We start from the raw sequence: 144179 nt of genomic DNA, 5'->3' as shown, positions 1-144179 counted from the left end.
TGAAATATATAAAAATAAAACATTTTATTAAACTCGTTTCGCTCAGAATATGGAAGATAATGGAAATAATATTATGTATAATAAAACTTATCATATGAAAAACCAATTTAAAAAGTCATAATACCTAATATCCCTCTCCAATAAAGTTGTGTGACTGCTTGCTACTACTTGCACTTGTTATGCATCATGGTCCAAATTTGGTATACCTACAGAACGGATCTATGAGATAGCAACAAGACGACTGCAACTTGTGCGTTCATTTTAGTTTCTGTGTGAAATGAGAAGTTTATTGGTTTTCCCAAGATATGAGTGTTTTTTTTTTTGCTTCTGTGTACACGATTTCGACCAGAAGGATTGTTCTGATCATCACAGTTTTTCGGTTTATTTTTTTTAGCTATAAAAAAATAAAAATAAATGTCTTTTAACATTATTTACCACTATTATTGATTGTACATTGATTAATATGATTGTATACAAATGTAACACGAAGTACGAAACGAATAATACCAGTACTGAATTTTAAATTTGCCATGACTTTATCTCTTGTGCGTTTTCTACAATTAAATAATTTTATTATAATTAATTTCAAGATAATTATAGATAAAAGTCACGATATCATAAATGTATTATTATTATTAGTAGGTTACATAATCGTCTATAGTATATCGTGGTCGATCGCAGTTTGTCCGTTTTGTAAGGCATCGCACATCGTCCGCATTAATAATACACCTATTGTACTCTGATAAGATGCTATAAAATATATATATATCAATGGTGTGATATCAAATATATGTGAGTAGTGACACAGTTTAAGGTTGCGTGAGCTTGAAAGCTTTTATTTAATTTATATCTAATTAATATACGTCTTACTGTGTTAGTAATTATTCGAATGTACGATAAAACATTCCAAACCCAGTACGAATACAGGAGTGAAAATCGTGTTTTTTATTTAATTCAATTATGCAAAGTAATCAATTTGAGTGGCTTCATTTGAAATGTATAAAGAAGAAAAATAGTATGAGTATTTGAAATTGTTAATTCTTTTTCCAGTATTTAATCGAATGAGTCCATTTGAATCACTTTTTGCAATTAAAAATGACAGATGGATTATACAGATATATGAATTGAATACGAATATTAAAAATAAATATAAATTTATAATATTCATGCAACCTTAACGTAGAGAGCCTTGATTACGAAATTCGAGAGTTTTAGCCTAAACATAAAATACATTATATTTCAAAATTTACCGAAATTAATGGATTTCAAACTTAAAACTTGTCACCAATACTCGATACTCATTGTCTTTACGTATTTGCTCATTATATGGTCCATGCATCTATACGTATTAAATTAATATATATATATATATATAATAATGAACGTAAAACATTGCTTTAAAAATTATATAGAACCAGGGCCGGACTGGGCAGGTGGGATACCGAAAGTTTCTCGGTGGGCCGCTTGTCTGATGGGGCTGCTTATACTCGTTGAGAAGTTTTTTTTTTTAGGTTTAAAAGTTTAGGCTCATTATTTCGACAGACATAGACGCATTTTATAATGCGATTGCATTAAAAACTGTCTAAAATTAAATAAACGGTCTTTTAATTTTTAATAATAATATTAAGTGTTTAAATTCTCAAAATAATATAGAATCAATTGATATGAAAATATACGTTTTCTTTTGTAGGGTTGTTTGCTTACCCGATATACATCTAAGTGGGCCGTTTTTATTTTCTCCCGGTAGAAATGTCCATTCTTGTATGGAACTTAATATTCTAGTGAGCCATCAATTATATTAAGAAAAACTATAATGATAATATTTTTATTATATATTTTAAACAATCAGCATGCTTTTGATATACTAAAAAGGAAGCAATTGTATTGCTATATTGATCCATATACTCGTATACATATGTTAGATCCTAGAATAAGTAATAATAATACAAGAATAATAATCATTAGATCATCGATAATTTGAATAAGAAACTTCCTACTTCTGATATAATTACAGTTTTTGAAAAAAAGTTACGAAATTAAGGTACTGCAATTTTTATAAAACTGTTATGTACACAAAACACAATTATAATATGATCGAAAAACTAATGTATATGTACTTGTGCACTTTAATCGATTAAAAGGTTTGAACAAACGGTCTTTCGGGAACTTTTTACAATTTTAGTAATGTGAAGTTTTAATTTAAAAAAGTATAGATGCTTGTACACGTCGTATACAGATATGCATTACGTTAATAACAATACATAACTTTTGTGACATAATGTGCGTGCTTTTCTTAAATAACTTATTCAGCATGATATAATGGTACAATTTGATGACCGCTTAAGGGGCATGAGTATAGCGTTTTGAAGGAGAAAAACATTGGCAACATATTTACACACACTTTTTATTTTTATAAAAATTTAATACTTTTTAGGGGTATTTGGTTGGAACAAAATAACTATTCCTGAACAAGTAACAAACATTGCTGAAACACAACTTTATCAAACAAACATTAAGACTATAAATTATTTACAAGTAACTATTCTATTTTAAATAAATGATAGAATAGTTACTTGTAAATAATTTAAAATAAATAAATAACAAAAAAATAAATAAATAAATAAATAATTTTAAATAAATGATTAGTACTAAAAACACATTGTTCTTAGTCACTGCGATTTATAGATTTGAATTGAATTAAATAATTTTAATTTTTACTACGATGAAATTTAATTTAAAAAAAAAAAGAATAACGATAAGTACATAATTAGATTTCAATTGTTCTTTAAGTTTTTTTGAACATACAAATTTGAAAATATTTAAAACTAAAGCTATCAGATATATATTATCAGTGTCCCGAATAAGCCGTGGAACAAACGAGAAGAATATAAAAATAACTTTCAATAACTTTCGTAAATGGATAAATACGAGTATTACTTAAATATTTAAAAGATAATCATGTTCTATTACATTACGTTCAAACAAAAACTAAACGACGTGGCCTGTACATGATTTATTAATTTAAAAACTAATATTATATGTAGTTAATATCGACAGGTTATTGGAATGTCGATATCGTTATCGACAAATTTGATTTCTTTTAAATATTTGATATTTCATGCGTACACATCATGAGATGTGTGAAATCGAAAACACGAAATTGTTAGGTTCTTACTTAACTTTTCTCGCGATTATTTTTGTTGATAGAACTATGTAAAAATGGCAAAAAATATGGCTTACAGTGTATCATGATGAACGAGAGTATACTGTATACGTTATGCGAATCGAAAATTCGCTCCAGCATGATAGGTGGTAACTAGTCGTGCGAAATACATTGGAAACACATAGTAGAGGATGTTCGACTGCAAGTGACTGTGTAAAGAAAATATATTCGTTTTGTTTATATATCTGCCTATTCACGAGCGTTGTGTGTTATAACGCCGCGCGAACGCAATAGTACCTTTAATAGGTTGGAACTCAATTGAGCACGGTTACAATCAAACAATAGGAACCAAAAAAGAACCCAAAAACCACACGATTGAACACGAAAATGTGTGTGACGTTGCCGTTTTGTACCGTAGAATATTCGGTGCACCGTATTATTGTGCATGCAAGATTTTTTTATAATTATTATGTAATTCAATTTTAGATTTGTAACGATTATTTCATAATTTAAAATTTTTATGGCTCAGGTTTCCTAAAAGAAATAACTCTCCAATAGAAAAACAACAAGACATCGTTTTTTTCCGCATTTTTTATATTGTTGGTGAATAGAGCTCGGTGCGTTCATATTATTATTACAAAATAAAATACAATTGAATATAATTATTTATAATTAAAAATCTTTTATTGGATTTTAATCACATGTTATAATTAAATATATTTATTTTTTTTTTTTTTTGCTAAAAAATAGCACTCATACAATTGTCATGAAAAAGGTAATAATTTAAATTTTTTTCCCTTAATACTTATTTCCAACTTTCAATAATTATTTAAGTAGGTTGTCACCATTTTTAAATTCAGAGTACTTACGGTAAAGTCAAAGTGCACGTGACAGTTTTCGAAATATTGCGCCATAATTTTACTGCGCGACACTCGTGTGTTGTGTTCTATTCGTTTTAATGTACTTTAACAAAACGCGCAGTAAAATTACGGCGCGGTAAAATAACGCTAGTGTATTGCCAGCCTAATAGTTTTCAATCTGACAACGTTGTACACAATATTTTTTTTTTTACCGTGCTCAATCGGGTATCACCGCTTTAGTATAATAGTAGTTCTATTATATTAATTTTTTTTTATGACGTATTGTTGTCTTTGTTGTGATTTATCTCCTCTGCGTCTCGTTTGCCATTGTCTTGTCCGTAGACCGAAACAGGTTCCTGCGATTACCATCACCGGTTACGTTCGTCGAGTGGCAGGAAATAATGATCGTTGAAAGAGAAGGACGAATAAAGTTAAATAATTGAAAGGCGGAGTCTGCGTTGAACCAATTGGCGACGATAAGATATTTTTGATATTTTTTTATTTTGTTTTTCCTCTCACACCAAGTATCATAATATTATTATTTGTTTATTTTTCTATTTATTTTTTTCTATTTGTTCATCATTATGTTTTAATGGAATGAAATTACATCTAGTATATCATTGCAATCGAGGGACAGAAAAAAAATATGCTAATGTTTGTTATTTATTAATTACATCACACTAAAAAATACATAAATGCGAACACATGTATGAAGTTCACCTCCCTCCTTATAAAAGGGTCTAGGATGCCATTATTCTGAGAATAATTATTCACAGTGTTAAATATCGAAGAATACAGAGGTGAAGGAATTTGTAATTCCTAATTATATATAGTATAGAATACTTAAAGACAATGTATGATACGACTACGTGAGAAGTATATACTATAGTCCAAATCACCAACGGCTTAATTCGTTTACCTATATCTAAAAAATATTGCACATATCATAATTAATAATAATTATAATACTAATAGTAATAGAGTAGTATACTTATAAACAAATAATAAAAATTAATAATATATAATAATATACTAACATAGTAAATATATAACACATAATTATAATAATATAATATTAAACTTTCGATATCACACTCAAACCATATTCAAATCATATATGCGCTCAATCTCATTGGATAATATTCAATGACGTACAAATGCATCGCTTTATTGTTTACTAAAATAGTGCAAGTGCTGTGTGTTCAGGGTGTACCATGAAAAAATTATTATTATTTATATAACCTAATAATGTTCATATCTACAGGAGATATTTTAAAAATAAATACGTTTTATTTTGTATGCTAATTGTAATCTATAAATGCATAATAATTTTAAGAATAATGTAACATATATTTTTATTAAACAACAAATAAATTATTTAATCGACCGATAACCCGATTTCAATAAATAATATAAATTAAATTATTTTTATTGTTTCGATATAGTATCAAACGTTTAAACGATTAATTAATAATAATACAGATATAGATCACTATTCATAATTGACTTGCGTTAGTAATTTTGTCAATTATTGTTATTATATTTTAATATTGTGTCGGTCAACAATTTATTTATTTTTATTCTCGTCGTATTATAATTTAAAATACAGATTCGACGCTATATAAAATCAACATCCCTAATTAAGAAGTATCAACCGAATAACTGAGTATTATGTAATTATTGAGGTTATTATTATTTTTTATGACGAATTAGTCTTCTTGAAACGTGTTACATAATAATATGACAAGTAAATATAAATAACACAATAACATAATAAGAATAAATTTATTAACACAATATTATTATAGAGAATGATTGATGTAAAATGTTTTAATTTAATACTTTGTCTTTTAATGGATTTCAAAATGTCTATTAAACTTTTTTTTCATTTCAACCACGTTGTATTTATTTGTAAATGTTTAGAAAAGCATAGAAATACTTCGCGTAAAAATTTTAAATACTTTTTTTATCAGCAAAATGTATAGATTTAAATGTATTTTAATCAAAATAATTATTAATATTATTTATATACACAACTCAAGATCATTTATAATATACTCGTAATTTACTATATTTGTGTTACATGGCAAAAGTAAAAATCAAATATTATTAATTCTATCAAAATTGCACACTAAAATATATAATATATATTTATATTATATTTTTAGTTTAAATTTTCTTTTAACTACCTAGTCAGTTATTTTCATTATAACAATACAAATTAAAGAAGCTTTACATTCATCTTTCTTATTTTAAATTTCTAAATTAAGACATTAATTATTTGATTGCAAATACAACTCTGCCAAGTAAAATTAATTATTATAAATGGTTATATAAGAATATTTTTCATAAAAAAATTTTAAATTTCAAAAAATAATGTATGTGTACCTACATAGTCGTCGGAAAATACTAAAAAATTACAATTATTAATTGCATACTAATAACTAATAGTATAATATACTGTTATTTTAAAAACGTAAATATACAATGTGTTTTAAATAAAATACTTATTAAACACACGATTATGTATAATTAATATATTAACAATATAAATATAAAAGCTTTTTATACACTTTATTTAGATTTATTCATTGTATCTATTTTTTTTAAACTTCGTCAAAAAATTGGTTGATTTTCAACAATACTAAAAACAATGATGCACGTGAAAAATGACTTAAAATATCATACGTTAACAACACCATATAGCGTACTAATACTCTAACTACTATAAATATACTACTATAATATAAATACTATAAATACTAAAACTCTTGTTAATATTTTTAATTTATTTCATGTGTAACGCAAATATAGCTAAAACTAGTATTTATCTGTTTATATTTTATTATACTGTTGACCATAATAGTTATACAATATTTTAAATTATATATTATACAAGTATGAAATGACTGCTTATTTATTTTTATTAATGACGATTATAGAATATACATTATGTTAAATATAAAGATATAAGAGATTCGTGTATGAGATTCGAACGTGGTGATTTAAATGTAATAAAACGAGATATTGTATAAAAACTATGACAATATATTTTATACTCATCTGTGGTACAGTCTTTAAAAATACAAATTACCATTATCGTCATTATTTTATTTAAATGACATACATAATCGATTACATGATCATCTAATCGTTTACCCTGTTTAGCGTTTGTTAAACATCAAACTGATACGAACGCAGATTGCCTTCAAGTGGTGATTTAACCCCATCGGATGTGTTATGTTCAGCTTCTGGGTATTGTCTTAGACCATGTGTACGGTACACAGATGACACACACACACACACTCACACATTCCAAATAAGTATGTTTTCGGTGATCCAAAAATATTATTTACACATGTCAAAATCGGTGTCATGTAAACATGCGTACATGAATTTGAGTATATACGTATACATACATACTTGTACAAATGTTATGAATACCGTACACACAAATATATTATATACACTACACACACACACACACACACACACACTGGGATACATACTGACCACCAAGTGTTGTTAATGACATTTCTTAGCGTTGAGATTTTCACGCAGGGGTTCTGCTGCTAAAAGCACAATATATTATACATTTCTGCTAAACTAGTTTATAATATGCTAACCACAGCACACTACCACGTACCTATCGAATAACAAAATGACAAATGTCGATGGACCGAAAGATTTATTACGGGCATTAAAATTTCCAGGACGAATTTGAATAAATACGAGGAAGAAAATATAGCAACAAGTGGTTTTTTAAGTGGAATCAATTATAATATTATTATTGTGAAAACGAGCGCTCTTTGATCGACTACAGATGATGGTCATATACGTAATGCAAGTCGCATGGCTTGCGTAAAACATTTAACGTACGTACACCGCGTACCAGTCACATCATACTTTTACCCGATTTCGTCTGAAAATATTAACACATTTAATCGTTTGATGTACATACTGAATTCAAATGTAATCGTACATTTGTTCGTAATTATCCATTACAGAATTAAGATTCAGATCAATTAGTTCGGACGAATGCATAAACCGTATACATTCACAGAAGGTTTCGTTATACCACATTGGACAGTCGCGTCGATTACGTCGGAGACTTCGTCTCTTGTTCACTTATCGTTTCAAAAATTATACACAATTATATACTTATACACATGCTATGCATATAGAAGGCTGGACAAAGTAAACACTTTTAAAGCCCGCCCAGCAGGAATTCTTGCGACACACACAAACACACACACACACACACACACACACACACACACACACACACACACACACCACACGGGTGCGGGGACATTGCTACCGAAATAATCTTAGATGGTTTGTCTACAAATGAACCGTCTAGACAACGAGTAAATTACACGTATAATGCATTCGCTTACAAAAAAAAAAAAAAAAAAAAAACATGATTTAAAAATCAATAGATATTCGATAACTGAAAATATCTAAAAAATTATTTGATCGACAGTTTTGGAACATTACATAGAATTTTAAGGAAGTAGAACAATGCTTATACTTTTACGAAAACTTACGAATGTATTGTTCAAATCATATTATTTGAAGTAAAGAAAAACAGGGAAAATTTACGAAACCAAATATACAATCGTAGTTCAATAAACGTAATGAAGTTTTTAGCGAAATATGAAATATTCAAATAGACAATGTGTTATAACTTGTAACACATTGCTTATTTTCTTTAACTTAATCATTTTAAATTCGATTGTTTTACAAAATGCATTTTTATACTCTTTGATTAATTATTCCCTTATATCAATATGAAATTTGTAGTGTTGTTTTTTAATCCGTTATAGATTCATTTTTATACTTGACTATTAGTTTTTATTTGAGTTTTTACAAATAAGCATATTTTGAAAAATTTTTATTTTTTCGATTGCCTTATTCGTAAAATGACTTGAGAGTGTATGTAAATTAAATATATTATCACCAGCAAGATGAATTACGGAGATTTGAAATGTTGTAGTCTATAGATAACGCGATAACCTCTATATCGCTGTAAATTTTTATCTTGCCAAAGGGTATCAAAGGAAAACGAAGATAATATTTATACATAAAAGATCTTCATAATCGTTCCGTCGTTTCCTGAATTCGAATCGGATATCATCAAATATTTCCAAAGAAAAATTAATACGTATGCATAACCTAATTACTATTTCACGAATACATTGGGTCGGTAATATATTTATTATCTGATTCATTAAAGCATGTGGTTTACGCGATCGGCGTTTGTTTAATTACCACCACGAGGGATAAATTAAAACCTCCGGTACAATATAACATTTATAAATGCGCGCGCGGAGAGAAATGTGACCGAAATGCGAGATCTCTTTTTTATTTTTATTTTTTTACACACACATTGCATACGTACACATATTTTTTAATGGATATAAGATTGTGTCTCATTTGTAAACATACGGACACAAATACGTGTGTAATATAATATAATAATACCAAAGCGGTGGCGGTGGCGGAATCCTCTCGGTCCGTTGTTTTAATAACCGTGTCCATTAGCTCGGTACAAGGCAATGTGCTTATAGTCTGGCGCCTCCGGGACCCGCTGATACATTAAATCGAACCTGGTAAAAGGGAAAAAAACCACACGCCTGCACGTACGGTATTACACACGTCAAACACATACACATCGAAAACCAATTTGGCCACATTGGTAACGTAGTACTACACATTATACACGAGCACTATGTATACACGAACAATACGGCGACGGCGTCGTCCGTAATCCGAAACGACATTATTAATGTCTCCGAATATCCAAAAAGGTGAGGTCGAATTGGATCATAGTGATTATTTATATACGTTTATAATAGCTGGACTGGTATACGGTTCATAAATGATTATGCACCGGCGCCGTGTATTAATACACGTGCTTATGCGACATATACGACCGCAGCAGTTGGTACATAATATTCGTTCGTTTTTAGTACACCGTAATAGGTTATTATGGTTAAAATTGTGTTTGCTGTGGATTCATAAACATAATAATATGCATTATTAATATTTTTGAGTTCATTAAACATGCAATATCACATCGTATTGGTAAGATATAAAAATATAATCAATCACTCTATGTATTTTCTCCGTTCGGATAATACTGTGGGATACGACTCTCCAGTGAGCATTTTAATGTAATTAATGGCTGCATCTGAATTGGGTTCCGAATTTAAATTTACTATACTAGTTGGGTCTCAGATTTTTATAGGTACTACACTAGTTCCTGAATATTTTTTAGTAAGTACGTACTACTTACTAGGTACTTATACTAATATTCTCCTTTCCATTTTAACAGACTTAGAATTTTCTATGATCTATTTAGACCACAGGACCACATTTTTTTAAAATTCTATATTCTATATTTATATAATATAAAGTATTAGTAAGTAATAAAAGTATTAAAAACTAAATATTAGTAATATTAAGCAATAAAAATATAATAATTAAAAATATTACACAATAATATTAATGAAATTGTAATATTAATATTATATTTAGCAAGACAATTCTAATAATTTATATTTTAATGGAAAAGAAACTATAAAAAAAAAAAAACTATAAAAACATTTTTAACCATACCTAAGGTCTAAATAGATCATAGACAGTTCTATGTCTGTTAAAATGGGAAGGAAAATGTTAGTATAATGTAGTACTTACCAAAAAAAATATTCAGGAACTAGTGTAACACCAAAAATAATTCCTAATCCAACTAGTGTAGTACCTATACAAATCCGGGACCCAACTAGTGTAGTACCTTTAAAAATCTAGGATCTAACTAGTACACTACCTACAATTACCCGTATTCGGGACCTAACTGGGATGCTCCTGTAATCAATACGGATTGAACAACATCACACGTGCGCCGTGAAACTGTTAGAAAATATAAGTACTTACCTACGTTCTTAAATGTTTGAATAACGATAAATGCAAACTTGATAATTCCTGTGTTTTTAATTGATTGTTGAGTTTCATAAATTTATCATTTGAAAATACATAAAAAAATAACCTATATAAGTGTAAATATATCATATAGTTATTACATACATTACTATATTTACAACAATATAATAATGAAAGTTAAATGTTTGATAATGTAGGATGTATTGATAAAATAAATTGTTATTGAATTAAATCTTACAATTTTCATTAAATTAATTATTCAATGCATATTGATAAGGAAACATATTTGTACTATCAGGAATACGAAAATGGTTATTATACTGATTGTGAGTTAACAAATTATAAAAAATACGAATACTAAATTATTAAAATAATTACTAATTTTAGGCATTCATATACGATTATCTAAACAGAGTTTAGTAAACTCTATATTGACTATTCACTTGTATCGTAATGGTACTATAATATGTACTATATAATTATATACGGCCGTGTAAAGGAAATATCTTAACGTATACACAGAAATGAAAAAGTACATAAATTATGATTATTATTATTTATACATAGTGTAACATGTAATCGTAATTCGTAATCGATTTATTATAACTACAATAACTAAACGAATTGATAACCATTAACGTTAACACAACTTTCAATTATTAATATTTTATAAATACATATGTATGAAAGTCCCAAACGATAAATATGTATAACAGTGGCGTGCTGAATATAGGTCTAAATGAAGCTTAGGCATCAAGTTAAAAAGGGGTGGGTTGTTGTTGGATAATAATATATAAATCACATAATTATCGTATATATTTAGGTAGAGAAATATTGATATATGAGTTTTGAATGAGATGAATTTAAATATGGGTGGGTGGGTGGTAAACTAGACTTTGCAATTGGCATCAAAAAATTTTTTATCTCGGCACGCCACTGATGTATAATATATCTGTAGGTATTAATAATACATAAATATATACGCAGTCAACTATGAAGATATATAATGTTGTTATGGCGTGTTGTTAAAAAATAAAAAGACGTATTCTAATTGATAGGTAATTATTATTACCTATTATTATTATTAATTATTATAATTAATTATTAACACTTTATTCTCTTATACAAAATTAATTGTAGATATTTCAAGGATTATTGTGAACTTAAAGAATATACAACTTACAGTAAAGACGTTCTCACAATATCATATTTATGAAATTCGTTAACTGTATACATTTTTTTTGTATTTTCAATTATGTTTATTGTTAAACACGTAAAAATGTATCAAAAAATACGCGTCACTTGCCTTACATTGTATTTTGTAAACTATAATCATATACACAATTCATAAAGAAAATTCGGTAACTAGTATAAATGATAACGCCAATAATCTGAAATAAATTTAATATTTTAATTTGTATCTAAGATATTTATATTTTGGTAGTTATTTTTTGATACTGGCTGATACATTATTATATAAGTAAACAAATATTTTGTATATAGAAATAAATAAAAGCTTAGTCTGGAATATTTTAATATTTGTTAAATATGACCGGTTTCGAATTAAATATTTATAGTCAGGTATGTATATATGTACAAAGTCAATAAAATCGTGATTAAATATGAAAAAATAAAATCATGATTCAAATTTTTTGCTTACATTTTTTTCATATCAATCGTGATTTTATTGACTTAGTATATACTTAACAATGAATTATTAATTCGAAACCGGTCGTACTTTACAAATATAATAATACTCCAGGCTAAGCTCTATATGAATAAACTATTTGTTTATTTATTTATATATTAATTTACGAGTATTAACTATTTAATAATTTTATATTTTTTATTATTTTATTAATATATTATATGAATTAGTATTAAATACTAATCATATTTTGATTTTTATTCAATACTGGCTCGTATGAATTTACATTTTATAGAACTGTTATTTATAAATATCTTAACGTCAACAATCGTTACTATATTCTAGTAACTAACGGACATATGGGTATAATCTGAGGTGTTCTAAATTTTTGTTTGGAAATATAAAATAAAAAGTAAAAAAAAAAAAAAAATCCAAAATACAACAGATACGTGCCACAGAAATGTTTTTATACACATCTAATTGTGTATTTTTATAGCAATACGAAATTATCCAAACATTGCATTTCTCTTAAAATACAATTTCATATAATACACTCAGCACACACACGGACAATTGTTTCTTCTATCTTAGGGATAAATTCGTGTAATTAATAATATACACACACACACTAGTCTTATGTTACACCATTCGTCACGTAAATACGTCCATCGTACGCGGAGGTATATTATATATTATGCATACTTAGACATTGGTTCGATTTGTGACCGAAAAACTATATCGTGTGCATTCACGCGCAACGCATCGAGTTGTAATAAATAGCGTTTTATGTGCACGACAAGCGGCTCCAATGGAGAAGAACTTATTGCGCGACTCTCAGTGTGATTCCCCTTCCCAGCTACCGAATCGTGGTCCTGAACCGTACAGTAAGAGACGACTACTACTGCTACTACTACTACTATAATAAGGACGCAGCTTAAACGGGTAGATATTCTCAGGGTACGATTTACTGATAACAACCGAATAATATAACACGGTCTATGGCGACTTGATAAAAGTTGGTTGATGATTTAAAACATGAACACAACACATAGCACCAATGGCGTAGTTACGGGGGGAGGGTGTAAGGGGTTTCTACCCCTCCAAATTTTTTTTTAATGATATTTAATTATTATTTATTAATATTTACATATTATAGTAAAATGATATTTTCATTTTACTACGATTAGGTATATATTAAAAATTGATTAACAAAATAATTTTCATTAAACACGGGACATAATAATAACACCTTTTTAAATGTAATATTATTATATAGAACCTCGTATTAAGATATACTAAGAATATTATGAATTAACTCTTAAACTACCCCCCTCCCCCAGAAAAAAATTGTATCTACGCCGCTGCATAGCACCTACGTGTAGTCCGAAATGATCCCGTGATCAGTGTTTAGACTTCGATTTATTTTTCCCCGGGAATAAGTGTCCAGAATCGTTTTCGTTGTTTCCAACAATCGCCATAATTTGCACTACGGTAAACGAATAATACATGATAAAAACCATTGAGAACACTCGCAATCGTTTCGTGTGCAACAAAAAAAAAAAAAAAAAAACACAAAAAAACCGGAAAAAGACGCACGGATCACCGGTGGGATGGTGGTGGTGCGGTTTAGCACCCCGTGTCCAAGACCGCCCTTGATGTGTCCGAACGGTCGGGCGTACAATATGTCGAAGAGCGTGCGCCGGTCCGCACTTATCCGCTACGACGACACGTGTCCCGGCGGATGTGTAACCGTGTACGACCGCCGCCGTCGAAGGTCCTTCTCGCAGGGCACGTGCATTTAGGAATCCGTGTTCGCGTTGCAAGACAGGTTCAGTGATGATACGTACGATACGTTTACGTCACGATCAGCCGGTTCTGCGACGTGTTTAGGGCGCGTGCACGTTGGCGCGCGGCGACCGTCGGGATAACATTTCTGACGTGCTCGTGTAGCGCGAATGTGTGAGCGTTCACCGCGCCATAGGTGAGTAAACCACTGCACAGTCAGCCTCCTGACGTGATAATAGGTGTGCGAGAAACAATTGTTTCCGAGGTCCAAACTTTATAAAGAGTAAAATTATTGAACGTAACAAGGATACGGAGAGGGGGAATAGGATAATAAGTAGGAACAATGAGTACGTATTTAACGAAAACCGAGCCCCAATGCACGGAACTCAACGGTATAGACAAAAATATGTACGTCGTGACAATTCAGTTGAAATGCGCATAAGCTAAACGCAGTTATTATTAAACGAGTGGCCATCATTATTCTAAATAATAATGAAATAAGTACGTGAATACGTACCGATGTCGAATAGATTTTACAACGATACAAAAATAACTTATCGTCGCCGCTCTCCAACGTACACGCTGCCTAACCGTTTTCGTTATTCCTTCCCGAAATGTGTGTTGCGGTGGTCTGCCCCCTCCCCTCCCACGACTCATGAACGACTATAATCACTCACGTAACACACCCGGTACAACGTGTACAACAACATGCAGCACGTCCGGTACACATCATACGTACCTGCACCGGGAACGAATTAACCCCTTCTAGATAGTCTCTCTTTAATCGGTTTATTATCATTTAACGGCGGTCCATCGCGTGCCAAGGGCCCGTGACCCTATGACCGTACGCGCTAACAATATTTATTAGACAGTATGGAAGAATATGGATAGTTCATTGTTGAAATAATATTTTTACGCTCATAAACAGTGGGTGGGGAGGATCCGTGGTTTATTCCAAAATTATTTTACAGCGGTTCTTTTGCCGTAGAAAGTTGATAACCACCGCGTTCTTATGATTGGTTTCGCAATCGATGTACTGTACACCATACTGGTTTAGATCGACGTTTTCGATCTCGACGTCGAAAGATTCTTTAATTTATACAAAAATATAGTTCCTCAACATTTTCATTTGGTTTTATTTTAATGCACTCTATGCATACGCATATTATAACATTATATTAACTATTAATAAATTATATATTTTATGTAAAGGTATACATAATAAAATGGTACATATATTTATATATATATATATATATATATATATATATACATACACTAGCTGTCCCGACAAACATTTTGTCATATAAATTATTTCTAGAGAATATTTTGCTAGAAATAAATAACTAATTTAATATAGGTATGTACGGATGTGGTATATAAGTGGAAGAGGAATGGAGTGCTGTGAACGGTGATGAAATATAAAAATGAAAAAACATCAAACAATTATTTTTTTAATAATTTATTAAAATTGATCCGTTAAAATCGCTAATTATGATAATATTAGTAAAAAACAATATCAATCCCTCAATGCAACAGAGTGTAAAATATTCTTTGCTATCCTATCTTTCGCCAACACAAACAAACTGGATGGTTCGAAAGCACACCACGTATAATTGTCCGTGTGAAAAACATGATGTGCTCAAATCTAAGCCACAAAACGATATCGTTTGGCCTTGAGACTTATTGATAGTCATTTCAAATGCCAATCTAATTGGAAATTGAAGGCGTTTAAATTGTATTAGCACATCTATAGGTATAATAGGGATTCGCGGTAATAATATGTTTTCACCTCGGAATTTGCCATTTAAAATGATGGCTTCGATAACATTTTTCATTAATTTTTTAATAACTAATCGCGTGCCGTTGACAATAGTGGTGGGTTCGAATTATGAAACAAAATAATCGGAGATCCAACCTTCAGTTGTAAATTATGCAGTGACATGTCTGGTAAATCCAATGACTTTAAAAACTCTGTTGGATAATTTACAGCTTGAGTAGCATCGCAAACTGTATCAATAGAGTTGTATGACACCAAGTCTCCTGGTAACAAATGTTGTATCTTAAGATACAATTCGCTGACGTCCAACATTTTTGCTGCTAAAATTGCTCTTTCTGCCACCACCATGATTTGTGTATTATCTGTGTACATTGGAAAATATCTGATCAATAAGAGCACTTTGCGAATCAATGATTGAGCAGAAATCGGTCGGTAATCGTATGCATCCTGTTTCATCTGTAGAAACTTTTCCATCACCGATATCTATCAATTGTTTAGAGAATCTTTCACACGCAGTTTTTTTTTGATTGAATCGCAAGTATCGTAATCGTTCGCTCTCTATCTTTACATACAAGTCGCCATGAATTATTGACCAAGCTCACGACATCGTAGAATAACGTTGTCCTGATCGTATCTAATCATCAACCTATATGCATATTAATCCTTCGAAATAACGTTCTTGTTTGTTTTGGCACCTGTTGCGGGATTTTGTTGTTTAATATTTATCCAATACCCGTTATTTCATACCAAAAATAAAATAAATAGTTTTTAATAGTTTTTTAGTAGGATCATTTAATAATTCATTTTGAATTGCGCAATTATCGACCTGGTCAAAAAACTATTAAATTAAACTATAATTTATTAAACAATAGCACGTATGAGTATAAAAACTAGATAAGAGCCTATTCGCAGACCTACCAAATGTATATACAAAATTTCATTAATATTGGTTAAGCCGTTTCGGAGGAGTATGGTCACAAACACTAAGACACGAGATTTTTATATATATAGATAATCATGAAAGTATGAAGTTTTACATCGAAATTCCACTGAAAAGTGTCAACTACTGGTATAATACATCTTATAATAAGTATGCTTCAGATAAATATGTAATATTCAATGCAAATGAATAAATAATATAAATATGTTATACGAAAAAAACTAAAACGATACTTATGTAAAACGTAATGAAAGTTCTATTTTTCACCTTTCAAAACAGTTGCAGCATATTAATGATTATTTAAATATATTTAGAAGTACATAGGTACATATTATATATCATAAATGGTAATTAATTGATAAAAATTCCCATAATCAACACCAAAAATATTTTAATTTTGACCATCATTAATTGTAAATATTAGAAAACAGTTTACACCCTTTTAGATAAATTCAAATTATATATGTAAATTAATAGTGTTTTAATACATATTCAATTTTAAAATAATTTGTTCATTATTCATGTAGAAAATAATTATACAGGATTTGAAATCCTTCAAGAACGATGGTTTTTTTATAATATTTTTACAATATGCTTATTAGGTAATTCATTTCAGGTGTAATATTGACATTAACGAGTAAAACACGATTCCGTACGTTCGTTATCGGCGATACCTTTTTAAACTACACTATTCCGTACGATTTTACCTGAATTCTAATCAACACAATTGCGTATGAAGTTTTAAACGTTGATGGCAATTTTCATACCATATGCCTATACGAGAGAACTTAAATAAGTTAGTAAATATTTAATGTTTTATTGCTTTTCAGTGGCACACAGAAGACTTTTGACAAGTGTGTTGAAAATATATATTTCAAGGTGCCCACCCACACCCACCAGTAAAATCTAAGTTTAGGCATAATATAACTCTTATTTTTAAGTGTTTTTGATTTTTTCTTACTAACAAAGATACTAAAAATAAAATTTTTTTAATTAACCTAATATTAATAATTTTTCAATTTTCTAGGTATTAATTTATAAGTTTGTATAGCATATTTTTTGATATTGAGCCCTACTACTTATTCTCATGTGACGCTTTAGTTCTAGGGTAAACATAATTAGTATGTTGATTTGGATAGCTGAAAAAATTGGTTAGTATTAAACTAAACAAATATTCATACAAGTTCACACAGAACTAGCCATCCACTAATTCTCTGAAGGTTGTCAGTCGACACTTCTGATCCTTCCTGTGTGCGCCACTATTGCTTTTATTACCTATGTTTATTGTTAATAATATTAAATATATCAGATATAACGAAATTTCGTTATTTCCGTTATATTATACGGTATTTTCCGAGTTTCAGTAAAAGTAGTAGGTTATAGATGTCAAGGAATCCAAATTTAAGCTTTTTCAAATAATTTATTAACAATAATTTCATTAAAATAAAAACTATCAATTTTATTTATTTATATTTTACTTTTCTTTTGTTTAGTTATCCTTACTTTATTTATTATTTTATTATTTATTTTTTTATGAACTATTATAGAACTATGTATTCTATATTTATCTTATTAGATATAATACGGTGAAATTAGTAAATTTGACAACGTTGCATACAATTGCATAGGCAATCGTGTTTATTTATTTTTTCTTACCCACCTTTTGGTTATCCATCTACAAACGTACGCAATCGTGTTGCCAAAAAAAAAACAAAGGTATGCAATCATGTTCTACCCACAATTACTACGGTTTATTGAACAAAACAGAGACTACTGCTTATTTTATAATAATCACCAAATTATTGTGTATTTTACAATGAAATAATAATAATAATAGTATTTTTTAATAATAAAATAAATATTAATCTTATATAATTCATTTGCATGTTTATATGAATGTAAAACGAGATAATAAATGTTTAGTTATATTAGGTGTAAATATGTGTACATCTTGAGATAAAAGGTATATATATATATTTTTTTTTATTATAAATATACATATAAATACGTATAAGACACGTGAATTTATTTACACCAAAGTGACAAAAAAACGGTCAATCCCTCCCTAAATGAATTCGACCTGATTTCCGCCTGCGCGAATAAAGCGGGACCAGTGTAGAGTAATGAATTGATGCATTAATCGACCCGCGTGAAAAGGTCTTACAGCGTTACAATATGAAATAATAATACGAAAATTATAATACAACAATACGACATGTTTTCGCTTGTACGGTTACATACGGGCTGCTGTAGCCAAACCGATGTTCCCGTTAAACTCAGTAAGAGTCCTGTTCGACGTGTACGTTCACGCTTGGCTGCAACAACCTGTCGCCGACGAAGGTCTTTAAGCACTTGGGCTAGTATAAATGGTTATGATAAACACCGCGATGCCGTGTTCTAGGACACGGCTACCATTTAGTGTCGACTTGGTCTAGCACATACTCGAATATTCAAGAAAAGATATCCTGGGTTCTCATTACGTACTAATATACTATATATATATAATATACTCATAAATGCACCCGTATACCAATTAATTCCATTGGACCGGATAGATAGCACATCCTTTCTGCAGAACGTAAACATTAATGTAGACATTGCGTTTAATTATTTTTTTTGTTTTTTTCTTATGTAATTTAAATTATTTCAACATGATGAATGTTTTAAGATGTAACATTTTACAAATTCATAAATTTATAATAGTATTTATAGTAATAGTGAACTTTAAACCATTTTACATTTTGAATCTTGTTTGTTTCAATGAAATATTGTTTTTTTGGCTGTCCTCGTGATCTTCTAAAGATATATCTTGAGATAAATATAGTTCTAAAGGTTTGATGAAATTGTTGATTTTGTAGTGAAGTAATCCATTTTTATTCCATTTTATTTCCAAATATTAATTATTTTTTATTCCGTAAACGAATTTATAATGGTATTATATCTAAATCATTTATTTATTTGATTAATGTTTCCGTGATGTTTATTGTATTTTATCATCTTACTTTAATGCGAGAAAATAAATTATATTTTATTTCATTAAGACTATTTTAAAAAATAAAAAATAGTTTAAAAACTTTTAAAAATGTAGGGCTATAAAGAACGAAACCTATAGTAGTAAAGTATATGAACTGAACAAATTCAGGAATTGCTTCCGATATTTTTTTTTTTTCAATTATGCCAAATTCTCTCTTTTCGCGAATTTATCAATTTAAGACCCCAAATATAATGTTTTGGCAAATCACGTCAGACACAACTTTTATAAAATGTTCAGTTATGTTTTTATTTTTTGTGTAAAATCGATTGAGTGGTTGAATGGCTTCACCTGCACGGGCAGACAAAATGTCAATGTGTGCGTAACTAGTAGTTACTAACTACGCGCATAGCTCTTTAATTTATAGAAAACTAATTTGAATATCAACTTGGCTAAATCGCCATTGATTTTATAACAAATAAAAAAATATGTTGAAATCTTAAATAAATTAAAACATATTTTCATTTTGTTATTATATATTGTTATGTGAATAAATTAACTTAAATATAAATGAGTAAAAATGGAACGAGCATTACGCTAAAAGTTTAAAAAAAAAATAGAATGAAACAAAAGAATGTATGTTCAAGCCTCATTTGATAAACTAACACATTATAAAGAAAAAACCAAAAGTACATTATTTTTTGGTATTTATATAATATTATACTTGAATATATATTACATGTACATGTTACTGCTATTGTATCCCGATCGATGTCATGCCACACACATTTGGTCGTTTGCATATGTAACAACAAACACCAGAATGATTAAAAGTAATTTAAAATCACAAAAGCACCTCTACACCAGGGGCGTCATTTGGGGGAGGGCAGACGATGAAAAGAATAAAGACACTTCATGCAAAATTAACATTTTATGTTTAGTATATAGTACATTTATTGTAATGATATAATCTACTTAAAAAATATATATTATTATAAAATAATTAATTGATATGTGTAGTAGGTACATGATATAATTATATTATATAATGTAAACTATATACTGTATAAAGAGTTCTTAGGTTCTGATATTTGGAATAGAATACAACGCATAGTAAATATTTATTATTTCACTTATAAATTGTATTTATACAGCGTGGTTAAAATGTATTGATATAATTTTATAAATTAATTTATTAATTTTTTAAAAAAGTATTTAAAAGGAATATATTATTATACAAATACTCTGGGAATGTACTTAAAATACTATGCCCTAGTAGCTATTTCAAAAGTGATTAAATATACGTATTCGAATACCTATAATTATTTGAATATTTTAACTCAAGTACATACTATACAAGACTGTATGTTACATTTCAATAACACAATATGCAAATCAATATAGTTTAATACATTTTAATAATTAAAATCAAATCAAATCCTTGTTCAAACAATTACAACATTTTAAATAATATAAATTTATTATACATAAATAACATCAAATATTAAATAGAAATCTAAAATAAAAACTATAAGTACAATATTCTTTATATGTTGGGACATTTTAATAATACAATATGCAAATCTATATTGTTTAATACCTTTTTATAATTAAAAAAAAAAAATTCCTTTATGAACAGTTACAACTTCTTAAATAATTAATAACAAGTAGGAACATATTTTTTCGTTTTTTGTTTTTATAGAATAAAAATGTATCATTTATAGACTGCTCAAAAAAAATATATATTTACTAACATGGTACTTACTAGACATAATTTATCTTGTGTACACTATTATTTGACAATTTTTAGCAGTCTTACGATTCCTACTGAAGAGCATCCATCATCATACTTTTCTCTGCTCATAGTGGTTTTCCTCCAACAAATTGTGACATAACGCTCAACTGCTTTGAGGTTTTTTGATATGGGAGAAATTAAATTAATTAGACCTCGAAGATAATATAATTTATCATAAACTGAAAGTATAATGGGAATATCATTTAAGACTACAGAAAGATCCAAATCCTATGTTGCTTTTTGTTGTTTTGTTATGGCGAAATACGGCTCAATAAATAGATGGATCCCAAGCTTATAAGTATATTCAATATTATATATTTTATAAACTTCACACGTTTTTGATTGTTTTTTGTAAAATTGAAGATAGAGCAACGTTTAAAAAATCTAAGCTTTTTGTCAGTAAGTTAACAGAAATCGTAATATTGTTTCTCTTCTTCTCATATGCACAATGGTTACATGTTTCTTTTGTTATCAGACTTGGATTGTTTGTATATATTTTCATGGGCGTCCCCAGGGGGGGGGCAAGACGGGACACTTGCCCCCCCCTAGAATAATGTTATTTCCACAGAAATTGGTAAAATTCAAAATGTCCGCAAATATTGAAATTTATATTTAATGAAAAATAAAAAATAATGATGTATAATAAAATTTTTTAATGTTTTAATTATAATAATAATACCTACCTAATTGTAATGTTTTAATTCATAATTTTAATAATGACGAAATTTAATAATTTACTATAAATAAAATGTATAAAAAAATTTTCATTTATTTTTTAAATTAATTTTGCCCTCCCCCCTCCCCCTCTAGAAAAATGTCTGGGGACGCCCATGTATATTTTATGTATTATATATTCAAGTGTGCTCGAACAGTTTATATTTCTAAGTCCACTAGCAAGTTCAGTCCATGGTTGCATATTATTTATTATTTTTTTCAGTAAAATAACTCTTTTTTTTTTAGGAGTATAAGTTTGGACGTTAATGCCATCTCGTATGGCACAAGAAATGAATTCATAAAATCTCGCTCAATATATATTGAATATTGCTAACTAACAACATATGAAGTGCATATTATATGTACAATGCTATTGAAAGTGCAAGTATTAGTAAGCACGTAGTTGAATCCATCGATGTGAATTGGCTTCAAGTTTGCATTATTGCCATTTTTTAAGATTCCAATAGCTCAACTTTTAGTCTTATCGTTGTAGAATAAGATGTTTGTATCAAGTCAATGATATCAAGCAGTTGATTTCATACAAGAATTTTCTTTAGATGTTCTTATTAAATTTTAAGTATAAACCAACTAAAAATATAATAATAATAAAATAAAAAACAATATATAGATAATAAAAAATATTCAACACGAGATTGGACTTAAATATAGTTAATGTGTTCATTTTAAACTGTTATAAAAAGATATTTCAGATCAAAGTCATAATCTAATCGAAATGGTGGCACGGGAAAAACGACGAGTTGGACGTTCGCAGAGAAAATTTCGGCGGAAAAAAGTCCCGGAGTAATGGCGTTCACGGACCAGTGATAATCATATCGCGATAACGCGCCGAACGAAAATTGTCGAACATCACACGCCAACACCGATATCGGGTACTCTGGTTAACACAAAATGGGATAATTTGAACGGCGACGTGACACTTGTGCGTATGAACTCATTTTCTAATTCGAATTATTATATAAGTCACGCGAAACAAATTTATTCGTAACGTTCAACGCAATTATGTGGGAACAGTGAAAACGAAATATGTTTAAATGTTTATGCGTCGTGCAAGGAGGTTGTGATATATGTGTAAGATTTAACCAATAGTTTATTTTGTGCGGACCGTGGTATACATTTAAGTTTCTGGTTGTGCTGGGTCAGCGCTTTTGGAAATTTCCTCTTTACTACACGGTGTCATAGGGATTTCCACTTTCTCTCCCACATGCACTTTTTGGAATTTTTACTTTACCGGCCGCCACTATAGGATTCCCATCTTACCACCCGCTGGACGGATAAATGTGACATTCCAACGCTTCAACCGTGGTCGAAAACTAAACGGTACAGGTGTGACAAAAAAGTTATACCTAGAGAGTCATGTTTTAATTTCGACTACCGTTTACCTTCGTGTTTATCATTTCGATTTCTTTATTGTATAGCTCTTACGAGTGTAACGAGAACTTTGAATGGCTGATGAAATTGTCTTTTGGGATGAAAGTAATTCAACAGTGAACGATTCTATAAGTAAGAGAACATGTTTTGGAATTTTTCAAGAATTTCGTGGAAGAGTGAATACTCTGCAAACATTTTCAACACCTATAATAATACACAAAAAACAGTAAGGAAATTATATATATATTAAAATAATAGTCTTGAAAGATTCTTCCGATCTCGTCAAACATTTCCGTTCCCTCTTCAAAAAACAATTATGTACCGACCGTTACCATAATAACACATCTTCACGAAAACAAATAAATTGATTTTGTGTCATCGTTATTGATATACTTAAGTTATTTTGAGTATTATAATTTTTATTAAAAGTAAGACTTTTAAGTTTATTATTAGTGCTTTTTCATATGCAAAAATGTACATTTCAATGGTCATCAACATTTAACACAAAGGATTTTAATTGATTTTTATTTGAAACGTAATATAATTAGTGTTTGAACATTTCATGCAATATAAGATTGTGAAATATTTCAGTATTTTAAAAAAAATTGTTTTTTCTTTTATAAATGTTTAATTTTTATGTATTTCACATTTTTTAGGTAGAACAAATTAATAAGACCCATTAGTCATTAAATTAATTTTATTTTGTTTAATTTTTAATTTTTAAAGTTTATTGTTAATTAAATTTTATTTGTCAAGAAAGTTACATGTTAAGATTTAAATACAGTAAGGTTCAACGCTATGAAATTTCAGTATGTTATGTTTAAAAAACAATAAGGGTTGATAAATAATTAATGTAAATAATAGGTACTTACTATATATACCTTCCAAATAGGTAGTAGGTACCTGCTCTATTTTTCCATAAATAATTATTATATTAAATATCTGAATATCTAGCCACCATAATATATATGATTACTATGTGTAAAGTGATGTTAAAAAGGTTTTAAATTCACGAATAAATGATAATTTTGTACCTATATTTTACTACCTAGTAAGTAATTAAAAAAATACATCTAGCAATAAGAAAGTGAGTATCCATGGATTTAAAACTGTTTTTAAATTACCTTGTGATAAAATGATAAAATAAAACTAAAATTTATACCATTTACTTGTGTCAGTTGAATGAGTTACATCAGATTTAAAGACACCTTTAATGTTTTTAGGGCATTTACAAAAATTTAAAATGTGGTTAAGTTGACGAGTTGCAATTTTTACTGTTGTCCAATTGCAGTAATTATACGACTTTTTAATCATGGTTTTATTACGTTTTTTTTCACTATACTCTCTAAACACTTTATGTATTTTTGCACTATGTTTACCCATGTTCAATGTTATTCAAACGTATTCGATGTACACATAAGCGTTTGAACAGAAATGAGTACAGAGTAAAAATGATAATATTATATTAAATTTGTAAGTGTTAACGAATATTGACATTATAAATAGTAATAATCGTATGAAAATAACTCGTATACAATTTTCTTGATATAAACTATATAATAACTTGGCTTTATAATTAAAACGCCATGGTATTTCAATGAACCATTTTAAAAACTTGTGCTACAGGCCATGCTCTATTAGAATTCCTTAAAAAAAAAAATGTAAAATTAAGTTTTTGGAGACGTGGCGATAAAAACAAGTACTGCATGACGGGCTTCAAAACTCTACGTGGCGCTATTTACAAGTCACATCGAAGGGTCAATAACCCTACGTGGCACTATATTCAAAACTGAATTTTTTGTCTTGGTGCTTAACTTGTTAATGTTATTATTTAATTGGGTAAATTGAAAGTTTCATGTTCTTTGTTTATTATCATGACATCATTATTCATTACTAATCCTTACATTTTTTGTTCCGAAAAAATAATTTATTGATAGTCCATAAATATTAAATATTTAAATATATAGGTAACCATAATTTTTTAAGTATTATGAAGTTAGAAAATTTAATCAGTTGCCCCATTATTTCTAAAGTTGAAATGATACCCTTGCTCTACATATGACTTGATGAGAACCGTTTCATTTTATCTACAAAAAACAAATTAAACTATTTTATTTTTATTGAAAACGATGTTGAAAAAATGTAAATAAAAAGATTTTTGAAAGAATTAATTAAAGAACCGATTAAAATAGATAGTTGCATCACAGATTAGATTAAATCAGAATGGACATTCTCAATTTTGACTCATAACGTGCTAAAGGGACACCAATGTTGCTACGTTAAAAAAAATATATTTCCCTTTTTACATTACATACGATCTTACTGTTCAAACAAAATTTTGTACGATGTGGGTGGCATACTCCCGGCATGCTCATGGTAAATGTATGTACACTTATGAAAAAATAAATCTTATATATATAATTATAAAATAAATGCTGCTTTTATTTTAATTCATGCAATAATTAAAAAAAAAGGGAACAGGAACGAAAAGAAAGAAGATGGTTGCAAAAAAATGTATTTAAAAATTTTTTTTAATTCTCAAAGGGATGATAGTGGTTAAAATTTTCCCATTGGACCAAGAAAATTTCATTATAATAATATTTATAGTACATGATATTTAAATACTATATATTTTCATAACTTCTTTTACTTGTGTAGTGTATCATTCCCTCCAGGGGAGCACTGAGAGTGCGACGGGTATGGCGAACCCGGGGCCCCGAGCTCTGAACTGAATTGACTTTAATTAGTTGGTTTAGTTCTCCCTACTCTGATCTTAATTGGTTGGAGTAGACTGGTCCTCCAGGTTGGGGGTTTAGCGCAGGGCTAACGACCCTGCCTAGTAAAAAATCTTCTGTTCAGGATCTAATAAACATAAACATGCCTCGGATACGTGGAGCTTTGGATAATAAGACTGGAAATCGGAAAAATGGCTTACTGTTTGGGACATGGAACGTACGTACTCTTCTCAAACCTGGAGCGGCACAAAATATTGTTAAAGAAATCGAGAAATACAAGGTAAAAATAGTGGCTCTACAAGAAATTAGATGGGATGATACTGGAACGATAGATATACAAGAAACAACAATACTTTATGGTAAATGCAATGAACAACGCCAGTTTGGAACTGGTTTTGCGGTACACAAAAGCCTAATACCAAATATAAGGGAATTCAAAGATATAAATCTAAGAATCTCATTGTTGACAATGAAAGCGCATTTCTTCGAAATAACTTTCATAAATGTACATGCGCCTTCCGAAGATAAGCCGCAGGAAGAGAAGGATGATTTTTATGTGAATTTGGACTTAACATTAAATGCACTACCTCAATACAGAATAAAAATAGTCTTAGGTGACCTAAACGCAAAAATTGGTAAAGAGGCTGTATTCAGACCAATAATTGGTAGTCACAGCCTGCACGAAACTACAAATGATAATGGATTAAGACTTATCGATTTTGCATGTGGAAATGGTCTTGTAGTGAAAAGTACAATGTTTCCTCATAAAAATATTTATAAGGGAACATGGATGTCACCTGATGGAAGGTACGTCAACCAAATCAACCATGTTCTAGTGAGCGCAAGATTCAAAAACTGTATTCAAGACATAAGAACGATGAGAGGAGCCGATGGTGATTCGGATCACTATCTGGTTAAAGGAAAAATGAAAGTCAAAATAAAAAAGGTTACTCGGAAAAAAGGAACAGTGGTAGACAAATATGACACAGCTAAACTAAACAATGTGAATACATGTGAAAGGTTCAAGTATCTGATGTCGGAAAAAATCAGGAGGATAAATACAGATATAAATGACTCAATTGATACAAAATGGAAGAAAATTAAAGATACTATAAAGGTAGTGACAGAGTCAGAAATCGGAAAAGTAAAAACTGTAAGAAAACCATGGTTCAACGATATATGCGAAGATGCTCTAAATCGGAGAAAAGAAGCTAGAAACCAGTGGCTTAATGACCAACATAATATAGAAAAAGAAATTGCGTATAAAGAATGTCAGAAAAGCGCAAGTAGAGTATTTAGAAATGAAAAACGAAAATGTACTCAGAATTTATTGGAAGAAGCAGAAGTAGATTCTAGAATGAATAGAACGAGACAGTTGTACCAAAAAGTAAACAGTATACGAGGAGGATACAAAAAACATAATAAGTTTTTGAAAAATGAAGATGGTTCACTGACAACAGGACAGGAAGAGATATTGGAAAAATGGAGACAATATTTTGGCCAACTGCTCAACTGCGAAAATCCAGAAGAAACTTTTGAATTTCTACTAGTAGAAACCAACGATTGCGAATGCTTACCTCCTACTAGAAATGAAATAAAACAACAAGTATTAAGGTTAAAAAACCAAAAATCTCCCGGAGAAGATGGGATTCAGGGAGAAATATTAAAAAAATTAGATGAGGAAACAGTATCAAGAATACATAATATTATTGAGATGGTATGGCAGGAGGAAAGACTCCCAGAGGAGTGGAATACTGCGCTAGTATGCCCTATCCACAAAAAGAACGACCCCCAGATATGCAGCAATTATAGGGGAATTGCATTACTAAACGTAACCTATAAAATTCTTGCATATTGCTTATTAGATAGAATACAACCGATTGCGGAAGAAATAATAGGGGACTACCAAGGAGGTTTCAGACCAAATAGATCTACAACAGATCAAATATTTGTGATTAGTCAAACCCTTCAAAAAATGTGAGAGTTCAATAAAGACGTGTATATATTATTTGTGGACTTCAAGAAAGCCTATGACTCTATCCACAGGGCAAGCTTAATCAATATTCTTAGGGAATTTAAGTTTCCAAAAAAGCTAGTTAATCTTGTAGAGGCAAGTATAAATGGAACAAGAATCAAAGTAAAGCTAGCAAATATATTGTCACAACCAGTAGAAGTGGTGACAGGCTTAAGACAAGGGGATGCGCTTTCTCCCATACTATTTAACTTAGTGTTGGAGAAGATAGTAAGAGAAACCAATTTGTGTGAAGGGGTTGAGTTAGGACGATCGACAATTAATATTCTGGCATATGCGGATGATATTTCTCTATTGGGAAGGAGTAGAGAGATGATAATAAAAATGGGAAAATCACTTATAAAGGCTGCGGAGAAAGTAGGACATAGGATTAATGAAGAAAAGACAGAGTACATGGTGGTCAGTCGGAGAAATGGGAATCTGGTACAAGAAGAATTCATTGAAGTAGAAGGATACAAATTTAAAAGAGTGGATCAATTCAAATACTTAGGGTCAATTATAACTCAAGATAACGACATAAAAACAGAGATTTCAATGAGATTACAATCAGCTAATAAATGTTTCTTTGGACTTAGTAAAATTTTTAGATCAAGAGCAATTTCTAAGAACCTAAAAGTTAGAATGTACTTAACTTTGCTAAGGCCAATTGTCCTCTATGGAGCAGAAACGTGGCCTCTGAGAAAGACTGAAGAACGAAGGATGGCAGTGTTTGAGAGAAAAATACTTAGGAAAATTTATGGGCCATACTTTGATGTTCTCACAAATGAATGGAGGAAATTACACAATGAAGAACTGCAATCCCTTTTCCAGCGACCGGATATACTGAAAGAGATAAAAAAAAGAAGGCTAGTTTGGGCTGGACATGCCTGGAGGAAGCATGACTCATTAATAAGAAGAGTAATAGAGGAAAACCCAGTGGGGAGGAGACCTCTTGGAAGACCGCGCTTAAGATGGGAAGATTGCGTTAAGAGAGACGCCAAAACAGTGGAGCCGGAGATTCATTGGCAGGAAGTAGCAGAGGATAGAGATAGGTGGCAGTATGTTTATCTAGAGGTATGGTCTTGAATGGCCGAAACCAAGAAAGAAGAAGAAGAAGTGTATCATTAGAAGTTTTTAAGTGTCTGAGACCTATCATGTCCTAATGCCCTTATATTTTTGCTTTTAGGATCCTATAGTAATTTGTCCCTTCTACTTTTTGAAATCACCCCCATTTTTAAATCCTGGCCACGCTACTTGTGTCTATAGCAGATCAAGTTTAAATAACGACCTTAGGTCTTAAAAATTTAACTAACAGTTTAACAATTTTATTCATATGTCATCTATACTTTTAAGTAAAATTTTTACCATAGTATTTTTTTAAATAATTTACGACAGCAAATACACGAATAATACATTAATATTATTATTAAGAGCATTTTCTACATGACTTTTGAACAAAACTAGCAAAATCGAGCCCTAAGTCCACTAATAAATGGTTTTAGATTATTTAAAAGATGTTTGCTCCTGTACTCCAGTTGTTTATTAGTCGCTATAGATATATCAATAATGTGCAAATAATTAATAAACTCATATTTTGTGTGTTGCACTTAAAACGACCGCAGAAACAACCCGATTATGTAAAATATTTTTTCTTTTTCTTTATTTTATGGTAACACTGAGTGTAGTTTAGCACAAATTACCGTGTTCTCATAAGAGCCAGTGTAATTTTTTATCAGTGTTCATTCTGATTTAATCTATTCGGTGGTTGCATTATGGCATCGTATTCACTACTGTTAGTTTACAAGTACATGTAATTATTATAACAAATCTATAAATGAAAAACTAATACTAATAAAAAAAACGTTATTTTAAATTCTCATAAATCGATGTTAAATGTATACATAACCTTCTATATTATAAAAATATGGACAGTTATCATTAATTTAAAGGAACACTTTAAAAACATTTCCAAGAGAATAAATATTATTTTTTAACAAAACAACAGCATAAGTGCTATAATATTATAGTAAAATTAAATTGTGTAAGATATTTTCTATTTATTTATATAGACCACAGTGCAAGTTTTTCCAATCAATTCCAGTGATGCTGTAGAATATGTGAGATAAATGAATAAAAATAAAACCATTTTATGTACCTACATAATAATGATAATAATTGTACACTATTAACGTTCTTTTTTTTTGGAATAAAGTGTAGTTTCGAATAAGTATCTTCTACCACTTCTCAAGTTCCATTCAGATTTTCTTATGTTATCCATTAATTTAAAAATTAAAATTAATTTATCAATTTCTGATAAATATAATTACTCACGGTTATGCTGTAAATATGTACAGTCACAATATTATCATAAATATATATTTATATATATTTAATTATATATTTAATATATATTAAATATTTAATTATATATATATATATTACGGGCAAAGTATACCTACAATTTGGGCATTTTATACATTGTCCGGACAGTATATAAAATGCCCTTCGTATATTGGGCAATATAGATAACGGATGATATGATTTAATGAAATATGATAAATCGTAAAACATAGTTAAAATAGTCATATATTATCTAAAAAATATTATCTGTAACTAGTTTGTTTGTTCTTATTGTATTCTTACAATGGGGATGTCCGCTTGTCCACATATACGCGTGTACGTGACATAATATATTATTACTATATTTACTGATTTATAAGTTTTATTATATAAAATTGTAGTGATTATCATGCAGTCGGCCTTTTACCTATTCTCAAAAATGAACTATTTAGTAACCGTGAATCGTTTGTATAGTGCGGATTAATTCATTCACTGCGTACCTAACTACCTATTCGAATATGGAAAAGTTTAATGATGATTTAAACAATTTTTTAAAAAAAAAGTTCAAATACTTCATTTTTTACCAAGTTAAAATTTGATCAATTAAGTTTACATGAAAATCAATTCAAAAACAATTCAAAGAAAAAGGAACCGAATGATTATAAACTTTTAAAAAAATATGACGTGTTAAAAGTTTCTGATGTTAACAAGTTAATTGTACCAGTATCTGAAAACAATGAAATTAAATATTATGTACATTTATCGATTGGACATGGTGGACGAAACAGGATGGAACATGAGGTAAATACAAAGTATAAAAATATCACCAAAAATATGATTATGCTATACTTAAATAGTTGCGAATCATGTAAAAGAAAAAGAAGCACAGCCAAGAAAGGATTGGTGGTGCAATAAATTATATCTACTGAGATGAATTAATCAATAATATAAATACATGTCATTATTCATTGATTTATCATATTTCATTAAATCATATCTGTTATCTATATTGACCAATATACGAAGGGCATTTTATATACTGTCCGGACAATGTATAAAATGCCCAAATTGTATACTTTGCCCGTAACATATATATATTTAAAATTAAGCTATACTAAAAAAACATTTAAGCAAACTTAAAATGAAATTAACTACCCATTAACAACCCGCAGGAGGAGGGGGGAGCCAAAGGAGCCATTACCCCTACTGGGAATTTTTTTTTTCAAAACTATTGTTAATTTAATACCGCGCATATTAATTATAGCATAATTTTATTGATATCCATTTCTGAAATTTAGTAAAATGTATTGTATTTTTATGTAATCTTCAACGTATTTATTAGTTTACAATTTTGACACATGACTGCATATTACTTAAAACTATAAATTCTCCCGAGTACCGATTTCTATTGTACACGATTTTGTTCTCATCTATTTTTAGGTACACGTTGTTTTTGCCCTTAGAATTTTAATCTTGCCCAGGGTGGCATATTATCCTGTGGACGTGCTTGTAACTACCTATCATAGAACATGATAACAATAATATTATATAAGCGGCAAAAATTGTTTTCAGCCATTTAAAAATTCAATAAAACACAAATAAATAAAAATTATAAATCATATCTCATTCTTCTTGTGAGATAAAAATTCTATATTTGAGTAGTTTCGAACAAAACGGCTTTTAAATATTTTTTTTAAAATTTCGATTCAACAATTTACAAATGAATTGTACTATTAAACTATATTTTCGTGTTCAAGTAATGGAAGCTTTTGTAAACCAAAAAATCGAGGATTATTATGTTGCACTGATGTCTTACGCATTTTACTACTTTAAATTTCTATATAGCTTAGTGGTGTCATTTGAAGGTAGATAGAGTGACTTCATTTCCATGCAAAATAAAACTAAAAATCTCCTATGCAATTATACTGATCTGTATTTAATCATTATTTGAAGTAATTTGTTAAACCAAACAAACAATATAAATAATAACTAAAATGACACCAGAGACACTTAAAAATGACATGCATCAATTTGCTTCTAACTCGTCACTGTGATCCTCTGGTTAGGTAATAATGTCATTATTACGATATTATATACCCTACCTCTAATATTTGTTTAGTAATTATCAAATATATCATTTATGTTATTTATGCAATAAAAGTTTGAACGAGACTGTTCGTTTTAAGCCTTGAATTTACGCGAAATATAAAAATTAAAAAAAATTGATTCAATTAGACCTTGTTAAAAACTAAATGTGGATAGGTTAATTTTGTTATTTGACTTTATTTATATGTATATTATGTAATCATCAAAAATGTAAATAATACCTCAAAACTAAAAAAACAATTTTAATAACATATACAATGTACATCATACATAATAAGTGCAGAAGTGTTTTTATTTTTATGTGTTCAAAACGTGTAAATATACCGACCCCGATAGCACAATAATAATACATTTAACACTCTTGTTTCTTTTGTAATGAGTTACGGCCATCGACCATAAAATATAACTTATACAAAATTTGATCTAAATAATATAAATAATCAAAATAAGAATTGAATTAAAAGTAATTAAGAAATATAAAAAAAGAAGAATAGGTAAATAAATGTAATTCATTATTAATTTATAAGTATTTTTTAAAAGTTTGATAATACAAATAGGTACAAAAAAAGTTAATTGATGAGTACTTTTATCGTTTTTATATTAATAGCAGTTAGAAATATCGTTTTGTAATAAATAAAATAGTAATATATTAAATATGTTACAGTGATAATTGATAACTATTATGTAGGAGCCTACCGTTCGTTACATGTTAATAATACATACGCGCAAAAAAAAAAACAATATCAACATAGTCAGCGTTTTCCACCATCATTCAGCGATTGCAAATATAAAACAATATCAACACACATGACTGGGTCAAAAATATTAAAGACTAGTCCACGATCTACCATCTTTCGAACACGTACAAGACTCCGTTATACAAATATTAGGACTTAGCATCCGTCTTGTGAACACGCGCGTAAACAAATTTGTAAGTATACATGATAAAATTATGATGATAAAATTAAATAATTAACAAAATATATATATTTATTCTTCTTCTGCAATAGTTGATTTTTTTTTTTTTAACACTATTTCAATTAATAGTACAGTAAATTTTGATTAACTAGATTTTGCTTTATTACATTAATATGTATTTAAATAAAAACTGTACCACATTTCAGTTTTTTTTTTTTTTTTTTAATATGCCTTTGTTCGCACATTACGGCAAAATTTCAGTTTTAAATGTAATATTATTTAACAATGGAGATGATTATTTGTCTTAAGTCAGTTATAATAACTTACAATAAGTACTTCAATGACTTAACCAAGCTATGAATAAATAATCTATAGGTACATTAATACTGATAACAATTAACAATGTAAATAATAACTTAACACGTGACAACTGTGTGAAAAAAATACTTATAATGCGTTAATTAAACACAGCCCTCTTGTACGCAACCTTGATTTAAGTATTTTTTACTGAGGTTGGATTATTTAAAAAATTTTCCTCATGAATCAGTATAATTGAACAAAGTGTACTGTCCTTATTTTAAAGTTCTAGTTAGTCAAAATACATTTGAGCATTTCTTTCCAAACTATTTTACATTTTAATTGCAATTTACTTAAATGCCTATTTTTAATACTATTAAAACCAAGACTGTATTACAAAATGTATTACAATTACAATATTAAAATTAGTAAACTATAATATAAATACAATACGACACATTTACAATAGAAAATAATAATAGAAAAATAAAAGAAAAATTTAAGAAATAAGAAATACAAAAAAAAAAAAACTCTAAAATGTAAGTAATACTATGTTACCTACTTGAAACAAAATTCAAATTTCTCAGTTTTTGATGAGTTGTCATATTAGAAATAATTTATAAAAACGCATAGTTTATAGAAAATTGTATATCAAAAAGTTAACTGAATGACAGCAGATAGGTTTTGGTAAGAGTAATTATGATTAATTTATTTTATGTGTCAACCTTTTCTAAATTATATTAAACTATGTACAGTTCATACATTAAATAAATACTACCTAAATGTTTAACATGTTAACATTTCAATATGTTAGGTACAACAAAAACAAAAAAAGGTATACAGTATTTAACATGATAAAATATCACTAAAAAATACTTAAATACAACTTACATTCAGTAACTAAGTGTTTTAAATATTTTCATAGTTTAAAATCTAATGTTTCCTACTCTAATTAGATTATTTAATATAATAACCCTTTCATATATTTAATTAACTTAAGTTGTTAAAATATTATTAATTAAATTTATCTATGAATTCTCAATAAATCTCATTTTAAGGAAATTACACAAAATAAAACAATCAAGTTTTATTGAATAGAATGATCATTTTTTTTTTTCAAATCATTGAGAATCCATATCAATTAATTTAATAAATAAATATGTGTATTTTAAATCAAATAAACAATCAGCTATATTTTTTATTATTTGGCAAAAACTTTTAAGATTTTTACATTTAAATTAAATATTTCAACTGTACATTCTATAGAGAACTATGCAATAAAATAACATACAATAAAATATTTACCATATAAATTTAATTAATGAACAAATTTATAATGTGAAACTTCAAATTTACCTTCTAATTTATATAGTTCACAAAAAACTCATTAATTTATATTGAACATCAATCAATCATCTCTTATAATGTTTTGATTTCCTGTAGAAGTAATTACACTAGTTAACATGTCTCTAGATCCCAGTTGTTCCATCACTTGTGTATTACTAAAGAAAAAACAAAATTGAGTCATTAAACAAAATTTATTGTTATTTGTTCATTCTATTTTAATTAATATATTATTTGAAATGTTGAATTCAAATAGTTTTTAGAAACATAATAGTTTTTATTTTTTTTAAGACTAAATTTAATATTAAATTAAATTTGAACTGTTTACAAATTTTTATTATTTTTATTATTTTATTAAATTTAATAATATATTTATGTACAATGTTACTAATTAACAAATAATTAAGATTTAATGTTATAAGTAATTGTTAAAATTTTTAAAATTTTTTGTATAAGAATATTTTAGCAGGAATATTATTTACTTTGACACATGACGATTAATATTTGTCGACGTTGGAGGTAATGAAGGAATATGAATTTGGGAGCTGTGATGCAGAAAGTGTTCTTGTGTTGTCATCACAGCTGAATCATAATCAAGATGTTCGTGTTGGTGTTTATTATCCGAAGAATTCGTAAACAAATGTGGAAGTAGAAGCTTTGTTACTTCTCCTGTAACATAATATATACAATGTATTAGTATATTGTTAATATACTTAAGTACCTATTACTATTGAAACATTTAATACATTTCATATATTTAGAATATATATATATTATATTATATGTAGATATAATATAAAATAGATTTAATAAATAACTAGGCTATAACTATTTTAATCTTTATAAAAATAAAGACAAAAACTTAAATTAAAAAAATGGTGCCTTAAAAATATATAAAACGCAACTTATTCTACAAACTCAAAGAAACTATTTTTATTTTTTTCTAAACACATTCATATTACAATTTAGGATTATTTCATATCATGATTTAATTTTAGTTATTAAGTAAAACGGCTTATTAATTTGAAAATATAAATTTAATTTATAAATAAATAGATTATTTTATAAAAATTAAGAATTTTGAATAACACCAACATAATATAATTATTTCCATTTATATTAATTCATTATGTAATTTATGATAAGTTTTTCATTTTATGACAAAACTATTTTTGAAGTACATAATCATTTTTTGATTTATATATATATGGCCCATATATATAATAATTATAAAATATAAATTTCATCTTAAGAGTAAAGTTTGTAACAAGTACAATTTAAATACTATTAATTTCAAATCGTTATGATTTTTAATTAAATTTGTCTGAACACCTATGGTCTTAACAAACATTTAAGCAAAAAAATCGGTTTAAATTAATATTATAATGTAAGAATAATGTTCAAAGTTATAAATAATTGAATTTTGATAAGACATCGTACTAACTATGAAATTTCACCTCGATAACCAAGAAAATAACATTTTATTATAAAACGTTCTTACTATTAATAATATTAAAAACTACTTGTTACAATAACTTATATAATTTAGAGTTCCGATGAGTATAAATACTAAAGATACACCGGGAAACAAGAAAAATGTCCATAAAAAAGTTATTGATAAAAACTAAACAACTGTGAGGTAAAAAACTGAGAGAGTAAAAACTTTTCAAAATATTAATGAATTGTGGTGATTACATAAATAATTTTATATTATTCAAGGTAAAAAGTAAATCTATTTTAAATTAAGTAGAACGCAATATGCATCAAATGCGATGTGTCAAAACTCGACTCGCTATATTACATTATATTTAATTTTTTCCTTTTTATTTTTTATGTCATTGTGTTTACCGCCACGAGGATTGTTAAACATTGTTCCTTATCAGTAATACCACCTCCAACTCTTTGCACACTTCACCTAATATTCTCTTGTGCAAACACTGCAATGTTGACATACTTACTGATAAGGCCGTAAATCCCATGCATGCGAGCCATGCCACTCTCGTATGACTTCCCCCAAGTACATACACACACACACACACACACACACACACAAACAAAATTATTACCAGAAAATAAATAAAAGCTGTTACAATATTATAATAATAATATGTATGTTGTATATACATATTGTAACCGATCGTAAACTGCCGATATAGTTGTGTATTATATATTGATACCTTGTGGTTTCTCCTTGGACGACGATGAGTTTTGGCCGAATCCCATGGACGGGTTCTTGGGTTTCCTCTTCCTCGTCTGTATCCCATCCTTTTTCATTGTCAGCGGCCTATTGACCTGAAATCACCCGTGAAACAATGTTTATCATTCACGAACTCTAGTTAGTCATCTGGGTTTCCTAGTTAATATTGACACGACAACCATCCGGTATAGGTATATATTCGATGTCGGCTCGCACGCGTGTATAATACGCACATACGTATGACGTGCGACTACATCTACGACGCATCGACGGCAGTCCGAGGAAAAGGTTTCCACCTTAACGGATATTTACACACCGGGTGACGCGTACGAGCCAAAATAGAAGTCGTCATCGAAATGAAAATCTAAAGTAATTTGAAAAATACAAAAAACAAAAACCGACCACTATCTAGAAGAATGCGAGAAAGTGAAATATTTATTACTAACGTCCATCGAAACGGTACACTATGTACAATATTAGTTACCCGCAATGTACCCGTACCGTATAGGCAGGTAAGCCGAACGTTCGTTTTTTTTCTTTCTTTTCTCTAACAAATGTTTATTGTTTACGACGAACGAAAGTAAAAGCCGGTTAAAAGACTGGAGAGCGAACGGTTTAGAAAAAATAAATAAAATACGAAAAGTGTAAACAGATAATATTGGGCCCGTGGGAATCAAGAGTAAAGTATCTACACACACGCGCGCGCGCGCACGTACACACCACATAATGATTATGTGCCGATCGCGGAAATCTATATTATATCTACAAATCGTTAAACACTGACCAAGATAAGTAAAACAAACTTTTCGAGAAGATATTTTAGAAAACGTTAGTAAAAACACAATATGTGAAAACGAGACAAGCAACAAATCCTATTGCAACGCGACGACATATAGCAGTTATTACTCGCTTAATATTATTGTCGTACATTTGTACTCGACGATTTCCAACGAAAAAACTGTCATCATACACATCGCACAATATTTATAGTCACGTCGACTGAAATTTTTTTCTTCTCCGTCAAGATCACTTAAATTTTACGTGAAACGGTTGTTTTCCCGTTACGCACTTGCGAGTTGTGTGACAATATTATTTTCGTTTATTTATTTACAACCGATTGTTTCAGCGAATTTATTGGTTATGGTGATACCCACCGAACATTAATAATTTTTTTATATACCTCTCGAAAATTTACGATACTCCTGGGGTAGAAAGTCTGTAATGAGCACTGATTGTATGTTCACTTATACGTAAATAATAGAAATATTAACAATAATAATGTATGTATTATTTTGCCGACTAATGTAAAATCATCACGTGTATGTACAACAGTATTAACTCGCGCATTGTACATGACGAATAACATTATGTACACAATAATTTGTATACAAGCGACGGATTAAATATAGCTTACGTTGTGTAATTTAAAATAAAGACCGCAAGCGTTACACACAGGTTCACCGTTGTTGTTTCTTCTCCACAGAGTCGTCGTATTTGTTGAACAGTTAGCGCAAGCCACTCCGGAACGTTTGTTTCCAGTTTGCTACATGTGTTAAACAAATAAAAATCAATCATTAATGCCCAGCAGTATGCGTATGTATAAACCTAAACGTAATAATAATGTGCATACGCAATGAAAGTAATTGTAATATTATACATTAATCAGTGTAGGCATGTGTAAGTTACCGTAAAAGACCGATCATTATTGGCAGTGGCGCATTAAAGGGGGGGGGCGAAAGGGGCAAATGCCCCGGGCGGCAAATTTTTGGGAGTGGCAAAATATTCTAACTTTTATTATTGATGTGTTCATGATTTTTTTAATTTTCACACCTTTTTCGGTATTGTTTAGTATTTTAAAAAATATTTTTGAGGATCTAATAAGAAATTAAAAAAATTATACTATACCTAGTCACCTAGGTAATAGGTATATTACATTTATTATTCGATAAGATATTATATTTTCGTTCAATGGTTATAATAAAGACTCGGGTACACAGAACACGGTATTCACTTTAAGGCACATTTAAAAAGTTTACAAAAGGAGTAAAATTTTACCTAAAAGTGTTCAATGTATGTTAGCATTTATAAAAGAATTATAAAATAGTTTAGTTGAAGTATATCCTAATATTGATATTGGTCTAAGGATGCTACTATGTATGTACACCTTCAAGTAATTGTTCAACGGAAAAATCATTTTCCACATTAAAAATGGTCAAAACTTATTTCAGATTAACAAAGGGAGAAAATCATCTTAAATAATTAACAACTCTCAATATTTAACTTAATTTAACGAAAACTATTAATTTTAATGATATAATTGAACATTTTTCTTCTCAAAAGTCAAGAAAAAAATTATAAGCTATTGATTATTTTATTACATATAATTAATAATAAATATAATATATATAATATAATAAAATCCATGTATTGTTAATCATTGTGCATATAATAAGTATTGATTCCGTTTTCTATATTTAATATATATTTATATATATAAATATTTTTTTTTTTTAAGAAAGGAATATTCACTTTGAAAAAAAAAATTAGGTTAACGTTAGGATATGTATTACTATAAAATTATCTAATACAATATCGTAAAACAACAGATTTATAATTTGTTTCATAAAATTAATTTTTTTATTGCTTAACTTTGAATTTATTTATATATATATATATTTTTTTTTTTTTGGTAAGGAGGAAGGGTGGAAAAATTATTTTGCCCCGGGGCGCGTATATTATAAATGCGCCACTGACTATTGGCATAGCTCATTTTTACTAGTCAACAATGGTCAGTAATACGGTTTTTCGTAAAACAACAAATTTATTCGGGCTCTTATACCAAAAACGGTATGCACATCCTAGCATTTACGAATTTTTTTTATCAAGCGCGGCAAATTAATAAAACTAAAGTATAAATGAGCTGCGTTACCGTTAAGATAATATCGCTATGTTAATACTTATAATATTTTATACATACCTATCTTCGTCCGTTTGGATCGATTTGCATTTATACTGTGCATAATGCAGTGTTATGTGCGTTTTGTGTACGTATAATATTAAATTATGTTTAATTATAATTTTTTTCTTTAATGTCTGGACATTATTTTTTTATGATTCGATTTAAATGTATAGCTAATATTGAAACATGTTAGGCGATTTAAGATCCGCAGTAATTAAAAATCAGGATTCCATATTATTAATTTTGATTAAGTTAATTTTTATTTAACACGTGAAGTTTATAACACTACGTTAGTGACGAATCCACGGGAGGGAGGGTTTGGTAGTTAAACCCTCCCCCAAAATCAGGAAAAATATATATTAAAAATTAATAATTTTCTGAATTCAAAAAAAAATTTTTTTTTTTAAAGTATGAGGGAAAGTATATAATTTGTATTTTTATTCATACAAAAAAATAATAGTCTTAGATTTAAATTAATGTATTATATTACTTACTATTATCTTAATTCATTATCAATCACTGACTGCAATTTTATAAAAAATATTCCAAGAGAAAAAATTTTCAACCCCCCCCCCCCCCCCCAAGAAAATCCTGGATCCGCTACTGCGCTACGTTTTTCCGAAAAGTGAATAAAACAATAGTTAAATTACTTGGGTAGTCTTTTTTTGCGCCGACCTGACCGGCGGTCGGTTTACCCCGTTGATTCTGTTGTACAGGCCGCATGCGTTACACAGATGGTGGCCTGTACCGTCCCTACGCCACAGTGGCGTCACGTTCGCCGCACAGTTCACGCACTCCTTCATGTCCACATTCAGGATGGCGCCTGCGAAAAAGGATGCCAACGGTTACATGATTATGCGACCGAATAGGATTTTGTTGTCAAACGCCGGTTATAATTCACGGTGCGGGGTGTTATTGTTATACACATAAGTAATTACTAGAGCTGGGATGTATTTAGCGTTGTTTCCCAAATTTCACTGCTGCGTAGTATTCGTAGTATTAAAAATTTGTTTCGTGTACTTTTGAATGGAAAAATACAAAACAGAAGAAATATAGAAGAAAATAAATTTGTGTTTTTTTTTTAATTTTTAATTAATTTTTTTAATTGTTTAAAGTTTTTAGGAATCACGTTTTCCGAAATGTTACTTAATTTCACGAACTCATCGTCATCGCACTTTTAGCTGACATCCGAGGCTTAGATCAATATTTAAAAAAAAAACGAAAACGATGTTGCTTTTGTCTTAATTACCACCCATTTGGTTTAGCTCCCGATTACCTGTTGTAAATTATACTTACTCTGATCGTAGTGCTCGTCGATCCACGACGGCCCGGGGTTACCGCTTTGAAAAATGGTGTATTGCGGCGTCACCTGGATGGTGCCATCCTGTGGCCCGAGGCCCGCTTCCATTTGCAACGCGTTTGCTGCCACTAGACTCTCGTCAGCCGCGTTTGCGAAGTCCGCTACCCTCTGATCATGCGCGCCCCAAAAGTCCGACTGGCCATCACTGCCACCACCCCCGCCACCGCCGTTACCGTCATCCTGATACTCCGGTTGCTGTTGCTGCTGCTGCTGCTGCTGCTGCTGCTGCATCATGGTTTGCTGACCATAACCGGACTTCTGCTGAACCACGCCCTTCACCCCGTAATCTCCTCCACCGTGATTGTCCTTGTCGTATAAGTTGAACATGTCCACCACCGGCTGCTCTCCCTCGAACGACTGGTACGTTTGATATGTGTTATGTTGCTGATAGTTCTGTTGTTGATAAGATTCCAGTGTTACATAACTGGAATTCGGATCCATTTTACCCTGCTGCTGTTGCTGTTGCTGCTGTTGTTGCTGCTGCTGCTGCTGCTGTTGTTGCTGCTGCTGCTGCTGTTGTTGCTGCTGCTGTTGTTGTTGCTGCTGCTGCTGTTGCTGTTGCTGGTGATGCTCATACTTAATCAGGGGCTGTTCGAAACCACCACCACCACCGCCGACGACGCCTTCTTCGGGGGACTGTCCACGATATTCCAGGTATCTGATCCGCTGGTATCTCTGATGGTTCGGGTATTCCGCAGTGGCCACGTACCCGTGGAACGTGGCCAACTTTTCCATCGGTATCTGCAAGTGCACTTCAGTCCCTTCCACGTTCCTCCGGAGCCTGATGGATTCCGTGGGTGGGCTATGGTCCTTTGGGTATTCGTTCGGTGACACGGATTCTTCGGGCGTGTGTGCAGTCGAGACGGGAAGAGTGGTGCCCGTTCCGTTTTCGTTGAACCCCTCTATGAGCACCTCTGTCGATACACATTCCGTATTATCGGGTGTACAGTTTCCAGATAATCTAGCGGGGAAAAAAAAACACTATACCGTTCGTGATCGTCGTCTTTAACTGACCATATATTATATTGTATTGTAACGCATATATCTACCGCCGTGCTGGGAAATCAGCCCGAAACCATCGTATTCCATGATTACTATACATGATAGAACTTAATGACTAGTGGCGCATATAAGAGAGGATTAAAGGGCAGTGGGATGATGTATTTTTTTTTAAACGAATCATACATATAATAGTAACACTAAATTTGAACCCGAACAAATAACGCGAAAAAATGTGTTATAAACGTATACATGTAGTTGTTTCGAGTTAAACGCACTAATATTGTTAAAACGTTAAACAAAAAGAGACATTCGTTCAACCATCCAAGCTCATTAACCAAACCATCATGTGATGGTGGACGAGGATGGAAGATCATTTTTTCCGAGCGTTAACCTCTTTCCCGGAAATATATCCTGATCACGCCACTGTTATAATGATGGGGCAGTGTGTACGCATAGCGACAAAATTTAATTACGCGCGTAAAACTTACCCGTCGTGCCCGAACTCGGCTCTTTGCTGTTGGGCTTTCAACTGCGACATGGTGTCTGGTGTGCCGTTTTCGTTCCGAACCTGTTGCCCGTTGATGTTCGGCACGGTAGTGATGTGGCCCGACGTCGTAATGGTTCTAATATGGGTAGGGGCGGGTCTTATCACCCCTCTGGAAATGCCGCCGTCCTCCATCGTACCTTTTCAACACTTCGAATTAAAAATGCGCGTCGTCTAATGGCCGCGCGCGCTCCGTACAACACATTGTCGTGCGCACGATACTGTGATACGCGGGTGCGAGCGCCCAACGAGCGTCGATAAATATCGATTCGGAACGGCAGTCGCGCGCGCGATCGCGGACCCGGGCAGAGATGTCGTAAGGAATGAAACGGATAGAAAAACGATCAACGCAAAAGGTTAACGGAGATAAAACGCACGGGGCCGTCGAACCATAATGTCTAGGCGAGAGAATCGTTGACGACGACGACGACGATAAAGATATGGTCGTTTACCACGTCGAGCGGCGTCGCGCGACGCTCACATTTTCGATGTCGGACGTCCGAGGGGGCGGTATCCTCGGTGGAACCGGGGTCCCGCAGGCGACTAGCGCGAGACTGGTTTTTCGACTGCCGGCACCGCACAGTGCGTCGAGTGGCATTTATTTTTTATTTTTTTCTACTCCGCGCGTTTTATCTCGAAACCGATGAGATAAGCGGGTGGCCCGCGGCGATATCGTCGTCTCCCCGGTGGGTTCCGATAACGCCTCGGGACAGCCGTTGTCTAATCTCACCCCGACGGCTTTCCGTACCGCGAGATATCCGGCCCGCCGGCAATATCGCGTACGACGGCCGAACGGTGGCGGCTTCAGTACGCGCGCGCGCTCGCGCCCATAACGGTAGTGCGGTCGGCGTATCCGAGCCGCGATGATAACAAACGTCCGCTGTTGCGGAAACCAAAGGGACGGAACGTTATACGGTCCATGCGACGTTTACCTGGACGGTGCTACCGGGTCGTTCGGTGGTGCGTCATGTTTCGCTCGCGGTGTTCCGTCGCGATAGTGATTTGTCGTTACGAGTCCGGGACACAGGAGTTTGCGGTCTCCAACGACCGTGCGCACCCAATACGGTGGTGCGGCGACGGCGGCGGTAAACTTTTTAACAGATGGAGCAGATGAATTTCGCTAATAAATGTAACGTTGTCGTTGTACGAGCACGCGTGTGGTAATTTAAATAATCGATGATGCACATTACGCGCGCACGATTGCCGAGGACTACACGTGGAACAAGACGCGCGTACACAATTGTAGCCGAAGAGCGCGCACGAACCTGAAACGACTTAACGGCGGTGGTTCTCTGCTCCGCGTTGCCGTTATCTCCGCGAGAGGATTACCGCGACGTATGCGTATACATATAAATCGACTCGCGTTTACGAACGCACTCAAGTTCAATTGTTTGCTTTAAGGATTTTTTTTTTAGCTTTTCTCGATTGCCAGTAACCGCAGTCTGGTGATGAGTCTCTATTTGTTTCGTAATCTGCACAATGGGTGTATAGGTGCTCTGGATCTATGTGTTAATTTCGTTTTGAGTGCCACTCCGTTAGTGTATTTTACACGGCAGCGTTTCATTCGTGCGTCTTCGAAACAACGCGAACGATTCGAATACAAAAAATTAAATATATATTACACATTGTGGCACCGAAATCTTAAAAAATGTTAACTGTTTAGAATAGAAAACCGATTCGACTGCAGGTACTCGATTTGGTCGAGTGCGATAAAAAAAAAATTTAATTATCATTTGTACCAACAGTCACTACTAATTGATTAGCGATTATTCGATTATTTCCTCGTTCTCGGTGAAAAAACCTCGAATACGATAATACATGTATTTTATTAGTAACGTGTGAGAGAGACTGAATTCATTTTTGCCCAAAATATTGCATTTTTTGTATTATTATTTATTAAAATATTATGCGCATGTTTTAAAGCTTACAGGTCAATAATGTGTCGCAGAACGGAATGAATTGCTTGGTGAATTAACCCAGGTACCGGCAAAATTAGTTAATTGATAAGAATTAAAAATTAAAAAAAAAACTTCTCATGTACGTATTTGGTACATTTTCCACATATCTTATGCTCTACTATCGAAACAATGATTGTCTTTGATTTTTGTGAGAATCATACTTCATATTTTTTGCTATCCAAGATGTTTACTACGAATCAAATTACACGTCATAATGTTGCATATATTTTGGATTAATTTTGGTACGATTTGACAACGACCATTTCTATAACTCTATACATCGCGGGTCGTTTTTACGCATTGTAAGCACACTACATAATAATGTACTTTTTTTTCGAACGATAATTATTCGATATTTTCGAATAGCTCCGCGCATAAATTTTACAAAAAAAAAATTCTCGCGTTCACGATAAAATATTATTCACGTGCCTATCTACGTATAAAATAAGTGTTGAAAGTTTAGGCGGGACAGGCGGTGCAACACGAAGTATTTTATCACTAAATACTACTATATCTACTCCACAGCGTTCACCCTCTATCATAGCCTCAAACTTTAACGTACACATTCACGCATTCACGCATTCATAGTATATGAATTTATATTATTAGATAATTACGTGGTTAATATTCATTTATACCGATATAGTTTTTAAAACACATATTTCTTAATAATTACAAACTATAAGGTGCGAACACGTTATACAATACGGTTTTTTTTTCTGCATGCGAAACGAGAGAAATGTAAATGTATAAAAAATATTATTGTAATCGACTTTCTAGAAACGGAATACAAATCCAATGGGGTTCGTACGATTACCGTGTCTAAACACAATATTTTTTTTTAAAAAATCGAAAATCACTATATTTTGTTGCCAAACTTTCGAGTAGAGTATTATTCAACACATCAATCAAAATATATTTTACCGTTCAATTTAACCTAATAACAATTGAATATCAATAACAACACCGTGATAGAGAGCAAACGAAACAATTCTACAGCTGTGTACATTATTTAATGACTATTACACCGTTTTCGGTTATCCACAATAAATACTATTCGCCATAAATAAATATGACTTAAAATATTTTAATAACATAAAAACGTTTTCTACTACCGACTCTGTTCTGCGCGTGTGGGGGTGTGGATTATAAATCGCATATTTTACACGTCTGAAGACATATTATAATTAATCTGCTCTGTACGAAAATCGACTGAACGTTAAATTCCAACTACTGTATCGGTCAGCCCGCCCGGCTTAGATAATACGGAAACTACTTGTGTGTTTACAGTAGCAGCAGGATAATGCGTTCAGATTTTGCGTGTTATCAAATATCTCCGCGATTAAAACCATTTCGACGAGCTCCGGGTGCGCGAGACGGATCGTTTTCAATGAAACTAGCTTACATGCACATGCTTGTAATACGAATTATATCTATCTAGCGCGCATACGCATACACATACTCTTCATAATAAAATTTAACACCGGACAAGCGCATAATATACAGTACAGGTTTTTACCACGTATTCGAATATTAAATTATTGCGCTTGAAATAATATTATGTTTCCCGTAATTTTCTCACAATCGATCGAAATTATTTTCTTTACTTTTACATAAAAAAAAAAAAAACACCGTTTATATATTCACACGTTAACAACGAAGTACCGATTAATGACATTCGACTTACCTGTGATTCGTAATGATTCGGAAATGGGTTCACCGTGGCGGCGAACGTTTATCGCAACAGTGCATTCGGTTAAATTTATCTTTACTCGGTTTTTTATTATTATTATTTTTTTATTAATTTTTTTTATTTTTTTTTTTTTTTTTTTATCGAACTTGCGACGTTGCGGCACTATTCTCTGTTTTAAAACCGATGTGTAACACACTTGACAGGTATACGTATGTGAAAGATAATTGTCTTGCACGGTAACTTCTCGGCGTTCGGATTTTGGCTCCACCTACGACAACGGCGGCGGCGGCGTAGTCCCACTACTGCCGCGTTCACGCATCGCACCACCGCTGCTGCTGCTGCTACATAACCAAAACACAACAAAATTGTATTATGATCACATTACATACGGCAGCAAATCCCCTGTGTATTTTTTTTTTTTTTTACTTTATTTCCACAATTACGATATTTCGAACCAATCACGCGAGTACAGATACACATATTTGTGTACGAATCATGTATTTGTATTACGTCGGTGGATGCGTACACCGCAATATTGTACATCACTGCAGTGTCATCGCGTCGAGCTCACGGCATAGTTTTTGAAGTACGTGCATGTACACAGGTTTATGTGTATTCATTTTTTCTCTCATAATTACGAAAACGATTATTTTTTCAATTCGGCACTCCACACACACAATATCGCAGTCACGTATACCGGCCGACAGTCACCGAGCACAAAGTGCACATCAAAAATAATACTAATAAAATATAATATTATATTTATGCAGGACACGAGTGCGTGCTCGAACAACCATCAGAATCGATCAGGGGATACACATAATATTATAATCGTTCGGAATGAATGATGATAATAATATTAAAGGAGGCCGACGATGACGATATATAGATCTTTAGATTTATTTAGCTTGGTAGTGTCTGTTCTTCTCGGATGACGAATCAACGTAGTATGTATAATACGCATTGAGGTTTTTACAAACGATGACCGACGGCGACAATAATGCGATGCCGACCGAGGAGGGTATTTCGGTGGTTCGATATTAATACGCGTTCGCAACAATAGGCGATTCGGAAACAAATCCTAAACACACACACACACACGATTGTAAATAAACGGAAATCGTTTTCGTGGTAATATATTGACGAATTATAATAACGATAATGACGTGTTGTAATAATATTATATATATATATACCAGCTTTTCGTAAATGATATTGTTGTGTTCATCGCTGTGTTGCAGCAGAGCATCAATTGAACTCCGGAATCACGTAGAACATATATGGATCGAAATAAATCTTTATAATTCTACCGCACGGTCCACAGGTCTGGCGAAGCATGGTCATTGACTAATAATATACTATAAATGTAGAAGTAGTTGACGCACGGACGGACAATGGACTGATACTTTTCTACGGGCCAAATTATGCCTCATAATAATTTGTACAGTTTGAACGGGACATGGAGACCGTAACAATAATATATATTTTATTCAAATCCACAAACGGGGATTTAACGTAATAATCGTTTTACAATATTTGTTCCCATTGCATATACCCATGAGAACCGATTTTTCGGTACACGGACTTAGTTCTAGAAAACGTAATTTTTCGACGAAAACTCTGTTTTCGTGTAGACGATTGTTCGATTTCATTGAAACCTCGGAGATTCGTGTGCACGTAGTCTAGACGACTTCTAATGGTGTGTTAATGTTGAACCATGAAGTTGCATTTTACGTATGTACCAAGGACGTATTACAAGCCCATAGACTTTAAACACTGTCTAAATACAATTTTATTTTCTAGGTTTAAAAGTACACTGCACTGGAGAGATATTTATTTATTTTATTTATTTACACGTAGCAGGAATAATAATTTCGTATCTGATCACCATCAATTATTTAATGCCTATTATAAGTGTCTTAATATTGAATTCAAAATTAATTTTCATTATATTTAAATAATCTATAACTATAACAAATATGTTTAAGTGTACCTAAAAGAAAAAGTACACGTTACTCGTTCATCATAATTTCAAAAACGAGGATTCGAGGATTAAATCGAAATTATATATTAATTATAAATATAATTTTAGAAAAAAACCTTTTTCTATAACCTTAATTATAAACGTGTGTCATATTTAAAATATTTATGTTGCTGTTATGCATTATAAGCCCTAAACACATTTTAATAATAATAGTATTCACATGCCTTAAATTGATAATGTATTATTTTAGATTTTAAGCTAAACAATAACAGTCATAATACCTTCGAATACTAAATTATTAATGAAAGTATCATGTAACATAACATATGTTTTGGATAGGAAATCGAACACATATGGCACGAATTTCTCGATAGTTTTCGGAACATAAGGACCAACTGTAAAACAAATCTTGATGATAGTGATCCAATATATACATATATATATATCGTTCCGCAGTCGTATATATATATATATTAATGAAATGAATAGTTTTGTGTTTTATGAACATGAGTAAAATATACAAAAACATTTACTTTAATCGTTTTACAATTTTAGTGAAAATATCAGAATATTAATTAAGAAAAGTTAACATTTACACGTGTATCTTATAACTTCAATGGTTTAAGAAACTGAAAAAAAAATAGTTTTTACTTTTAACAAATATCGACGATAATTATTTTAATTTTGGTTTTTAAGACATTTAATACACCTATTTATTTTACACAGCGATCTTCGTTCCAAATCGTTTTGCGAATATGATGATTCATCATCGCTTTGAAATTTAAACAAACGATAAGTATACCGCCATATAGCTTACAGGTAACAGTAACATTTGGCCCAACCCAACTTTTGTATCAACTTTTTATCATATACCCATTATTCATAAATATTTCAATAGACGAAATGCTATATTATAATCAGTAGTAAATTATATTCGATGTACCTTTAGAATCAGTGGCGTAGTTGGGAAAAAACCTTGGGGGGCAATATAATATATTTATTATAACCAAAACCCTGACACCCCTCCCCCTCACCAGTTAAAACACATTTTTATTATATGTATTTTATACACTAGGTATATCTAATTGTTTGATTTTACATAAGTCTTTTAACTTATTTTATGGTTTAGATAAACATAAATTGTAGGTAACATGTACTAGGTACCAATATTGTTAAATAATATCCATAAGAGTTCATTAATAAAAGGTGCTATTTGTACTGTTGGATTATCTGGGGGGGGGGGAGGAATTATACCTTTATCTCTCAAAAAATGGTCAGAGAGGGCACTTGCCCCCCCTTGCCACCCCCACAATTACGCCACTGTTTAGAATGTTAGTAAGGGTTAACAACGGAATAAAATAGTAAAGTTATTTTAACTTTTTCAATATGCCTTATATTCGTATGTAATACAACAAACTATTCTGGTGAAGAGTACATGTTCAACTTTTCATTTTGTTCTAAGACTTTCTACTTTTATTATAATTTCGATTCATATTTCTTTACTTAAGAAAGTAATTTAAAAATTACACTTTGCTATTGTTTTAAAATTAAAACATTTTCATATATACCATGTTAAAATTGTCTATACCAGTCGTCGTAAGTTACACAAAGAATTACATATTTTTTCTCGCGTTCACTTTTTCTACAGGATTCCACAAAATGTAACGCGTTCGCTGTATAGTTTAAATGTTTTTACATGTCGTTACCGACTATACAGTCTTACGAAAGTAAACAATATGGATGATTAATTAATTTTTTTGGCATACCTGACAATATTTCATGGATCAGGGAATATTTAGCATACTTTGAATATTTTTATAAATTCTAAGAGAAAGTACTATAATATAAAGTACAGTATATTTTTATTCTAATATTCAGGTACCCGAAAAAAATATTTTTTAAATCATTTATTGATCATTGATATTTTTTATGTACATAAGAAATAAAAATAACACGTAATGTTAAGTTACTGTCCCAAAACATATTGACTAACCAGAAATTTAGCAAATTATTAAATAATTAAGGATTATTTTAAGGTAAATAATAAAAGAAATGCATATTAAAGCATATTATATAATATTGGTGTTCGATGATAATTTTTGCATTTATTCTAATTTTTAAGAAAACATAAAGAGAATGTAATTTATACATTTTTTTTGTTCTATTTTAGATATGTTTTCAGTAAATAAATAGGTCCGAAATAAAGAATAAATAAATAGTCTTATTGATCTAATGTTTCAAACCGGGTGTTTTTTAGTATATAGCTTCTTAATAAAACATGATATTGAAAATATTTTAATAAACCGAAAAAACGATAAAAAAAAAACCAAATCAACCAACCACTGAATTGCTGAACGCCAGTGGAAATCATCACTACGTAATTGAGATTAGTCATAAAATAAAAGCGTGGGATGTTAAGCATGGTTATCAACCGAGATACTGTTAACTGATATGGCGACCACAAATAATTTATAATTCTACATTTTGAAAATTATTTCTGTAGTCTAATATATACATATATGATTAATGTAGTGAACTGACTACTCGTTTATCTTCATACAATTTTATTACGTTATAAACTATAAAATTAATAGTTTAATTAATTTTATAATAGAATATAAAAATACAGAAATATATAAACCAAATATATACGTTATTTACGTCACTGATGAATGATGTTAATCGATTTTAGTAGTCAAGTCAGAGCCGTGTCAAACATTTCGGCAAATTTTTTTCTTCGGGGCCACTAGGCACAGGTAGCATATTAAGTGCAGATAAGAGCGTCCGGACGCGTCCTTTACTTTTATAAAACTGTGGAGCCCAAAGGCAATTGACACCTTTGACCCCCTCACCCTTAACGTGGCCCTGAGGTAAGTACCGAAAATGTTTAATTTAAAAATCGGATTCAAACTCATTGGTACCATATGGACCACTGCGGTATATGCGATGAAAGATTAGTACAATTAATATACATAGATAGTATTAGTCAATGAAAAATGCGCTTACATTACACACAGTTCGAAATACATATTACGCCACCGTATGAAGTTTAATGATTGATTGAAAGTGCATGTATATACACTAACGTTGGATTGTTGAAGGTTTGGAACAGATTTGGAATAAAAATATTTCGTACGATTATTGTATCAGAGACCAGCGGAATTTTTTAAGTTCCAACTGGGAAATTAATAATATTCAATAATATAATAATCGTACATTATCGATGACGGTAAATAATTTCGAGGTGGAGCAATACGTGTTCAGAAAACATCTGTTACACAAACGCGTCGCAGAATATAATAGTAGTGGTGATATTGCTGTAGGAGGAATCGATTTCCAATACAATTCCTGAATACCGCAAACAGGGGCTTCATTTCAGTTCTTTTTTAGGGAATAGACCTTTAAAGAGGCCAATTTTTTCCCACCATCAGACCAACATTTATGATTAGCATTGATTACTGATTAGCCGCGATGCATGCACAATATTAAAGACTGGAAAACTTAAGGCCAAGACGCCAAGGCCATGTATTAGTGAGGCCAAGACAGATGGCTAATAATTGAAGATGAAAAATATTCAAGGTGTGTGAGTGCATACCCTTCTCCCCCCCAATGACGCCCCTGACTGCGAACCATAGGGTTTACGTGAATATAATAATATCACAATAATATTTATCACTGATGATGTCGTTGCATTAAATTATAGATCAATAGACTATGTACGTAGGGCGCGGATAAGCCGTCTAGTGAACAGTTAATATAAAGCAAGAGACGGATTTCTCAATAAGCAGAGTAGACAACCGCCTAGGGCAGGAAAATTTATAATTTTTTATTGAAATGAATAATTGTGTATAAAAAAAAAAAAAAAACAGAGAAAAATCTTTATTTTATATTTACGATGCATGATGTAATATTTATTTAATTGTCCAAAAAATGTTTTTTTAATAACGGTGAATTGTAAAAATGATCTTTGTACGTTTTCATTCAAATTCGGTGAACACCCATTAACATTTTTTCAAAGTAGGCTAAAAAACTGAAAGAGAAAAAAAAATTGTTTAAAATTCCAAATAGATTAAAGGCACTATTATATTTAATAATTAGTGCGACAAATTTTTAATGCCCTATAGCCGTAAAAAAGTTAAATCCACCTGCCTCTGTATAGACCTAATAATACCTTCACATAAGATTAATAAATCAACACAACTCCGTTAAGAATGTAGTTTTGGAATGCGTAGCTGTTCACCGAATACACCTTTTCTCGACGGACGGATTTTTTCAACTATATCAAAATTTGAGTACGAGGTGAAAGAAATTCCGCGGATTACCGTAACAAAGAAAACGAATACAATGAATACTGTCCCAACGAGTACCTATAAATATTATAAATTCGTTGGAATTGTAAAAGTAAAATTAATGTGTTTACAAAAAAATACCAAGTCATAATAATAGAATTCAGAAAATATTTTAATTATTAAAAGTGGCGTATCCAGGGGTGGGGTTAGGGGGTTATAACCCCCCTCGATAATGTTTAATGTATGTATATTGTCTATTGATTATAATAAAAACACACAAAATTCAAAAAAAATTGAATGTTACATTTTTTATAACCCCTCCCAAAAAAAAATTCTTGTTACGCCACTGATTACTATAGCCGAGAATGACATATGAATTCATTAAAAACTCTTTTTTAAAAATCTCATACACCGAGCAGTTTTCGAAAATGAAAAAAAATATGTGTACATAAACTTATTTATTCCGTCTGTTAAAATTCATCTCAACACATTATATACATATAAGTCAATGAAATGCAAATAAAAACCTGAGAAAGACCACAACAAAAAATGAATATTAAAAAATAAAACAAATAAAATAAACAATAAAATTGAGAATATGTGATTCCGTTTCAAAAAGATTTCATATTAATCCTATCATTTTGTTATCGCAATGGTTGTTTAAAATGTCCATCAAAAACTAAGCGTCTTTCATTGAAATCATTCAAACAAATATTTTTATACATATGATCACTCAAATCACAAATGTATTTTGCTCTTCATTCAAATATTCATATTATTGTACAAAAAATATGGTTCAACAAAATATACTATGTATAAACAGTTCAATTATTCTTTAAATATATATATATATATATTATTTTAAGTAAAATTTAATTAAATATACGTGAATTTATAAAATTTTAAATGGCAATCATAATTTATTTAAATTAAAAGATAAATGATAAATTTAATTAGACAAGTTTAAAACATTCAATAAAAAAACTTAATGAATGAAATTTATAATTTATTCATAACAAATTACTAATATGAGTTATGAGTGTTATGACCAACATAAGAATTACTGATGACTTACTTAATGTATCACATTATAATTATTAAGGTTTATTCATTTTACATTAAATTAAATTTCTTGCATACCAAAACTATAATATTCACACATGCCAAGGCGGCAGTTAAAATGATTAAAATGCGATTATTAATTTTTGTATCATAATTTGTTTAATTATTCAGTAAACCTTTCAAGTGAACTTAATATTTTTTTTTATAAACATACTTAGTGTAAAAATAATTCGATTGATAACATATGTTAATTAGTAAGAAATGTTGCTTGAAACTTTAACTAAATAATTACAAGTTAACACAACTAAGCTATTATAATAATGATGTCAAATATTTAAAAATTAACATGCTATAATTTTTGAATTACAAGTATCACACATCAAAATATTACAATTTTTTTTTTTCTTTATCTATAAACATTATATCAAACGTAAACTTAAGAGTATATAAATAAATCTTTCATGAAGTAACTGATATTAATATAAACAAATTAAGTACGTAATATGTACAATAAATTAAGTACTTACAAGTAAGTATATACAACACGATAAATGCTACTTAACAAATCAGTGTTTTAAAAAGATTCAACTAAACATTAAACAAAACATTGTACTTGTGATAAATTAGAAATAATTATATGAGCTTAACAATATTAAGGGTCCAATACAAATTTTCTTTAACTATAATGCAGCCTTTGCTTTATGAAAAAAATTAACTCTTAATTAAAATTTAATGTCTTCAAAAATGTTCTACATTTCAATTAGTAATGTAAATTAAAACAAATTTATTAAGTAAATAATGTAAATAATAATAAAAATAATAATAGAATAATAATAATAATAATAACATAAAATATTTTTTTTTTCATTTGTTCGTTAATGATATATAGATATAATAATAAAATTTAAACCAACAAAGTTAATAACACTAAAGAATAGTCAAGGAGAGATTTTCTTAATATTTAGGAAATTACAGACATTGATAAGACACTAGGTCTATCTTTGTTGCTTGTGTTATTGTTGTTATTATTATTGTTGTTGTTGTTACTGGCAGATGCAAGGCTTACTATATGTGGACTGTTAATAGACTCTTGCGATGGTTCCGACTTTATAACATCGTAGTATGGGGTTATATGTGTGGCTGTCTGATACAAGTTGGTATAACTAGCACTGCCATGATTTAAAATGCTGCCCGAAGTACGATGGCAATCACTATAGTTGTGTTCAGATGCTATAAAGAAAAAAAAATCAAATAAGTATTTTATATTAAATATAAAAAATTAATTAAATATTTGTTACTAGAACACTAGAAACTTAATGCACGTAAAATATTTATGAATGTTTAATTGTATTTCATCATAAGCCTAGTGTAACTACCAGTAACTCATAATTATATTAAAATTTCAGACCCAAAAATACAAAAAAATTTGATAAAAAAATTAAAAATATGAAATATAATGATAAACTTAGGACTGAATAAATTATCAAAAACACTATAATCATTCCAAAACCCTGGAAAATTATATAATTTCAATAAATAAATATGACATTAACAGTTATTATCAATTATATTAACATATTTAAAAGTATTAATTGAATCCAACTATTATAATAAATTGTAATATTTTTAGTTTTTAGGTTTATACTTGTAGTAATAAATGAAAAAGTTGCTATAATATGAATTTAAAATAATATTTAATTTAATAGACTAATTAAAATGTGTAATTTACAAAAACAGAAAACTTGCACAATATGAATATTGAATAAAAAAAATTAAACCTAGTTATCTTTAATATCTGAATTCATATTCACACGATTAAGTGATAATTTACATGCATATATTTTACGATCAAATAGTGTGCAAATACTGCAACCGATTTAAAAAAACCTTTCATAGTAACAGTAATAATTATTTTCAGAACACACACCATTTATTATTATAATCATGTTTAATAACAAAATATAAATTTTGTTATTATCATATTTGTAGCCATAACTGCATAGATATCAAATGCATTATCATGGGATTAATAAAAATAATGTAATTTTTAATGCATATTGATTTATAAATAAAATCATCAATAATCTTATCATTATGTCATATAATTACAATATTCAAATTAGGACGACTAAAATACAATTTAACTTACGTATTTCTTGTTTGATCCTCTTAGGTTCTGGGTCAATTTTAGTTCCACTCTTAGGCTTACGTTTTCTTGTCTGAAAATATAAAATTTAGTTTAAAATGATAATCAAGACGCTAAAATTGAATTTTATAAAGGTTACTGACGAAATTGAGATTCAACAGTATCTTATTCCACTATATTAAAGTGCGTAAATCCTATACCTATTACATATAAAACAACAAAAATAATATATTTAAAAATTACCTGAATAGAGTCCTTTTTCATTGTAAGTGGTCTCTTGACGCTATGTAACTTATAGTACAGACCACAGGCATTACACACTGGTTCACCCACTTGATTTCTGCGCCACAATGACGTGGTGGACGTCGAACAATTTGTACAATGCAGTCCTTGACGCCTAGACGCGTTTTGCTATACAATACAAAATGTACAGGGTGGTTATAGTACACATCAGTATGCAATGGTATTTGAGATTATGATCAGTTAATGTAAACGGCATTGAAATGAATGTTAAGGAAAATTCAAAACATGCAAATAAGAAGCGTCTAGCCACCAGGGAGAGAGGTCTATAATTATATACAGACCGGAAGAGCTCGGGGCGTGTTTATGAATGAATTGCATGCAGATTAATATACCATATCTGTGTTACGATATATTAGTAAACCATCATATCAACGTAATAAATAATCAACATGAATGCCTTCGAAGTCTTGATAATAATGTAAAGCAGTTATCAAGTAAATTGTTATTTTGATTGTTAAACTCGTGCAAACAGTTATTGAAAATGAAATTGCTGGAAATTTTTTTATTCGCTAGAGACGTCTATCTACAATCCACCAATCCGTCGTTCGTTGACAATTACATCATTTGTTAAAAATACGTACCATTCTTCTAGTAGTTTTCTCTTCTAGTCCACTTGCTCCGGAAGGTCTGGTAAAACTTGCGGGCATATGAAACAGAGGACCCTTATAGAAATCCCCAGAACCGGACGAACTTGGGCCGGTAGCCGCCACTAGAACAATAAACAAATGTTACAATTTAGTTTATTTTTAAATGATTCTATTTAATTTGAATGATGACAACCGAAATAGAACGACGAGGATGGAGGATCACGAGGAATATGTAAAACAAAAAATTAAAAAAAAAAAAAAAAAAAAAACAAATAACTGTTAACTCGAAAACGAAAAACCCCGACGGCTGGTAACCAAGGATTTCTACAAGAGCTCTCCTTTCAGAGGGGAAGAAGTGATGATCCTGAAACACTGTTATAATCACTTACCTGGAGAGCCGTACCTAAATGTACGCGAGTCCAGTGCCCAATGTGTATAACAACGACGTCACTATCTAATATTATTTCACATACAGTTTTAAGCTATTCATTGTTTATTTATTTTATCTATATCGCACATAATATACCCAATACAAGGGACAAAAAATAATTGTATAGATAGCGGACAAGCTCATCATACATGCACATTAATCGCTATGTGTATCGTTAACGCGGCAGTATCACGCAATATAGAAACCATAATTTTTAAGTGTGTAATAATATATAGATGTATTTACTAATTTACTACGCACACTACATATATATATATTTTACACCACATACAAGGGTTTTTTTTTAACACTAACCAGCCGTTTGGGTTGTTTCACTAAAGGTCTGTTCATGCCGTTCATCTTGTGGTAAAGTCCACACGCGTTGCACAAGTAATGGCCGGTGCCATCGCGTCTCCACAATGGTGTGGAAATCGCTCCGCAATTCACGCACTCCCGACCCTCGCATAACATTTCCATCTCGTTGACTGCGCACAAAACAACACAATGTCATTTATGTCTTTTCGAATTCTAACTACCGTGGATGGAAACGTCGCCGTATAAAAAGTTGAAGGCATCTAACTCGAAAATTATCAATATTTGTGTACGTATATAAGAAAAGTTCCCATATCTTGTCAATTTTATTTTTTGAGATGGACAAATTAAAAAAAAAAAATCTTATTTCAGTTTTTGACAGCTCAATGTATTTCTATCTTTCCTTCATTCGAACCGACTTGGATCTAAGCTGCCACTATGATAACTGCAGAGATATGACCATTTGAAATTTCGTAAAAAAAAAGGCCCACTTTGTCGTTTTGAAATTCAAAGGTACGTATCTCGCTAAATTTTCAAACAATTCAATTTGGAATTGACTTAAATAAAAGGTAAATTGAACTTGGCTTAATTCCATACCTACAATGTTAACTATTTATTCATATATGCGTGCACATTTATTGAGCTATCCGACGAAATATGTCTACACGTAAATACATATTATACACACATACGCGCGCGTATACACAACATAAATTAATATATTTTAATATTTGTTTTATTTTTAATTCCCGCACTACCGTTTATCTAAAATTTTAATTGAAAATAAAGTGAAATAAACTGACTTGAACGCAGAGACCGACCACACATACAAATAAATTCGTGTGGTTTTTATGGCCTTTACATAATACCTACATGGTAGAAGAGAATAAAATTATATAACGCGGTTAAGGAGAATGGTCGTAAACGTGAGACAACATATGTGTGCATTGTTTTGAATACTAATCGATTGCCTGCGGAGTGTTCCCTTTGCATTGCACTCGCGGGTGGTGTTTTAGCGCCGGAGACACACATTAACGAGTTGGTGATTCGATAAATATTTGATGAGGTGGTCCGAAAGGCAAATATTAAAAGGGGCGAAAAGGACTAATAGAGGATTTTATATTGAAGGCCTGATATTATCTCACTATTATCCTTTCCGCCCGCCGTTTACGTTTTCCGGGAGTGTGTCTAAATGTGTGTTAGTGTATATGCGTATGTATCATATACAATACCCTCGAGGTCAACAAGCCGCGTCAATGTCAACAATATTTCTAGCTCATGTCACGACCCTTCTCCGGCGGTGGACCTATCTACCAGTAAGACCTGATAAACAGCAACAACGTATCGATGGATCGATTACAATCAAGACGTACCCCGTCAACTACCCATCATCCAAACGGTTATCTTAGAGCAACATAGATATAAATAGGTGGGCGGTATTAATAGCATGTAAAACAAAACGCAAAACAAAAAAAGAATCCGATACACACGTTTCCACTGTGTACGTTTTAAATCAATTTTTTTTTTTTAACTAAGATTTTAGCGTAAACGAAATAATACATGTGAGCTGTAGGTATTTGCATAATAGAATAGAATATTCTTACAAATAACTAAAATTATAAATTTAATTAATTGGTTTCAGACAGTTTTAAAACACGCCCAAGAGTCTGAAATATGTGTCCAAATCACTACGTGACAAAACAACGTTCGATTAGTACAACGACAATGAAAAATAGCACGCAATTGCGATTAACAAACATAAGAAAAAATAGCTAACTAAAAAAAAAAAAAACCGTAAGTAGGAACGTATTTTTTTTTTTTTAGTACATTGTAACAATTATTAAGTATATATGGTTTACTACTGCAGTTGTTTCAGTAGGGGATCTATATACTTTATTATAATATTATGTACGAGGCTATTGATCCTGTTCGGTGCATGTATAATTTTCGTTTTCGACATGGCGTATAAAGTCGCTAGTGATAACAAGCTTCCGTTTTCCGTGTGTAGTTTGGACTTACGCACAACGGTTATCGAGGGAGAAACAAATTTGTGATAAACAAATGAAACGAATACAAAAAAATATGTATATATATATATATATATATATATATTAATACATTATTTTTAACGGAAATCGTAGACGATAACGAAATAGTAACCTAACCTAGTTTTATTTTACTGTTTTACTCTCCACAAACGAAAAAAGAAAATTAAAATAAATATTTGTTGTTTACTACAACGGGTTTTATAAATATATATATATACATATATATATATAACATTACTAAATGATTGGGAATTAGAAAATATAATAATTTAAAATAACGGATATACTTTCTGATTTACATAAATCAATAATTATTGTAGTACAAATGTGTCATCATGTGTACAGATGAGTAACGATGATCAGCCTCGTCCGCGTTCTATATAAATATATGCGAGTGCATTTGAAAATTACAATATGTCCGTTTATTTATATGTGATGAAATAAATCCTGACGAGTCAATCTTCGATTAGTTATTTAAAACAAATATACTAACAGGCAACTGTTTTGTTACGGTTTTTTTTTTTATATATCAACCGAATATAATAACTTATTCGAAAAATTTAAATACGAAGTGTGACCGTGCGATGTGATATGTAAATAATATTAAATCGTTCGTTAAAATGTCTCGAAGCAGAACATTTCTCACGAAAATAATATGGAGATCAACGTATGTTTAGAATCTGGATACGATCATCAAATAGAAGAAAAAAAAGGACAAATACCTCCCGGGGGGAGGGGGTACTGACGTAGTCGTAGACAATAGTGATAACTGCATAATAGTGGAAGTTGTCACGGTTATGTGCACACGTTTTTTCCTAAACGGCTGGACGAGAACGCGCAACGACATCAATCAACGAGGAGTCGAACGATATTTGGACAAGGGGACGTTCGAAGCACACGTAGGGACCCAAAACATATTGGCACGCACAATTCGCTTGGACGAAATGGGTTGGGTGTGTGTGATCAATATTTACGAGTATTTACTGCGGGTTGTATACATTATATCGTTACAATAATAATAATAACAATAATGACAACAAAAATAGGCAAGAACCCTATAGGTTCGCGAACACATGTTGTACACGACCACCATTGTATAGTATTAAATATGTGCGAGTGTATGTGTGTGACCGGGTAATCGGGCAAAGAATGCGGTATATGTCCTAAACCAGCGTTTAATTAATGGCCAACAGATATTATAATCGTATCATGTGTGTAAACGGAGACTGCTGCATGGTTCCCCATTTTCGGACTCACACATTGTTTTTGTACTCTTTTATGTAAACTCGTACACACGACGGTCCAGCGCAAAGGCATCACATCACTTTGGGTGGCCGCGAACCTCGAAAAAGATACCTATTAATCGGTTGGTCCACCGCCACCACAGGGGGTTTGTTTCTCGAACGTGCATGCCGACTTTACTTTTATTTTTCTCTTAGGCCGAAAAAAACGACCCGAATGAACACAACACGCGCTCACACGACTACACGTATCGGGGGTTAGGACACACACACACACACACACACACACACACACACACACACTAGCGCAAAATCCAGTGAAGTTCACACCGATGAGACCTGCCAGTCTTGCAGATGAAATCGAGTATAGGAGTATAATATACAAATTATATATGTGTATTAAACAAATCCAGTAATCGGGAGGTTGCGAGTTCTATTCGAACCAATACAATTAGAAAATTATACAAACTAATATTTTCGGAACAGTTATTAAAATAGTTATTAAAATAGTGATTACAATAGTATTAATATATGTACACAATACAGAACTCACATAGAATATGCTATAGACAATAAAGCCGACATAATACAACAAAACCATTCAGAATTCTAACAAATTTAATATTTTTAACTACTCCGAGTACATACTTCTTTATTTTAAAAAATATAGGATGAAAAGTAATGCCTAAGTGCATCGAATTTCATTCTAATCGATGTATTTACTGAGTGCAAACGCATGATGTTCGTAGTATAAAAGTAGAACCTAATCTTACTCGACGATATGAGATAATTTAGTCACCGAGTGGGTTTTAGCACGATTTTCCGTGAAACCGGACAACACAACGTTTGTACGTATTGAAAACATATTGGTGGGTATTATATACAAAATATAATCATCGGTGACACGTATTTGATTAAAAGGGCTCGTAACTTGTAATTCAAAAAAAGATGATCATGATAAACATAGATTTGCACTAATAATGTAAAAATACGCAAAAAAAAATTACATAGAAAGTGAAAAAGTAAATGAAAAGTATAATTGCTACTTTGATTGTTTAATATTTTAAGTACTATTTAATTTTCCTACTTTGAAATGTTATTATACGAGTGTAATAGCATTTAAAATTTGAAGAACGGAAAAATATTATGTAAAAAAATATCTTGTATTTCAGTTTTACATTCCAACAGTTATATCCGAAACAGATGTTAAAACTTATTCAGAATCTCTAGGAATTTTCAAAATAAATATGCTAATTTCGCAAATCACAAGCCCTGATAATAATAATTTTGAATAAAACAGAAACGGCAGTGAATAAAAAGCTGCATCAGTAAAACGTGTTGTTTGCTGTTCATTAGACAACAATGGGACAGTATAAGACGACGTACAGGTATATATTATATTGTTTGCAATTACATCGGTACTTACAGGCGTGGAGGGACGCGGCCGCGGAGAACGTGGCATTCGACCGGCTCCTGCTCGTCTGGTTGTTGGCTATTGGAACGTAGTTTATGGAACCGTCGGTATTCGGGTACCCGTGGGTCGCAACGGTCGCGGTCGTGGCCCACTGCAGCGTAGAGGGATCCGACGAACCGCTGGCGTTGTTGACGACGGCCGCGGGAGCCAAGTGATACGGCACAACGCCGGAGGTGGCGATCGGGTGGTAGGACGCGGACGAGCGCGACGTACCGGGCGACGTGTACGCGGATGACGTGTGCGTGACGAAACGTTGCCCGAAAGCCGGTAGCCCGCCGCCGCCGTTGTGTCCAGACTGCTGTTGCTGTTGCTGTTGTTGCTGCTGCTGCTGCTGCTGTTGCTGTTTGGAGCCACTGCCGCCGCCGCCGCCGCCGCCGCCGCCGCCACCACCGGACGATGTTGGCGAATACACTTCGGTACCGTCATCGGAAACGACTACAGGAGAAAAAACATGTTCGATTTATAGATTTATCGATAATAACAACAGTGGTCGAAAAAATAGGAAAAGTTTGGACACAGCGATACGTTTAGAACGTATGCGGAGGAGATGGCGGAGTAAGAGGTGAAGAAGAGTATCTTACCTGTGGACCACATGTGGTTGCCGGCAACGGACGTGATAATATTATTTGTGGTCTGCTGCTGGGCCACGAGTTCGGGCGAGGAAGTGAAGTACTGCTGCAGCGTTGCCGAGTACAAGCCGGCTCCGTTACTTCTCGGGTACATGGAAGAGCTGCGTGGAAAATAAAGCACGACGATCAGAAGATGAATAATACATTGCGGCGATGAGTTAAGTACGAGTACTACAATTAACGACTGGCACGGTTTGTAATATATACATAAACACGCAGATTCCAGAGAAGAGTGAGCGAGGGAGAGGGAGGGCACGACAGAGCGAGAGAGAGGGACAGCCCAGAGGTACTGACCAGTCTCCGACGGTAACTTTACTGGCCAGCATACGGCCCGAAACGTGTTGCAGTGTTGCGATGTGGCCTTGCCGGTGTTTTCACCGGGCGGCACGTTCAGCCTTGGCAGAGCATCATAATACGTTATAACAGATTATACACACCCGATAGCGGGCGGACGGCGGAAAATGGTGATGGGGAGGGCACATGCTTCTCTTTAATGAAATATTATTATTGTTATTGTTACGGCGGCAGCGGTCGACTGATCGTACACTTGACGAAAGCTGTGTCGTCGTTGTATAACGATTTGCAAGGGATATCAGAGAGTCCGCTCGCATTTAAAAATACGTCAAAACGTAGTCGCTACACCGTTCGAAACCATTTGAAAACTTCACACGACGTAAATACTTTGGGGGCATTGGTAAAAAAAAATGGATCTTTGACCGAATGACTTGGAATAACGCGCAGTGGTATAAGTCAAAAGCTGCACGATCCACCAGTGGCGGATTTTAGAATTTTTTTTTTTTTTTTGGGGGGAGGGTGATCCTTTGATATAATCATATAATATATTAAGACACAAAAATGTTTTAACCCATTAATCCTTTATTACTTGAAATTGAATTCTTAGATAAAAAAAAAAAACACAACATAACTTGTTTAACCTTAGCGTCCCGAGCGAATATATAACAACCTATATTTGGGACCAGGGGGAATTCCAGACCTTAAAACTATAAGTCCGACAAGTGCGGACTTCATACATGGATTCACTATTTATGTATTTTTTAATGTGATTTAAATAATAAATAAGGAAAATTTAAAGGAAAAAAAGCCATGGAGTCACTACCTAATTGACCCCGCCTTAGTTCCACAACAAGTAGACACGATACCGAAAATTTTTTTTAAATCTAAATGCATAAAATAAGTGACAAGATAGATTTTGAACGGAAATATGTTAGAAGATGACATTTTATGATTAAATCTTTCTACACTCGAGTGACTATAATATAAGACTAATAAATTAATTTTAAAATTCTAGATGTGCAATAAAATATTTAGAACACTTAAATAAGCATAAGCTACATTATCATTACTATAAATTATAACATTTTAATTTTTAATACCGTTTAGTTATGGAGAAATAACAGGGAAAAAATAGGAATAACCGTATAAATAAATATTCTCATAATAATCGAATAACCATGGCTAACTATAGGAACTATGTGTACTTTGTAGAATTTCCTAAGTTAATGCGCTTCAAACTGTGAAAAAATTTGAAATTTTAATAACAAACGTGATCTTTAGCTTCGTCGTACATACTCGGACGGTGTTTGATCGTACGTGATCGTATGTGCTAAAATAGTGCTCGATAAATTGTGTACGACAAATTCCAGAGGAAATCAAAAAAAAAAAAAAAGAAGGATTTAACCGAACACCGGCGTCGTATTATACAAATATATATCACAATTTACACATAATATAAAATCAACACGGAAAACCGATACCTTATAATAATCAAAGCTAATCAACGTTTTCGTTCAAGGTAAGGATAATATACCTCCGAAGTATCGGATTACATTAGATGATATCAGTGCACCAACGGATTTTCGGTAATAATTTAAGGTGTTTTTCTTTATTTTTTTTTTACACAAACAATCAAAATAAAACGTCCCTTTATCGATAACAGTGCGAAAAAACGCTCCAGTTTTCAATGACACGAGATTACGTGTCATACTATATAGAGAACATAATGATATTATAATAAATATTATTCCCAAAACGAACATGTTTAATAATAACATTGTCCTTGTCATATACGCTGCTGCCGTTGTGCTCACGTATTATAAACACAACTAGTTTGTTTTTCACGGACGGTCTTAAAAAACATATATATATATATATATATATATATGAAAATAATATATATAAAATATAAATAAATAGTAATGTTTATGTTCTCAACTACATCAACACAATCAAAAACTACTTGGAATTACAAGACCTGTTGAATTGTGTGTTACGGCACGAACTAATAAAATAAAATTGTTCTAGTGACAAAGGATTAAAATAAAATCGACAAAATATATCTGAAAACAACGACAGTGTCACATAAGAGACATTCACCGATGTCTATGAATTTTTAGATATTAAGATGAAGGCAAACAAATATTTATAAGACTTAACACGGCTTATAGATTTGGGTAATATGTACAAAACAAGGAAAGTTTCATGATAGTTAAAACGTGTTTTTGTTATTATCTTCTGAAATATACGTTTTCCCTCACTTATTATTCTTAAATAAAATATTACGATTTTTAACCAATTTACTCTACAACACTAATATCCACAAAATTTTATCGTAAACTCGTCAAATCGATTGGAGAAAAAAATGTGCCGGTCGAAATCGCACACAAGAAACGACACATATTGGCACTGAGTAAAAACAACGGTTACACTAAAACAATATGATGGAAGATAAATTAGTATTGCAAATTAATGGAAACGGACGAGGAAAAACTAACGGTTGTTTTTATCGGTGAAACGCGTGCGCGCTCTGAATGACGGACGCGACGGTTCGCCCGCAAGAGGAATCACACTCTGAAGATTATACACGCATGCTGGTGGGCACCTGCGAGGCGTAAGTGTATCACCCTGTGGGTGGAATAAATGCGACGGTTCGCTTTTTCGAGTCTAACAAGGTTCGTCTATTGTTCATGTACAGCTGGTGGAAAGGGGTAAAGGAGGCTATGTTAACGGTCGGTTAATTTTAAATCATTTATTTTTCCTCTCTACGACCAGGAAAATAAACATCGAGTACGAAAAACAATGATGTACAAAAAATTCGAAATCTGGTGGACGCGTGTAGGTATAGAATCGGAAACATCAACACGAAATAGTCAAAATAAATAAAACGTAGTTGACAACAAATACGACTGGTTCAACGATGATTCATTCACATTGAACTCGGTCGTCATCAAGTACCGAACGCGATGCACATTATAAACCCGGGGGTCAATTTAATGTCAATAGACATCAGATATTATGTGACGTTATCAATAGAAAATGTGAAAATATTTATAATCGCTCCACCGTAGCATTGTGCTGCTCTTAGCACGGCGAAAATAACGGTAATAATATATCTCCTCCTCTGAGGGGACGGCTTTAAAAATTGAAACGAAAAACGTATCTCCGGTTGGTATTTTCGAACGAACTAATACACATTTCACAAAAGAACAACATAACTACTTATTATTATACAATAATGTCGTTCACTATAAAGCGTAAGCAGCGAAGTGTGTAAACAACGTTCGCGTCGCACAGCCGCCGGTTTCCCAGAACGAATCCGTGGGCGGATCACAACGTCACCTCTCCGCGGGGCCGTGGTGCGTAGAGTACACGACTACGTTATAATATAACTATATATGCGGCAGATTTGGGTATGCGGTAGCGACACGAGCGGAATGCTTAGCTAAGCACATCATCGCCGCCGCCGCCGATCCTTTGTGAAAGGAAAAAACATAATTTAATAATATTGTACGATTATCGTCATCATAATATCAAACACGACGACGACGCAATGGCGTTTTTATGTACAAGACGACTATCTTCTTAGATATTTTTTTTCCTTTTTTTTTTCTGTTAAATTCTCTCTACTGCCAACTCTCGGACGGGGTACGTAATATAAACACGGATCGCAATGCTATTCGATCGTATTTCAAAAGAAGCGACAGAGGATCGCGAAAAAAACTACACGTGCATTATAAAACGAGGAAGAAAAAAATTAATAAAAATAAATAAATCGAAAATAAATCTCGCAAAATCAGTCTTGTGCGCACCACGTCATTTTAGTCTCGTATACCTGACGGAGTCATAATAATAATTATTATTATTAATGTAACTAAACTAACCGAGAGAAAATACACTGTTGCACATAGTGTTGCGATATGTAGTATGCCGCTGACTCTTTTCTCGTTGCTGAAACAGTGAGTCAGCATTTGAATAAAAAAACACAGTTCGTCGGCGGAACGTGCAGTAAAAACGAACGATGGATCAAACGATACGCGCAATTATTACGCACAATATTGTCGACATATGACCAAGGACGAAAAAAAACCTAATAAGTCCAACACGAAATCCGAAACCAACACCGCCGAAAGGTCGGATTGTTTTATGTGGGTACATCAACCTGCTCGCGTGTCGACTTTCTATAATTTGTCTTTAGTATTTGTTGGGTAAAATTTTAATGAATTTATAACGATAAATGTATTATTTCGTTTTGCCAACTACGGCTTTTAATGTCAGAGTTGATTTGATTGATAAAAAATACATTAGAAGAAAAAAATAGAATACTGCTAAAACCGAAAAAAAATGTAATCCTGAGTAATATTGCTAAAATATTATTATCTATTGAGCAATAATGAATGTTTTTTTTTTTTTTTTTTGAGGCAAAAAATTGTCATCAAACGTTAATTAATCTCACCTGAGCACGGTCGACGTGAGCGTAAATTTTAGTTTCCAAATCATTAAAATTTCACGGATATAAAAATCCCGATTAAGATTATGGTGATTAGCGAAATTCTGATATCAACTGCTGGGGCATTAGAAGAATTTTGATCTTTTCGTAGAAATAGTTTAAAATTTCTATGTTCAAAAACCGAAAATAATTCGAAAATATGTGCGTAACAAGCCCTACTCCAGACAAACCCCCGGCCCCGATGTCAATTTTTCAGTGTACATAATACAATACGGTTGCGCGACGAAGGAGGAGTTAACGGTAGAGGCGAAACGCGCGTGCGCACCAAAGGATTTTCCATGTGAACGGAAGACGGTAAGGAAAATTAGTCAAAATCGGTTTTTATCTAGGTTTACGCGGGCAGTTAAAACAAACTTAAGGGGGACCCGTAGGGGGAATAGGCAATGATGTCCTTGGTTCGTGCGAACACTTAAATCGCGTCCATAAAATTAGATGGGAAAAAAAAACGGTGACCAGCATAAATATAACATTTATTTTTTTTTTCACATTTCGTTTCGAAGTAATAATGAATTTACACGGTCTTTGCACACGTTGCTGCTCACAATGGGCGAGCGCGCGAAGAACGTGTTGGAACAATTACCATTTATTCATTAGGCCTCGGCCGGTCGTACGGATCGGCCACAGAGGGGACGCGGGGTGTCGGCGACCGCGACAGCAGCACACAACGACAGTTTTTATTATATTTTATTTCTCCTGCAACAACGGCTCGTTTAAACGCTGAACAAACCATACTCGTTGCACACGTGATATTATTATACACTACACACTATAGTAGTACATGCATATACGGTAGTTTATATATATATTTATATATATACATACACACACACATAATAAACATACGACTCTACGAGCATGTATAGGTATGTTGGTGTACACCGCGCGTGCATGCACATACACACGCGCGTTTACGTTTATCGTGAAATAGTTGTGGAAATTCCGTTCGACCTCGGGTATTCATATATTAATAGAACCGAATTTCATGTACAACAATCCCAATGACGACGCTCGAAACCAATAAATAACGTTCCAATTATAATTCCGGCAGCGAAGAATTTTTTTTCTCTTCCAACAACCAAAGAATAAAATAATTATTGAAGTACACAATTGTTAACCTACAAAACGAAAAATCGAAAATACTTTACATCGCGCAACAACCTGTGTAACGGAGTTATAATATTAAGTTATTATGTTCACCAAGTGTTCGATTACATGATGTTAGTTGTAATTTTTTATAAATTTCAATATTATTATTTAAGGTATCAATAGCCGCAAGAATAGGGTTGCCATCCGTCCCGATCCATCAGGATCGTCACCGTTATTGAGCTATACATGCCGACGTCCCGAAAAAAACTAAAATGTCCCGATTGAAATTGTTCATTCTAAATTTCGCACATTTTGCTTTTAGTTTACGAATATATCCGACCGAAAATGAAAAATTATGTTTTTAAACTTCTATGACTAAACGTAACAGTGTTTTCGTTAATGACGACCCAGTGGACTGATTAATGAGATCGCATACTCCCAGAAACTATGGAGTCAATTTTACAAAGTCAAGTTAATTATTACATGACTTGCGCAAAGTTATACAAATATTTTAAAAGGAACAAGCTATTGAAAAAAGCAAAATCTTCTGAAAGTATGGCTATTCGAGTACTCTGTAATTAATTATAAATATTTTTTTTTAATGTAACCTAAATTAATAAACAAAGTTTATCTAAAAAAAAAAAGTTATAATTTTTATTACGAAATTAGAGTGTTTTATACACTCCAACCTAGAATTATTAGAATGTTCCGACGAGATCCTAGTAGTTAAATATAGTAACCCTACGCAAGAAACAAAATTTCACCGAATTATTAACAAAATTTAAATTATTACGGTAAAATTATGATTTGGATGAAGTTGACACTTCTACAACGTAAATGGTAAATGGTAAAATAAATATAATCCGATGTTATCACTTAGTCGAAAAAATATTTAATTTATAATAAATCTAAAAATGTATACGTAACACAAAAATGGAATATAATAATTAGTTTTTGTTATTTATAATCATATTATTAGATAAATATATATATATACTTCAAAACTAATACAACGAACATCGATAAATGGTAAAGAAATTAACTTAGGTGTTTATGTAATTTGATTCGTAATGTATAATAAAAGTATTAAGATGACAAATTACAAATGAATTTTTTGTAGAAATGTCACGTATTATTTGATTACTATTTTACTCGCAGCACAAATATATAATCAAATAGAATTACAAGAATGTATTTAAAATTTTTAAAAAGCCATTTTCAAAATACAGTATTTAAGAGTTTAAAAATGAAATAATTATTTTTTCGACTTTTAAAGCAGTCTTCAACTGCAGTTGTCTACTTTGTATATTATAACAACGATGAGAAATAAACCAGAGCGATTTTATAATAACCAGTTGAGTGTAAAAAAAAACAATTAAACCAGGAATAATTATGTAGAGTAGAGTAAAATAAATATATTTGACCAAACATTAAATATATTTTTGTTTTTGTTACAGGCCCTAATCAGGCACGGTTGTCCTCCGATCACTCATAAACGCGCATACTAGTGAATTGTCCAAACACCGATAGCATAAGAACGAGTCTCGATAAAGAGGTTATTTTTACACAAAAAAATATTTCGTCATTTAAAGAGTAAAAATATTGTATACTGGTCCTAAATACTTATGAATTTTGAAGAAAAAAAATGGTTGATTATAAATTTTTGAAAATAAATTCGAAAAACCAATTAAATCTTATAGAAAAAAAAATAGAATCACTTCGACGTTTACTTGGGTTATTTACATCAAAAACCAGGAGATGATAGTTGACCTCAATAAAATAATATCGTTAGCAAAATTATGACGAAAATCTGTAAATCAGTACTACTCTTTATAGTTTTGTGAGCGTGCATAGTAATTGTTTTGCTATAGTAGGTGTTTCATCAGATTTGCTGATGATATAATTTTTTTTCTTTCTTACTTTCTGAGAACTGGTGAGTTACGATAATATATGTATTCGGGTTTATTTCTTCTTTCGACCCAGAGAAACACGAATTTGACGTCGATGCGATTTTTGAAAATTTCCAGAGAAGGAGGTAGACGACCGGAATATGATGGGATAATATATGCAATACAGCATGGGTAATAAACGTCAGGTGTCGTGCAACATATAATTTACAGTCCGAGTGCATGGCAGGTTTTATTTTTCTAACGTTGTACAACAGTACAGACTAATACGTTTTTAGAATGTTACGCAGAAATTATTCTTAAGTTGTAAATACATTTTTGAAGGGAAACTTTCAACAATCTCTTAAAATTTGAAATTATATCAATATTGTAACTTTAATTGTTATTTTGTTTCATTTACGTACGAATATAAAAGTATTGATTGAAAAAAAAAACAAATTAGAAATGATAAATACAATATAATATTTATAAACTGCTAAAATTACACATAATAGGTCCGAACTATTTAAATAATTTTATCGTATTATTAGAACAATTATAATCCCAAAGAAAAAATATAATAGCATAATATACTTCATTCTCATCCAACATAATTAAAATTCAATTCTTAATTTAAAATTCTTTAAATGTTAATGTTTACGAAACAGATTCAAACTCTTTAAAAGAACATTACCAAATTTATATACTAAAACGTAAAATGTTTACGGAGATATAAATCCATGGTAAAATATAGAGATGATTAGTTCGATGTGGCAATTGAATACGTAAAAATTGTAATATGAATAACGAAGGTGTATAAATGATGAAAATTTAACATTCACGTACTCATGTACTCTTGGGTGATAATTAATTGGATGATTTGAAAATATAAGATAATATCAATAATCCCAGAACGTTGAATATTTTTATTTATTTTTTATTTATTTTTTTTTATAACTAATTGAGGTCAGCAATTTAAAAACACAAATATTGTATTTTTTTCCTACTCCACGCATTTAACTACGATAATGATGGCAATATTTAAAACAATCAACCAATTAATAAAGTCCATAATATTATCAGACCGTTCTCTATAATGGGCCATGAACGTAGTAACAATATTTCAGTTATGAAATAATAGCCGAACGAGATTAATTATTTAGTTCAAGTAAAATTAGACAGAAGTCCAATATATGACTAAGAAAAAATAGCAGTTACAGCGAGAAAAGTTGTATGCCAATTACCGGGGAACGAATACGAAACCATCACAAACAGACCGGCATACAGAAACCAGCACGTAGTTAATGAGGACGTATGATTTCAAACATTATTTATTTATTTTTATGACTTTTATCTTTTATTGATACATAATAGGCCCGAAGAGACAAATCGTGGACAAATCGTACGAACGATTCTAGTCGATGCTAAATATAAACATATTTTAGGACATTCCGCTGCCGCCGCCGAGTCGTCTGGTGAACACGATGTATACCTACGACGATACGCGCGCACACGGGGCGGCTAGGCCAACGACCGCGGTTATCTTATACACGGTGGTTTTAATAATAAAACGCAATAAATGTATAAATAAAAATGAAAGTAATTAGATGAAATATCTTACATATATCAATATAATTGCTACCCATATAAGGGGGTGACGAGGAACCGATTTTTACACATAGGACACCGGGTCTGGTGTCCGACACGCGCGTGCGTTATTCTGGCAAAACATTATTGCGCCCAACGTACTAGACCGGTCGATCGAAAAGGATGAGGGTGGTACTCGTAGTATTACGCAAAGAAATGAGACCCCCACACGCTATTTCAGTTACGCTCGATCGGAAAACCGTACGATTTGGATAGCGCGTCTCTATCTCCGTGTAAACACGGTTGGAGCGATATAATTGACACTGCGAAGGTGCGACAATGAGTGGAATTATCGGGAGTACCGTAGACGAGACGTATAGGTCAGCGATTGCTGCGTGGAGATCTTGCCGTGGCGATGACCCGCGCACCGTGCTCACGTACACGCGTGGCCCACACGATAATCGACGGCCGTCGACGACTAGTCGTCACCGACCGAAACTGATACAAGTACGCGTGAAGGCCCTTAACCCCGAACCTGATAACTAACGTCGATTACGGTGTGCGATTACACACTATTTCTTGTTGGTCTGCTCAACCAGTGAACCCGTGGATACCGGGGATTCCTACGGAATACCACACGTGGATAAGGCACGAGTGACGGAGCGGGGGAGGGGAATAATCATATTTAATGGGAATAATTACATTACGAGTGGTGGGCAGAGTAGATCGGAAAAACATAAAAAAAAGCTTACCCCGAGATGCTGGAACCGCTGTTGTTATGGTGAATAACGTTAGTGGCACCCGGGTGGTAAACGACGCTGTGATGGTTCTGCGACAGATGCTGGGTTAACTGTTGTTCGGCGGTGGTCGCGGACGACGGCGTGTACGAGTGATCGGCCACGTGAGGCTGCTGTAACACGACAGTAGGTGATCCACCCCCGGAGCCCTGTTGGTCATCTTGCAGGTGACCCTGCATGGGCGACACGCTGCCCGAGTCGCTGTGTAACGAGGCCACTAGGTGAACGAAAGGGTTGGACTGCACAGTGACGGTTCCATCGTCCGCGCGAGACATGTGCAAGTCCAGTAATTCGCCGCCCTTAGCGGCCACCACCTCCTCGTCATATGCGCCGGCCGAGCTGCCCGGACTGGAGCAATGGTCCTGCTGCTGATGCTGCAACTGCAACTGCGGTTGGTGTTCCTGGTGAAAGTACTCGTCCGTATACACGTGCGGCTCTTGCTTCAACACAATGTGTTCGAACTTGGCCTGCTGCTGCTGTTGCTGCTGGTACACCTGCTGGTACTCGTAGAAATCTTCTTCATCATCACGTTGCTGCTGGTGTTGCTGCTGGAGCTGATCCGTGGTTAGGGTCTGTGGGAAAATCGAGGCGATCAAGTCCCGACTATTGCCGTACTTGGATTGCTGATAATTCTGTGCCACTATCATGTCGTAACGGTTAATAATTGTCGACGGTCCGTTATTAGTAGTATTATTGTTGCCGGCGCTGTTGCTGCCACTGCTGTTACTGTTGCTACTGCTGACTGCGACGTTTTGCTGCGACGGACTGGTTCGCTGCTGCTGCTGCTGCTGCTGGTGGTGATGTTGATGATAGTTCATATCATCACGGTGCTCGTACACGTTGCCAGTCGGCCGTTCGTCTGTCGTACCGTGAACCTGTTGTTGCTGTAAACGGTCGACGACAGCCGGCTCCTCCTCCTCCGCACCGAACGACGTCCTACCGACCGGCGCACCATCTACCGCCGGCGACCCGTAGCCGATGCTGGGCGTGCCCGCGATGCCGCCGCCATTTTCTTCGTTCGCCACTGACGCTACATCGGCCGCGCCGTCGCCGCAACAATGCTGCGACGCCGCGATCGTCTCAACGACGGGCGACGGCTCGTCGTCTGGATCGGCGGCCACCACCGTATTGTTTATGTCGCCACGACGGCTGTTCAGCTCGTCTATGGTGTCCGCCGCTGCTCTGTCTTCCTCGGCTGACGTGTCAAACTCACCACCACCCCCGGAATCTCTTCCACCGCCACCGATAACGACCACATGATGGTGGTGGTGTTCCAACAACGATTCTTCTCCTGTCGTTGCCGGCAAACCTATATTAACACAAAACAAGCAAGGTTAAAAGAATATAACGGTTTCGATCTTCAAAAAATCAATCCCGAATCTCGTACTCCTATTATGCGCAGTAGAAAAGTGATTAAATATTTAGTTGAAATTGTAACGCCTTACTCTTTGTACACAACACTAAAAAAAATATATTAAATGTATAATAATATAGAAAGAGAACTAAACTAGTATAATAGTTTAGAGAGAATTATTTCAATGATAAACCATTATATTTAATTAGATATTTAGTATCGTATTTTAATCAAACTTTTAAACTTAAAAAAATCCCTCCTCCTATAAAAATATTTTTTTTAGTTGCTATTGAAAAATGTATAAGAGGTCTCACTCAAAATTTAATTTGCACACCGGTCTCGAAGTAATCTTGTAATTACGGTACTGAATATAATCATTGATTGAAGAATCATCAATAAATCATCAGAATATCAACACTAATCAACACTTCAAATAAAATGTTAAAAACTATGTTTGTGTGGGTGTGTAGTGCGTATACAATATACGTACAATAAAAAGGAGAATATTCACTTGTGTATAAGTTTCCATCTCACTAGTCACAAAGGTATTAAAAAGAAGGATTTGTAAAATTTGCTAACTATTAATTTTAATTATTTATGTTACGTCACGAAAAAGATATAACAGACAAACTTCGTCAGACCCAGACGACAATATCAGTATAATTTATAGACATTGAGGTGCTATACTGATAAAAACATTTCGTTTGTATTCCTAATCACGTGCACCGATAGATATTTTGACGATTATTATTATATCACTTTTTTTCTTTTCCGCTTCAAAGTAAGGCTACTGTGTAGTAATCACAACTAGTACAAGATTAAAATAATTAAATATTTTGTTTTGTTGACTTTTTTCAAAGTTATTAAAACTGGACAAATAGTAAAAAGCTTGAATTAAGTCGACGAGAAAACTTAAATTATAATCTACATAGAATACTTATGTTTCGATTCCTTTCTGTCAAAACTAAATATTTGAACACAATCAGTGCATTTTTAAACTAGTTAACTAGGCGATACAAATGCCGCCCGGTGATTATACTCTGGCGACAATATTTTGAAAGATTGGGCGAAATAATGCGAAACAAACGTGTAATACTATAATCGTACTCTGGTATTACATTGACTATTTTGAGAAAAACATTTTTTGTCGCCCAGTGAAAATTTCTTATAAAATGCACTAAACACAATATCAATCAAATTAAAACATCGAAAATCCAAAGAGTAATATTATTAAAATCGACTTACGGATATAAAGATAATTTTTTTTTTTTATAAAGTTTCTAATTATAACTTACTGAACAAGTAATATAAACAAGAATCAATACACATTTTGTTGTAATTAATTTTAAATGACGAATCAAAATAATTTGATCACTATAATAATACTTTTACTTACATATAAAATTATTGATTTAATATACGAAAATTGAATAATTTACTGTTTTATTATTTGTAAAAAAGAAAAAAATTGTGCAATAAAAATTATCATATGTAAAATTATCAATAGTATAAAAAATGTTATAACTAGAGACCTAATTTCTATATTTTTACATATTTTTACTAAGAGTATGCAACTCCTATTGATTAAACTTTCTCGACGGTTTATTTTCTATCAATTGATGTACGAAAATTTGTAGAGTATAAAAAAGCATATTTCAAGGTTAAAGAATGTATTGTGCAAAATAATATGTTTCAGGAATACATTGCCACATTGAGGTTTAATTTTAATAAAATATTTTATTAAAAATGTAATGGTTTATAAAAAAAACGCAAAAATGATTTTAACCTCCGTCAGTCTCTTTCCTTTTCAAGACAAAATATGCAAAGCAATATTGATAGGAACATAACATTGGTAAGAATATTAATTTTTCTGTGATTAGTGATGAGATATACAAATAAAAATATCACTGATATCCATAAACCTTATACCACGGATTAAGATTTTAATTCGTGCCTTATACTAATAGACTTTTGTACACGTACAACGATTATAGATAAAAAGATATTCTTTATGTATGACTTGTGACTGCACGATTATTATTGTAATATCGTAGGTAGTTTATTATAAACAGGGTTTGCAGTTTTAAATATGTTGTTGATAGACATTTGATTTAAACATGTTTAAACAATTGAAATTAAAAATGTATTAAACAAAATGTTTAATACAAATTGTTTAAAAAATGTTTTTTACATTACCTATATGTTAAAAATGTTTTTCAATAAATTCTTTTAAAACTTAAAAAAATACCACATATTATTATTCAAATTTAATTTGTGTTCGGTTTTGTAAATAAGTAATAACAACTAATTATATTAATTTATATTGGTAGTAAGTTATAATTCAAATTTATAAAAACGTCAATTTTATAGCGTGTTCTATTTTATACACATTAGCTATCTACCATATTTTCCCTTCGGTCTGAAGAGGATAGACAAATATTTAACTACAAGTAATTGTCAACATTCCAAATTACTATAGTACTTTAATTACTTAATTTATTACTAATTTAAATTATATGTATGCGTTTGTTTAAATGCCCTCGATATCCCAAACTATGACCAGCTTCAAAAATAAATATTGCAACATAATAACATACATTATTTTTGTTCTATGTGCCATTTCCCATTGTCATTTAAAAGTAATTTATGACAATTCTTTTCTTATTTTATAATGTTTAAATATTTAAAACAATTGAAAAAAAAACAGAAAAATGATTTTGTTTAAAATTAAAAAAACTGTTTTTTTCCGAACCCTGATTATAAATGCTCTAATACGGGTACATGTTTAAACTTAAATATTTAAGTGTTCGTTTAAGTGTACTATTTTTTGATACTTATATACCAGCAGTTATTTTTTATTTTTATTATTTAAAACATGTTATTTATATTATTTTTAAATAAATCTGAAATTCAAGTGTTATTTGACTATGTGGTAACCCATGTAAAATATAAAAACCAATATACACCAGTACATCACCATAATATAGATTAAATATGACTGTTTGAATATTTTTTTAAAGGTTAGGATTAATTCAACTATATGTATTATAATTCCTTTAATAAAGGAAAAATTTATAATTGTTCTAAATTGTTACTCTTATTTTTTTCAGTATTTAATATATTTTTATGAAAAATAATTTTTTCCGAAAAAAAAATATTTATACATACAATAGATTATTTTAATGAAATTATAAATCATAACATCTTTTTTTTAAGATTTTAAACTCATATCCGGTCAAATCCGGTCTCTAGTTATAACTTAATAATTATAATATATTGTTGGTTAATATATTATGGCTATATAATGTAAGCAAATAACATCAGATAGTCTGATAACTATACTAAACATTTATAAATCATATAAGAAAGAAATATTTAATCTCTACATTTAAATATAAATATTTGTGTTAGTTGGTTACAAATTAATTTCGATACTTTGGGTTAAACGGACGATTCAAAGTAACTAAAGCACTACACTAACTATAGTAATTTTTTTAAATATTGTATTTAATTTCTTTCAAATCATATTTATGAATTAACTATTTACTTTAATACCTACACCAACTTTTAATTTTTACTTAAATAAATCAGAATTATTTATAAAGACTACATGTATATAGATATATAGTTGGTAAATTAAAATGGACTTAGTTCTATTTGTAATTTACTAAACTGTTGTACCAATAGGCTATATAAATATTTCTATATTTTATAATGTACCAGTTAAAATTTAAAAAATTATTAACTTAGTTACGAATTATTATTTTTGTTTATGAGTATAAAATAAGGATAGTTGTAAATAAGTATATATTTAAATATTTCATTGTAAAAATCTCTAATTTCAAGACTTTCAAGAATTTTATTTAAATGATCGCATTCACAATCAAGAATATATAAATAAATACACCATAAAAATACTCGTATAATACTTTGTAAAATGGATACTAAATTACCAAATTTAAAAGGCAAATAATGCAAATTTAAAAAAATATATATAACTATAAATAATAATGCGTTTCAATCATTGAAATGCCCCTTTTATTTATACTCCATATCGGGTAGATTTAATTGATACTATACCAACATAATTTAATTTAATTTTAACTCATTAATTATTAATGAGAAAAAAAATCAGCGCAAATAACATATGTATTATTAATTTACTTTAATTTTATAGAATTTATAGTTCTATTTATATGGAATTACGTAATCAAATAGTAATGAAGATGTTTAATATATCATTACCTCAAGTCATTCGATTAACATAATTGGATTTTAATGAATTACCACAAGTATTATATCTCATTGGGAACAAAAAATTAGATAAGTATCAATGTTTCGTTTATTGTGCTTTTCAGTTTCGATGATATATAAACAATAAATTATATAAAAAAAAGTAAATATAAATTGTATATTGGGATGATTATATTTCCTGGACTTAATAATCTCGGATAAAACTCTACCCTGCACGATAACCTTTTTTTTTCATATTATGGATCTGAACATTTGTAAGGTCAAGTTGTCTATGTTATAGTGGGTCTGGCATACATGTGATAAGGATGTGCATTTCCTAATCATCGAGGGAGGTCTATATCTAGAGTTCAAGAAGGAATAAAGAATTTTTCCCTCGTCAAAACTAGAGTCAAATTACAACACTAACTAAAAATTCGACGTATCAATATTTATAGGCAATAAATAATATTTATTTTGTTTACGAAAAATATTCAAATTATACACAATTGATTTACTTTGGTGACCCCTGAGATATTTGATAACACTCGCGGCTTTCAATACAGTCAGTAAAGTCATAATAGTATATTCATATAGTACAGTAGTGCAGCATGTCCTTCGACATTACCTGAGAGGTGGCGTAAGTCTTTTAGTCACAATAACGTCTCTTCGGGGACAATTTGTTTGCCAGCGTTATAAAAATGAAGAAAAAACTAAGCCAAAATTCAACCTACGCAAACAAAGGGTTCCCATGGTTCTTATTTACTGTACGCCTCGTCGTATAATGGAAACAGGACCTCAGGTGTGAATCAATAGCCCGTTTGTTTAGGCCCATACTCTCTCACGCCGGTATACGCACGGACACACTAAGCCGATTTTTACTCTTCGACAGTGTACAAAAAACAATACGAAAATCACTTAAACCCGCATTACGAAGTTTCTATTTTACCACTTGTCACTAACTTCCATTGCTTGTTGTAATGTACGCTATAGTCGGTAAAGGAATTAAAGAGCAGACACATTTTATCGCGAATTTCTCGCAGGAAGTGTCCGGTACAGTAACCACATAAAGAGATAACAAGTCGACACTTGTTTCCCTTTTAACTGATTATAATATAATAATGCTCAATGGGAACGCGACATTTTGGAATAAACTGTCAGTAAAGAACGTCAAGCTGATTTAAACTAAACAATTATTTTAAAAAATCACATAATATTAAAACGGTGTAGATAGTAGTCGTCTCTTGCTGACTGCGTTTCTGATGCATTTGCCGACAGAACATAATAATAAAAATATAATAACATTATAAATCGGCAATCAATTGACCCGTCGAATTGTCTACAAGATAAAAGGATATAATGTGAACATTATATGAAACTACCAATGTGATAATAGGCTAGTAGTAGGTCTTCTCATGAGTATACACCAAATATATATGTATATACATTGTATTAAAAAGTGGATGAATATAATAATAATATGAAGGAATATATTGATGTGTAGGTCACACACATTTCCTGTCCTACACAAAGGGTAGTCAATCCATTGAGTTCCGTTAAGACCGTGATGCCGATAATGCACCCAATGATCTTAAGAGTGATCATTCACCAACTATTAAGTACATATAATGAAAACCCATTAAATTTATCATTCATTTTCGAGGATGACAAATTATGTGCGGCTTAATAATAACAGCTTATCGACACAGAGCAAAGAAATTGATGCGTTTCATCGTTTTTGCTTAATAATAAAATTATTCAACAAATCATAATATACATAATACATTGATATAATCTATACTACTTTACAATAATACAAGGGTCTGTTGAATATTAATAAAGGTTTGGATTTAGTTGATTAGTTTTATTTCTTTAGAATAATCAACAGTTATTTCGGCAAATGGTCGTGAAGATTATGTGTACACTCAGTGACAAATGCAAGTGTGTTATGTTCGAGGAAGTCTAATTTCGACAGGGTGGTATTCATAATCTTTACTAGAAGTAAAATAATAATAGCACTAGCGTTGAACTCTGATCACGTATACATTTTATTGTCAAATGTACATGTTTCTTAAAAATATTATCAAAATATATAAATAAAAGTGCGGTAGGATATAATTAATCTCAAGAGCAGGTACGTAAAAAACACATTAACAATTAATTTTGAATATAAATTCAATAAGAACAAGTTATATAATAACAATATTTAAACTAAAAAAAATATTAAAAAATTGAACCACCAATAAATTGTAATAAGTAAACACTAAATTAAAAATAAATTAAAATAAAGATAAGAAACTACAATAAAATGTATAATAATATAATAAGTATGTTTTGAAATTAGTGTTAGTTACTTTTTATTATTTAGCAAAACTATGGAAATATGAATACACATTTTAATTTTAAATCAAATTCTAATTAATTTAAACTAAAACAATATTATTTTTACTGGCATTATGTTAATCCAAAATATCAAAATATATAGTAAAATGTCAGTTTAATAAAGTTTTAAATTGAAAAAAGTATATTTTTTATTTAAACTAAAATCAAAATATGTTCATAATTTTTACTCAGAAATAAAAAAAACTGAATTTGTTCTAAATTTTCTTTTTTAAAATTATATTAGGTACATAATATGCTATATAGTTATAATTAGGGCTCGGAAGTTGATGACTTTTAAAACATTAAAAAATTACCTAAAAAAATATGCAAATATGACATAAAAATGACAAAAAATATCCTTAAAATATGAAATAAAAAAATTACAAATATTTGTTTTATAAATTTATCAAAGCTTATAAATTACTCATAACACAAAATCATTGCATTATACCAGGGGTGGCCAACATGAATTGGTTCACGAGCCACACAGATAAATAAAGATACATTTTAAATAATTTGATAATATTTTATAAATTTAAACCTATAAAATTAAAATCCAAAATAATAATAATAATATGATAATTAAATTTAAATTTTATAAGTTAAGCGCGAGCCACATCTAACAATAACAAGAGCCATATGTGCCTCGCGAGCCGCAAATTTGCCACCCCTGCACTATACAATTAGATACGTATTTGATGTTATCAAAAGTAAATAAACGACGATTATCTGCTTATAAATATTTATAATTGGAAATTTTTCCACGTCCAATGAAGTGAAGGAAGACGCAGACCAGCACTTATCGTCGTTTTAATTTTCGCCATTTCGTAAAATATTACGAAAAAATAATAAAATGTAGATATAATAGGTATTATTCACTACAACACAACAATGACGAATGTAATTGGCGAGATAAAATCGAACAAGTCTTAAGTTATCGGCATAATGGTCGACAATTAACGACAAAAAGTAAAATAATGCGAAATCAGTAAAAATGGCTAAAAATGTAAGAAAATGACCTAAAAATGTCAAAAATGACTTAAAAAATAATAAACTCCGAAAAATGCAAAATAAAAATTAGTTACTCAGATTCACATGCTAATGAAACCCGTTATGGCCAGGAGAGCATCGTCTAAAAACTTCCAAAGAAAATTGCAAAATGCATCAACTTCCGAGCCCTAATTATAGTATACTATAAAATAAACAGTATTAAATCAACTGTTTCAGACATCGACCTGAGCATATTTTAGTAATCAATATTAACTATTTGTAAATCAAAATATTTTTTTTTTGAATTTTAAAAACTTTTTCTTTTGATAATGTTATGGTCAATTAGTATAACTGAAAAATAAAAAATAAATATATAATTGAACGTTGAAGAGAAAATAAGAAGAAAAAGACCTATAATGATGGTTGGACACCGATTGAGAATGATATAAGATGTATATAGGATGGAGAAAATTGAGAGAAGTGGACGTTTAGAATAAAGGTAGCCGGCCTTAAATAGGAGAAAGGCAAAGGATAAGAAGAAATATGTAAATACAGTGGAGCGTCGATATCCGTACGTCAATTATCCGCAAATTAAATGAATATACATACATACACACAAATAATGTTACTATTATTATGACTGTAGTACTTATAAAATATATAGTACTTATATTATATATATGTATTTATTTTAAAAATATATCATTTTATCGTGTAATTATTGGATTTTACACAAAATTTACTATATTAGTTATAAAAAAATGTTATATATATATATATATATATATAACTTTGATAAGCAAAAATCATATTTTAATGAATTTTTTGGGTACTTTAAAATGTCATAAAAACTAACAAAAATTAACTTATCCTTAAAATTAACATAAAAAATATTTCATATTACAGAGTGACGTTAACCAGAGTTACGAAGGCGTCATGGAAAACGCAAATTACAACTACATTAAGACGTGTTCGACATCAGTGGGATGGTTTTTTTAAGCTAAACCAGATCCGAAAACATATCTAATAACTAATTGCTATTTTCGTTGACGTCCACCAGGTCTCTCTTTTGAGCATGTGCCAATCCCTGGGGATTGCTCCGAGAACCAGGTTTTGTGGCACACGCTAACGATCCGTTTGTCATCTCGTCTACTAGATTATTAGAAGATGTACTAGAAATAATAGGAGAAAAAAACCCAAAACATGTCAATAGCAAAAAAAAAAGACAGAAAAAAGCAACATGTGTCCGTTTGTATGTTTAGTATAATATTTACGCCCACCATAGTCGTTCCGTAGTTGTGCACATGGACTCCTTGGAGAATACTGCTAAACAATATACACACACTGTTTTTTTTTTAATTTTCTTTTAGACTATAAAATATGTAAACTAATAATAATTTATTTCTTGTAATAATAAAGTAAAACTTCGTCATTATAATCTATATCTGATAGTATTACAATATTACAAATGTGCACTTCTAAATGTTATCAGACTAATTCATTATGGTGCCAAACAAAATGAAAACTATATAAATATGTCAAAGTAAAAATAATTCCAGACCTTTAATAAACAATAATAAACTATAATTAAAGCGGAAAATAATTTTAAATAGAAAATAAATGATTATATTTTATTAGGGTTCATAGTTTATTTGCATAGTAATTATATTACTATTTATAACTTTTAATTACATAAAAATATCAAATAAATAAATTAAGTTACCTATCTATTACATTATTACTATAAAAACAAATTTTGCTAAATTAGTATTTAATATCACAAATCAAGTTGAAGTATTGATTAAACGAAGATTATTAAATTAATATTGAGTAATAAATCAAAACATAACTAACATTTTTAGTTAATTAGAACTAAATAATATAAAAAGGTACTTATAAATTCTTAATATTAATATAAATATATTAATTGTAAAACAAAAAAAAATGAGTTTAAAAAAAACGAATGCGAACTTTCTCACATTCTTTTAGAATATTTTATTTTATAGGATACTCACATTTGTTTTTGTGTAATTTTTAATATTCTTACGTGGACACAATGAGCAAATATTATACTAATATATTTAATAAAATCTATCTAAATAAACCGATATAGAAGCAAAACAAACATGTACGATTAACACAATTTTTTACTTTCAATAAACAGTAAATTGATAAATAAATGTATACATTTTAAATATTTTTTATGAATCCCAATACAAAAAAAAATTAAATTTCATATATTTGCAAAAATATCAATATGCTTAATTACTATTGCATTTACATAGTTACTTATTACGGCAATGTTAATGAATTGTTTGTAGATGATTAACGAACAATATATAGCATAAGATAACCTATTCAATCTTTCAAGTAACTTCCTTGAAGTATAACCTATTCGTTGATAATATTTACAATTATTTAATGTCTAATTACAATGAAAAATAACTTAAATTTTAAATACACTATTCTTATAGATACATATTTTTTTATACCATTTTTATTTTTAAGTATTTATATTATTTCAAAAGACATTATAAGACGTTATTATATCCAAAAGAAATCAATATATGTATTACTTCAACAAAATTATGAAAAACCTTTACCCTTATAATTTATAAATACAAAACAACTCTTAATATTAGTTATATATCAGTATGCACAGAGAAAAATTTCAAATCAAAAATTTCATTTTCTAAAACTATATAAAAAGTATGCGATTATTTATGGCGTTTTATGAAAAAAAAAAATAAGGAAATCTTAATCATCATAATGTATTTTAATTTATTTATAGTAACAATAGATGGAAATTAGAGACTGCACAAAGTTATCAAACGTTTTTTTAATTTACTTTTTTCAATAAATATATACCATATATATAAATTTAATTTTAACCAATATTAGAACCAACAAGAATATTTTTTTTTTATAAAAAATTCCAATAAATTAAGAATGTTAAGTTCTTAGTTATAGTCTATAGTCACAACGAAAATATAATACTACGTCAAGAATAATAATTTAACAACAATTTAGTTTTTTTTTGTAATTTACACGTACGACCTTCACTGGAAACTATTGTTTTAATACAAATCTTATCATTTAGAAAACCGTTGAATTTCCTACCTAAAATTTACCATCTCCCATATACCTAGGTAATATTTTAAACATCACTTAATTTAATAAAGTTAATTTTTGTTATCTAGCAAACATTAAATTAATATTATATTACGTCAATTACGTTCTATACGAAAACACTACACTATAAAAAAATTTTCCCCTACTTCTCCTCATTCACCTTTTAAACACGGACGGTACGAAAAATTGTTGGACTATAGTTTCTAGTTGCACAGCAAGTACACACGTATAGGAATGTGACTAATGACCTTGGTTACTTCGCACACCGTAAAGCCGGGCAGATACATTAGCCACACGTAGGCGAAATCATGAAGACAACACAATATTATTCAACAATATAAAGTTTATAAAAATTAATTATAATATTTGTCCACAAAATCCCAAATATAATAAAATTAAAATAAAACATTATTATTTGATAATACTTAAATATTCAATTTATTGCAATGTGAAAATTAATAAAGCACACAAAAACCAATAATTCATAAGTATTTTTTATTTTAATATTTTTAACTTAAATGACAAAAGATAAAAAGTCAAATTATGGAAAAATAATAAATAAAATACGTGTATAAAATATAAATATAGGTTCATTTAATCTTGCTAAACTATATGATTAACGGCAATAAATGTATATTATAAATTAAAATCCCAAAGAAATTATAATTTTGAACAATTTCTAAAATTACGAATTTATGTTTTCTTAGAATTTGATATGGTACCTATATATTTATGAAATTATAAGTTTACCTAATAAGTTAATAGGTACTCAAATAGTTTGTATGTGATAGTTATTTTTTTTATAACCTGGTCCTTTTTTATAACCATATAAACTATCAAAAATATTTATAAAATGTAATGTTTTAATCACGTATAAATTACTTAAATTATTGCTATATATGAATAATAAAATTATTGCATTAAGTCATGACATCAGAAAAATAAATGTACGTAAATACATTTTAGAAGAAAAATGTCACACTTTTACTATAAATAATATAATAGGTAATTGTATAAATATATAAATATATAAATTAAATGTGCTTCTTAATTTTGATAAAACAAAAATATATATAATTTTGATACGAAGAGGCTAGATGAAATCTAAAACAAATTAGTTACATTGAACATTAAATATAATTGTTGTCATTAAATAATTAAAATATAAAACATATGCTTACAACCATGATCAAAACTAAAACTTATGATTTGTAAAAATGTGTTATTATTGAAGTTTATTATCGTACGGAATATAAAAACAAATCAGTAGAAAATGAAAAGTAAAATATATTAATATAAATATTACTAATAAAATATTTTGAATTATAGACCTTAATATAAAATCGAAAATTATAAAGAATATTTTTAAGATATTATTGTCGATCCACTCCTTGCGTAACCACAGAAACCCGTGTTATGAGCAATAAATCACTATTTCATATTGAATTTGATTAGCTATTAAATACACATGACATCAAACACATTAACACATATGTTAATATTGTGGTGTTATTCTTAATTTCAGGCGTAGCTCTCAATAAAAAAAAAATGAATATTAAGAACTGTTTTCTCTAAGGAGAAAAACATTAAATTAGTCAAATACATGTATTATATATAATGAAATATTTTTGTTACAAAAAATATATCTACATACGTTTAAAGTAATTTAATAAGTTCATACAAAACCACACAACTATTATATTAAAATACTTTTTTTTTAATTCTTTAGAATAATATACTTGTGAATATTCATAATTTCATTGCGATTTAGATTCAAAAATATTTTTCAGAGTTTCATTAATTAAATATGTAAAAGTTTTCATCTTCTACTACAGTGGTGGCCAAACTTTTTTTTCCTCGGGCCATTAAAAACAACTTTTTTTTTTATCGCGGGCCATAAAAAAATGCATTCTAAATTTTTTTTTACGTAAATGCAAAATATTACAGTTATACAAATAAGTGCTGTAATATAGAAGACTTTCGCGGACCAGATATTAAATGATGGCGGGCCGGAGTTGGCCCGAGGGCCATAGTTTGGCCACCATTGATCTACTAAAAACCAATTTCAAGTAAATAATTTAATTATTTTAATTTTAACGTAATTAATGTTAAAAGTGAAAAATAATAGTATATTATATAATATAATATAATACGACAATTGACGATAATTTATAATTAAGTACTCAAATTCGAATAAAATTTATCTTAACACTATGGTAATTCTTCAAAAACATAATATATTCACTTTTTACTGAAAAGTACAGTAAAATTCCATTAAGTACGTCTAATATATTATCTTGTATTAATATGAAAACGTTACAATTCATAATAAATTGGTAAAAACATAGCAATTGTAAGTCCCTTGAACCTTGTACGTGTGGTTGTGCTCTGTGAATGGGATCTGAACAAGTGCATAAAATGTCACGTACCGCCAACGTTCCGTTACTCATAAGTCGGAGATGTATTGCCCATACTGTGCAGGTGCACGTTGAACCAGATCAATAAAAATAAAAAATTATTGTGGGAAAAAACTAAGGAGAAGCAATGTAAAATGAAATACGTATGTAATATTATTACCGAGTTGCAAAATAAACTTGCTCAAAAAGAATTTCTCTTTCCTTTGCATAATTAAAGTGTAGTACTAATAATAAAATAGATGTATGTTACACACAGCATTAGACGTAATAAGTAACAGTTACTGGTTAATATTGTTCCAATACTATATATATATATATATATATATTGCTATAATAGCAATTCTTCAGAATAGTTAATCAGGTAGTCGAAATGGTAGAATAATAATGCTATTGATTTCTCAAAAATATTGTCCCTAACATAATTCTTGTTATAATTTTTCAAAGCAACGAAAGTAAACATTCGTTCCAACATAATACACATATATTTAGCGATATACATATATTAGGAAATTATTATTTATTGTTTAACTCATGGTATTCTTAAAAGAATATCCTTTAGAATAAGTAATTTTTCCAGTTAGTTAATTTGATTTTTATGGGTTAGGTTAAGGAAATTTATCATATCTTAGTATAATTTATTTTCTAACTTTCAACACAATAAATGTTTCAACCAAATATTAATTTATATATTTTGACAACATTCAAAATAACTGAATCGTTTACAATAATTTAAACCAATAAAAAAAAATGGCCAATATACCGAACATCACAATATTTCAATTATTATTTCAGGTAAACCGTAAAATGTATACTTTTATCACGCTATCTAAAATAATATAATATTTTACGACATTATTATAATATGAATACCAAACATATTATGTGCATTTAAAATTATTTGGGATAGTTGACATGATAGAACAAAAAATTACGATGTTTATAAATTCAACTACGATTGTCAAATGATAAACAAATATGGCTTGTTAAAAAGATTTCGTCGTTGTCTTTACCGTCAAGAGCTTATGCATTATATATTATTATATCAGTTGTGAAGGATAATTAAATACACTATTTTCAATAAAAACATGTATAGATAAAAAATAATTGTTTGAGTTGGCCAGAACGAAATCAGCCAATTTTGGTATTACAGCACAGGATTGAGTTTCTTTGAGTGAGTTTGAGTCGACTGCGATTACTTTTTATTTTTATTTTTTCATTATTTTTTAGAAAACAAATAAATTATTTATTTTTTTTTTGTAAATTTTATACTTTTGTTCAATACACAAATTTAAAAATTAGATAAATAATAATTTATAAAGGCAATATATAGTAATAGTATTATATATAGTAAAAAATAACTGAAAAACTCAATTATACACTAAGATCAAGTAGCTATGTAGGTATAGTGTACATAATATACTGAATATTCCGTATTAAATAACAGTCTTTGTCGCGTTTGTATAAATTGATATAATATATATGAAAATACATGTTATGTAAAATTGTAAAATTCAAATTATTATTACTTAATAATATTTTAAATAAAAGAAATAAAAAAGTGTAACGTGCATGTATATAAAATATATTTTTGATCAATGACAATATTTTTATTTTTTTATTGAACGTAATAATCAGTAAAAACTCACAAATTTATAAAAGTTAACCACTCCTGTTATAGTGTATCATCCATGTATACAGATCCAATTGTTAAATTTAGTTCAATATTATTAATAAAAATACTATCTAATTATAAATTAATTTTATTGGAAATATTAATATGTAAAAAACGAATATTGGAGAGAGAACCGATAAAGAAAAATATTAAGTACCAGTATAAAAATTTTAATAATTTATTTATATAACTTTTATAATATATCTTGTTTTATACTTATGAACTATGAATTATGACTAATGAGCCAAGTAGACTAATTTTCAAATCTTATATTATAGTATACAAATAAAAAGTATGAAATTATAATCAAGAAGATAAACAAAAAAGGTTTAAAAAGGTTGAATAGCGAAAAGACAAAAAAAAATATTAATAATGGGCGTCAAGCATAGAAATCAAAAAAAATATTAAATGATTTTAATAATATGTGTATAAAAGATTTTAATTGGATACATGTATTATTTATTATTATTACTTTAGATAAAATTAGTTAATTTATTTGAGCTTATTGTGTAAATATATATTCATAAATTAATACTATTATTCTCATGTTAAAAATAATATAATGTTAAATAGGTACTTCAAATTATGTTCAATATCAACAAATAAGAAAGCCATATAGAGTAAAGAGATGTGCCAGTCTTAAATAATAAGCATTAATGATATAACTTTTAAAAACATATTTTTAATTTTAAATATTGAAAATTAATATAAGATAGTATACAGTATAATATAAAATTATTTTTGTCTTAACCACTTATTTTTTCATTTTCAGTGGACATCGATAATAAAACCTAAACTGAATAAAGGAATCTTATTCAAAAAATTGCAAAATAGTAAATTCAAAATATGGAGAAAAACTTAGATCGCATAAATAAAAATTTAAAATAAAAAATGTAATGATGTTACTACTTTATGTTCAGAAATAACTAATTAACTTGATGCAATTTAAATTCAAAAAATCTAAAACAAAAATCAGTTTTTTAAAACCAAATAAACGCATGTAACATTTATACAATAAATTATGTGTATCCCAAAAGTTATAGCAATTGATCAATTAATAATAATAATTGAATTCTTAAATAGAGAGATCCTTAGCCTTGCATATCAATATATGATATAATAAATATAAACAAAAAAAAGTTAGATTAGATTCTTTTATCAAAACTTTATACCTATATTTTTATCAGGAATTACAATTATGTTTTTATGGAAACAATTCAGATTAGCCTATATCAATTTGTTAATATTAATCAAAAGTGAAAAATTAATGTTTGTATATATTATAATCAAATGTGAAATGAATTATCAATTATTCTGAACCACTGATATACTTACATATAATATGAAAATTATGATTAACTTATACATTATTGTGATATGAACAATATATATATATAAATTAATGTATATTGTTTATACACAATATCAGTACTGATTTATATTAATTTATTTTTGTTTACATAATTTGTAAATACTACATAAAGTAAAAACTGACTAGTGATAATTACAGCTGGAAATCTTACCAAGAATATGCATGATAGAAACTATAACAAAAGATATGTATTTCATAAAATTATGTTATACCTTAGCTTACAAATAAGTAATGGTTAAAGTTAGTGGATTAATTAATAGTAACTAATTATTTAAAATTTAGAAATATAGTTAAATACAAAATATTATTTCATATAAAATAAATGTATCCAACAAATTAAAAAAAATTTAAACCATAGATTAAGAAAAAAAATTTTATTTAAGCTTAGTTGGAATATAACTGTTTACATAAACATTTCCATATGAGAATAAAATGATTCATTAATATCAAACTTACAAAAATGACATTTAGCTTGTATGTTTTTTTTATATTATAGTCTACTGATTTTATTAAATAAATACGATAGAAATTAAAAACTAAACAATATAATTATTAACCATTACTGATTTTTCCTAGTGTAATTAGCAATTATTTTAAGTAGAAGCTACAAAACAAATGCCACGAAAAAATAAATACACGATTGAAACAATGTATTAATTTAATTTTACATAAACATAATTTAACATTTTATTTATTAAAATAATTTTTAGTTTAATATTATTTACTTATCCAACTTATCCAATTTTATGGAGTAAAAACATTTTTTTGAAGATTTTTACTATGCGTCACAAATTTGTATTTTTCAAAATATTGATTATTATGAACTGAAACTACAATTAACGTATCACTAAGTTTATAATTTATTTTTGTGTGTAATAATTATAATTTGTATAACTATAGGAAAATGCTAAGTATGTATATATGAATGTAATATGAATAGTCCAAGAATTAAAATTAAATATATAATTTGTATGCAAATATCCATTATTCTTTATGATTGCTAACAGAAATCCAAAGTTTAACAACGTAGACCTCGGTCCACGTACCGTCATCAGTTCGTGCGTGCATGCATGTGTGTTTAAGATGAAAGATCAAAGATCATCCCTCTCGTTCAACTCGTAACATGAACGATGACGCCTGTACAGATTTTATGTAATTAAATCAACTGTAAATAGTTATGATTTGTACTTATTTTCCTTGTACACAGCACAAAATTATAATTTTTTATCCAATTAAAAAAATACTGATAAGCCGAGATTTTGTACTTAGTAATGACCATCATGGATCTCGGCTACACATCCCAAACCAACCGCATTCATTATATTAAAATACAATATGTATAACATATACATGCAATTTAATAAGTATACTCTAACTTACATATATTATACCTATAATATAAATTGCGTCTTATCAACAGCAAACTAATTTTAATTTAATAATAATAAACTATTCATTTTACTTCTAAAATTATATTAGAAAATTATGCTGAGCTTTAAAAATATAGTACATTATAGTATCGGGAAAATCCGCAAGAATCATGTTTTTTCATAGGTCAATTATTATTGCTTTTACTCCACGAACAAACATTAAATTGAAATAAAATTACGTCATTATATTGAAATCAAACGTTTCTGACTGATATGAACCATAATGTTAGATTACATATTACCTACAGAGTTTATTAACGAATGAATGAAATGAATACGTACAGTTCAATGATATTTTAATCATTAATTAAAAATTCAAAAATCAATGTTTAAGTTTAAAAATATATATTTGAGCGTTTTTAAAATATTAAAACCACAGTCTATATGTTTTTTTAAGACTAAGTTTTTCAACAAGTAAAAATATGATGCAATAAAAATTAAAACATTTCCAAGAAATATTAAATATAATAGATATGTATATATTCAGTATTAGAGACGAGCACATATTTAATAAAATAACATTTTAAAATGATTCGTTTAAACAATAAATTAATTTAAAAATACACTCTTAAGGTTTTCTGTAAAAAACACTAATTCAATATTTGACAGATACGTACTCATTTCAGAATTAAATTAAATATTGGTAATGAATAATTTGAACCTCATATACATATAATGATATACATTTTTTTAAATAAAAATTGTTTCTCAGGATTATTTTTACAGCTATTTAGTTTTTACTTAATTAAATATATAAGTATGAAATTCAATATTTAATTAGTATAATAATAGTTAATGATAAGTATGTAAGTATTAAATCGAATTTATTTTAATAAAAATGAACAAATAACGTTCAATCAATAAAATGATTCTTGTATAAATAAATAAACACTTAAATAATAATTTATATTTTTACATTTATAAAATCTAATATCAGCAATTTCCTAACACTCCCATATTGTCTAGTACTATACACATGAAAACAATACAACTGAAGGCCAAATAAAATTACTAAAAAATTGCATATGATTTTGAATTCCCGTTTTTAGAAATTAGTAAAAAAATAACGATAATCAGTTTTAATTTATTAATGAATTAATGTTTCTATTATATTTAACTAGTATTTATATATATGACATGTATATGCTGTATTACGAGTACATGGTTGATGGTGATGAGTGACGATGGTGAATAGCATATTGGCTGTAGGTAAATCAAGACAGATAACTACATTAATAAAATATAAAAATACCTATGTGGCGAACTATGTACGGACGTATAAGCCTAATGTATTAAACTATATAAACATCGCAATATCAACTCCAATACAAAATTACTGAATATTTTCCATACTTCATTATTTTAGTTTTACAGTAATTGTTAACCGTTTTCTTTATGTAAACATTTATTCTTATAAAAAAAGTTTTTTATAAAAAAATGTATTTCTATTAAAAATATGGTCACCTTAGGTACACTCATATAATAATTGCTATGGGTTGCCAGATTTTGAAATCCCTAAACTGGGACGTCATATTGAATGACTTTTTTTATGTGACATTTATATGGAAATAAAAATAAGAATATAATTTACAAGTATACATTTTTATTGTACATAACCATGCCGATTAGATAACCATAAAATAATGATATAATATTATTCTATGTTTTATTATTAAATGATACAATATTAAATGTTATTTTCTCTCAGCTTCTATTTACCGGGATAAACTGAATGATAGGCCGGGGCATGCCTAGTTATGGGGAAGTACTGAACACACCCGTTTCCCCATTTATGTTGGTTCAAATTTCTCAAGTATAAGAATAGAAAATTTGTATAAAAAAAACAATTACAACCCATTAAAAAATGTACAATTTAATGCTAGAATTTTAATATTATTATATTGCTTAAATGTACGATATTATAATTCAATTCCCAACATGCTTAAGAATTTTATATTAACTATAAAAACTATAGTCTGCCAATAAATCTTTATAAAACGTTTATGGTTTTTAGATGTTATGGTTCATCAGTCACGTATAATATCAATATCCAAGATTCCGATTTTAAACAATTGAAATAATTTCATTTAACGAAAAAATAAAAAAATTAATATATATTGTGCATATAAAATAAATTATTGTAGGAAACAATATTATTGCTAGCAATGTGCTTTTGACCGACAAATAAATTAAATAATAATTCTTTTAAGTACTTAAAAAATTTAAAAATGTTTAATTCCCATAGGATAATGCAAAATAAACTATACCTAAATAATAGTTACAGAATACAATATCCGTGAAGATAATAATTAGCAGTAATAGTAACTTTATAAGCAACACGCTAACGGCATCGTGGTTTTGTAAATGCCCTTTGAAAAACAATTTCATACATTTGATATGCGCAGTTTTTAAACATTATTTTTGTGGTAACATGTACACAATTATTCAAGCAATTAGCTTTAATGATTAAATTTACCATCCTATAGGCAGAGTGTTATTAGTTAAAACTTATTATAAATGCGGCTTTTATTAGTAATCGTGCTCGAACATTTGAACTCTCTTATCAATAATAATGGTCTACGTTCGAAAATTACTGACGTCATCATTTTTTTCTATAATATAATTTAACCAATAGTTGTACAACGAACACAATGAATATGCATAAATTGTAAACTTTCTGAAAAGAAACCACAAGTTATTCTATTATAAATTGATCAAAATTACCGATTATTACACCGCATATTAATAATAATTATATTCCAAGCAATAAGTGGATTCCTGCGATTTACAAATTTATTTTCCACGGACATTCTCGTTGGTTGTTATTAATAATTGTAGCTCATTCAACATTTCATGGAAAATCCACACCAAAATAAACCACAATTTAGCTAGTCGTAATTGTAATGACATCGAATGTTTTCCAATAAATTTTAAGACATTTAAACTGTGTTTTGATCCATGGAACATTGGAAATTAAACTAAATTTTTGATTCCAAAAAATAAATTATTAATATTGTCAAAATTGTAAAATGGTATAACAGTTCAGCAAATCTTGATATTTAAAACAAATAATGAAAGAAAAACATTTATATCACGGCAACACAGACGGACACGTCTACATGTTTAAAATCTGCGGTTATTATACGAATAAATGTTAAAGTTATGGAATTTGCCCTCCAAACATTGTCAATAACGAATATGTTTTTATTAATATAATATAATATTATTTTTCCCCTTCTCACTGGAAACGACGGTCCGTGATCTTTGCACCGAGTCGTTGATAAGATGTGGTGGGCAACTGCACACTACCACCGACTGACAAGCATAGACGAGATCCAAATGAAAATAAATAAAAAAAATTCTCTTATCTCCGAAAGCCTATGTGAACTTTAACCGCATTTATCTCTGAGCTCGTTAAAAATCCATCGAATTGCTTCATCACGCAAGCAAACCAAACGAAAACCCATGAGAGCAGAATATTATTTATTCGACAAGAACATTTTACGATTAAAACGCACACAATTATTACGACCAACAAAATTAAAAAAAAAAAAAAAACTTGCCTTTGTCTTCGTCTCATAGCAGTGGCAGGCGGATAAAGATTCATAATAGAATTGTTGATGGGATAGTATGCGTACGCAAGGACCACAATATCACGCGGCAAAACCGAACGAGCAAAGTATACCTACTAAAACGACTTTTTGTTCAACAAAATACACGAACAAAATAGTACACGTAAATACGTTATTATTTTATCTTATCGGTGTGTGTGCAAGTAAATGTATGTCAGAGGATAAGGCTCTTTTTATTATTATTATTATTATTATTACTACTACAATGGGCGGCCCCAGACTGATACGACGAAACACAATATGGAAACGTCATGATTACGCACTATCAATTTCTCGATGATAATACACCAATGTGCTAGACCAAGATCAGTGGCAAAACGTTTTGTCACCTATCGACCGATCGGTCAGTCACCCAAGTTTCACTTGAACCTGGTCAGTGAACTTGACTCAGTAGAATTTTGAAGAAATTAACGCAGCAGAAGCCATTAAAGCAGGCATTCCCTCTAATGGCCAACCTTGACTTTGAAATCGGCCATATCGACTACTAATTGTTTAAACCTCGGGTATCACAAACATTTCATGTCTACCACCTAGTAAGATACCAACATTTTTTACGTTTTCTTGATGTTATTACAACAGTCCAAACAAATTGTCACTATTTGGCTAGATGAAATGTAATAATTAAACAATGCAAGCACAGTTTAAGGAAAGAAACGACGATTTCTGTTTTAGTTTAACATAGTACTATTTTATAAACTCAAATAATAAATATTATTCATTGGGTAATTGTAATAATATCAAGAGGCCGCTTTAGGGTAGATCATAATTAATTTTATACTATACGAGAAGAACATTTACTAACATACATAATATAGAATCAAGTAGAAAATATAAAATTAATATAATGATAAATATATTCAAGACCACGGGGTGTATATCAACTTTGAGCAACAATTCCCAAACAACACATAATCGTGTAGGTAAACTAACTTTAATATTAATTAAGTAAATTCCATTTACGTAGAAAATTTAAAATTCTAATGATTTTAAATCAGTAATTATTATACATCGATAATTTATATTAAACGGATATCCATTTCATCATAAAACTATAATTTTTCTGTAAATAACTAACTGCATTGAACCTAAATTAAGAGTTATTAATTTATTATTTATTCAAAGCTAATACATATTGAAACAATACATTTGATAATTGTTCTTTATTCCTAGATAAAATCAATAGTCCGTCAACTACCGACACGATTTTGAAAGTCCACATACTACACATAATTTCATAACGTCAAACGTCGAGCTATTAAACCCGTTCCATGGCACAATAATAAACGCAAATATTTCATGTATTAAATCATAATAATTATGATAGCTGGTAAGAATGGTAATTGAACTTATGTAACCGAAATAATTCAGACGTTAGCCATCACATGCCATTTAATACGCGCAATATCTTACGATACGAGTAACTTCATTAAGACCTTTATAAAAAATTCTACTACGGAGGAACTAAAATAGTATCGTTTACCACGAATAAAATTTGAAAATTAAAATAATCAAGGAGCCAACACGATGAACGTTGAACAAATTATTAGTCGAAAAATTGAAATACTAATCGTTGATGGAGTGATGATAATATCATACCGTTTGTGCACTTACCAAAAGCTCTCAAGTAAGTGGCGTTGTTATTATTGTTGGTCGGCATGTCGTTGTGGTCGCCGTCGTCGTCGTCGTCGTCGTCGTCGTCGTATCGTCCGTGCTCAGATAACGCCGGTCGAACACGGGAAGAGATAAGGCAGAAAAGCGCGTATTAAAAAAATAATAGTAATAATGATAATAATACTAATAATAGTAATAGTAATAATAATACTCTATAATTTAGTTATCGTTTTTACTATTATCGTACTTATTATCAAACGCGAGGAGTCTAATGGGTAAAAACTTTCGATAAAAACACGTCACAAGGTACCAGCGAAACGATCAGTGGCGTATGTGAATGCTCGTCGAGTTGTCGGCGGTCCTAGGAGCGCGGCGCGCGTTAACAAGCTGTGTCAGTCCGTCGACAGGAGTGAGAGAAGAGCGAGCAAAATCGCCGACGGGGGGTAAAATAAACAAAACGAAAAAAAAATATGTATCATTAAATTATTAATATTGCAGTTATTTTTGGAGAGAAGCGACCGGTTGACATTGTTCATACGATATTATGATAAATAACGATGTCTATGTTGCGTGTGTACAATACGGTATTCTGTGTTATTATTATTAATATACGAATGTTATACACGGAATACGATAAACCGCTGCGCGCGCTTACCACTACTGTCCGACGCGGAACCGTGACCTCCTCCGCCGCGACGCGACAACACTGATGGTGGGGATATAGCGAGAATGAGAGACCAGTCTCGGGTGGAGGACAGGGAGTGAAAGAGAGAGAGAGCGTGAGAGATTGATTGAGCGGGAGCGAGAGAAACTAGTACACGAGAGGGACTACTGGATGTGTCGTAGCGAGTGTGTGTGCGACTGTGTTGCGTCTAATTTTTTCGACTTTCCGAGGCGAAACCATGCGATCTAAGGTTGTCTTCCGTGCGTCGTGTTCGTGATTTTAATATCAACAACAGATTACGCGGTGTTTTCCACATGGTGCCGACCAACCCGAGTAAGCAATCGAACTCAACAACCGCCGTATTACGAACACTAATGCAATAGTTCTTAAAGCCTTTTTATACTCAGGGCCGTGGAGAGAAATCAAGGGCCCCAGAGACAAATTAATCCAGGCGCTTCTCACACGACGTATTAAACTTACCATTGCATCCAGCGTCTTCTTTTAAAATGTGTATATCAAAGAGATAATGTAATCGCAGTTATGATTATTCCACAGATTAAATGAAAATAATTATTTATAGCCCATGGGTCTTTCTTGAAAATGTTATTTGTCAACGTTTTAAATCAATATTGTAATATTCACTTTAATGTCGACTCGTTATACAGTGAATACGCTATAATTATTTGGGTAGGTTATTAGCACAATTCATCCATAATTAGCTCGACACCATGACCGAGACGTAGTGAACTTGGTCAGGCCCCGGGCCTTTTTTGAAGCCTGGTCCCCTTGGCTACAGCCCCATCTGCCCCTCTCGTCGGGCCTACTAATACTGCGTGCGTAGCACATACCGAAAAAATTACAAAAAAAACTCTCTCCCTCACTACTCATCAGTCATAACAAAGGTTTTTGGCATACCCACAAAGTATTTTTCGACCACTTTTCATTAGCAAACGCCGGGTGGGTAAATGGTGCGTGTGCGTACACAGAGCGAGGAAAATCGCGTGGAAAAAAGAACCGGTTTTTGGATCGCGACCGTGCGCTGTTCCGTGTGCAGCCACCACTCGGTCACCGTCAATCGACCGTGCCGCCGCCTCAATTATGTACTGCCCACTTTTACGTCGCCGGTCCATTCGCGTGCGCCGCCAGATCTACGACGCAGCCTCATCCTTCCGATATGTACCCACGACTGTGAGTTACGATAAATATTACCTAAGTTGCAATCGACTGTCTACAAGTAAATACGTGGCGTAAAATCTATAAAAAATGTTAGAATCTCTTTTTGTGTCTGATTACCAAAGTACAAGACACGCCAATTAATTGTACGAGATTAAAGTACAAATTGAACGTCTGTACTCATATAACTTTGAACTGTAGGTATACGTTTATTCAGAATTTTTTATATTTTTATTAGTTTTTTACCTAAAGTAGAGATGGAGCTTATTTAAGAATGAGGCGAATAGGAATATTTATGAGTTGTATATAAAGTGCAATAAAGACGACTTTCATTTGAGCAATTTAAATCCCAAAGTCAAAGTTAAATTACCTCCCCCCATATATCCGTTTGTGTAAGGAGGACACCAAATCATAAATCGATTTAATTGTTAAGGGACTGTAACGATCGATCACTAAATGTGACGTGTTGATAGTTAAAATTATTTTGAATTTTAAATCCAATTTTTTTATCATTTATGATATTAATTTTCTATAATTTTATTTTTTCGAAGTTATTTGTTTAGATATTATAATAAGCTATAACAAATATTCATAAAGCCTTGCTATGTATACCAAGTAACAAGAGTAATAAAAATAGTAAGGGTAGTAAGAAGTAATAAGGGCTCGGATTTTAAAGCATAATAAATAACAAAAAAAGTACAAAATTGTTTAAAAAAAGCAAAAATGAAGCATTAATATTTTTAAAAAAAACAAAAAAAAGCATGATAAAAAATTTACATAAATTAGTTATAATTTTATAAAATTGAATAAAAAAAATTGAAAAATTAATTTAAATTAAAAAAAAAATTTACTACCATGTATTTAGCAAGATTTTCAGAAGTTAAACTGACTCTATTGTCTGACAGTGTTCGAGCGCGGCGCGATGATTTCGGCATTCTCCCCGATGACGACGCTCCCGAAATAGGTCTCCCGTATGAGACGTAATTGTGTCGTGTGGAGTGGAGTCACTCTCAGTTCGGCGGACTGTGTAGAGCGTGAGCGCTCCGTCCACTGTCAAGTGACCAGGCGTTGCAGTCTTAAGTCAATTTTTTTTTGTATTTTTGTGTGTCGTCGCTGTGGACATACCAGAGTCGGCCTTTATTTTGCCAACGTTGCGTTGGACGTGGCGCACAGTTGCCGCCTTTCGATTTGTCACCGTCGAGTTGTCGCCGTTGGGATTTGTCATCGTCGGGATTTGTTGCCGTCGTCAAGGTCGTGTCTTTGTTAATACATTTAAACCTCCTGGTAGTTGGTGTAGCCCATACGGTGCCCCTTTTTTTCTTATATTTTTGCACTTATCTTGTGTATTATTATTATTATTATTATAATTAATATTATTATTGTAACCCCTGGGTGCCCGTTCCCCATACTTGTGTATTTAAAATAATTATTATTTAATAGTAAGACGGTGCTATTCGGCAAGTCATATACCAGAAAAAATAACCGCATTATTTTTTATTATTTGTCACTATGCCAAAGTCACCCTTTCCCAACCCGACGCCAGTCGTTGCCGCCGACCGCAAACACACAGGAGCGGCTTCGACGGAGAACAGACAGGATGTTTTTATACATAGAAAATGACCGCTCTATATCTACCGAAGTGATCGGTGCATACATCGATATCGATGTTATACGATTAGTGAGTACTAAGAGCAGTTTCTACAGGCTATATGCAATAGCCGATAAGCTATCGACTTCTAAGCTGTGTCTGTAGATCGATAATCTATACGTTTATGGTCGTTCCACACTAATAGTACGGTCAGCAATATATGAAACCCTAGACGTCACAGTGCGGGTTTAAAATACGACGCTCTTATTGGTCGATTTCAAATTTCCGCGCTTTTATATATGAATTATTACTGATTATCTATATTTTAATTATATTATTATTATGTTTAACTATGTGATAATTATCGCTTATTCATCATGTTAATATCATTGTTATTATTGATTCTCACTTAATAATTATATTGAGAAAAAAATGTTACTTTTTTATTTTTTTAAATAATATCTGTACATCAAGTCATCAAATATGAATCTTAAAAATATCATAGATAAAATAAGTAAAAGCGAATTGCATTGCGAATTAGATATTATTAAGAATGATGTCGAAGTGATACATTGTAATTTAAATACTGAAGATGATGTTGACATATTTTTTGCTTTATTCAAAGAAAAAAGTGCCACTAATTGGATTGTTCAGGGACAATTTAATAATGCAGTGAGATGTGTAAAATATATAATTAAGTATATTTATAACTACTAATATTTATTATTACTATTTTTAATATTTAGACATTCTTAATGATATTTTGAATGTCAAATTTTAAGATGTAGAAATTACTTGTTAGTAATATCACTGAATATTATAAATAATAATGATTAAAATAATATAAAATTTGTGTTAATATCAAATAGGATCGGTAATAGTAATTTTAATATTATCTATATGAAATGAAAAACAAATAGGACAGGTATTTAAATTATTTTATAATAATTGTATCTAAGTTCTAACTATTATATACTGAAATTGTAAGTTGTACCTAGTAAGCATTATTAACTATTAACAAAAATGAACAATATTGCAACAAATTAATCAAAACAATTAGGACATTTTTTTAAGAAACCCTAAGTTCACATTACCCTCATTTAAGAGTGTTACAAATATTAATTATTCAGTTATTGAAAATTTAAAATTAAATTATCATCTTAAAAATATCATAGATGAAATAAATAAGAACAATTGTCCAAAATAATGCCAGAATATTGTATATTTATTTTGTGATTTACATAATATCAACATTATTTTACATGACCTCTTAAAATTATACCTACATTATCTTCAAGATTTACTTTGATTGGTAAACATAATCATGACATCAAAACCAGTGGCAGTTACAATTTTTAGAATAAATTCAGGTATGATATTTTTAAGATGCATATTTGATGACTTATTTATATGAATTATTATTATTGTGCTATCATCATAGATGAAATAAATAAGAAAAATTAAAGTAAATTAAATAATATTTGTATTGATATACAAATAATAGCACAATAATAATAATTCATATATAAAAGCGCGGCAATTTGAAATCGACCAATAAGAGCGTCATATTTTAAACCCGCACTGTGACATCTAGGGTTTCTTATATCGCGTTCAGTCACGGTCCGGCGATGGGTAAAATATAATATCTATATTTATATTAATTTTATAATTATTATTGCGGGTTTTCACATTTCTTATAAATTATTTAAACATTTTTTTCATTACTATAGCATAACAAAAAAATAAAAATTCCACAGCTAGAATAACTGAATAAAGCAATAAAAAAGCAAAAAAGCATTTATACTAAAAAAAGCAAAAAAAAGCAAAAATAAATTCGTTTATTTCAAATCAGATTAACGTGAAACGAATTTATGTATAAAAATTAGATTTCTATCTTAAATATATAAAAAGAAGCATTTGCTTTAAAATCCAAGCCCTACACTTGACTATAGTCAGCGGCGGATTGGTTAAATCCATCATCCAATAATAATAATTTTCCATAAAAGTTTCATTTATTCATGGATTAATTGCTCGTAGAACTGTTTACATCACGTTTACACTAGGTTTTTGTCACAGTTTCACAATTAAATACAATTTACTTAAATAAATTATTTTTAATACAAGTACATCGACCCAGTGTTATAATATGATTACCGACCCACCGGGGACTTCCCGGTATCCCGGCGGGCCAATCCGCTCCGGACTATAGTGTATGATTAATATAATAGTAATTACTTGTAAGTTTCATCAGTTTGTATTTTACATTTGTTTTTGCATTAAACATCTCATACTGACTTTTTCTGTACTCTTAAAAAATTATAAAATGTATTAATAAATACAATTGTTATATTAAGTAAGTAATATTTATTAAACTTAAGTTAATAGGTTAGGTTATAGGTTTATGGGTAACTATAAACAAAAAAAAGTTATTTTTTATAAACACTATTCAATTAAAATTAACATAGCATCTTGATATCTATAATTAATCCTAATTGTAAACATTAACAATCGGCTGAACAAATATATTTTATTTATTTAAAAATTATATTATAATATGATCAATGTCATCATTTCATTATTTACAACGGCGCAAATTAACTCACATAAATTTATGAATTGTGGAGTTTTGGCATAATTTAAAATTGAAATTTGTTTGGTGCTTAGATTCTTAGAGAACAGAGATTATTTCAATTTTTTGGAAATGTTTGTGTACTAGTTCAAAACGACTCATTAATCAATAAATTTCATTATAGACGTAACACATTTATTTTAATAAGTTGGAGATGAAGGTCCATATGAGCACATACTATTTTTAACGAATAGACGAGTCCAATTGGTGTTTACACAAATGTAGGGGACGAAGGACTTAATTATCTAACGAGTCTTTTACTTTCATTGAACAAATTAGCAATTTCCCGCCTTTTTATTAATCGTGGACAAGCATTCTTTACATATTTTTTACAATATTCCTAGATTATAAAATACACTCATAATTATTAGTATTACTTTTGATTATGAATACTTATAATATATATAATTAATGGTATAATTCATAATTTTTTTATTATTGTATGTTTAATTAAAATCATGCACAATTTATTTGAATAAACTCACCAGTTTACAAAAGATAGCATAACATTTTTATAAATAAAAATTCATCAGTCACATATAATTACCATATACGAGCAATAACCCAATAGTGACAATTTTTTTTTTTAATTTTGACAAATATAAATAATACATAATATATACAGTAGTAGAGAATATCATATCGAGTGATAGAGTTATCATAAGGTACACAGAGATAAAAAGTGACAACAATAACTTTTAGTACATGTAAAATAAAAAATCAACCCCCGTGCCTGGCGGGCGTAGTGGACGACAAGATTTGTCTTAAACATATGGCTGAATATTATCAAAAAATAAAAATAAAACACCTGGTATATATCAATAATTGTATTTTTTCTTTTTTACTGTAGAAAAAATTGAATGCTTATTAAAATACCTTCAGTAAAAATATCCTCGTCAAAATATCTCCTGTAACAATATCTCCGTCAAAATATTTCCAGTAATAATATCTTCAGTAAAAATAATTTTAAGAGAAATTAATGAATATTTTTAATGTAGATATTATATAACAACATATTAATAATAAATATAACAAATATTAATAATATATACCAAGTAAGAGTATTTCCAAGAGAAATCTAGAAATATATTATGATTTTAATCATAATTTTTAAAAAAAATAGAAAAATAAATTTCTGGAGAGCCAGTCAAAATATAAGGACTAGGATAAAAGATTTTATTTTCCTTAACTAATGCATAATTGTGAGAACATTTAATTTTAAATTTATAATAAATAATAATAATAATCAAAATTGAAATATTTTTTGCGGAGATATTTTTAACGAAAATATTTTTAACGGATATTTTGTCGGAGACATTTTGACGGGTCACCCAATTAAATACAATATTATATCGATATTTTAAAATCAAAGACTTGTTTGATACGTCCTTCATTCATTATAAATATACGAATAGAAAATTTTGACCAATTCCTTCGTCATAAACGGCTTCATCGAATTCTATATGAAAAAACTAATCACATGAGACCTTCGTCTTCAACGTACTAATTAAATAACCTACTTATACTCCGTCTCCAATGTATTAATATTTCTTAAATTAAATAATTAATATTGTACTTATATCAGCAAATTTGTAAATCAATATTTAATGAGTGTAAAATGTACAATAAATTATTAATACATGTGATACATTAATAAGTTCTTATCATAAATTGGCCATTAAGAAGCTAAAAAATAATCGAGTACAAGATTATGCCATGGTTATAATCCTAACCTGGTTCATATCTGATTACATTATTAGATTCGTGTTTCATAATACATAAGTACTTTTAACATTTTATTATATTTTCAGCGAAAGAAAGAACTATTTGATTTTACAACAGTGTAGTTAATTTTTTTTTTTCAAATTTTTCGATAATAAAATAGTATCTTAAAATATCAGAAAATATTATTTTCAATATTCAATCAAGAAATTGATAAATTATTATTTTATGTTCATCAAATTCAAAATTGTCTAATGAATATAAAAAAGTTTACTGGAACAATATGAGCATCGATTTGTTTATTCCTATTTAAGTATAGGTATATATTATCAATGGTGTAGAAAATACGTATATATATTTAACCTAGAAAAAGACATACTTTACACAACAAAATTACATTCTAATATTTATCCACATAAAGTTTGAATACATATTACCACAAGACATAGTGGTAAACAATTATTAGTTTGAAATTAAATGTTCAATGTTTTATTTCAAACGTATTTATAAAATATTAGAATATGTATGAATGTTAATTTTCTTCTTTCCAAAAAATGATATAAATATTTTTTGTGCACTGTTTAACTTATCTAAATATGCTTAACTATTAATTTAGAAAATATGGGTCTTTCCTAGATTTTAAAATATAAATATAAGAAATAATGACTACAATAGTATCATATTAAGTTTATAACATAACATAAAACTTTGTAGTAGATTGCAAAAAAAAAAAAATTCTTTCATTTTATATTCTGAAAAAACATTAATTTCCAAATAAGATGCAATATATATATTTTATAAATATCATATAATTATTTAAAACTCCATATATCAAGTATAAATTAAATTACAATTCCTCTTCTAAATTTAAAATCTCATCATAAACCAATTCAAAAATGCACTATAGCATTACAAAGAAATCTAAGGCTCTAACTCCTGTCTGAAGGCTAGTAGAGAATTATCATGAGGCTGAAAGGTAAATTAGGTGTGCGTAAGGGATGTAGAAAATCAAGACGAGTGAAGGTTTAGGACAAGGGTGACCAACCCCAAATAGCTGGGGAAAAGGCGAAGGAGAAGAAAAAGAAATTACAGTTGTTACTTATAACGTACACATAAATCATTTGTGTTAATGTTGTTTAATGTTTTCTACATTATTTATAATTTTAAGTAGAAAAAAAAATGTAAAGAATTTAGTCATTATATTCGTACATAATGATATTACATTTTCTTAGTTAAATTGGATCAAAAATCAAAACCGGAAACATGAAAACCCCCTGTTGACTTAAATTATCAGTTGACTATTAATGGGGCTACTTAAATAGCAATTGAAAATCGCAATGCCAATCATCATAAGGGTACATAAATTGTGGAATTACGATATTTTAATAGTTATCCCCAATATTCGCCGCACAGTAGAGACGTGTATCATATTATGGTACATTATTTCATATGAAGATCAATATTCCAAAAGTAATAATAACTATAACGTTGTATTAATCACCCAAGTTGAAAATAAACATATTCAGTCAGCTATTGTTAACAGAAAAAAATCTACAAAAACCATTAAAATTAGAATTTCGAGCACAGAATTAATATAAAATATATGTTAACAACTATAGATTTGTTGTAAAAAAAAAATATTTTGATATGTCACTGGTATTGTAAAGGTAATCACTTACTTTGTAATGCTATCGTTGGAGTGTCGTCCGCCGCATTTGAAAAAGAAAAACACCAACAAAACTTATACGAATTAAAAAAAATCGGTGAATCCAATAAAATATATTTTTGATTATCGGACCGAGAGAAAATTATTATTATTCATAGTATTGGCGGTCTTCCGAATTATGTTGTCTTCAGAGGCGTCTAGCAAAACGTTTTTCCGCAGCTTACCAGCATATAGTATAGTTCACGGTTCAGTGTGATCACGTAATTTAACAAAATAGTATACCAATTTAATGAACCTCGTTCCATATTTAACCGTGGACCGTGGTAAGCGACCTACATATAATTTTCGTCGGAATCGGTTGGTGAGTAGTAGTGATGGGAACAATCGAGTGATTTCAACAATCGAGAGATTAGTAATCGAGAAGATTTAACAATCAAGAGATTCATTCGAAAAAAATCTCTCGGTTAGTACTTAGTTGATAGTAACTATTTACTGATTACTGAATAATAATTTAAAATTCTAGTAAGTAGTACCTAGTGTAATATTATATTACGAAATCGCTCGTTCGTTTGAATAATAAGTACGTTGTATTACTTATAATAAATACATTAACAATAATACATTTTAATTATATACCATATATTAATAAACTATAAAATTAAACATGTCGTATTTTTTTGGGAATATTTTAGTTTATAATCAACTTCACATAAATAAAATAAAACTACATCCTTGTTTAAAACAATAAAAATTGATACTTATAAAATTACAACTCAATATATAGTAAATAAAAAAAAACGTTATAAAGTTAAAAAATGTTTAAATTGCTGTTTAAAAATATTATTGTGACTAAAAATGGATAAAAACTAAAATAAAATATAATATCACAATATTATACCATTAAAATTTGTCAATTTTAAACTACTACATTTGTAATATTTAATTTAATGACATCTTTACAAGCAGTGATTAAGAATTTGAATAGTTGGATTCAACGATAAAATACCTAATCAAATTTTTAAACTTAAAAATATGTTGTGTATTATATTTTTAAATAATCAAAACTGGGTGTTGGGAGTTAGAGTACCCAAATTTAATTATTATTTCTGGTATGGCAATAATAAATTAGTACCATTTTATTCGCTCATAAACGTGTTTCGAATGTTTAAAAAGGAAGCGAAGACACAGAAAAAAATACAAATATCAAAATGTTTTACAATTTTTCATTTTTATTTTTTCATAATTCGATTACAAATATTTCGGGTATGATGTGCGAAGAGTAAAAACAAAAAGTAATCTAATACCGACTACCTATTAGTTAAATGTTATATTATCTTAGACCTTATCTAACCTAACCAGCACTTTTCGCTCGATTACTTTAACTGATATAAGATTTTGTTACCGAGAGAATAACTCGGAACTAAACGAGTGTATGAGTAATCGAGCATTTTTCACTCGATTATTTCAACTGATTTTGATACCGAAAGAATCACTCGATGATTTCCAAAACAATCGAGTATTTCGAGTATTTTCTCTCTATTGTTTCCATCACTAGTGAGTAGTAGGCAAACGGCTGAAAAATGAGATACATAATTTCCTCCGTTTAACCTTTTTTATTGAATTGTACTTTTTGTAGTATAATATACGAATAAGGTAATACCGTAAATTGTTATTAGAAATCGGAGAAAAGTCCATCATAATATATATATAAAATAATTACCATCATCACTAGGTAAGTGAGTTGCAAATTATTATTAAATCGAATAAAATCAAAAATACAGCTAACTTACGAAAATTAAAAAATAAGTAATACCGATTGGAATTATATAATATATATATATATATTTATATTTTCAAATACCTATACTATGTATGTGAACTTAGGTTGTTTTAATGATATTAATAAAATTAATATTTTTTGACAAAATTAAATTCATTAACTAAACAGGATATGTAACGGACATTCATACTTTTTGCAAATTTTAAGAAAAATATTTTACAAAAAGTGCTACATAAGTTTACATAGGTACCATTGGCGGACACTTTAAGAATCAAGAGTAGCAACTTCTACCTTTGATTTTTTTGGTGGTTGGGTAGACCCCTTGCTCTAAAATATCTACATCATCATTTTATATCATCCATAATATCACAGACAATTGAAGATGTTTTCCTAAAACAACAGAAAATTTGAAAATGCTTTATTGCATTAATTTCTATTTGTTTACAAAAGCATATTACTGAGTCCCAGTGTGCATAAACGTAATTCAAGGGCTACCTTAAAAATCGATAACAGTCCCGTGATACCCAGGAAAATTTTTGGGACACTAAAATGTCCTGTTTTCAAAAAATAGTAAAAAATAACGATGGTCAATTTTAATTTGTCCATGAGTTCCTGTTTTTTCTATTAAGTTTAATTATTTAATTATTGTGTGTGCATGTAACGTGTATATATTGTATGATTGGCGTTGAACGGAATCGTGGCTGTGCGGTGTATGGAAATAAAACTATACTAGTAAAATCATGATTTATCAATATGGATGTATTAACCATCTCGGACCTTATCATTTCTTTGGTCCGTATTATTTTAGGAGCATCTAAACACAGGAACGCACCTTAAGCATTCTGCGCATGTGCGTAATTTATTCACCACTATCATAATGTTAGGCTGTTACATAGAGTTACTCTATGGGCTGTTATCAATACATCATATCAAATCACTAAATAATATGAGTTATGAATCAAACTATTCAAAATTTAACTACATACTTCCTATGTAAATTATATATTGTCATTTTATTTTAGTTGTTAAATAATAATGTTCAGTTTCGTTATAAATTTTCTTTGTAGTAGTATATTATTGAGATGTTTAGTTTCAACTCTAGTCTAATGTACTATGTATACATTATATTTTTTCATACGTATTTTGTAGTTACTACGTATTTACAATTATAACCATAAACAAATTAATAGAAGTAGGTAATATGAACCACGTGCGAATCGTAAAATCTCGAATAGGAAAAAGATGCGAAACAGTATTAGCAACCAAATGTATCCAACCATCCAGTATATACGCTCCGCTTATATTTGTTACTATCATTTACTTTGTCTATGCTGATCTTAGATTAAAAAGTGTTAAATAAAATATCAGTAATACCGTAATAAGTATTCTTGATAAAGTTATTAATCTAACTCTAAAATCCTTAGATCCTAATATTGTGTAACCGTGTTGAACTCACAACTTGGTACACTACACTAGTTGGTTTTAATAATTCTTGTACTTACTATACTATTAATATTGAATTTTTATGTTTAAGATGTTTGTGAATTGTATTGTTAATACTCAATAAAACATTAAGTAAATAGCCTTTGTGTAATAAATGTTGATAAAGTCTGGTTTATGAAATGTTCAAATAGGTAATTGGGTAAATTTAGATATAAATAAACATCATTAAAAGCCATCTCAACATATTAGATAGTTATTGCTGTTTTGAATTTTTTTTTTCAAATGTATCTAGCATGTATAATGATTTATTTACTAAAATGGTCGAAGCACAAAAAAAAAGTGTAAAATACGTAAGTAGTATGTTCAAATTTTGAATAGTTTGATTCAAAAATAATATTATTATCGTATTATAATGATTTGATATAATATATTGATAACAGCCTAACATTATGATAGTGGTGAATAAATTACGCGCATGCACAGAATGCATAAGGTGCATTCCTGTGTTTAGACGCTCCTATCATTTTTCGAACAAGTGCCAATCACTTACTATGATTAATAAGTCGATACGAATCATAGAGTAAGATAAAGGCAACGATAGCTATCAAAACCATGTATCACAATTAAATTCAATCCGTCGGTTATTGACCGACCCCAATTGAAGAGTCCAAGTAAGATAATTTTCTCCGTTAGTCGCGCTGTATGTATATATATATATATATATATCACTTTTCATTCATTGAAGACAGCGAAACTACCGGATAAAATTATCGTACTTGGACTTTTCATGGAGGCAATGACTGACAGATTGGCTTCAGTTTTGATAGCTAACGCCGTCTCTATCTTACTCTATGATACGAATAGAAGATAACTGCAGTGTTGTGATTGTACGTCGTTTAGCTGATTTTTACGCAGTGTCACCAACACTGATGATAATTCAATAATTATTTTGTACATTAATCGTGTACTTCTTTGGCCGAGCAGTGCTCGAATGGGGGGGGGGGGGGCACAAGGGGACGGAACTCCTCTATTATTTTTTTTTGTGCGTACCCCAACTATATTTTTTCTCCGGAACGGGGGATTTTTATGTGAATTTCAATTTACGTCAATTTGAAAACGAATTTTATGATTTATAATATCAAAACTATTTTCATAATTAAAGATTATATGGTTGTTATGATAAGGGACAGCGTAATCATTTCTAAAGAAATATAAATAAGAATGTCTGTGAATTTGGTGTATTATACTTTATACATTGTACGGTTTGTTATTAATATTGGCGATCGGCGATATCGTCATTTCGGAAAAAAATAAATGTCCTCACCACGACCTTAGACTAATCTTCTAAGGCCGTGGCCTGCACTAAAGAGTAAAAATAGATAAAAACAAAAACCAAATATATGATTATATCATTCGATTCATGAGACTGCCTGATCGCCTACAATTATGTTAATTATTATTTTATTTTTATTTTCTATTGTAACATGTAGGATGTTGGTATTGCTATCAAAATATATTATATTTGGAATTTAAATATTAGTTTAGCTGAAAAGTGGCATTCAAAATATATGTAAGGTTGCTGGAGGGGGTCAGGGACAAAACCTTCCGCGTGTCTGTGTTAAATAATTGCGTACATGGAACGCAGTTTTTAAATCGTTGTACTGAGCTCCTTTACTTAATTTTTCTCAATTCGAGCACTGCGGCCGAGCCAATGTTTACATGCCGCCTCAATCATCGCCTATGGAGTGCATGTGATATGCGTACGGCGCGTGTGCATGCGGGATCGTATTATTTAGTAATATTAAATACACCACCTACATGTAAGAGGCACCGTCAGCGGTCGCTCTTACGGATACGGTCAGAAGATTACGAGACCAGTCGACTCCGGGCAACAAAATCGCGTATAATTTTAGCCTGAAACAACCTGTGCCCCATGATCCGTACACCCGTATAAACTGATACCATATTATTAATAACTATTAACCATGGAATAATGTTTGTATTAAAATCTAATATTCTGTTTTGACATTTTTCTATGACAATTCTGAACATTGATAATTTATTACACAAATGAAAAAACAAAAATGTAATATAATTACTAAATTTTTAAGTGAGGCACCACCTCATTTGCCTCACCACCAAAATTACCACTGCAGTAGTGTATAGTGTATGAATACATGAATGATGATTATTATAAATAATAATCACTGTCAATCTGGATAGCGGTTAAGCGTTCAAATACAATTTATTTCAGGAAACAGGAAATTTTATATTTAATGAATATATATTTACTGTGGTATATGCCAATTAACACATTTATCAACAATTCTTAAAATAAATTACAACCATTATGAATTGTTTTTATACAGTTCAAATAACAAAATTATTTGTTAGAGTTTTAATAGCATTTTTAAGATGTAGTACTTTTCGGATTTTTTGGTGTTATAATCTTACATTTTATAACTATAATTTTTTTATTTACTATTTATTCAACCAGTAAAAAAGATGATTCTAAAAGAATTTCTCGCATAAAAAACACATTGGTCATTGACGACTCAGTTGTTATCGATGATCACATATTACTTTGTTCCTACAATAATATATTATAATACAATTTTAACACAATATGAAATTATATTAATGATTTAAATGTTCATTAATCATTATTTATTTTACTATGAACATATATATATATATATATATTTATACATGTAAAAAATATAAAATTATACACAATAAATAATATTCTTCCATCGTTTGAATATTAACATCTTATTCTTGTTAGTTATCCATTTTAATATATATATATATATATATATACGTATATAATGGCGTATCCAGGATTCATTTAACGGGGGTGTTTTAAAATTTAATCAACTTATGGTAATTGGGGAGCTTTGCCCCCCTCCCATATTATATCTATATTATATTTATAAGTTGTATACAACGTTTATTCAAATTATACTGTAAGTTTGCAATTTGGTGAAATACCATAAAATACGGTTGATGGGATTGATGTTCCAACATGATAGTGTTTGTTTATATAAAATACAATTTATTTATTTATTGATGAACACATTAAAATTTGAAATATAATTTTTCCTCTTTATTTTTATGAGATCAAAATTATATTTCGTACATTGTACTTTTTTTTTTAAATGCTCGGATTACAAAATATGCCGGATTCTTATATATCATTTATATTATAATATTATACATTATTTGGTTTTCACACTTAAAAGTTTAAACGAACTCAAGAAGATGATTAAATTTAAAAATATAAAATACAGGAAAATGATACTTATTAAAAAAAAAAAAAAAAAAATTAATATTACAGCAATAAATTCGTTGTTATTTTAAAAACATGAATAGTTTAACAGCTCTGTTAATGATATTGGTAATAATATATTTCAACCATAAATAAATATTATTTCTTAACAATGTAAATACAAATAAAAAACAAAATAATCAAGATTCATATAATACAATAATTACAATATTAAAATATTTTCAACAAAGTATTATAAAACATTTTCATACATGGTTTAGAACCTTTTTTATCACAGATAAATACATCATTTTTTAGTCTTTAATTGAATCTTCATAAAATATCCTTTCATAAAAAACTAAATCTATTATATTTTAATAATTTTTCATATTTAATAGCGTATCTGATTATAAACTCACTAATTAAACTATATAAATATGAAAACTATTATGAATGTGATTTTATTGATTCCAAGATTTCTATTTTATTATTTCTATTAAAGCATAAATTACTTTCGATCAGAAAGAAAAAATACATTTTATAATAAATATTATTGTATATTATAGATATACTGACATTTTACATTTAAATGTTCATAACCCTATATCTCAATTATGTTTATCATTACTCTATTATTCATAGAAGTATATATATACACAATAAGCATACATAATTTTTTTTTCGGCCAAGGAGCAATAAGTCCAAATAACAAAGATCAGATAGTAGACACTGGCAGTATACCTCATATATATGTCCATATAGTGTGATAAGTGACGAAAAGAGGGGTTTCGCGTGCAAGTAACTAAAAAGATATATCTCATGAACAAATTTAATCGAGAACTATACACCAAATTATTGGTTATCATCAGGGTTCGGGACTTATAGCACTTAAAAACTCTATAAAAAGCGTTAAAATATGCTCTTAAAATGGTGAAATATGCATTTAATATGTTAATTATTAATAATTATTAATTAGTTGTGGTATTAATAGTTATACATTTTTTAACATAACAAATTACTATAAACACATTAAAAATTAATCAGTTTTTTGAATTGGTACTTTTTTTTCTTAGTTTTTGAATTGTATACAAAATTATTAAATAACTCTACAAATATTGACCGCTAGTCAACCAAACGAGTATATTTGTCGAGAATACCTTTAGGTAAAACATGAACGTTTTATAATTATATCGGGCGATATGGATGATGTGGACCATCGTATATTTTAAGAATTAAGTTATTTTTTCAACACAATAATTATAACGAACCATGAATTGCAAATTGGTAGACCGGTACATATTAATGCACGTTGAAATTTGTATAGTTTTTATTTTTTTAATTTGAATAATTTGTCAAATTAAACAAAATAAGCGCAAATAAGCATTTTCCTACATAATCTATGAAATATGTAAAAAATTAGCACATTCAAATTATAGATTTTAAATTATGCCATCGATAAATTAATTAATTTCGTTTACTGTTATATTTTACAATAAATAACAAAATTATGCAAATGTTACAACTCCTGAACCCTGGTTATCACTATAAATAAATACGTTTAGTCTCATTATCTGTACTTACTTACTAGGGATATAAATATCGTTCAAAGGTGCGATATTTAAAATATCGATATAAAATAACTCGGGCAGGATAGTGTAATTTTACTGTATTCGATTTGAATGCAATGATTGCATTCGATAAAAAACGATTCTGAGCGGACGAGGGAATCATTTTTATTTAATTTTATTCGTTTCTATGGTGATAAACAAAGCGTTTTAAGAACAGCTTAAGAACGATTTATATAAATAGGTAATTTATATAATTATAATTATAATTTATAATTAGGAAATATCATAAAAATGAAAAAAAATATAAAATAAAAGAAAAAGTTCAAAAGTCGCTCAAATGTTTGGAAAATTTTACCATGTCTAGGTAAGGTTAATATAAGCAAACAACTCAAATTTCAAGTTTTTCGAATGTTTTTAACCGAATTACAATAAAAAACTCCAAAAATTAAAATGTCTATAAATAGCTCAAAAATAGCTAAAATTTTCCAAATTTTAAACCGTAAGGAACAAAATCCAAAATACAACAAAAAGATCTTTTGTCATTTGAAGTAATATTTATGGTAGAAAACGTCGTTCGTAATTATTTAATATTATAAAATCGTGAAATCGTACGTTTTTTCTCCTTTAACCGCTTTTATTTCGAGTACCGTTTCGAAAATCGAAAAATGATCTTTTTAAAGTACCAGCTCATGAACATTACCTTTCGGAAAAGATGCTACCCTTTGTACTTTTGAGCAAGTTTAGAGGGGAAAAAAATGTTAACAGAATAAAAAAGAAAAAGAAAAAGAAATAAACATCATTGTAAAACTATTACATTCCTCGCTCCGCTCAGAATCTAAAATCATTATCAAAGATCATGATAAATATTGTAATTTTAATATTGATGAAAATCGATATTAATACATATATCTCTAAGAAAAAAAAATGAAAATAAAGTCGAAAACCACGTATATGAGGGTTATAGAGGAATAACATACAGTATCCACAAAACGGAGCGACACAAGTAATACGCAAAGATCGACGTCAAAAACAAAACAAATTCGACCGTCAATTGGTCAGTCTTTCTGAAATATCAGTTTGTCACGTGCCAGGAGGGGGCCAATGTTAAGCAATGCGAAGTCAGGGTGCTCAAACAATATTAAGTTTATAACTTATAATTATTATTGTTGCAAATGAAAAATAAATATATTGTTGAAATATGTTATAATATTTTGATTTTATGAATGATTTTATCAATTGTGAATATTTATCGAAGTATTTATCGATATGTCGGACAAATACATCGATATTTTCAATTTAACGATACATTGTTAATATCCCTAGTACCTATACCTACTGAACAATGGAAATTAATTTGTACTTTATTGTGTTTCCCTAGCTTGTATTGAATAAACATTATCGATATCGCGATTTAATATTCCGGTGTCCGTAAAAAAAATGAGCTTAGTGTAAATCATACACTTACTGATTAAGTTATCAATATTTTCACAGAAACAAAATATAGAAAAATAGATTTAACTTATAGAGTGATCTAAGTGTTAAATGAGTTTACAATTATTAAGTATTAATAAAAATGGTGCTTATTTATAACTAACTATACTACCGCTCAATTTGATGATTTAAAATGTTTTCACCTCCAATCCAGAACCCAAGCTTTGCTATTGATAAATATTATCAATATGTTATCTATGCATATACTTATGAAGTATTATTATAAATCATCATTAAATTGTTTATTATTACAAATAGATGATCAGGTTTTTTTATTTATGTTCTTTTGGATTTTAACTTATTCAATTATTTTCTTAAATGTTTTGCGTATTATTAAAAACCATAATTTTAAATGATGTGTACAATAAAACATATTTATTAACATTTTTATGTGCTAATAATCTTTTAAAATGAATAAAATGAAAAAAAAATTAAATATATCTTAAAACAATTCAAACATTTTATTTTGTGTGTAATAATAATAATAATAATAATAATAATAATAATAATAATAATAATATGAATAATAAATACAACAAATATTAAAGATTTGAGTTATAAAACCAACATCGTGTACTTACGGCTTTATTGATTGACTTACACCTGGGATTTTAATATTAAAAAGTAAATCGATTAAAATCTTGAAAATGGTTTTTAAAATAGAACACATTACTTAACATAAATGTATTTTAGTCCCACAAATTGTTTCCATTGTTATGGTTATGGAAACTGTAAGGAAATGACTAACTCGATAATAATGTCTCTTATAATATTTTGCTTCCAATTTTAGATATTCTCACTCGTCTGTGCACAGAATTCTGAGAATTATTTAAATATAGTTCACTCGTATAAAAATAACACACATTCAAGTGACTTGACTATTGACACCGTTGTCTACTACATCACCAGGTAAGTGATGTTTCCAGCTTCTAAACAAATACCGTGTGAATTTCCTCAACTGCCTAAATTTACAGTAAGTGGCTCCTTGGGCGGATTCCAGTTGTTGCGTCTGTATTAAGAATCCTTTTTCCTTAAATGTCTTTTCCAAACGCTCTCTGGCTAACGATTTTTTGCTTTTGCGTTTTGAATCTTTCAATTGAAGATTCATTGTTTCTTGAATAGCTGACCCCGTGGAACCTGGTATTTGAAAATCACTAATTAATGATATTTGGTCTCTGACGCATAGGTTCAAAGGTTCTTCTACAACGGTGGTACCGTAGTTTTTATAAATCAAATGACATATATCAGCCTATAACACAATAAAAACATATAAAAACATACGATAAGAATTACTATTGGTACAGTTTTCACAACACACTTCATTTTATTTCATTATTTCATTGCAAATTTGTTTTTTAGATTTTACTACTACCTACTTATTTTCAATTAACAAACTAATAAATTATATGCATTCTGTGACTTTGGTAAATCTGCAGTTATACAATATTATACATAAAACAATGTTAAATTTGTTGTTAATTTTAATTGTATCTTATTTTAAAATTGGTCTTATATGTCCAGTAATGGTGCTAGAGTTTGCGAGGCCCAGGGCAAAATAAATGTTGAGTCTTATAATTTATATTAATAAAATATTTTAAGTTCAGTTAAATTAGAACCGCGGGGCCCTGGGCAACTGCCCCTATTGCCCACCCCCTCATGCCGTCCCTGAATATGTCTAGTGCATACTATTTTCAAATAAAAAATGTCAATAAAAGGTTTTATTTAAGAAATCAATAGTGTAAATGATACAGATTTATCAAGATCAATCAAATGAACATGTTGAACAAAATAAAAATCAATCTTATTGGCCGTAATATTTAAATTATTTATTTTTAAGCTTATTGAAACTTAGAATACTATTACTTTATTTACCTTTTTTGGTTTGCGACCCCTTCGCGGTTTTGCATTGTCTAAAGTCATCTCTCCCATGAACGGCAGATCATCGAAACGGACGCTAGTCTGAGCTTCTGGAGGAAGTTTAGATTTTACATTCCCCGTAAAAGAGACTGGTGTAGATGCAGGTGAGGGTGTAATTCCTGGAGATGGTTGAGGAGACGTCATTGATGCCTCATAGTGGTTCAAATACTCCGGAGGTAATGCTTGATGATGAAATTTAAGCTTCCATCGAGATTTTCTGCGGCTTCTAAAAGTAAAGTGAATTTGTATCAAAAATTGAATAAGTTTTCAGTCGAAAAACAAAAAATTTTCTGACAAATAATATTAAATATGATGAACTATAATCCTAACTTAAATTTAAATATGATCATAAATTACTATAATTAATTAATGCTTAGTTGGCTAAATTCCATGCAGTTAAATAGGATTTTTATTTCGATCGAATTGATTATAACTGTTCTTTTTATTCTAAAACCATTGTAGTTCCTATACTTTAAGTATGTAATATTGTGAATATTATTGGTTGAAACTAGAACTCCTAATACACGTGTCACGTGTAAAATCCAAAATAAAAACATATATCCTTAACTTAATACAGTACTATTAATATTTTATTAAAACTTCAAGTGTATAACATAAAATTACTAATTTTACCAGTGTAAAAATGGATATATATTTTGGATAAACATGTATTTCACGTGTACACGTGAATTCCGTGACACGTGTTTTAAGAGCTCTATTTGAAACTAATAAGGAAAAAAATAATTTTAAGTAATCTGGTATAACAAAAAATTCTAATTTTAACTTTGTATCCTACCTCACAAAATGTTTAAAGACAATTCTATGATTTTGTAAACTTATTGAAGGCATTAAGAGCAAGTGACTATTTAATCCTCAAATTACTTATTAGTATTTGAAACAAAAAAATCTATTCATACCTAACAAATATTATCAAACGCTCAGTTATTTCATATAACCTTACAAGTTGAAAATATTGTAGTTACGAAGGACCATAATATCCCATTATATTATAATGAATCATGATTTTTTTAATAGTTATTTCAGTACATTAAATTAACTGTGTTTTGTATAAGACTATTATATTACGTATGGAACAATTTAATTTATACGTATTTAAATGACTAATATCGAATGTCTTTATTACAATAGTAATAAAAACAACAATTTGATAGGACATAGTATACACACATTTTGATACATAATATATGTATATATGTATAGTATTTATTTACGATTTCTTAATGTTTAAATGTTGAATCGAAAATGATAATTTTTTTACCTAAATAGTTAATTGCAACATTTTACACCGGAAAAATATAAAATATTTTGGTTGTAATTGTTGAAATGTTATACTTATATTACTACAGCGATAGCAATATTAATTTATTATTGACCGTTTTGAATAATACAATAAGTGAAATTAATGTGATAATGTTTAACAAATAATGAATGACTCAACCGAAAAATTAAAAAGAAAAAACAATTAGTAATTTTTTACGGTTCAATCAGTTGTTGTAAGACATTATAATTTGTGGTAACAATAAATTTATTTAAAACCAGAAGTAGGGTTGTTTCGAGATTAAAGATATTTATTATTGTGATACAAATTATTCTTGTTCATAATTTTTCTTCCTTTACGTTGTATCGCATTAAAAATTAATCTTGTGACTAAGACGTCATATAACACGTCATTGGCGTGTTTAATTAATTTTTGTTGAGGAGAGAAAACATATTTAAAGTACAGATATTCGTAATTCGTTAAATAATTAATTTATTACACTTGTCATCTTATAAGTTTCTATAATATTGTATGTGTTAATAAGATATGACTATACCCAAAGAGTTGCCACCGAATTTCGTAAGAACAATTGTTTAAAAATAATACCTTCGCCACGCCGTTTGTTGAACGGTTAACGACGATACGAACACAAGTTTTCGAGTTTCAGTTTAATAATATATTAAAACACAAAAATGTTTAACCCATTTTAAATTTATAATTTAATTCTTAAATTTAATTTCTTATATTCTTAAATTTAATTCTTATAAACGAAAAATATCTAACATAGAATTTTAAACCCGAGCATCCCGAGCGAATAATTTAGTCCAGACCCCCTGGATCTTTTTCCGTGAAACCACCATTGCCTACTTATAAGCCGCTTAAAACTAAAATATCCGAAAATACCGATCAATAAAACACAGATAATGTTCTCCCTTTTAAGTTTGATATGGGTCAGTGTACTTTAATATTAAAGCTAACATCACTACATTTGAAATACTGAACGCAAATTTGTTACGTTACGTACGTTTGTTAGACGGAGACAACACATGCGGGTGTGGAAAAGTATTATATGGAAAAGTATTGAAATTTCAATCGCACGGATTATCCGACGTATTGCTACGACTAATGGCTTTCGAATGTTATGATAAACGGCTAATAATAGACGTGTCGTCGACACGCGCGCCCGTGTAAAACGCTAGGCTTAATGTTATGTGTTATTTTCGGACATCGTTTCGTTTCGACGGTGCAATGGAATTTAAACGCAATAATATCAATATTTCGTAGGTATACGAATTAAATCACGGCGATACGAAAACGTACCTATACGTGGCCATTGCATACGCGTAAATAGCTGACGAGCGACAAAATAATACCAGTGTATGAAGCATGCAAGGGAATTCCGATAACATTCACGTTATTATAATATTGACGACCGGCCGCTGGGATTTTGTTCATAAAAACGATACATAACTTTGATCTCTGTGACGATAGTAAAAATAATATATAGTATATGAAAAAATAGAAAATTTCATGTCCAATCGCATTCGTATAGTGACAGTTGTTTTATTTATACCTATAACGAGGGACACGAGGATGACAGCAGACCCAGCAACAAACTACGTAAAAATGTATATTATAAAATATGTATATGTATTATTTATAATAGTATTATACATGATCATATTGTTTAGAATACTCCAATAATTATTTATATTTAGACAATACATATTATAATAATAATATTATATTATATGTATTACGAGTATGTTGTTTTATGTTCTCTGTATTATAATATGGAGTCAAAATCTGAACACTAACAGAGTAACATGCAAAAAAAATTGAAGCCTTTAAAATGTAGTTTTAAAAGCAAATACTAAAAATGTCAAGGATAAATTGAATTAATAATTGAAGAGTACATATTGGAAATAATGGGTAATCAGAAAAAACCCTTGAAAAAACTATTAACCACAATAAAATCACGGAAGCTTGAATACATGAGACACACAATGAGAAATAATCAGCGATACAATATACTCTAGCTTACAAGGTCGTATCAAGAAATTTTTTTTGGGAGGGGTCCAAAACATGTATATTGTAATTTTATCGAATTTAGATTTTAACTTTTGATATTTGGTTAAAAATAAGACAGAAAAAGATTTAATATTCTTTTATTAAAATTAAAATCATATTTTCATATGATATTATGATATAAAACTAAAATCAGTCAATGGTTAATTGGAGCTTAAGTAATTTTTGACTGAAAATATTTATGTTGGTATTAAAAATAAATAATTATTTTAAACATTCGTAAAATATTGAAGAAATTTGGGGGGGGGTCCAGACACCCTGGACCCCCCACAGATACGGCCTTGCTAGCTTATATCATAAGGAAAGGTATAAGAAAATTGAAGTGTAGGTAGAAGAAGGATATCTTGGCTGAAGAATCTCTGTTGTATTAGTAAAACATCAGTTGAATGATTTATTTCGGACATCACTTGACAGGGTCGATCACTTGACAGCATTGCCGATATGATTTTCGGAACGAATAGGAAGTCATAGAAGAAGAAGAAGAAGAAGATGTTAATATAAAATACACATTTTTTAATAGAAAAAAAAAATCAATAAAAATAGTAATGTATAAACGGAGTGGTCTAAGAGTTGTCAGCCGGCGGTGTTAGGGATATTGATGGCTGTACCCGACGGGGAATGTTTTTGCGTTTCACATTCTCTACTCGGGTCACCTGTTTTTATGTTTCAATACGAGTTGGCTGTTCATGGCGGATTTTTTCAAAAAGGCAAGGTCGTTTGTTCGTTTAAAAAAAGGGGTCCCAGAATCAATTAAATTCCTCTCGGCCACCATCTAAAAACTTTCCGATTGCTGAAATTATATTATTATCTTTAACCGTTGGTACGTGCAACTATAGTCGAAGAACTGTTCAACATAAATTCTGCGTGCGAAGTTGAATGCTGTCCGTCGGAGTCAAAGCATGGTTCATTGGTTTAAACATCATTACTCATCGTCCGTCGATATAGTTCTTAATCTATTATATGAAATACAAATAACTTTTTGATTTTGGAGTTAACGAAGGGGTGAGGAGTAGATGCAATTAAGTGGTCGGTTAATATTTAATTGAGAAAAATGTCCGACATAAACGATCGAGTCGACATGTGGTGTTAATCATGACATTCAAATTCAATGTTTACTTGTTGGACGGAATCACGCTGAAAAAAAGTGTTGAATTTCGAGTGAAAAAATAAAAAATCATTTTCTCATAGGTAGTAACAAGAATAATAAAATTAAATGGCAATAATTTATCCTAAAAATGCAATTGAGTTTAATCATGAGAACATTATGATAGCGCTATCTACCGCGTCGTTTGTGTTACCTCAATTCGAGCACGTACAAAGTGATTACTGTTCGCAATATCGTCCGTTAGATAGAGTATTGGTAAATACGATTTCAAATTATTTTTCACCCTTTGTGTCGCGTTGCGTTCTGTATTTAACGAGCCCGTTTTTCTTTTTATTATGAACGACTTCTGTCGTTTCTAAAATATCTATTGAAAACGCTTACGAAAACGGAATTACGACCGTGTGTAAATTACGGGAGGAAACATGTGTGAGTAAGCGACATCGGTTATTTTATATTTTTCTCCCGTGTAAAACGTCTTGTAAAACGTCAGTAAATCGTCAGTCGGGGTTTTCAGGCCGTAAAAATAAAAGACGCTTTTTTCGATAAAATCGCAGGAGTTGAAAAAAGAAAAGAAATCTGTCAGATCCGTTCGTCTGTGGACTGAGTAAGCGGTAGCGATGGTTTCTTTCAGACTATGACGCCCATCGTCGCACGCCTGACCCGGGTCGTTTTTTCGTTACATGCGTTTTCTATTTTTATTGACAACGATTTAACGCGGCCCAAGATACGGTTATGGCTCAGTTCGTTCGAGAACTGACTAAAATCTACTCGGATGCGTCGTCTTAACCGACACTGAACTACTCAGAATCACGGCCCGAAGTATACGGCCTTGTTGCTTTAGGTTCTATAACATTTCATTTTTTATTCGCATATGTTTTATTACTAAGGTTCAAGGTCCATTATTTGGCGATAACACGTACGTGACGAACCACGTAAAATCTGATTTCTTTTTGTTTTTTCAATGACGCTCCGAAGCTGCAACAAAGTGCGACATTTCATGTATTTTATTTGGATAATTAATAATGAAAAATACAGATTTTGGGTAACAACGAGTACCTAAAAGATTATTTTTATTATTTTTTTTGCTTTCGAATTGTGATGAATCGAACAACAGGTGACCACTAAAATATTTCCGACTTTTGGTTATTTCTATACATAACAGTTGAACTTCCATGGTAAAAATTTCAATTTCTTGTTTCGTCTAAAATGTAGAGTATTCCGATTTTAACTTTGCATGTATTTCTTATAACGTACGTACATAAAAAAATAAATAAATTTTGGGTCGGACACAACTTTTTTTTTGAGTTTACGAACTCACAACGTATTATATGGAAAAAATTGTAACGGGCAATGGGGAAACGAAGAGAGTACTAAGGAAACTTAGTTCCTTTCAATCAGAACCATGTTAATGGGGGGTCAAAGGGGGCAATTGCCCCCGGGTGCCGTAGTTTTGTAAAAGTAAGTGAACGCCTTTATCTGCACTTAATATGCTACCAGTGGCCCCGAAGAAAATTTTTTTCCCTGGGACACTGAAATGTTTGATACGGTTCTGCCTTCAATCAATTTCTAGGTGTACTATGTTTGTAAAATAAGGGTTCTACACTTTAAAAATAAAACCGCAATAAGTATTCATTTTGTGTACTGTTTTTATACGTAATAATATAATCAAGTACACAATATCTTACTATCCATACCATATATTTGTATGAATGCAAAAAATTAATATTTATTTAAAGGTATTGTATCGGATATAGTGTGAAAACAAATAACTGAAATAACAACCAAGTTCACGGAAACGTATACCATTTTAATAATATATCGATATGATTTATATACAACAAAAAAGCCTACATCGAAAATATTATTTTTATGGTTCTTGAGTGGGTTAAGTCAATAAGGTAGTTTCGTGAAATCGTGTACACGTTAAGAGGTACTACTAAATATTTCGGTTTGATGATCTTGTATTCAAGGGCGTATTTGAGTTGAGGCAATGGGGGCAGGGCCGGATTAACCTAGGTGCAAAAGGAGCATTTGCTCCAAGGTGGCAAATTTAGTGGGGTGGCATAAATAAAAAAGTCTCAAAAAAATGATTTAAGATTGTCATTAATACAAAAAAAATGTCCAATTTATCAATTTTATGCGTAGAATCTGATTTGGTCGAGGAAATGAAGTGAAAAGAACTAACATAAAAACTTGTAACTATTAAATTCATGAAAAAATATAATTAAAAAAAAACTAATATTATAAAAAAAAAAAATATATATAATGTATACATTGTTAAATATTATAGTATTTTTTTTTAATTGGCGTTAATATTAAAAATAATTTTAAACTATACATTTTTTAATTCATTTAAATAATTTTTTTAATATTAAAGTAATTATTACTTTAATTATTATCTGTATATTTTGAACCAATTTATTAAAATTTATTTTGTCAGTATTTTCCATTTGCTTAAAAAAATTCTTTGCAAAACTATTCTGTGATATTAAACATTTATAACATATTATGTATCTAACATTTATACCTATTTATACTTTTTAGTTTAAGTAGATTAATTATTATATTAGGTACCTATATTTTATAATAGTATTTTATTTTTTTAATTTATACATAGAAACCAGGATTTTTTTTTTCTGGTTTCACTTAAACTTTATTTCTTTGAGAGGGAGAGGGGCAAATATTATTTTCTCTAGGGCGGATCGGCCCTTAATCTGGCACTGCATGGGTGGTGGGGGCGAAACTAATTTTTCTTCAATATAAACTTAAAAATAATTTACAGTTCATTACCTACAACTTGTGTTTCTGTTATGATGATAGCATATTATAATGATAGACTAGTAATTTATATTCTTAATTATTTAATAAACAACAACAGATAATAATCGACTGAACTGAACACTAAACAAATAATCTATTTTTCTATATCGACTATTATCTGTATGGACATCCGATCGATATTCAGCGGGTTATACGGTCGATACAGATTTATAGTATTATTTATATTTACACAAAAATTATAACGAAATATGAGAGGTAGTTTGCAGATAGCATATTACTGGAAGTATTAAGTCCTCTTTGTATATTTTTTTTCGATCGGTTGAAATATGTATATATGTTATATGTATCTATAGTTTTTAATTTTAGTAATAAAAATAATAAAATTTGAAAAATTTGTCAGAATATGAAAATAAGCTTAATAATTTTAAAATATGCACTTTATTGCAAAATCTATCAAATATGCAAAAATATGCACATTCAAATTTTAGATCTAATATCATGGCACCGAGAAACGAATTTATTTTGCACTCTACTATATTTAACAATAATTAAAAAAAGTATGCAAATGCTAGAAGTCCCTAAGCCTATATATGAATAATCGGGCTTTGACGCCATTTTAATTATATTCAACATAATATTTGAAAATCAAAATCAAATCTCCGATATCTGTTTGTAAATAAATAAGATAAAAAAAAACACTTATTTTTTATTGATATTTACTCCAATTTTGTCATTCATACTTCCAGAATAAGATAACTAAATATTGATTGTAATGAAAATTAGAAAAATATACACACTATGAATTTAAAATTAAGATTTATTTATTTACAATTAAAGATTTATCATATAAATTCTTTAAGGCTTATCCGCTTTGATGTTTCTATCAAGATTCCAAAAATTTTAAAATTCTTTCGATGTAGCAGCGTTTATTTAGTTTTTTCTCAAATTATTACGTGCCAATTGTATTTTAATTAATTAAATATTACACATAAATAGGTGGGTCTGCAAATCCAACAAAAGTTTAAATATCCCCATAGGTACATCATCTGGTATATCATGTAAGTATATACATATTTTCCGGTGTGGCTATTATAACATTTTCTAACAGTAACTTAAAATGATTTACATGAAAATCGAGATATAATTTATTTGAAGGTGTCCCGTTATAAAAATAAGGACCTAAATGTTGTCTATCGATTAATCCACACCACACATTTATACTTCAGACACCTTGAAAGTTAGTTTTTCGAGACCAGTGTGGTTTTGATTGTCCCAAAATCTATGATTTTGTTTATTCATTATACCTAACATTATTTGTAAATTTAGACTCATCAGTCCACAAATGTCGCCTGAGACTTCTTTATTTATATTTTATCTGCCTACAAACAGATATTTAATAATGTCGGAGATTTTATTTTGATTTTCAAGTATTAAATTGAACACAATGAAGATTTCGTCAAATAATCTGGTATCATTTGTAAATATTAAACTTCAGCATACTACAACTTTGCCAATTTTGTAATTAGAAAAAAATTTTTGTACAAACATTTTTTTAAAAAAAATACTCTAAAACTGTGTATTTTGGTACTTCCTATCATTTCTCGAAAATCCCATTTAATACAATGTTATAAAACTGAAATGTTAAAGGGTACATCTCTCTTAGCGTTAACACATTGTATATTTAATTATTTATATTACACAATGCATTTATGACAAATCTGCACTGAAATTATTGTTTTATTACAATAGCGTAGTACTTTTCTTTGGTAATTTATGTTTTGTTTAATTATTCTAAATCAAACACATATTCAATTCGAAATTGGTTCGAATATTAATTACAATTTTATAAAATAGAGACGATATAAATTTAAAAAAAAACACACAAAGGTTGATGGTTAAACCTTAAATGAATACATTATTTTATATTTATTTTTTGTTGATAGTTGATAAGGTTATATTAAAACAATTGAACAGTATTGGTTCTATGGAGGTGAATACTTACATAGTTTTAATAGTTGAAAACAAAAATGAACAGCAAAAGATGATAATTTATTTTTCCTAGGTATTGCTCTAGTAGTTAATTTATGTATTTATTTATAATTACGAGTGTGAACGGAAACAGTTAATTTCGTCTATGGCAGTGATGTAATTGGGAAAACACCTAGGAGGGGCAATATAATATATTTATTATTACCAAAACCCTGACACCCCTCCCCCTCACTAGTTAAAACACATTTTTATTGTATGTATTTTATACACTAGGTATATCTGATTGTTTGATTTACATAACTCTTTTAACTCATTTTATGGTTTAGATAAACATAAATTGTAGGTAGCATGTACTAGGTACCAATATTGTTAAATAATATCCATAAGAGTTCATTAATAAAAGCTGCTATTTATACTGTTGGATTATCTGGGGGGGGGGGGCAAAATTATACCTTTATCTCTCAAAAAATGGTCATAGGGGCACTTGCCCCCCCTTGACCCCCACAATTAAGCCACTGGTCTATGGTATATGTAAACATTTGTTTTGTAGAGATAATATGAGATTTACTTTTCAATTTCTTGTTCTATATATGTTAACTCACCTTCCGATATCTTTGCTGGTGGGTAAGACTCCTTTGTCTGGAGTTTTAATACTAATGCCTTGCATCTGCAAATAAAATTTTTATAATGTTCAATTAAATTACACTGATAATATTTTACCATTTTGTAATTAGCCATTAGCTGCTATATTAGTGATTAACCAACAGCCATTATGCCTTTAGCTATAACTTTTATAACTTTTAATCATCTATCAGTTTGTTACATGCATACTTGCTATTATTGTTTAATTTCTCTATATATCTAAATGTGCTTTTTACTCTAATAATTTCATACTGCTATTGTATTAATATTATTATTATTATTAAGTTCAAAAGCGTGCTCAAGAATTTTTAATGGGAGGGGGGGTTTAAATGTTTTTTATTATTTCTATAGGGATCAATATAAAAATGTAATATAAAAATATCGTTTACAAAATATAAATCATTAATGCATAATTTTTTTAGTACAAAGTGTTTCTTAAATTTAGATTATAAATTATAATTAGAGAACAAAATAAAATCTACAAGGTTTTTTTTCCAAGCTATCTTCAAAAATTATATTTTTTATCTCTTTCTACCACATGCACTATATAGGGATTTAGACGATTTCTATTTCCGACGTATTGATCGATCTATTAAAATGATAAGGATTTTGAAAACTTATTTGTATTCGTAGGAAAGTCTTTAGATCGACTTTTTCAAATTTTTAAATTTTGTAATTAACATAACTAAAAGTTAATTTTTATGTTTCCAATTTGTTTAATTCTATTTTACGAAATTTTGGGAGACAAAATAAAAAAAATGGGAAAGTAGATCTAAATAAGATTACGACAAATTTAAATCAGTTTTCAAAATCCTTATGGCATTAATGTATCGATCGGTATGTTGGAAATAGAAAACGTCTAAATTCATATACTGCGCATGTGATAGATAAAGAAAGAAAATAACGTGTTGCCTTTAAGGTGTTTAAATTTCATTTTTTTTTAGTTATTTAATTCATCAAAATGTATTAAATAAATATATAAATATTATGTTGAGTACATTTTTTTTTGTAAAGAAGCCTTGAATTTGTATATGCACCGGGCTTCTTAAGACTTAGATCCGGCACTGGACACGGTTGCCGGTGTAACGTAGTGATTAAACGTGTTATCACAGTTAAAATCAAATAATACCATTCTATATATCTAAGTATATCTTTAATTGTGATGATAGCACAACTAAACTGGTTTTAACTATTTATATTGAACTACTATTGTAATTATGCTTCAATGTATTATAATCAACACTTAAATATTGAGATGTAATAACGTTGTATTATAATCTCTTTAAAATGGATGATAAAAAAAAATAAATATTTTTATTTATGTTTTATTGCTGGAACGAATTCGTATGGAATATAATTTAAAACTATTTTTGAAATTTATATATTTGTGAGTGGCTATAAATTTATAACAATGAATAATAATAATGTTTTTACTGTAGCTATTACAATAAACATAGGTGGATTGTGTTTATAAGGTAGGTCAAGTATCTTCTATTCAAATCATGTTCTTAAAGATAAATATAAATATAATTTAAATCAACATAGCATATTTATACTTTGAAAGTGGTAATAGTTCTATTATATTCTAAAGCTGCCAATAATTTGTACATTTAATGTATTTTATTAAAAATATATTTCATTAATAAAATAATAAAAATTAAAAATTAATAAATGGATAGTACTCGTAGAGTCGCAATTTATTGACTTTTTATGCACATGACGATGAATTTTTTATTTGAAACCGGTCGTACTTTACAAATATAATAATACTCCAAAGTAAGCATTTATTTATTTATTACTATGTATAAACTATTTGTTTATTATTTACATATTACATTGAATTGATTTTGAAGCATGATATACATCAAAAGAATAAATTTAATTATGGGTTATAATGTACTTATTATATTGTCAAATATACATACAAAATTAAAGGAAATTATTTTAAATTAAAAACATGACATTTTTACATTTTGTCTATACCAAGGAAATTTTAAAACCAAATAGTTGATGTACAATAACAAATTCGAAATTTTATACAATAATTATGATAAATTAATATTCAAATAAAATAAATAAGTTATTGTGTGTTTAACAACGTTTTAGTTAGAAACGTAGTATTTTTAATTATTATTAAATACTATTTAAATTTCATGCTAAAGAGTGGCAAATTGATTGATATCCAAGATTTATTGATAGAAACGTAGTGAAATAGCTATAAAATAATTTTTGATTGTATATACTTCATTATTTGTTGCGTTTTATGTTAACAGATACATGCATTTTTTTAGAATTGAGATTCTTTATTTTTATTTCTGATTCAATGTTCTTTTTTTTTACCGATTTGAATAAAATTGCGATAGTTAAATTTATGTTAAAAATGATATAACTCTTTAAATGTTTAGTTTGCTAAATAAGTGTTCACCGACACAAAAATAAAAAAAAATATATTATTTAATAACTATTGTAACATCACATAAATTAATTTAAAATTAAGTGTAGGTACATTGAATATTAAAAAGTAAAATAAAAAGCTACTCTTTCAAAAAATACATTAAGCAAATACTTATAAGCCATTCCATATTATTAAAAATGTCAAATTAAACCATTTATTATTTTTTTCAAACCTGCAGCATGAAATAGTTTTGTTGATTTAGTGTAATTATACCGTGCATTTTATAATAATATGCAATTTCATACCGATGTGATGTAGTATAATACCTACTTCCCAACTTGAATCCCTAAACACCCTCGGAATTGCGTTTAAACGATTTCGAGTAAAACGACTTGCAAACAATATCGTACGACGTACAGTCATATGATTCATTGATATGAATATTTAATTTTTTAATTTTTTAATTATCATAAAATATATATAATATCTTAAAATATAGTATTTATTATTTTTTTCAATTAGAATGGGTTAGGGGAGCCGTATTTTATACTTTTTTTATTGTTCGCGTGCGACGAGAATTCGACTAGCGTGAAAATTAAATTCAGAAAAATTAAAATATGCAACTAATTAGACTCGACTAATTAGACTATTTAGACTCGCGGATCGTATTGCCCGGGTTGAAGATGATATAAAATATCGTGAAAAAAAAATAGTAACGGTGCGCGTAGCATGCGCCTACGGAACGAAACCGATGTTTCAATTCGTACAAACATTTCAGAGACCTACACGGACCGGGGGACAGTTTTTTAAAACCGTTCCGATTTCGATCGGGCAACGCGGAATAATAATCATTGTCGTCGTGTGTCACGCAACAGTATCTCAGGTACTCGGGTAAACAGGTTTTATTTTCGTACACACCTCATTGCGCGCGCGCGTATTTCATATACACGCCAGCTGTTGTGGATTATTTGAGAATGAATAATAAATAATCGTTTCAATATTGTTGTTTACCAACATTTCTCATTCATACAAAACGATAGAACCGGTTGGTGAATGGCACATACATACTCTATATGCGGGACCCGGGACGCCTACGGTTCTTCCTTTAGGCTAATTTTTTTCCGTTGCTAAAATATTGACGTGTATGACGAACAGTTTTGAAATTTATGCGGGCAAAAAAAAAAAAAAACGCTAAATATCTCCTTTCGGCTAAATGGTTTGGATTTTTTGATGTTTTATCTTATACATACAGTCGTTGAAAATCTCATTGATTTTTTGTTGTAAATAATTTTTTTTTTTAAAAATTTCAGTAACGTACGCAAGTTAAAGCGCAAACAATCGTTTCTGTTTAACTTCTTTAAAATTCCCAAATTGCTCCTCATAAAATGCGACTATAGTGCAACAGTATCTTTTATCACTTGTAAATCTCATGAAATAGAAAACCGATATAAAGATAACATGCATGTATGCGTAGAGCTGATACCTACTGCTCTTTCGGTAAAAAAATCAATTTTAAATATGGAGGCTTTGGCTCAAACGTATAATTACGTGTTTTAACAATTTCGAATCCAACTATAATAATTAATCGAGAACAACCGGTGAAATCATAAGTGTTATTTAATTTTTAAAATGGTTTTGTACATATTGATAACACCGAATCGTTCTAGTCGAAAGGAACTCTTGCTGCCATTGAGCACCGGTCCGAGCAAGTTACAATCTTGCCCACGCGGATCAGATGTAAATAGTAGTATGCACATAACAACGTCTACAAAAGGCCTTACTAGCAACTCGTTTAAGCACATAAAAATTTATTTCAGGAAGCCTCGGGACAGTGTACATAAATAGCTAATAAAGTTGCGATCGTAAAATATGTTTGAAATCGCCAAAAATTAAAAATGAAGTGTTCACATTTATATTTTATTTATAATGTCGTTTTAAACTAACGACTTTGAAAATAATGATGCGATTCATCGGTAAATTATTAGTCGTAAATAAGTAATATAATTATGGATTATCGGTTATAGTATTACGTATAAGCAATCATGTAGAAATAATAATACGTAAATCTTTCCAATGTTCGGCCAGTTTATAATACTTTCATATATTTTTATATTTTTTGATTATGATTAATTATATTTACGTATATATATATTATAGCAGGTTATCGATAACATCATATTTATTATTGGAATAATAAAAGAGAAAAAAAAAATTAATTATTTTTCCTTGAAAAATTCCGTTTACCTTTTAAAACCGATCAACGTAAGAGACTTAGAGAGACTTATTACAATTATTGTAATAATTTAAATAATATAATAAATAAGTACTATACTCTTTATTAAATACATTATTTTATATATTAAATTATTAGTTCCCATGAGTGACTGTAATATGCTAGTTGAAAATTAATGGTAAGTAATCATAAGTTTTCAAAAATGTAGATAAAAAATGATTATCGAATGCATTTTGATCATCGCAGTATTATTATTACAAACGACGACGAGATATTATTGTGTTTCTCTCAATAATTATTAATACAATAGTACAATCATTCAACCGATAATGTTTGATTTAAAACCATCTCGGTTTACTATTCGTGCAGCAGGTATTTCTTTGGTCAGATTGACGACATGACGTTACCACCACCTATCATATTAATCGATTACGCAAATAATTTAAGAGCTAATAACGTAAAAAGCACCTAAACGACGTTTACCTTTTGGAAAACTACATACGTATTCTATACACACTGAACACATACACGGTGAACAATTTAGCGTTTTATAAATTATAAAATATACGTAGAATAGTAGGTTATACCATAAATGTAGCACGGGGAAGAACGTTAATATTGTAGAATCGTTTTAGCGCCACCGCGGTATATAGTGTATATTTACATGTATATTTTATTCCTACCATTTCCAGACCATGCTCTAGAAATTTTCTCTTGTTTTCTTTTTTTAGTTTTCATTCGAGTATTTAAGTATGTACCTATTTAAGTGCATTTTAGTTACCACCTCGGTAACCTCGTACACTTAATATATTATTTTTTTTTCCGATCATCCCGTCTACACTTGTTTTTTATCCACAATTTTTATTTTGAATACGTATTCATTTTTTCTGTTGAACATTACGACCACCGTGCGATTGTTATGCATACATATTTTATATTATATTTATGTATATATAATATATACATAAATCAATTTGTCATAGATACAGTTTTGTATTATATCATACAAAAGTGAAACATTGTTCTGGTTTTTTTCTGGGTACAAAATATCTTTAACCAAATTCTTGTATTACTTTTATATTTAGATGGATAAAAGATGATGGCTTACCACTAATTTAATTAAAGTTTTAATCTAACCTAACTACAGAGTTTTGTGTTAAAAACATATGACTATTATTATTGTATTCAATGGCATATTAGTTTTTACGATCACATTTACCTATATTACTATTTTTTATTTGTTTATTTTTTTAATATTGACTAATAACGTAATAAAACGGTCACGTTTAAAATAATTTACTATACACAGACCAACATAAATTTAAGCCCTTCGAGAATAAGTTTTTTATTTCTTTAAATTTATCAATAAAAGTTTACGTTTTAAATTACCACATATTATGAAAATGTTTCGATTACTTACGTTTACCGATTAAATTAATTTATAAAATAAATTTAATTAATTTTATGCTATTGATTGTTATTTATTATTTTATAAGTATAAGATTAAAAACTACTAAAAGTGAAGCACGTATAATTTAGATAGGTTAGATAACAATCTTCTGATCTAAATGTTTTATTAATAATTTATTTTATTTTATTCGTTTTAGAATGCAAAAATATTAAAATCCATCTTTCGTTGCATTAAAAAAAAAAAAAAAAAATAAAAAAAAAATAATGGTATGGGTATATAAATATATATAATTGTGAATAATCTTAGGAGTTTTGTAGAGCAACTAAATTAATGTTACATTTTTAGCTCAGTTAATGTTGAATTTGTACCTATAGTATAAATAGTGTATATATAAATAAATACCTTAAAATGGTGTGGTTAAATCCAAAATAACTGTTAAACGAGCACTAGGGAAAAATAGTAACCAAAATTATACAAAAATAAATAAAATAAATATAAACAGTACAATTTTTCACTTAAAAAATGACTAGACGGTTTTCAAAATATTTATATTAATTAAGTGTATATAATAATATCCGTTGTCCTTCCGCGCTCACATTTATTAAATATATTGTGTACAATTTCGGCTGTCTAACGCACTGAACGTCGTTTCGGGCTCGGTGGTTACCCGCGGAACAGTGACTCCTACGAAATTCGAGATTGCACCGTATTTGGCGTCCGTTTGAAACCGATGGTACTATATTTAAAACACCCACCTTCCCCTTGGCCACTCCTCGGCTTCCCCCCGCCACCGAACGCGCGCTGAATACTGTTGTACGATTGAACTCGGACTCTGGTTATGGTAAGGCATTTTTTTTATTTATAAAGTCGCCTTGGGTATACCATCGGTCCATTTTCAGGGTGGGGCGTTTAAATGAAATAAAAAAAAAATACAAGAAATACCATCTCAGAATTTATATTTAGATTCCGTACAGTTTCGATTTCGTTTGGACTTTGGCACCCGACCCATATATGGCCGACGATTCTACCTGATACTGAAGCTAAACAACGATTTAATAAAAATAAATTTTCTTTTCCTTTCAGTATGAAAACTGGGTGTATACCATTGGTGTATATGTAATAGGTTTATAGGTGATATCTATAATATTTACCGTATTATTGTTATTTATTCATTTTGACCGTCTTTCGTGTTCCTGTTGACAAAGAGCATTAATAATTGGTGCATTGTTGCTAGGAAATATTATGAATTATTTTTTCTAACCGCCATGATCAGAAATTATATGACGTTATATTGTTATTATATTTTTTTTATCGAATGTTATATAACTATGTACAATATTTTAAAATTAATTTTAAAGCTTATGAAAGAAAAAGTATAAAATACAACGATAAAATACAAAATTTTTATGTACCATTATATTCTTAGGTTTCTTAACGTTCTTAATATACGTGCCAGAATAACAATATTATATCGTTTAGTCTATATTAACAAATAACTTATGTCGTACGTACATCGTTGTTTAATTTGTACACCGTTAAGTTATAGTTATGGACGACGGTTTTACTACCTATGTATATTTTTTTTGCAATAAATTAATTTTTAGAAGTATACTACCATTTCTTAATAAGTTTTATTCTTGATAAGTTTTTTTTGTTGATTAAGTTTGCGTACTTACTAAGAATAATTTATAATTTGTAAGCCTTACCCTTGTTATTGTATTTACAATCATTATTTCGTGTAAGAATATATTAATTTATCTATTATTTTATTAAATTTAAAAAGTAAAAAAATAATTTTTCTCCAATATTATAGAATTATTATTTTTATTCAAATTATTTTATTAATATTATTATCATTATTAATTTTATTTCCACAGTTAGTAACTTATAATTTAAGAATATTCCGTTTCTACTTATATCTATCCTAAGAGTCATCTACGTTGGTTATAAAATATTCAAAATAGTAGCATTTCGCCATTTAAATGGATTATCTTGAGGTAACAACATTTAATATTGATCGGAATCAGTTGATCAATAATAATTGGTCAATTTACCACAACTTAACATTTATAATAAATTTTAACAACGTTAAAAAATTTAAAAATATAATCTGTAACTAATGAGCATTGGAAATATATCAATATTATTCGGAATGGATTTTAATTGATTGCGGTCTAGAAATAATCAGTTTTACATGAACTGAGAAGAAGACAATTATAGTAGATAGTATATTTTAAGCCAAACCATCATGCTGGTCAAATTACCATGTAATATGAATTTTAAATTTCCATATGAGTATTTACGTTCTTTGCGCGTCCCGAACGACGCCTATATAATCATCACCGGTACAATTATGCGTATACCTGGTTGATTTAATACGACGGCTCTCATACACAGCGTTAAATATTTAATTATCATCGTGTATATTTATTAAATTGTCGTGACGTTTAATTGTATGTACAACGGTATTCGAGCAGAGTCGTAGCAATCTCTAGGTTGCAATGTGAAAAAGCAAGAACGTTCCGCGACAACTATTCGACCGTTCTTCTTTGCATATCGAACCTGCCGAATCGAAAAAGAAAAATTATAAAGATGATAAACATTATTCGTGTAATATTGTAGTGCCTGGTCGCTTGATGTCCGAAGTTGCAATAGGACGTGATTATTTGCGGACACAGGTGACCAGTGGCATACATTCAATTTTGCTCTGGGAAGGGATTTAACAAAAATAATCGTAATCCTTTTTTTTTTTTCATAGATAAATAATTGCTATGAATAGATATTATTTTATACAATTTTTTTACCAATTTACAGTTTACTTTTACATTACAGTAAATTAATAGCTATTGGAATATAAAAACAGCATAGTTAACAAAACTTTTCAAACATCTATCAATATAATTATTTAATTATTATAATATTTGTATAGTTGTATAATTTAAGTTCAAAGCGTAATAATGAAGCTACAAATATATTACACGTCGTCAATAATAAAATAATTTTCTTTTTTTTTTTTTTTTGGCCCTAGGGGGGGTTTGAACACGGACTCCCCCTCTCCCCCGAATGTACGCCACTGCAGGTGACGAACATGATCGACACAATCGAATAATGTCGTTGGTTAGCAGATGACTGTTAAAAATACGTTTCCTTTATTGTCTCGCGCGCGAAGAATAATGAAAAAAAATTAATAAAACAAATACCTATTCTCATTGGTACAACGTGTTTAGCAGCCACTAACCGTTCAAGCGCCCACATTCGCGAACGGCATCTGGGTCAATCATTGCAATCCACATGCATCTTATACACACTCCTACGGTTGTGTATTTGACCTATCTTATAGCGTAAAACGATTGTATTATTATTATAATTATTACTTTTTGAACATATCAATTCTGAACGATTCGTGCGTAATGATAGTGTCGGTGTTAACACGGTGATCGATTGGGTAGAGATTATAAGACTCGTATTATCGCGTTGTCCCGAACACAGACGGACGGGTGTTAATCTTTTACGTTTTCATTTCGTTAGTTCCATACGACTATTGTGTGCGAAATCATCGTCGAGTAATTGCGCTACCGTCGCTGTACCTCCTTGCATTGTAATACGCCTATATTATATCAAAAGAGAGGAAATCTCCAATTGACCGCGCGTGTTGTTATTTTTTATAAACTTAATACCTCAAATTACTCTGCCCGGCTGACGATAGCGGACTAACGATGGTTTCACGCGTGTGTTTTCATGTTCTTTTATCAAATATACCGCCTATGGTGGGCGATCATTTCGTTGCGATTACCATGCAAATGACTTGTTCTATCGATGCAATAAACTTTTTTTCGGTGTTATTTTGACGTAAAGCCCATTCCACGTCTTGTTTTATTTTCCGTAATAATCGTTTTAAGTGCGCATATCGAGGAACATAAAATATAATACACTGTTATACACTGTTGTAACGGATTTATTCACGAATCATCGAAACGCGATCGTATAAACAACTAAAATGTTATATGTACACATAATAATACCACAGATTATATTATTATATTAAAAATTATATTTTATTTAATCTGTAATACTTAATAATTATTATGTACCAAGATAAATATTATATACATGTTGTATAAATAATTTTTGTTTGTATGATTATGCGACAATAGTTAGGTGTGTGATATTTATTAATTTTGATAATAGGTAAATATTTTTTTGTAGAAGTAATCTTTAATTTTACAAAAGTTACAACAAGCGTGTTTCAATATTATAAAAATACAAATGTGTATCAGATCGTTCATTTGTTTTATTCATTAGTAATCAAATTTTGTCCAATCAAATAAGAAAATAATAAATAATTTCAGATCCGACATTTAATTATAATTTTCAAATGTATGGAAATAAGCTTATACTGAGTATATGATTTGAACTTGGTGTAAAATGAATAGGTACGTTTAAAATTAAAATTAAAAATATAGATATAATATAGATAATATATATATATATATAATATAGATAAATATATATATAATAATATATATGCGTAGCATTTTAATAATATATGATTAAATTGCTACGCATTGTTTCGAGTATATTGATATAATGCAACGAATTCGTTATAATAAAATAAATTATTGCTGTGTGCATTGTTTTATTATATTATGATTTAAGATATCTGTATTTAAGAATATGTTGTTTTCACGATCGGGATAAGAAATTAGAAATTGAGCCTAGTGCAAGGATATTTGGACTATGGGGAAAATTATATTGGTCTAATGGAATGCATGTTGGATGCGTTCAGCAAATTCCATATGAATTCATAGTATGAATGTTAATGAGCACTAGTACAAAATAAATATCAAAAGAAAATCTGTACAGATGTTGGCTTTCACTTTGTATATTTTCATACATGTTAATATATAATTTTAAAATATAAAGAACGCTAGCCGTATTTTTGAAATCATAAAAGTCGAAACCTTTGCTTTTGGCCTTTTGAGTGTACGTGACTATCATGAATTTATTGCAAAATGAGAAAATTTTTAACATTACAGTATCAGTTAAGTTTCAAGTTTGATGAATTTTTTATTAATTATGCAGTTGCTATGCTAAAAATAATGTGTTATTACTAAAGATAAATCAAATATTGAAACAGCAATGAAATTACATTTCAATGTGTACATAAAATAGGTATGTATTTCATTATTTTAGTTTCACATTAAAACTGTTTCAAATTGCTTTCGATTGTAGTTATTTTGATTTTTATAGTAGATTTTAATTAATACATAACGTTAATAAAAGTATAACTAGAATAAATATTAAAAATATATCGATTATACGAAAAAGGTTTTACTGTATAAATTAGTTACTATTAAATTTATAAATAAAAATTATTATACAATTGTCTACTTTAAATATAAGTAATATTTCGTTACGCAAAAAATCTTTGTAAAATTAGTTATTAATAAATATAGGTAAGTATGAATTGTCGTAAAAATCAAAAAAAAAAAAAAATAAAAAATCGTAAAATTATACGTGTAATTATTTCGCTCGTGTTTATCAAAACAAAAATTAATAAATAAACTATTTGTTTAAAATTCTGCGGTATAAGAACTAATTATATGGAAATACTATGCAGTTGAGTGTGTTGAGCAAGGGATGCGAATTGAATGAAAGAGCAACGATATCATGGATCTATGACTACACGAGCAGTTCGTATATTTAATACTGTAATAATAAATTATGATGGTTGAACAAATAATAGCTGTATTAGCAGAGTGGGTGGGTTATGGTTTCGTAAACTATTGCGACGTCAGAATTGAACCAGCAAACAGCATTAAAGTTAAATGTTGTAAATGACCATTTGACCGAAAACCTTAGAGTTAGGTCATTAGACGTATATGTATAATATAAATTATATATATGAATACGTGCGATACCAGTTGAGTACTACAAAATAAATTTGCCGCGAAAACGAGTCACCCAACATTGCGTGGGGGTTGGTCTTTTTTTTAATGCCATTTATGGTATTGCGGTGATGGAACACTCCCAAAGCCCACGCGAGTCCTATTCTTCTGCGGCATCCGGTTTTCAGAGAGCGCATTCGATTGTGTATAAAAAGGTATAAAAAAACTTTGCCCATGGCGCAGGAATTTGATGGGTGAGGTTATTTTTTTAACACGTTAATAATTGTGGTGAAACAATTTCTCTCGACACCTTATTTAATACAAAATAATCCTTCTACTGTGGGCACTGCTCTAATTATTATTGTTATTTCTACAATCGATAATGGTATATCGACTTTCTACAATTTTACACGAACGTCAATGGTGATTTCATTTTTTGCTCACTATTCACGAAAAATCAGTCTTTTTCTAAAACTCCTTGCAGTGAATAAAACGGTCAAAGTGACTTTTTTTTTTGTTGAACAAGGGCGTATTAAAGTCGTCTATTATATTTGTACGTACATTTATGGTTTTACGACGTGATTCCATTAGAAGGAGTAACAGTCAGCAGTGTTTAGTTAAACGATGAATATCTTAACGTTATACCCACCTTTAGCGTTACAAATTAATAAAACTACACCGATTTTTTGCAAGTAGTCAATTTTAGGCAAAGATTTAAAATAAATGAGTGTTGCCGAAATGCGTTGATTTTGCCTGAAAAAAAAACAAATATTGGTGAACTTCATCGATTACAATTATTTTCATACAGCCGTACTCACGAATCTTGATTATCTTTTGATATTGGGAATATTTCTACATATTAGATACATGTCTTATCGAATGAAGAATTTTTATTTTCATCAAATATATAGGCTCTATAATAAAATTTGATTACTTAGGGTCGATAATTGAACTTAACCACTCATATTTGTGAAACGTTAATTTTCAGCATGTGAATTTCTTTCCATACCAGTACGTATGTGGTGGAGGCTAAGTTCTACGATATTTTAAAACCGACGAAATAATATCTAGAAGAACAAGAATCGTGTGAGATGAACGATATATAGCGATAGAAATCAAATTTTACATGGCTTCATAAAAAAAGTGTGAAAAGTTATGAACAAATTATGAGATTAGACCGTTGAAAATGTGTCCATCATTGGTTGTAATTTAATATCGTTCAGTGAAGTGACAAGAGTGGGCAGAGAAGTTATTTCCCCTCCTTTCATAAACGGTATTACTTTTTTTGTTCATCAATCAACCGATTGTGTAATTTGTTTTAGTTTTCTGCCAAATGTAGCCATCAATGTTTTATTTGACAGCCGTTATGTCGAGTAGAAAATAAAAGAGAACAAATTTTAATCGTGATATGTTAGAGGTGCAGTTTATGGTCCCTCCCACACAGAAGTCCTGACCACGCCACTGATATCGTTTGATTGTTATCTTATAACCGAGTCCATGTATACTTCTTTGTATTTTTTATGTATCATTAATTTGAGTTTTGTTCATTATACATACATAATATGTTTATAAACAACTTCATCGAAAACCAGTTCTATTAATTGTGTTCACATAGATTAGGTCAAGTTCTCGTTGTAGAACTAAAAAACATTACTGTTTATTAATTTATCACATGTACTCAGGTGCAGAACTAGAGGGTGGAAGACTAGGATTCATCCCCGGGCGTAAAATTTTAGAGGGTGTTATTTTTGTAATTATTAACAACTAATTTAATATTTTTAACTTTGTTAAATCTCAATAAGTATGATTGTATATTAATTATTAGAAAAAATTCTCTAGAAGAGCATTTGATTATTGATTTATGATAGGGCGTAATTTTAAAATTTTCTCCGGGCGTAAGAATTCCTAGTTCCACTTCTGAATGTACTTACATGATTTTCACATTTTATATCATAATAATTTATAAGAGTATTAGAGCAGGTATACCGTAGTATTTAATTCATAATAATATCGTAAAAATGTCGAACAATAAATGTTATATGGTGGGTATTAAAACCCTGTACCAAAATAATACTACAGTCGAGTCGTGATAACTTGAACCTCGATAACTCAATTTTTTTCTTATTGCCTTAGAAATTCTCATAACATTCCATGTATTAACAGTATTATTAACTCGAATATAAAATCGTGATAAATAGCTTAGTCAAAGTATATTATTATATCTGTTATATCTGTACTGTAAATTAAAGATAAAACCGTTAGATGTAAACAGATTATTAGCGAATGCACAATAACAGTAAATATGTTGGTTAGTATGTATAGTAATGTATAACCAAATACAATTGTTTTAAAAAAGCTGAATTCTATTTTAATAAAGAGCAGTGATATATGTTTAGAAAACAATGACGATGATGATGATGTTGGTATGATTTGAAAATTAACGTAGACAAACTTAATAATGAACAACAGGCATTTCAATAGTATGCTGAAAATGTAGTCAGTTAACTAATAACGAAATAATGGGTATAAATATGTCAAATAGTGATTCCTAATGAGCCAGAAATTTTTTTAAATATGATTATGGTGAACCAAGTAATGTCATTACAAACTGTTAGGCAGTTATTTGTATCTGTCGAAGGCGCGGATACTTCTATATTCAAAATTATAAGTAAATCAGAAGATTTTGTAATAACATTTATGTACAAATATTTATCATAAGTTATGATTCATATTGTTTTTTTCTTGTACAATTTTAAAATTATATTTCATTACATAATTCGAAGTTTTGATTTAATTTTGATAAATTAAAATTAGGTATCTCGAATAATACATATCTCGAAGTGAATTTTTATCCCCTATCAGCTTTGGGTCATCACTACTCGATTGTTTATTTTTTTTAAAGGAGAAAATGATCATTATATAATCATATACGTAATTATAATGTTAATGTGTTGATTGAAATGGAAAATCGAAAAGGAATAGTATAGATAGCCTCATGCTATATCTCATGGGTGTACGTGATGTGTTTAAATGTTTTATTTGTAAATGTGTAATTGATTATACAGTATTAATATATATGTACGTTCTAGAAAAATGTTGTAAGAAGTTATAAGCTATT

At 29.7% G+C, this 144179-nt stretch overlaps 3 protein-coding genes and 1 long non-coding RNA gene across 8 annotated transcripts; 1 reads left to right on the top strand and 3 right to left on the bottom strand.

Moving 5' to 3' along the window:
• Positions 1 to 35695: 35695 nt before the first annotated feature.
• LOC112694060 (GATA zinc finger domain-containing protein 10-like) lies at positions 35696 to 45392 on the bottom strand. 2 transcript variants are annotated; one of them, XM_025569407.1, is made up of 8 exons: positions 44736 to 45392; positions 43748 to 43943; positions 42194 to 43218; positions 41548 to 41720; positions 39353 to 39481; positions 37919 to 38033; positions 36224 to 36410; positions 35696 to 35899 (listed from the first exon to the last, which is right to left on the bottom strand). In XM_025569407.1, exons 2-8 carry the CDS (start codon positions 43936 to 43938, stop codon positions 35806 to 35808), a joined length of 1914 nt encoding a protein of 637 aa, XP_025425192.1. In that variant the 5' UTR covers positions 43939 to 43943; positions 44736 to 45392; the 3' UTR covers positions 35696 to 35805. The 2 variants fall into 2 exon arrangements, with proteins under 2 accessions (XP_025425192.1, XP_025425191.1); XM_025569406.1 differs by lacking the exon at positions 44736 to 45392 and having other exon boundaries at positions 43748 to 44711.
• A 10258-nt stretch (positions 45393 to 55650) lies between these two features.
• Positions 55651 to 98488, bottom strand: LOC112694059 (probable serine/threonine-protein kinase yakA). 4 transcript variants are annotated; one of them, XM_025569402.1, is made up of 8 exons: positions 98327 to 98488; positions 74075 to 75428; positions 63912 to 64060; positions 63283 to 63765; positions 58571 to 58740; positions 57179 to 57346; positions 56939 to 57008; positions 55651 to 56019 (listed from the first exon to the last, which is right to left on the bottom strand). In XM_025569402.1, exons 1-8 carry the CDS (start codon positions 98385 to 98387, stop codon positions 55751 to 55753), a joined length of 2724 nt encoding a protein of 907 aa, XP_025425187.1. In that variant the 5' UTR covers positions 98388 to 98488; the 3' UTR covers positions 55651 to 55750. The 4 variants fall into 4 exon arrangements, with proteins under 4 accessions (XP_025425187.1, XP_025425189.1, XP_025425188.1 ...); XM_025569404.1 differs by lacking the exon at positions 58571 to 58740 and adding an exon at positions 57820 to 57947; XM_025569403.1 differs by having other exon boundaries at positions 98342 to 98488.
• A 599-nt stretch (positions 98489 to 99087) lies between these two features.
• Positions 99088 to 99584, top strand: LOC112694062. Its single transcript, XR_003149533.1, has 2 exons — positions 99088 to 99338; positions 99413 to 99584. It is a non-coding gene; the product is annotated as an uncharacterized LOC112694062 (long non-coding RNA).
• An 18228-nt stretch (positions 99585 to 117812) lies between these two features.
• LOC112694050 lies at positions 117813 to 135702 on the bottom strand. Its single transcript, XM_025569392.1, has 4 exons — positions 135576 to 135702; positions 129095 to 129159; positions 119206 to 119476; positions 117813 to 118582 (listed from the first exon to the last, which is right to left on the bottom strand). Exons 2-4 carry the CDS (start codon positions 129157 to 129159, stop codon positions 118199 to 118201), a joined length of 720 nt encoding a protein of 239 aa, XP_025425177.1. The 5' UTR covers positions 135576 to 135702; the 3' UTR covers positions 117813 to 118198.
• Between the last annotated feature and the right edge of the window lie 8477 nt (positions 135703 to 144179).

This window comes from Sipha flava, unplaced genomic scaffold (assembly GCF_003268045.1).
Source record: "Sipha flava isolate LNK unplaced genomic scaffold, YSA_version1 122_pilon_pilon, whole genome shotgun sequence".
NCBI classification, from domain to species: domain Eukaryota; kingdom Metazoa; phylum Arthropoda; class Insecta; order Hemiptera; family Aphididae; genus Sipha; species Sipha flava.
This window is presented reverse-complemented; position numbering and strand designations above follow the sequence as displayed.

What these genes read in the sequence shown, in the direction of transcription:
- LOC112694060 (XM_025569407.1), bottom strand. Translation starts at nt 43,938, where the DNA reads ATGGAGGACGGCGGCATTTCCAGAGGGGTGATAAGACCCGCCCCTACC. An exon ending in GTCCAAGGAGAAACCACAAG is followed by an intron (nt 36,411 to 37,918) that starts GTATCAATATAT and finishes ATTATGTTACAG; the next exon opens with GAGAAGTAACAAAGCTTCTA. An exon ending in ATTAATCGTCATGTGTCAAA is followed by an intron (nt 35,900 to 36,223) that starts GTAAATAATATT and finishes TTTTTTCTTTAG; the next exon opens with TAATACACAAGTGATGGAAC.
- LOC112694059 (XM_025569402.1), bottom strand. Translation starts at nt 98,387, where the DNA reads ATGCCGACCAACAATAATAACAACGCCACTTACTTGAGAGCTTTTGGT. An exon ending in AGCGGTTCCAGCATCTCGGG is followed by an intron (nt 64,061 to 74,074) that starts GTAAGCTTTTTT and finishes TTTTCCACGCAG; the next exon opens with CTCTTCCATGTACCCGAGAA. An exon ending in CAACCACATGTGGTCCACAG is followed by an intron (nt 63,766 to 63,911) that starts GTAAGATACTCT and finishes TTTCTCCTGTAG; the next exon opens with TCGTTTCCGATGACGGTACC.
- LOC112694050 (XM_025569392.1), bottom strand. Translation starts at nt 129,159, where the DNA reads ATGCAAGGCATTAGTATTAAAACTCCAGACAAAGGAGTCTTACCCACC. An exon ending in ACCAGCAAAGATATCGGAAG is followed by an intron (nt 119,477 to 129,094) that starts GTGAGTTAACAT and finishes CTTTACTTTTAG; the next exon opens with AAGCCGCAGAAAATCTCGAT. An exon ending in GGGGTCGCAAACCAAAAAAG is followed by an intron (nt 118,583 to 119,205) that starts GTAAATAAAGTA and finishes ATTGTGTTATAG; the next exon opens with GCTGATATATGTCATTTGAT.